This window comes from Coregonus clupeaformis, unplaced genomic scaffold (assembly GCF_020615455.1).
Source record: "Coregonus clupeaformis isolate EN_2021a unplaced genomic scaffold, ASM2061545v1 scaf0822, whole genome shotgun sequence".
NCBI classification, from domain to species: domain Eukaryota; kingdom Metazoa; phylum Chordata; class Actinopteri; order Salmoniformes; family Salmonidae; genus Coregonus; species Coregonus clupeaformis.
The window spans coordinates 93481-235840 of NW_025534277.1; the positions used below are offsets into that span (position 1 = coordinate 93481).

At 46.4% G+C, this 142360-nt stretch overlaps 1 protein-coding gene across 1 annotated transcript; it reads right to left on the reverse strand.

The window, feature by feature from the left end:
• Positions 1-16671: 16671 nt before the first annotated feature.
• Positions 16672-121456, reverse strand: LOC121560360 (ladinin-1). Its single transcript, XM_045216846.1, has 10 exons — positions 121292-121456; positions 102715-102779; positions 102399-102531; positions 102117-102203; positions 84002-84045; positions 78922-78967; positions 65420-65463; positions 57936-58002; positions 17881-18105; positions 16672-16773 (listed from the first exon to the last, which is right to left on the reverse strand). The coding sequence occupies exons 3-10, from the start codon at positions 102474-102476 to the stop codon at positions 16672-16674; spliced, it is 693 nt and encodes a 230-aa protein (XP_045072781.1). The 5' UTR covers positions 102477-102531; positions 102715-102779; positions 121292-121456.
• Positions 121457-142360: the final 20904 nt, after the last annotated feature.

Genomic DNA, 142360 nt, shown 5'->3' on the forward strand with positions numbered 1-142360 from the left:
CAGTCCTTCAGTAGAACCAGCTAGGTTCCAGTCCACCAGTAGAACCAGCTAGGTTCCAGTCCTTCAGTAGAACCAGCTAGGTTCCAGTCCTCCAGTAGAACCAGCTAGGTTCCAGTCCTCCAGTATAACCAGCTAGGTTCCAGTCCTCCAGTAGAACCAGCTAGGTTCCAGTCCTCCAGTAGAACAAGCCAGGTTCCAGTCCTTCAGTAGAACCAGCTAGGTTCCAGTTCTTCAGTAGAAACAGCTACATTTCAGTCCTCCAGTAGAACCAGCTAGGTTGCATTCCTTAATTAAAACCATCTAGATTCCAAACCTCCAGGAGAACCAGCTAGGTTCCAGTCCTCCAGGAGAACCAGATAGGTTCCAGTCCTCCAGTAGAACCAGATAGGTTCCAGTCCTTAATTAGAACCAGTTAGGTTCCAGTCCTTAATTAAAACCAGCTAGGATCCAGTCCTTCAGTAGAACCAGCTAGGTTCCAGTTCTTCAGTAGAACCAGCTAGGTTCCAGTCCTCCAGGAGAACCAGCTAGGTTCCAGTCCTTCAGGAGAACCAGCTAGGTTCCAGTTTTCCGGTAGCACCAGCTTGGTTCCAGTCCTTAATTAGAACCAGCTAGGTTCCAGTCCTCCAGGAGAAAAAGATAGGTTACAGTCCTTCAGGAGAACCAGATAGGTTCCAGTCCTCCGGTAGAACCAGCTAGGTTCCATTCCTTAAATTGAAGCAGCTGGGTTCCAGTCCTTCAGGAGAACAAGCTAGGTTCCAGTCCTCCAGTAGAACCAGCTAGGTTCCAGTCCTCCAGGAGAACCAGCTAGGTTCCAGTCCTTCAGGAGAACCAGCTAGGTTCCAGTTTTCCGGTAGCACCAGCTTGGTTCCAGTCCTTAATTAGAACCAGCTACGATCCAGTCCTTCAGTAGAACAAGCTAGGTTCCAGTCATCCAGTAGAACCAACTAGGTTCCAGTCCTTCAGTAGAACCAGCTACGTTCCAGTCCTTCAGTAGAACCAGCTAGGTTCCAGTCTTCCAGGAGAACCAGCTAGGTTCCAGTACTCCAGGAGAAACCGCTAGATTCCAGTCCTTCAGTAAAACCAGCTAGGTTCCATTCCTTAAATTGAAGCAGCTGGGTTCCAGTCCTTAAGGAGAACAAGCTAGGTTCCAGTCCTCAAGTAGAACCAGCTAGGTTCCAGTCCTCTAGGAGAAAGAGCCAGGTTCCAGTCCTCCGGAAGAACCAGCTAGGTTCCAGTCCTTCAGTAGAACCAGCTAGGTTCCAGTCCTTAATTAGAACCAGATAGATTTCAGTCCTTCAGTAGAACCAGCTACATTTCAGTCCCCCAGTAGAACCAGCTAGGTTCCATTCCTTAATTAAAACCAGCTAGATTCCAGACTTCCAGGAGAACCAGCTAGGTTCCGTTCCTTCAGTAAAACCAGCTAAGTTCCAGTCCTCCAGGAGAACCAACTAGGTTCCAGTCGTTCAGGAGAACCAGATCGGTTCCATTCCTCCGGTAGAACGAGCTAGGTTACAGTCCTTCAGTAGAACCAGCTAGGTTCCAGTCCTCCAGTAGAACTAGCTAGGTTCCAGTCCTTAATTAGAACCAGTTAGGTTCCAGTCCTTAATCAGAACCAGCTACGATCCAGTCCTTCAGTAGAACCAGCTAGGGTCCAGTTATTCAGTAGAACCAGCTTGGTTCCAGTCCTCCAGGAGAACCAGCTAGGTTTCAGTCCTTCAGGAGAACCAGCTAGGTTCCAGTTTTCCGGTAGCACCAGCTTGGTTCCAGTCCTTAATTAGAACCGGCTAGTTTCCAGTCCTTCAGTAGAACCAACTAGGTTCCAGTCCTTCAGTAGAACCAGCTACGTTCCAGTCCTTCAGTAGAACCAGCTAGGTTCCAGTCTTCCAGGAGAACCAGCTAGGTTCCAGTACTCCAGGAGAAACAGCTAGGTTCCAGTCCTTCAGTAAAACCAGCTAGGTTACAGTCCTCCAGGAGAACCAGCTAGGTTCCTGTCCTCCAGGAGAACCAGCTAGGTTCCAGTCCTTCAGGAGAACAAGCTAGGTTCCAGTTCTTCAGTAGAACCAGCTAGGTTCCTGTCCTCCAGTAGAACCAGCTAGGTTCCAGTCCTTCTGGAGAACCATCTAGGTTCCAGATCTTCAGTAGAACCAGCTAGGTTCCAGTCCTCCAGGAGAACCAGCTAGGTTCCAGTCCTCCAGGAGAACCAGCTAGGTTCCAGATTTTGGGTAGAACTAGCTAGGTTCTAGTCCTTAATTAGAACCAGCTAGGTTCCTGTTCTTCAATAGAACCAGCTACGTTCCAGTCCTTCAGTAGAACCAGCTAGGTTCCAGTCCTTCAGGAGACCCAGCTAGGTTCCAGATCTTGGATAGAACCAGCTAGGTTCCAGATGTTGGGTAGAACTGGCTATGTTCCAGATGTTGGATAGATCTAGCTGGTTTCCAGCTGTTGGGTAGAACCAGCTTGATCCCTTCAGTAGAACCAGCTAGGTTCCAGTCCTAAATTAGAACCAGTTAGGTTACAGTCCTTATTTAGAACCAGCTAGGATCCAGTCCTTCAGTAGAACCAGCTACGTTCCAGTTCTTCAGTAGAATCAGCTAGGTTCTAGTCCTCCAGCAGAACCAGCTAGATTCCAGAGCTTCAGTAGAACTAGCTAGGTTCCTGTCCTCCAGGAGAGAACCAGCTATGTTCCAGTCCTTCAGGAGAACCAGCTAGGTTCCAGTTTTCCGGTAGCACCAGCTTGGTTCCAGTCCTTCATTAGAACCAGCTAGGTTCCAGTCCTCCAGGAGAAAAAGGTAGGTTACAGTCCTTCAGGAGAACCAGATAGGTTCCAGTCCTCCAGTAGAACCAGCTAGGTTCCATTCCTTAAATTGAAGCAGCTGGGTTCCAGTCCTTCAGGAGAACAAGCTAGGTTCCAGTCCTCCAGTAGAACCAGCTAGGTTCCAGTCCTCTAGGAGAAAGAGCCAGGTTCCAGTCCTCCGGAAGAACCAGCTAGGTTCCAGTCCTTAATTAGAACCAGATAGATTTCAGTCCTTCAGTAGAACCAGCTACATTTCAGTCCCCCAGTAGAACCAGCTTGGTTCCATTCCTTAATTAAAACCAGCTAGATTCCAGACCTCCAGGAGAACCAGCTAGGTTCCGGTCCTTCAGTAAAACCAGCTAAGTTCCAGTCCTCCAGGAGAACCAACTAGGTTCCAGTCGTTCAGGAGAACCAGATAGGTTCCATTCCTCCAGTAGAACCAGCTAGGTTCCAGTCCTTAATTTGAACCAGCTGGGTTCCAGTCCTTCAGTAGAACCAGCTAGGTTCCAGTCCTCCAGTAGAACTAGCTAGGTTCCAGTCCTTAATTAGAACCAGTTAGGTTCCAGTCCTTAATTAGAACCAGCTACGATCCAGTCCTTCAGTAGAACCAGCTAGGGTCCAGTTATTCAGTAGAACCAGCTTGGTTCCAGTCCTCCAGGAGAACCAGCTAGGTTCCAGTTTTCCGGTAGCACCAGTTTGGTTCCAGTCCTTAATTAGAACCGGCTAGTTTCCAGTCCTTCAGTAGAACCAACTAGGTTCCAGAGCTTCAGTAGAACCAGATACGTTCCAGTCCTTCAGTAGAACCAGCTAGGTTCCAGTCTTCCAGGAGAACCAGCTAGGTTCCAGTACTCCAGGAGAAACAGCTAGGTTCCAGTCCTTCAGTAAAACCAGCTAGGTTACAGTCCTCCAGGAGAACCAGCTAGGTTCCAGTCCTTCAGTAAAACCAGCTAGGTTACAGTCCTCCAGTAGAACAAGCTAGGTTCCAGTCCTTAATTAGAAGCAGTTAGGTTACAGTCCTTAATTAGAACCAGCTAGGATCCAGTCCTTCAGTAGAACCAGCTAGGTTCCAGTCCTTAATTAGAACCAGTTAGGTTACAGTCCTTAATTAGAACCAGCTAGGATCCAGTCCTTCAGTAGAACCAGCTAGGTTCCAGTTCTTCAGTAGAACAAGCTAGGTTCCAGAGCTTCAGTAGAACTAGCTAGGTTCCTGTCCTCCAGGAGAACCAGCTAGGTTCCAGTCCTTCAGGAGAACAAGCTAGGTTCCAGTTCTTCAGTAGAATCAGCTAGGTTCCTGTCCTCCAGTAGAACCAGCTAGGTTCCAGTCCTTCAGGAGAACCATCTAGGTTCCAGTTCTTCAGTAGAACCAGCTAGGTTCCAGTCCTCCATGAGAACCAGCTAGGTTCCAGTCCTCCAGGAGAAGCAGCTAGGTTCCAGATTTAGGGTAGAACTAGCTAGGTTCCAGTACTTAATTAGAACCAGCTAGGTTCCTGTTCTTCAGTAGAACCAGCTACGTTCCAGTCCTTCAGTAGAACCAGCTAGGTTCCAGTCCTTCAGGAGAACCAGCTAGGTTCCAGATGTTGGGTAGAACTGGCTATGTTCCAGATGTTGGATAGATCCAGCTGGTTTCCAGCTGTTGGGTAGAACCAGCTTGATCCCTTCAGTAGAACCAGCTAGGTTCCAGTCCTTCAGTAGAACCAGCTAGGTTCCAGTCCTTGAGTAGAACCAGCTAGGTTCTAGTCCTTCAGTAGAACCAGCTAGGTTCCAGTCCTTGAGTAGAACCAGCTAGGTTCCAGTCCTTCAGTAGAACCAGCTAGGTTCCAGTCCTTCAGTAGAACCAGCTAGGTTTCAATCCTTCTGTAAAACCAGCTGGGTTCCAGATGTTGGATAGAACCAGCTAGTTTCCACGTGTTGGGTAGAATCAGCTAGGTTCTAGGTGTTGGGTCGACCTATCTAGGTTCTAGGTGTTGGGAAGAAGCAGCTATTTTCTAGGTGTTGTGTATAGCCTACCCAACTACCTCATCCCTATATTGTTATTTATTTTGATCTTTTGTACCCCAGTATCTCTATTTGCACATCATCTCTTGCAAATCTATCATTCCAGTGTTAATACTAATTGTAATTATTTTTGCACTATAGCCTATTTATTGCCTTACCTCCATAACTTGCTACATTTGCACACACTGTATATATATTTTCTGTTGTATTTTTTTATTATTATTATTATTATTATTATTAAATTTGTTTGACTTTATGTTTTTTTTTACCCCATATGTAACTCTGTGTTGTTGTTTTTATCGCACTACTTTGCTTTATCTTGGCCAGGTCGCAGTTGTAAATGAGAACTTGTTCTCAACTGGCTTACCTGGTTAAATAAAGGTTAAAAAAATAAAAATAAAAATAAATAATTGATTAGGTTCTAGGTGTTGGGTAGAACCAGCTAGGTTCCAAGTGTTGGGCAGAACCAGCTAGGTTCCAAGTGTTGGGCAGAACCAGCTAGGTTCCAGTCCTTCAGGAGAACCAGCTAGGTTCCAAGTGTTGGGCAGAACCAGCTAGGTTCCAGTCCTTCAGGAGAACCATCTAGGTTCCAGTTCTTCAGTAGAACCAGCTAGGTTCCAGTTCTTCAGGAGAACCATCTAGGTTCCAGTCCTTCAGGAGAACCATCTAGGTTCCAGTTCTTCAGTAGAACCAGCTAGGTTCCAGTCCTTCAGGAGAACCATCTAGGTTCCAGTTCTTCAGTAGAACCAGCTAGGTTCCAAGTGTTGGGCAGAACCAGCTAGGTTCCAAGTGTTGGGCAGAACCAGCTAGGTTAGTAGTATTTATTGGGATCCCCAATCCCCTACTCTTCCTGGGGTCCAAACAGGAAACAAAACACAACAAATAAAATTCATAATATACACTACATAACACTACATAACACTTCATAACACTATCTAATACTACATAATCTGCTGCCTCTGCCTCACTCTTCAGAACCAGGAGATAGCTCCTGCCCTTTTATCCATTCCGGCTCGCATAAGCCAAGGATTCGTGCAAGGCCACCCACCTACATAACACAATCCCTAATACAGTGTAAATTACAATACAAAATATATAGAAATGGCTGTCTCTTCACAGTCCCCGTCGTGCTGTAAGGTGTTCTTTTATCTGGTTTTATTGCTAGCTTGAGTTACCTGGGGTGGGAGAGCGTTCCATGTAGTCATGGCTCTATTTAATACTGTGTGTTTCCCAACCTCTGTTCTGGACCTGGGGACTGGGAAGAGACCTCTGGTTGCATGTCTTGTGTCGTACCGATCAGTGTGCCAACTGCTTGAACAGACAGTTCGGTACCTTCAACACATCAACAACTCGCACAAAGACCAATAGTGATGCAGTCAATCTCTCCTCAACTTGGAGCCAGGAGAGACTGACATGCCAATCTCTCCTCAACTTGGAGCCAGGAGAGACTGACATGCCAATCTCTCCTCAACTTGGAGCCAGGAGAGACTGACATGAATGTTACTGACATTTGCCCTCCATGTACATCTAAGTGCAATACGTTCTGCTCTGTTCTGGACCAACTGCAATTTACCCATGTCCCTCTTTGCCGCACATGACCACACAGCTGGGCAGTAGTCCAGGTGCGACAAAACTAGGGCCTGTAGGGCCTGTCTGGTCGACTGAGATATCAAGAAGGCAGAGTAACGCCCTATCATGGACAGACTACTTACCATTTTAGCAACCATTGAGTCTATATGTTTTGACCATGACAGCTTGCTATCTAGGGTTACACCCAGCAGTTTAGTCTACTCAACTTGCTCAATCGCCACATTATTCAATAATAGATCTAGATGAGGTTTAGGGTTGAGTCGAGTGATTTGTCCCAAAAACAATGCTTTTAGTTGTTGAGATATTTAGCACCAGCCTATTGCTAGTTACCCATCCTAAAACTGACTGGAGCTCTATGTTTCAGTTATTTATTTGACTGTTGCAGCAGACGTGTATCCTGTTGAGTCATCAGCGTACATGGACACACAGGCTTTATTCAAGGTCAGTGAAGGTCATTAGTAAACACAGAAAACAATAATGGTCCAAGCCGGCTGCCCTGCGGTACACCCCACAACTGAATTTGCATTATAAAGGCTTCCATTAATGAAAACCCTCTGTGGTCTATTAGATAGGTAACTCTCAATCCATGATAAGGCAGAGGATGCAAATCCATAACACCTATGTTTTTTCAGCAATAGGTTATGATCAATGCTATCGAAAGCTGCACTGAAGTCTAACAAAACAGCTCCCACATATTCTTATTATTGATTTCTTCCAGCCAATCATCAGTCATTTGTTTGAGTCAGTGCTGAGCATGTTGAGTGCCCTTCCCTATAGACATGCTGAAAGTCTAGTCTGTTGTTAATTTGTTTTCTGTAAAAACTTTGTATTTGGTCAAACACAATTTTTTCCAAAAGCTTGCTAAGCACCGGTAACAGGCTGATTGGTCTGCTGTTTGAACCATTAAAAGGTGCTCTGCTATTCTTGGGTAACATTTTTACATCTACATTTTAGTCATTTAGCAGACGCTCTTGTCCAGAGCGACTTACAGTTAGTGAACACATATTTTTTTATACTGGCCCCCCGTGGGAATCGAACCCACAACCCTGTCGTTGCAAACACCATGCTCTATCAACTGAGCTACATCCCTGCCGGCCATTCCCTCCCCTACCCTGGACAAATTGTGCGCCGCCCATGAGTCTCCCAGTCACGGCCGGCTGCGACAGAGCCTGGATTCGAACCAGGATCTCTAGTGGCACAGTTAACGCTGCGATGCAGTGCCTTAGACCACTGCGCCACTCAGGAGTAACAGGATGACCTTTGCCTCCCTTCAGGCCTGAGGACACACACCGTCTTCTAGGCTTAAATTGAAGATGTGGCAAACAGGAGTCACAATGTATTCCGCTACCAACCTCAGTAATTTACCATCCATATTGTTGGTACCAGGTGGTAATTTACCATCCAGGTTGTCGGTACCAGGTGGTAATTTACCATCCAGGTTGTCGGTACCAGGTGGTAATTTACCATCCATATTGTCGGTACCAGGTGGTAATTTACCATCCAGGTGTCGGTACCAGGTGGTAATTTACCATCCAGGTTGTCGGTACCAGGTGGTAATTTACCATCCAGGTTGTCGGTACCAGGTGGTAATTTACCATCCAGGTTGTCGGTACCAGGTGGTAATTTACCATCCATATTGTCGGTACCAGGTGGTAATTTACCATCCAGGTGTCGGTACCAGGTGGTAATTTACCATCCAGGTTGTCGGTACCAGGTGGTAATTTACCATCCAGGTTGTCGGTACCAGGTGGTAATTTACCATCCAGGTTGTCGGTACCAGGTGGTAATTTACCATCCATATTGTCGGTACCAGGTGGTAATTTACCATCCATATTGTCGGTACCAGGTGGTAATTTACCATCCAGGTTGTCGGTACCAGGTGGTAATTTACCATCCATATTGTCGGTACCAGGTGGTAATTTACCATCCAGGTGTCGGTACCAGGTGGTAATTTACCATCCAGGTTGTCGGTACCAGGTGGTAATTTACCATCCAGGTTGTCGGTACCAGGTGGTAATTTACCATCCAGGTTGTCGGTACCAGGTGGTAATTTACCATCCATATTGTCGGTACCAGGTGGTAATTTACCATCCAGGTGTCGGTACCAGGTGGTAATTTACCATCCAGGTTGTCGGTACCAGGTGGTAATTTACCATCCAGGTTGTCGGTACCAGGTGGTAATTTACCATCCATATTGTCGGTACCAGGTGGTAATTTACCATCCAGGTGTCGGTACCAGGTGGTAATTTACCATCCAGGTTGTCGGTACCAGGTGGTAATTTACCATCCAGGTTGTCGGTACCAGGTGGTAATTTACCATCCAGGTGTCGGTACCAGGTGGTAATTTACCATCCATATTGTCGGTACCAGGTGGTAATTTACCATCCATATTGTTGGTACCAGGTGGTAATTTACCATCCAGGTTGTCGGTACCAGGTGGTAATTTACCATCCATATTGTCGGTACCAGGTGGTAATTTACCATCCATATTGTCGGTACCAGGTGGTAATTTACCATCCATATTGTCGGTACCAGGTGGTAATTTACCATCCATATTGTCGGTACCAGGTGGTAATTTACCATCCATATTGTCGGTACCAGGTGGTAATTTACCATCCATATTGTCGGTACCAGGTGGTAATTTACCATCCAGGTTGTCGGTACCAGGTGGTAATTTACCATCCAGGTTGTCGGTACCAGGTGGTAATTTACCATCCATATTGTCGGTACCAGGTGGTAATTTACCATCCATATTGTCGGTACCAGGTGGTAATTTACCATCCATATTGTCGGTACCAGGTGGTAATTTACCATCCATATTGTCGGTACCAGGTGGTAATTTACCATCCATATTGTCGGTACCAGGTGGTAATTTACCATCCAGGTTGTCGGTACCAGGTGGTAATTTACCATCCATATTGTCGGTACCAGGTGGTAATTTACCATCCAGGTTGTCGGTACCAGGTGGTAATTTACCATCCATATTGTCGGTACCAGGTGGTAATTTACCGTCCAGGTTGTCGGTACCAGGTGGTAATTTACCATCCAGGTTGTCGGTACCAGGTGGTAATTTACCATCCATATTGTCGGTACCAGGTGGTAATTTACCATCCAGGTTGTCGGTACCAGGTGGTAATTTACCATCCATATTGTCGGTACCAGGTGGTAATTTACCATCCATATTGTCGGTACCAGGTGGTAATTTACCATCCATATTGTCGGTACCAGGTGGTAATTTACCATCCATATTGTCGGTACCAGGTGGTAATTTACCATCCATATTGTCGGTACCAGGTGGTAATTTACCATCCATATTGTCGGTACCAGGTGGTAATTTACCATCCATATTGTCGGTACCAGGTGGTAATTTACCATCCATATTGTCGGGTACCAGGTGGTAATTTACCATCCATATTGTCGGTACCAGGTGGTAATTTACCATCCATATTGTCGGTACCAGGTGGTAATTTACCATCCATATTGTTGGTACCAGGTGGCAATTTACCATCCATATTGTCGGTACCAGGTGGTAATTTACCATCCATATTGTCGGTACCAGGTGGTAATTTACCATCCAGGTTGTCGGTACCAGGTGGTAATTTACCATCCATATTGTCGGTACCAGGTGGTAATTTACCATCCATATTGTCGGTACCAGGTGGTAATTTACCATCCATATTGTCGGTACCAGGTGGTAATTTACCATCCATATTGTCGGTACCAGGTGGTAATTTACCATCCATATTGTCGGTACCAGGTGGTAATTTACCATCCATATTGTCGGTACCAGGTGGTAATTTACCATCCAGGTTGTCGGTACCAGGTGGTAATTTACCATCCATATTGTCGGTACCATGGTGGTAATTTACCATCCAGGTTGTCGGTACCAGGTGGTAATTTACCATCCAGGTTGTCGGTACCAGGTGGTAATTTACCATCCATATTGTCGGTACCAGGTGGTAATTTACCATCCAGGTTGTCGGTACCAGGTGGTAATTTACCATCCATATTGTCGGTACCATGGTAATTTACCATCCAGGTTGTCGGTACCAGGTGGTAATTTACCATCCATATTGTCGGTACCAGGTGGTAATTTACCATCCATATTGTCGGTACCAGGTGGTAATTTACCATCCAGGTTGTCGGTACCAGGTGGTAATTTACCATCCATATTGTCGGTACCAGGTGGTAATTTACCATCCATATTGTCGGTACCAGGTGGTAATTTACCATCCATATTGTCGGTACCAGGTGTGTAATTTAACACATCCAGGTTGTGGGGTACCAGGTGTGTATTTACCATCCATATTGTCGGTACCAGGTGGTAATTTACCATCCAGGTTATTGTCGGTACCAGGTGGTAATTTACCATCCATATTGTCGGTACCAGGTGGTAATTTACCATCCGTATTGTCGGTACCAGGTGGTAATTTACCATCCATATTGTCGGTACCAGGTGGTAATTTACCATCCAGGTTGTCGGTACCAGGTGGTAATTTACCATCCATATTGTCGGTACCAGGTGGTAATTTACCATCCATATTGTCGGTACCAGGTGGTAATTTACCATCCAGGTTGTCGGTACCAGGTGGTAATTTACCATCCATATTGTCGGTACCAGGTGGTAATTTACCATCCATATTGTCGGTACCAGGTGGTAATTTACCATCCATATTGTCGGTACCAGGTGGTAATTTACCATCCATATTGTTGGTACCAGGTGGTAATTTACCATCCATATTGTCGGTACCAGGTGGTAATTTACCATCCAGGTTGTCGGTACCAGGTGGTAATTTACCATCCAGGTTGTCGGTACCAGGTGGTAATTTACCATCCATATTGTTGGTACCAGGTGGTAATTTACCATCCATATTGTCGGTACCAGGTGGTAATTTACCATCCATGTTGTGGGTACCAGGTGGTAATTTACCATCCATATTGTCGGTACCAGGTGGTAATTTACCATCCATATTGTCGGTACCAGGTGGTAATTTACCATCCAGGTTGTCGGTACCAGGTGGTAATTTACCATCCATATTGTCGGTACCAGGTGGTAATTTACCATCCATGTTGTCGGTACCAGGTGGTAATTTACCATCCATATTGTTGGTACCAGGTGGTAATTTACCATCCAGGTTGTCGGTACCAGGTGGTAATTTACCATCCATATTGTCGGTACCAGGTGGTAATTTACCATCCATATTGTCGGTACCAGGTGGTAATTTACCATCCGTTGTCGTTGCGTACCAGGGTGTGGCCATTTACCATCCAGGTTAGTCGGGTACCAGGTGGTATTTACCATCCATATTGTTGGTACCAGGTGGTAATTTACCATCCATATTGTTGGTACCAGGTGGTAATTTACCATCCATATTGTCGGTACCAGGTGGTAATTTACCATCCATATTGTCGGTACCAGGTGGTAATTTACCATCCAGGTTGTCGGTACCAGGTGGTAATTTACCATCCATATTGTCGGGTACCAGGTGGTAATTTACCATCCATATTGTCGGTACCAGGTGGTAATTTACCATCCATATTGTCGGTACCAGGTGGTAATTTACCATCCATATTGTTGGTACCAGGTGGTAATTTACCATCCATATTGTTGGTACCAGGTGGTAATTTACCATCCATATTGTCGGTACCAGGTGGTAATTTACCATCCATATTGTCGGTACCAGGTGGTAATTTACCATCCATATTGTCGGTACCAGGTGGTAATTTACCATCCAGGTTGTCGGTACCAGGTGGTAATTTACCATCCAGGTTGTCGGTACCAGGTGGTAATTTACCATCCAGGTTGTCGGTACCAGGTGGTTTATCCTTATTTATACATAGTAACTATTCTTTCCTAACCCTAACCCTAACCTTCTTCCACACCCACTTTGCGGAACTCAAAACTACAGTGTTTGTCTTCCATTATTTGGTCCATTATGTATGAATATGAAGGCTCAGCGTTTGTTGTTTGCATGTCATACCTACATTTACTAATCTTTTCAACACAATAGTTATTAAAGTGGTTGGCAATATCAAAGGGTTTTGTTATGAACAAGCCATCTGCCTCAATGAAGGATGGAGCTGAGTTCGCCTTTTTGCCTAGAATTTCATTTAAGGTACTCTAGAGCTTTTTACTATCATTCTTTATATAATTTATCTGTTTCATAGTACAGTTTCTTCTTCTTTTTGTTTAGTTTAGTTTCCTGATTTCCCAGTTTACTGTATGGTTGCCAGTCTGCTGTGTTATCAGATGTATTTGCTATTTCCTTTGCCTCGTCCCTCTCAGCCATACAGTATTCAGTTCATCATCTATCTGGGGATTTGGCAGTTCTAACAGTCATTCTCAGTAACTGGAAGAAGCAGTTTCATAAATGGTTCAAGTGCAACGTTCCTCATTACACACATCAGGCCAAAAAGTATTTTCTTTTTACATCTTTCGACATTCGGAATCATTCCAAAATCTCTTGTATGATCGCTTAAACACAATTTTAGATCCAGTCTTTGAAACTTTGGTTTTCCTAGATATGGCTACTATATTATGATCATTACATCCAATGGATTAGGATACTGCTTTAGAGTAGATTTCTGCAGCATTAGTAAAGATGTGATCAACACGTGGATGATTTCATTCTATCTTTTCTATATATTCTATAACCATGTATAGCTTCTACTGCCTCACCAAAGGAATGATCTAAGTGTGTTTCAGAGATGGCCAGAATATGATGTTAGTAAGTTGTCAATTTCATGAACCTTGTTTCTCAGGCTACATATGTTATTATGGGTTATCTTTAGTCTGGGTTGTTTTTAGTGCTGTTCTGAGAGGCTGATCTGAGGTAGACATGTCAGTGACATATACATTTCAGCCAATGGTACTGAGTGGGCTGCCCACAGTGGGCTTCTTCCTAAGGCAGACAGTTTCAGTGCAAACAGTGGAATTGAATTCTATGGGCATATGATTATTGCTGACAATACCCTCGGAGCTAACAGTTGAATTAACAGAGATTAGGTTACTTACATTGACTGCACAAACATTTCTCTGGGATATAATAAGATCCCAGGTTCTAGGTGTTGGGCAGAACCATCTAGGTTCCAGGTGTTGGGGAGAACCAGCTAGGTTCCAGGTGTTGGGCAGAACCATCTAGGTTCCAGGTGTTGGGCAGAACCAGCTAGGTTCCAGGTGTTGGGCAGAACCATCTAGGTTCCAGGTGTTGGGCAGAACCAGCTAGGTTCCAGGTGTTGGGCAGAACCATCTAGGTTCCAGGTGTTGGGCAGAACCATCTAGGTTCCAGGTGTTGGGCAGAACCATCTAGGTTCCAGGTGATGGCTAGGTTCCAGGGGCCTCTTTATCAACCATGCGTACCTTTCTCACTAAATTCTGGCTTGCGTGGAGATTCTAGAATTTGCAGGAGCAATTATGGGGGGGGTTATCAAACTGTCGCACGCAACATATACAGTCCTTGCAAAAGTTTTCATCCCCCATGGCGTTTTTCCTATTTTGTTGCATTACAACCTGTAATTTAAATGGATTTTTATTTGGATTTCATGTAATGGACATACACAAAATAGTCCAAATTGGTGAAGTGAAAAAAATATAAAAACTTGTTTCAAAAAATTAAAAAAAAAACAATAACGGAAAAGTGGTGTGTGCATATGTATTTACCCCCTTTGCTATGAAGCCCCTAAATAAGATCTGGTGCAACCAATTACCTTCAGAAGTCACATAATTAGTGAATATATATATACTCCTGTTCTGAAAGGCCCCAGAGTCTGCAACACCACTAAGCAAGGGGCACCACCAAGCAAGCGGCACCATGAAGACCAAGGAGCTCTCCAAACAAGTCAGGGACAAAGTTGTGGAGAAGTACAGATCAGGGTTGGGTTATAAAAAATATCCGAAACTTTGAACATCCCACGGAGCACCATTTAATCCATTATTTAAAAAATGGAAAGAATATGGCATCACAACAAACCTGCCAAGAGAGGGCCGCCCACCAAAACTCACAGACCAGGCAAGGAGGGCATTAATCAGAGAGGCAACAAAGAGACCAAAGATAACCCTGAAGGAGCTGCAAAGCTCCACAGCGGAGATTGGAGTATCTGTCCATAGGTCCACTTTAAGCCGTACACTCCACAGAGCTGGGCTTTACGGAAGAGTGGCCAGAAAAAAGCCATTGCTTAAAGAAAAATAAGCAAACACGTTTGGTGTTCGCCTAAAGCCATGTGGGAGACTCCCCAAACATATGGAAGAAGGTACTCTGGTCAGATGAGACTAAAATTGAGCTTTTTGGCCATCAAGGAAAACGCTATGTCTGGCGCAAACCCAACACCTCTCATCACCCCAAGAACACCATCCCCACATTGAAGCATGGTGGTGGCAGCATCATGCTGTGGGGATGTTTTTCGTCGGCAGGGACTGGGAAACTGGTCAGAATTGAAGGAATGATGGATGGCGCTAAATACAGGCAAATTCTTGAGGGAAACCTGTTTCAGTCTTCCAGAGATTTGAGACTGGGACGGATGTTCACCTTCCAGCAGGACAATGACCCTAAGCATACTGCTAAAGCAACACTCGAGTGGTTTAAGGGGAAACATTTAAATGTCTTGGAATGGCCTAGTCAAAGTCAGACCTCATTCTAATTGAGAATCTGTGGTATGACTTAAAGATTGCTGTACACCAGCGGAACCCATCCAACTTGAAGGAGCTGGAGCAGTTTTGCCTTGACGAATGGGCAAAAATCCCAGTTGCTAGATGTGCCAAGCTTATAGAGACATACCCCAAGAGACTTGCAGCTGTAATTGCTGCAAAAGGTGACTCTACAAAGTATTGCCTTTGGGGGGGTGAATAGTTATGCACGCTCAAGTTCTGTTTTTTTGTCTTATTTCTTGTTTGTTTCACAATAAAAAATATTTTGCATCTTCAAAGTGGTAGGCATGTTGTGTAAATGAAATGATACAAACCCCCCCAAAATCCATTTTAATTCCAGGTTGTAAGGCAACAAAATAGGAAAAATGCCAAGGGGGGTGAATACTTTCGCAAGCCACTGTATGCATGTTTTCATTGATAAATCAGAGGCATACTATATTTGAGTTTCTAAAAGATCGCATGTCTCTAGAGGTGTGGGCAGAATGTTTAAATCTTTTGCAGTGACTTTTTCAAAAAAATGCATGTCGCCTATAGCGAGTTCCAAACACTGGCATTCTGCAAGATTGATTGACTATTGAACAATTTAAAAGTAAATGCTGCCTACAGCCCAAACTTCTGTGCAAAATACAAATTATTTTTCAATATCTGCTTGCGATACAATTGATCAACCACTAGAAGTTGTGCATGCGCATGGTTTGTCTTTCAGTCCCCAAATCCAGAACAAATTCAAGAAAGCGTACAGTTTTACTGTATATAGAGCCATTATTGCATGGAACTCCCTTCCATCTCATATTGCTCAAATAAACAGCAAACCTGGTTTCAAAAAACAGATAAAGCAACACCTCACGGTACAACGCCTCAACGCCAGCGGTTTAGGTTTGGCCTCTGTTGGGTTTAGTCAGCGGTAAAGGTTTTCTTCAGTAAAGTAGACCAGGAGGATATATAGTATTGATATAAAACTTTTTATTTACGGTTAAAGGTTAGACACATTCTTAGGAGTTATGTTTAGGGGTTAGGGTTAACGGTCAGGGGTAATGGGATTTAACATGGTAGGATTAGGGTTAGGTTTGAGACAGGTTAAGGTAGGAGAGCATTGGAATAGCTTGTAGAGTCATTTTATGGCAGTACAGAAAGATTCACCTTATTAAAATTACAATACCAGAATTCCCTGTCCTCTGATCCAATAGGAATCAAGTTAGGGTCAAGTCACCTTTAAAAGTGCTGAAAGAATCCCCTGCAGCTAACCTCTCCTTTCCTCTCTTCCTCACCTGCAGCTAACCTCTCCTTTCCTCTCTCCTAACCTCTCCTTTCCTCTCTTCCTCACCTGCAGCTAACCTCTCCTTTCCTCTCTTCCTCCCCTGCAGCTAACCTCTCCTTTCCTCTCTTCCTCCCCTGCAGCTCCCCTCTCCTTTCCTCTCTCCTCCCCTCTCCTTTCCTCTCTCCTCACCTCTCCTTTCCTCTCTTCCTCACCTCTCCTTTCCTCTCTCCTCCCCTCTCCTTTCCTCTCTCCTCACCTCTCCTTTCCTCTCTCCTCACCTCTCCTTTCCTCTCTTCCTCACCTCTTTCTTTCTCCCTGCCTCAGTCTGTAAGCACTTTTAAACTGTAAAATTAAGGTTTAAATCAAAATATTATAACATTGAGTCCTTCTTCACTTATCGACCTTGGTGTGGGGGGTTTGGGTTAGGAAAGCTGTCCTCCCTGCACTCTCAAACGTACTCCGCTTACTGGAGATATCAACATGATGCAGATCCTAGAGAGAGAGAGAGAGAGAGAGAGAGAGAGAGAGAGAGAGAGAGAGAGAGAGAGAGAGAGAGAGAGAGAGAGAGAGAGAGAGAGAGAGAGAGAGAGAGAGAGAGAGAGAGAGAGAGAGAGAGAGAGAGAGAGAGAGAGAGAGAGAGAGAGAGAGAGAGAGAGAGAGAGAGAGAGAGAGAGAGAGAGAGAGAGAGAGAGAGAGAGAGAGAGAGAGAGAGAGAGAGAGAGAGAGAGAGAGAGAGAGAGAGCAGAGAGAGAGAGAGAGAGAGAGAGAGAGACAGAGAGAGAGAGAGAGAGAGAGAGAGAGAGAGAGAGAGAGAGAGAGAGAGATTGTGATTCTGTCCACTCAGAGCTTAACGTCTGTCTGTCTGTGTGTCTGTCTGTGTGTCTGTCTGTGTGTCTGTCTGTGTGTCTGTCTGTGTGTCTGTCTGTGTGTCTGTGTGTGTGTTGTCTGTCTGTCTGTCTGTCTGTCTGTCTGTCTGTCTGTCTGTCTGTCTGTGTGTCTGTCTGTGTCTGTCTGTCTGTCTGTGTGTCTGTCTGTCTGTCTGTCTGTGTGTCTGTCTGTCTGTGTGTATGTCTGTCTGTGTGTCTGTCTGTCTGTCTGTCTGTGTGTCTGTGTGTCTGTCTGTCTGTCTGTGTGTCTGTCTGTCTGTCTGTCTGTCTGTCTGTCTGTCTGTCTGTCTGTGTGTCTGTCTGTCTGTCTGTCTGTCTGTCTGTCTATACTCACTTCACAGCAGTCAGAGCAGAGACAGGGCCCCCTAGTGCTGCACTGATGAAGCTGTGATGCTTCAATCTAGTGGTTAGACCTGGTAATAACCTTTATCATAATACCACTGTTGTCTGAGTGGCATCACTCACAACATCCATGAATGGAAAATTGCCGATTTTAAATTGACTGAATTGACCTACTCCCTAGAACGTGATACGATGGTTGTCAGAGTGTTCTGCCACACCGTGGGGTTGTAGAAGGAGCTAGTGGTGTTATGGGAGGAGCCATTAGTGTTGTGGGTGGAGCCAGTTGGGTTGTAAGAAACACTAGTGAATAAGTGGGAGGAGCTATTTGGGTTGTGGGTGGAGTTAGTTGTGGGAGGGTCTATGTACTCACCATGGGTTTGTGGACAGAGCCGCCAGGTCTGTTGGTCTTGCTGACCCAGCGGTTGATGTGGTTGGAGATTCCAGATGCGAATCTGCGAGTTTCCTGTCTGAGGACCCCAGGGCTGCATGGAGCTGCTGCCTGATCCTTTTCAAATAGGCCTCTCTTCTTCGAAACCTCATCCAGCAGGAACAGGGTCCTCTGGGCAACGTCGGGAGAACGTGGAGACTCAGACTTCTACAGGTTTAGGGTTAGAGACAGGGAGGGTTAGGGTTAGAGACAGGGAGGGTTAGGGTTAGAGACAGAGACAGAGTTTTAATTGTAATTTTTAACCTTTATTTATCCAGGTTAGTCTTATTGAGATCAAATCTATTTTTCAAGAGAGACTAGGTCCAACCAAGACAGCAGTAGGGAAACAATGATTGAGACAAATATCAGACATAGGGCTCTATTTTCGGCTGGCGTTAAGGCAGCGCTAGTGTCAAATGCACTTTAGCCTCTTAAGGATCTGACCCTTTTTTTCAATTCACGCCTAAAATGACATCCCCAAATCTAACTGCCTGTAGCTCAGGACCTGAAACAAGGATATGCATATTCTTGATACCATATGAAAGGAAACACTTTGAAGTTTGTGGAAATGTGAAATTAATGTAGGAGAATTTAACACATTAGATCTGGTAAAAGATAATACAAACACAAAAACATGTGTTTTCTATTTATTTTTTTGTTTCATCAACTTTGAAACGCAAGAGAAAAGCCACAATATAATATTGCAGTTTAGGCACCATTTAGATTTTGGCCACTAGATGGCAGCAGTGTGTGTGCAAAATTTCAGATTGATCCAGTGAAGCATTGCAATACTGGACTATTTTGTATCAAGTCTGGCCAAATGTGCCGATTTGGTCAATTGATACATTTTCAAGTACATAACTATAGAGAACATACAAAAATTATATGGTAATACAAAATGTAAGTTTACACACTCCCAGGAATGTCATACATGATGGATCATTAGCTTATACACTAACTTTCACACATCTAGATGGCCGGGCGGGGTGGGTGTGGAGCCAGAGACAGCAGGGGTTCAAACTGTAGAACCCAGTTCCTCCATTTGAATATAAAAATGGATTTTATCAAAGAAACTATGCTACATTTTATCTCTGGGACCCTTAGGATGACAAATCAGAGCAAGATTACTGAATGTAAGTACATTATTTACCTTCAGAGGTGAATGAATCAAATCAGTTACTGTGATACGTTTTTTGATATTGTGCACTCTCCTCAAACAGTAGCATGGTGATTTTTCGCTGTAATAGGTACTGTAAATTGGACAGTGCAGTTAAATTAACAAGAATTTAAGCTTTCTGCCCATATAAGACATGTCTATGTCCTGGAAAGTTTGCTGTTACTTACAACAGTCATGGTAATCACATTAGCGCACGTTAGCTCAACCGTCCCATATACGGGACACCGATCCCATAGAGGTTAGTTAGCAATTTGGTACTGTAAATACTGGCGCATTTTCCAGCCCAGGTTCAGCAATATACCTGTATTATATCAGCTCTCTTGCGCTCAGATGGGCGGGTGGAAATATTTGAGGTGTGTCCTTAAAAACATGATCCAAAATGCTAATTTCAGGCAGTGCTGATAGGGATATTTAAGACCAACCAAAAGCTGGTTTTAGCGGTAACGCCGTTGGTAATGGCATGAATTTTGACAGCGGAAATTCAGCCTATTCAACCATGAGGCACACTGCCCATATGCACATGGAACAAGAGTAGCCTAATGTGTCTTTGGTGCCCGTATACTTCGTATTTAGAAACATAAAAAACTAATGTTTTTTACCATTTCGTTTTATTTGATTCAAAAACAAGCATAGCCTCCCCTCCTCTCAATTAAGGCTTTTTTGTTTGTCTGCCCAAAGCAATTGCGAAGTTTCAAGACTGTCGATAAAGGGTTTGGCTCCTGAGACCGCTTGGAAACAAATCTTAATCACCATTAAAATATACAAGTTGGAGAGGAGTAAAACAGTGAGTTGACATTCCCTTTTTATATATGCTATGAGTCCATGCCCATCATGAAATGACAGATGAGAATTTAGAAGTTTTCAGTTACCTGTAAAAATAGCTTATCTGTTTCATATGTTCAAAACCCAAGCCCTCCCTCAGGTCTACTATAATGAAGGCTGGTTCAACAACAACCCAAGCCCTCCCTCAGGTCTACTATAATGAAGGCTGGTTCAACAACAACCCAAGCCCTCCCTCAGGTCTACTATAATGAAGGCTGATTCAACAACAACCCAAGCCCTCCCTCAGGTCTACTATAATGAAGGCTGGTTCAACAACAAGCCCTCCCTCAGGTCTACTATAATGAAGGCTGGTTCAACAACAACCCAAGCCCTCCCTCAGGTCTACTATAATGAAGGCTGGTTCATCAACAACCCAAGCCCTCCCTCAGGTCTACTATAATGAAGGCTGGTTCAACAACAAGCCTTCCCTCAGGTCTACTATAATGAAGGCTGGTTCAACAACAACCCAAGCCCTCCCTCAGGTCTACTATAATGAAGGCTGGTTCAACAACAACCCAAGCCCTCCCTCAGGTCTACTATAATGAAGGCTGGTTCAACAACCCAAGCCCTCCCTCAGGTCTACTATAATGAAGGCTGGTTCATCAACAACCCAAGCCCTCCCTCAGGTCTACTATAATGAAGGCTGGTTCAACAACCCAAGCCCTCCCTCAGGTCTACTATAATGAAGGCTGGTTCATCAACAACCCAAGCCCTCCCTCAGGTCTATTATAATGAATGCTGGTTCAACAACAACCCAAGCCCTCCCTCAGGTCTACTATAATGAAGGCTGGTTCATCAACAACCCAAGCCCTCCCTCAGGTCTATTATAATGAAGGCTGGTTCAACAACAACCCAAGCCCTCCCTCAGGTCTACTATAATGAAGGCTGGTTCAACAACAAGCCCTCCCTCAGGTCTACTATAATGAAGGCTGGTTCAACAACCCAAGCCCGCCCTCAGGTCTACTATAATGAAGGCTGGTTCAACAACAACCCAAGCCCTCCCTCAGGTCTACTATAATGAAGGCTGGTTCAACAACAAGCCCTCCCTCAGGTCTACTATAATGAAGGCTGGTTCAACAACAAGCCCTCCCTCAGGTCTACTATAATGAAGGCTGGTTCAACAACAAGCCCTCCCTCAGGTCTACTATAATGAAGGCTGGTTCAACAACAACCCAAGCCCTCCCTCAGGTCTACTATAATGAAGGCTGGTTCAACAACCCAAGCCCTCCCTCAGGTCTACTATAATGAAGGCTGGTTCATCAACAACCCAAGCCCTCCCTCAGGTCTACTATAATGAAGGCTGGTTCAACAACCCAAGCCCTCCCTCAGGTCTACTATGATGAAGGCTGGTTCATCAACAACCCAAGCCCTCCCTCAGGTCTACTATAATGAAGGCTGGTTCAACAACAACCCAAGCCCTCCCTCAGGTCTACTATAATGAAGACTGGTTCAACAACCCAAGCCCTCCCTCAGGTCTACTATAATGAAGGCTGGTTCAACAACCCAAGCCCGCCCTCAGGTCTACTATAATGAAGGCTGGTTCAACAACAACCCAAGCCCTCCCTCAGGTCTACTATAATGAAGGCTGGTTCAACAACAAGCCCTCCCTCAGGTCTACTATAATGAAGGCTGGTTCAACAACAAGCCCTCCCTCAGGTCTACTATAATGAAGGCTGGTTCAACAACAAGCCCTCCCTCAGGTCTACTATAATGAAGGCTGGTTCAACAACAACCCAAGCCCTCCCTCAGGTCTACTATAATGAAGGCTGGTTCAACAACCCAAGCCCTCCCTCAGGTCTACTATAATGAAGGCTGGTTCATCAACAACCCAAGCCCTCCCTCAGGTCTACTATAATGAAGGCTGGTTCAACAACCCAAGCCCTCCCTCAGGTCTACTATGATGAAGGCTGGTTCATCAACAACCCAAGCCCTCCCTCAGGTCTACTATAATGAAGGCTGGTTCAACAACAACCCAAGCCCTCCCTCAGGTCTACTATAATGAAGACTGGTTCAACAACCCAAGCCCTCCCTCAGGTCTACTATAATGAAGGCTGGTTCAACAACAAGCCCTCCCTCAGGTCTACTATAATGAAGGCTGGTTCAACAACAAGCCCTCCCTCAGGTCTACTATAATGAAGGCTGGTTCAACAACAACCCAAGCCCTCCCTCAGGTCTACTATAATGAAGGCTGGTTCAACAACAACCCAAGCCCTCCCTCAGGTCTACTATAATGAAGGCTGGTTCAACAACAACCCAAGCCCTCCCTCAGGTCTACTATAATGAAGGCTGGTTCAACAACAACCCAAGCCCTCCCTCAGGCCTACTATAATGAAGGCTGGTTCAACAACAAGCCCTCCCTCAGGTCTACTATAATGAAGGCTGGTTCAACAACAACCCAAGCCCTCCCTCAGGTCTACTATAATGAAGGCTGGTTCAACAACAACCCAAGCCCTCCCTCAGGTCTACTATAATGAAGGCTGGTTCAACAACAACCCAAGCCCTCCCTCAGGTCTACTATAATGAAGGCTGGTTCAACAACAACCCAAGCCCTCCCTCAGGTCTACTATAATGATGGCTGGTTCAACAACAACCCAAGCCCTCCCTCAGGTCTACTATAATGAAGGCTGGTTCAACAACAAGCCCTCCCTCAGGTCTACTATAATGAAGGCTGGTTCAACAACCCAAGCCCTCCCTCAGGTCTACTATAATGAAGGCTGGTTCAACAACAAGCCCTCCCTCAGGTCTACTATAATGAAGGCTGGTTCAACAACCCAAGCCCTCCCTCAGGTCTACTATAATGAAGACTGGTTCAACAACCCAAGCCCTCCCTCAGGTCTACTATAATGAAGGCTGGTTCAACAACAAGCCCTCCCTCTGGTCTACTATAATGAAGGCTGGTTCAACAACAACCCAAGCACTCCCTCAGGTCTACTATAATGAAGGCTGGTTCAACAACAAGCCCTCCCTCAGGTCTACTATAATGAAGGCTGGTTCAACAACCCAAGCCCTCCCTCAGGTCTACTATAATGAAGGCTGGTTCAACAACCCAAGCCCTCCCTCAGGTCTACTATAATGAAGGCTGGTTCAACAACAAGCCCTCCCTCAGGTCTACTATAATGAAGGCTGGTTCAACAACAAGCCCTCCCTCAGGCCTACTATAATGAAGGCTGGTTCAACAACAAGCCCTCCCTCAGGTCTACTATAATGAAGGCTGGTTCAACAACAAGCCCTCCCTCAGGTCTACTATAATGAAGGCTGGTTCAACAACCCAAGCCCTCCCTCAGGTCTACTATAATGAAGGCTGGTTCAACAACCCAAGCCCTCCCTCAGGTCTACTATAATGAAGGCTGGTTCAACAACAAGCCCTCCCTCAGGTCTACTATAATGAAGGCTGGTTCATCAACAACCCAAGCCCTCCCTCAGGTCTACTATAATGAAGACTGGTTCAACAACAAGCCCTCCCTCAGGTCTACTATAATGAAGGCTGGTTCAACAACAACCCAAGCCCTCCCTCAGGTCTACTATAATGAAGGCTGGCTCAACAACAACCCAAGCCCTCCCTCAGGTCTACTATAATGAAGACTGGTTCAACAACAAGCCCTCCCTCAGGTCTACTATAATGAAGACTGGTTCAACAACAAGCCCTCCCTCAGGTCTACTATAATGAAGGCTGGTTCAACAACAACCCAAGCCCTCCCTCAGGTCTACTATAATGAAGGCTGGTTCAACAACCCAAGCCCTCCCTCAGGTCTACTATAATGAAGGCTGGTTCAACAACAAGCCCTCCCTCAGGACTACTATAATGAAGGCTGGTTCAACAACAAGCCCTCCCTCAGGTCTACTATAATGAAGGCTGGTTCAACAACAACCCAAGCCCTCCCTCAGGTCTACTATAATGAAGGCTGGCTCAACAACAACCCAAGCCCTCCCTCAGGTCTACTATAATGAAGGCTGGTTCAACAACAACCCAAGCCCTCCCTCAGGTCTACTATAATGAAGGCTGGTTCAACAACCCAAGCCCTCCCTCAGGTCTACTATAATGAAGGCTGGTTCAACAACAACCCAAGCCCTCCCTCAGGTCTACTATAATGAAGGCTGGTTCAACAACAAGCCCTCCCTCAGGTCTACTATAATGAAGGCTGGTTCAACAACAACCCAAGCCCTCCCTCAGGTCTACTATAATGAAGGCTGGTTCAACAACAACCCAAGCCCTCCCTCAGGTCTACTATAATGAAGGCTGGTTCAACAACCCAAGCCCTCCCTCAGGTCTACTATAATGAAGGCTGGTTCAACAACAAGCCAAGCCCTCCCTCAGGTCTACTATAATGAAGGCTGGTTCAACAACAACCCAAGCCCTCCCTCAGGTCTACTATAATGAAGGCTGATTCAACAACAACCCAAGCCCTCCCTCAGGTCTACTATAATGAAGGCTGGTTCAACAACAAGCCCTCCCTCAGGTCTACTATAATGAAGGCTGGTTCAACAACAACCCAAGCCCTCCCTCAGGTCTACTATAATGAAGGCTGGTTCATCAACAACCCAAGCCCTCCCTCAGGTCTACTATAATGAAGGCTGGTTCAACAACAAGCCCTCCCTCAGGTCTACTATAATGAAGGCTGGTTCAACAACAACCCAAGCCCTCCCTCAGGTCTACTATAATGAAGGCTGGTTCAACAACAACCCAAGCCCTCCCTCAGGTCTACTATAATGAAGGCTGGTTCATCAACAACCCAAGCCCTCCCTCAGGTCTACTATAATGAAGGCTGGTTCAACAACCCAAGCCCTCCCTCAGGTCTACTATAATGAAGGCTGGTTCATCAACAACCCAAGCCCTCCCTCAGGTCTACTATAATGAAGGCTGGTTCAACAACAACCCAAGCCCTCCCTCAGGTCTACTATAATGAAGGCTGGTTCATCAACAACCCAAGCCCTCCCTCAGGTCTATTATAATGAAGGCTGGTTCAACAACAACCCAAGCCCTCCCTCAGGTCTACTATAATGAAGGCTGGTTCAACAACAAGCCCTCCCTCAGGTCTACTATAATGAAGGCTGGTTCAACAACCCAAGCCCGCCCTCAGGTCTACTATAATGAAGGCTGGTTCAACAACAACCCAAGCCCTCCCTCAGGTCTACTATAATGAAGGCTGGTTCAACAACAAGCCCTCCCTCAGGTCTACTATAATGAAGGCTGGTTCAACAACAAGCCCTCCCTCAGGTCTACTATAATGAAGGCTGGTTCAACAACAAGCCCTCCCTCAGGTCTACTATAATGAAGGCTGGTTCAACAACAACCCAAGCCCTCCCTCAGGTCTACTATAATGAAGGCTGGTTCAACAACCCAAGCCCTCCCTCAGGTCTACTATAATGAAGGCTGGTTCATCAACAACCCAAGCCCTCCCTCAGGTCTACTATAATGAAGGCTGGTTCAACAACCCAAGCCCTCCCTCAGGTCTACTATGATGAAGGCTGGTTCATCAACAACCCAAGCCCTCCCTCAGGTCTACTATAATGAAGGCTGGTTCAACAACAACCCAAGCCCTCCCTCAGGTCTACTATAATGAAGGCTGGTTCAACAACCCAAGCCCTCCCTCAGGTCTACTATAATGAAGGCTGGTTCAACAACAAGCCCTCCCTCAGGTCTACTATAATGAAGGCTGGTTCAACAACCCAAGCCCTCCCTCAGGTCTACTATAATGAAGGCTGGTTCAACAACAAGCCCTCCCTCAGGTCTACTATAATGAAGGCTGGTTCAACAACAAGCCCTCCCTCAGGTCTACTATAATGAAGGCTGGTTCAACAACAACCCAAGCCCTCCCTCAGGTCTACTATAATGAAGGCTGGTTCAACAACAACCCAAGCCCTCCCTCAGGTCTACTATAATGAAGGCTGGTTCAACAACAACCCAAGCCCTCCCTCAGGTCTACTATAATGAAGGCTGGTTCAACAACAACCCAAGCCCTCCCTCAGGTCTACTATAATGAAGGCTGGTTCAACAACAAGCCCTCCCTCAGGTCTACTATAATGAAGGCTGGTTCAACAACCCAAGCCCTCCCTCAGGTCTACTATAATGAAGGCTGGTTCAACAACAAGCCCTCCCTCAGGTCTACTATAATGAAGGCTGGTTCAACAACCCAAGCCCTCCCTCAGGTCTACTATAATGAAGACTGGTTCAACAACCCAAGCCCTCCCTCAGGTCTACTATAATGAAGGCTGGTTCAACAACAAGCCCTCCCTCAGGTCTACTATAATGAAGGCTGGTTCAACAACAACCCAAGCACTCCCTCAGGTCTACTATAATGAAGGCTGGTTCAACAACAAGCCCTCCCTCAGGTCTACTATAATGAAGGCTGGTTCAACAACCCAAGCCCTCCCTCAGGTCTACTATAATGAAGGCTGGTTCAACAACCCAAGCCCTCCCTCAGGTCTACTATAATGAAGGCTGGTTCAACAACAAGCCCTCCCTCAGGTCTACTATAATGAAGGCTGGTTCAACAACAAGCCCTCCCTCAGGCCTACTATAATGAAGGCTGGTTCAACAACAAGCCCTCCCTCAGGTCTACTATAATGAAGGCTGGTTCAACAACAAGCCCTCCCTCAGGTCTACTATAATGAAGGCTGGTTCAACAACCCAAGCCCTCCCTCAGGTCTACTATAATGAAGGCTGGTTCAACAACCCAAGCCCTCCCTCAGGTCTACTATAATGAAGGCTGGTTCAACAACAAGCCCTCCCTCAGGTCTACTATAATGAAGGCTGGTTCATCAACAACCCAAGCCCTCCCTCAGGTCTACTATAATGAAGGCTGGTTCAACAACAAGCCCTCCCTCAGGTCTACTATAATGAAGGCTGGTTCAACAACAACCCAAGCCCTCCCTCAGGTCTACTATAATGAAGGCTGGTTCAACAACAACCCAAGCCCTCCCTCAGGTCTACTATAATGAAGGCTGGTTCAACAACAAGCCCTCCCTCAGGTCTACTATAATGAAGGCTGGTTCAACAACAAGCCCTCCCTCAGGTCTACTATAATGAAGGCTGGTTCAACAACAACCCAAGCCCTCCCTCAGGTCTACTATAATGAAGGCTGGTTCAACAACCCAAGCCCTCCCTCAGGTCTACTATAATGAAGGCTGGTTCAACAACAAGCCCTCCCTCAGGACTACTATAATGAAGGCTGGTTCAACAACAAGCCCTCCCTCAGGTCTACTATAATGAAGGCTGGTTCAACAACAACCCAAGCCCTCCCTCAGGTCTACTATAATGAAGGCTGGTTCAACAACAACCCAAGCCCTCCCTCAGGTCTACTATAATGAAGGCTGGTTCAACAACAACCCAAGCCCTCCCTCAGGTCTACTATAATGAAGGCTGGTTCAACAACCCAAGCCCTCCCTCAGGTCTACTATAATGAAGGCTGGTTCAACAACAACCCAAGCCCTCCCTCAGGTCTACTATAATGAAGGCTGGTTCAACAACAAGCCCTCCCTCAGGTCTACTATAATGAAGGCTGGTTCAACAACAACCCAAGCCCTCCCTCAGGTCTACTATAATGAAGGCTGGTTCAACAACAACCCAAGCCCTCCCTCAGGTCTACTATAATGAAGGCTGGTTCAACAACCCAAGCCCTCCCTCAGGTCTACTATAATGAAGGCTGGTTCAACAACAAGCCCTCCCTCAGGTCTACTATAATGAAGGCTGGTTCAACAACAAGCCCTCCCTCAGGTCTACTATAATGAAGGCTGGTTCAACAACAAGCCCTCCCTCAGGTCTACTATAATGAAGGCTGGTTCAACAACAAGCCCTCCCTCAGGCCTGCTATAATGAAGGCTGGTTCAACAACAAGCCCTCCCTCAGGTCTACTATAATGAAGGCTGGTTCAACAACAAGCCCTCCCTCAGGCCTACTATAATGAAGGCTGGTTCAACAACAAGCCCTCCCTCAGGTCTACTATAATGAAGGCTGGTTCAACAACAAGCCCTCCCTCAGGTCTACTATAATGAAGGCTGGTTCAACAACAAGCCCTCCCTCAGGTCTACTATAATGAAGGCTGGTTCAACAACAAGCCCTCCCTCAGGTCTACTATAATGAAGGCTGGTTCAACAACAACCCAAGCCCTCCCTCAGGTCTACTATAATGAAGGCTGGTTCAACAACAAGCCCTCCCTCAGGCCTACTATAATGAAGGCTGGTTCAACAACAACCCAAGCCCTCCCTCAGGTCTACTATAATGAAGGCTGGTTCAACAACCCAAGCCCTCCCTCAGGTCTACTATAATGAAGGCTGGTTCAACAACAACCCAAGCCCTCCCTCAGGTCTACTATAATGAAGGCTGGTTCATCAACAACCCAAGCCCTCCCTCAGGTCTACTATAATGAAGGCTGGTTCAACAACCCAAGCCATCCCTCAGGTCTACTATAATGAAGGCTGGTTCATCAACAACCCAAGCCCTCCCTCAGGTCTACTATAATGAAGGCTGGTTCAACAACCCAAGCCCTCCCTCAGGTCTACTATAATGAAGACTGGTTCAACAACAAGCCCTCCCTCAGGTCTACTATAATGAAGGCTGGTTCAACAACCCAAGCCCTCCCTCAGGTCTACTATAATGAAGGCTGGTTCAACAACAAGCCCTCCCTCAGATCTACTATAATGAAGGCTGGTTCAACAACAACCCAAGCCCTCCCTCAGGTCTACTATAATGAAGGCTGGTTCAACAACAAGCCCTCCCTCAGGTCTACTATAATGAAGGCTGGTTCAACAACAACCCAAGCCCTCCCTCAGGTCTACTATAATGAAGGCTGGTTCAACAACAACCCAAGCCCTCCCTCAGGTCTACTATAATGAAGGCTGGTTCAACAACAAGCCCTCCCTCAGGTCTACTATAATGAAGGCTGGTTCAACAACAAGCCCTCCCTCAGGCCTACTATAATGAAGGCTGGTTCAACAACAACCCAAGCCCTCCCTCAGGTCTACTATAATGAAGGCTGGTTCAACAACCCAAGCCCTCCCTCAGGTCTACTATAATGAAGACCTGGTTCAACAACAACCCAAGCCCTCCCTCAGGTCTACTATAATGAAGGCTGGTTCATCAACAACCCAAGCCCTCCCTCAGGTCTACTATAATGAAGGCTGGTTCAACAACCCAAGCCATCCCTCAGGCCTACTATAATGAAGGCTGGTTCAACAACCCAAGCCCTCCCTCAGGTCTACTATAATGAAGGCTGGTTCAACAACAACCCAAGCCCTCCCTCAGGTCTACTATAATGAAGGCTGGTTCATCAACAACCCAAGCCCTCCCTCAGGTCTACTATAATGAAGGCTGGTTCAACAACCCAAGCCCTCCCTTAGGTCTACTATAATGAAGACTGGTTCAACAACAAGCCCTCCCTCAGGTCTACTATAATGAAGGCTGGTTCAACAACCCAAGCCCTCCCTCAGGTCTACTATAATGAAGGCTGGTTCAACAACAAGCCCTCCCTCAGGTCTACTATAATGAAGGCTGGTTCAACAACAACCCAAGCCCTCCTCAGGTCTACTATAATGAAGGCTGGTTCAACAACAAGCCCTCCCTCAGGTCTACTATAATGAAGGCTGGTTCAACAACAACCCAAGCCCTCCCTCAGGTCTACTATAATGAAGGCTGGTTCAACAACAACCCAAGCCCTCCCTCAGGTCTACTATAATGAAGGCTGGTTCAACAACAAGCCCTCCCTCAGGTCTACTATAATGAAGGCTGGTTCAACAACAACCCAAGCCCTCCCTCAGGTCTACTATAATGTATGCTGGTTCATCAACAACCCAAGCCCTCCCTCAGGTCTACTATAATGAAGGCTGGTTCAACAACAAGCCCTCCCTCAGGTCTACTATAATGAAGGCTGGTTCAACAACAAGCCCTCCCTCAGGCCTACTATAATGAAGGCTGGTTCAACAACAAGCCCTCCCTCAGGTCTACTATAATGAAGGCTGGTTCAACAACAACCCAAGCCCTCCCTCAGGTCTACTATAATGAAGGCTGGTTCAACAACCCAAGCCCTCCCTCAGGCCTACTATAATGAAGGCTGGTTCAACAACAACCCAAGCCCTCCCTCAGGTCTACTATAATGAAGGCTGGTTCATCAACAACCCAAGCCCTCCCTCAGGTCTACTATAATGAAGGCTGGTTCAACAACAACCCAAGCCCTCCCTCAGGTCTACTATAATGAAGGCTGGTTCAACAACAATTCCTCCCTAAGGCCTACTATAATGAAGGCTGGTTCAACAACAAGCCCTCCCTCAGGTCTACTATAATGAAGGCTGGTTCATCAACAACCCAAGCCCTCCTGTCAGGTCTACTATAATGAAGACTGGTTCAACAACAAGCCCTCCCTCAGGTCTACTATAATGAAGGCTGGTTCAACAACAACCCAAGCCATCCCTCAGGTCTACTATAATGAAGGCTGGTTCAACAACAAGCCCTCCCTCAGGTCTACTATAATGAAGGCTGGTTCAACAACAACCCAAGCCCTCCCTCAGGTCTACTATAATGAAGGCTGGTTCAACAACAACCCAAGCCCTCCCTCAGGTCTACTATAATGAAGGCTGGTTCAACAACAAGCCCTCCCCCAGGTCTACTATAATGAAGGCTGGTTCAACAACAACCCAAGCCCTCCCTCAGGTCTACTATAATGAAGGCTGGTTCAACAACAAGCCCTCCCTCAGGTCTACTATAATGAAGGCTGGTTCAACAACAAGCCCTCCCTCAGGCCTGCTATAATGAAGGCTGGTTCAACAACAAGCCCTCCCTCAGGTCTACTATAATGAAGGCTGGTTCAACAACAAGCCCTCCCTCAGGCCTACTATAATGAAGGCTGGTTCAACAACAAGCCCTCCCTCAGGTCTACTATAATGAAGGCTGGTTCAACAACAAGCCCTCCCTCAGGCCTACTATAATGAAGGCTGGTTCAACAACAAGCCCTCCCTCAGGTCTACTATAATGAAGGCTGGTTCATCAACAACCCAAGCCCTCCCTCAGGTCTACTATAATGAAGGCTGGTTCAACAACAACCCAAGCCCTCCCTCAGGTCTACTATAATGAAGGCTGGTTCAACAACAAGCCCTCCCTCAGGTCTACTATAATGAAGGCTGGTTCATCAACAACCCAAGCCCTCCCTCAGGTCTACTATAATGAAGGCTGGTTCAACAACAAGCCCTCCCTCAGGCCTACTATAATGAAGGCTGGTTCAACAACAAGCCCTCCCCTCAGGTCTACTATAATGAAGGCTGGTTCAACAACAAGCCCTCCCTCAGGTCTACTATAATGAAGGCTGGTTCAACAACAACCCAAGCCCTCCCTCAGGTCTACTATAATGAAGGCTGGTTCAACAACAACCCAAGCCCTCCCTCAGGTCTACTATTAATGAAGGCTGGTTCAACAACAAGCCCTCCCTCAGGTCTACTATAATGAAGGCTGGTTCAACAACAACCCAAGCCCTCCCTCAGGTCTACTATAATGAAGGCTGGTTCAACAACCCAAGCCCTCCCTCAGGTCTACTATAATGAAGGCTGGTTCAACAACAAGCCCTCCCTCAGGCCTACTATAATGAAGGCTGGTTCAACAACAAGCCCTCCCTCAGGTCTACTATAATGAAGGCTGGTTCAACAACAAGCCCTCCCTCAGGCCTACTATAATGAAGGCTGGTTCAACAACAACCCAAGCCCTCCCTCAGGTCTACTATAATGAAGGCTGGTTCAACAACAACCCAAGCCCTCCCTCAGGTCTACTATAATGAAGGCTGGTTCAACAACAAGCCCTCCCTCAGGTCTACTATAATGAAGGCTGGTTCATCAACAACCCAAGCCCTACCTCAGGTCTACTATAATGAAGGCTGGTTCAAACACAAGCCCTCCCTCAGGTCTACTATAATGAAGGCTGGTTCAACAACAAGCCCTCCATCAGGCCTACTATAATGAAGGCTGGTTCAACAACAAGCCCTCCCTCAGGTCTACTATAATGAAGGCTGGTTCAACAACAAGCCCTCCCTCAGGTCTACTATAATGAAGGCTGGTTCAACAACAACCCAAGCCCTCCCTCAGGTCTACTATAATGAAGGCTGGTTCAACAACAAGCCCTCCCTCAGGTCTACTATAATGAAGGCTGGTTCAACAACAACCCAAGCCCTCCCTCAGGTCTACTATAATGAAGGCTGGTTCAACAACCCAAGCCCTCCCTCAGGCCTACTATAATGAAGGCTGGTTCAACAACAAGCCCTCCCTCAGGTCTACTATAATGAAGGCTGGTTCAACAACAAGCCCTCCCTCAGGTCTACTATAAGGCTGGTTCAACAACAAGCCCTCCCTCAGGTCTACTATAATGAAGGCTGGTTCAACAACAAGCCCTCCCTCAGGTCTACTATAATGAAGGCTGGTTCAACAACAAGCCCTCCCTCAGGTCTACTATAATGAAGGCTGGTTCAACAACAACCCAAGCCCTCCCTCAGGTCTACTATAATGAAGGCTGGTTCAACAACCCAAGCCCTCCCTCAGGCCTACTATAATGAAGGCTGGTTCAACAACCCAAGCCCTCCCTCAGGTCTACTATAATGAAGGCTGGTTCAACAACAAGCCCTCCCTCAGGTCTACTATAATGAAGGCTGGTTCAACAACAAGCCCTCCCTCAGGTCTACTATAATGAAGGCTGGTTCAACAACAACCCAAGCCCTCCCTCAGGTCTACTATAATGAAGGCTGGTTCAACAACCCAAGCCCTCCCTCAGGTCTACTATAATGAAGGCTGGTTCAACAACAAGCCCTCCCTCAGGTCTACTATAATGAAGGCTGGTTCAACAACAACCCAAGCCCTCCCTCAGGCCTACTATAATGAAGGCTGGTTCAACAACAAGCCCTCCCTCAGGTCTACTATAATGAAGGCTGGTTCATCAACAACCCAAGCCCTCCTGTCAGGTCTACTATAATGAAGACTGGTTCAACAACAAGCCCTCCCTCAGGTCTACTATAATGAAGGCTGGTTCAACAACAACCCAAGCACTCCCTCAGGTCTACTATAATGAAGGCTGGTTCAACAACAACCCAAGCCCTCCCTCAGGTCTACTATAATGAAGGCTGGTTCAACAACCCAAGCCCTCCCTCAGGTCTACTATAATGAAGGCTGGTTCAACAACAAGCCCTCCCTCAGGTCTACTATAATGAAGGCTGGTTCAACAACAAGCCCTCCCTCAGGTCTACTATAATGAAGGCTGGTTCAACAACAACCCAAGCCCTCCCTCAGGTCTACTATAATGAAGGCTGGTTCAACAACAACCCAAGCCCTCCCTCAGGTCTACTATAATGAAGGCTGGTTCAACAACAAGCCCTCCCTCAGGTCTACTATAATGAAGGCTGGTTCAACAACAAGCCCTCCCTCAGGTCTGCTATAATGAAGGCTGGTTCAACAACAAGCCCTCCCTCAGGTCTACTATAATGAAGGCTGGTTCAACAACAAGCCCTCCCTCAGGCCTACTATAATGAAGGCTGGTTCAACAACAAGCCCTCCCTCAGGTCTACTATAATGAAGGCTGGTTCAACAACAAGCCCTCCCTCAGGCCTACTATAATGAAGGCTGGTTCAACAACAAGCCCTCCCTCAGGTCTACTATAATGAAGGCTGGTTCATCAACAACCCAAGCCCTCCCTCAGGTCTACTATAATGAAGGCTGGTTCAACAACAACCCAAGCCCTCCCTCAGGTCTACTATAATGAAGGCTGGTTCAACAACAAGCCCTCCCTCAGGTCTACTATCATGAAGGCTGGTTCATCAACAACCCAAGCCCTCCCTCAGGTCTACTATAATGAAGGCTGGTTCAACAACAAGCCCTCCCTCAGGTCTACTATAATGAAGGCTGGTTCATCAACAACCCAAGCCCTACCTCAGGTCTACTATAATGAAGGCTGGTTCAAACACAAGCCCTCCCTCAGGTCTACTATAATGAAGGCTGGTTCAACAACAAGCCCTCCATCAGGCCTACTATAATGAAGGCTGGTTCAACAACAAGCCCTCCCTCAGGTCTACTATAATGAAGGCTGGTTCAACAACAAGCCCTCCCTCAGGTCTACTATAATGAAGGCTGGTTCAACAACAACCCAAGCCCTCCCTCAGGTCTACTATAATGAAGGCTGGTTCAACAACAAGCCCTCCCTCAGGTCTACTATAATGAAGGCTGGTTCAACAACAACCCAAGCCCTCCCTCAGGTCTACTATAATGAAGGCTGGTTCAACAACCCAAGCCCTCCCTCAGGCCTACTATAATGAAGGCTGGTTCAACAACAAGCCCTCCCTCAGGTCTACTATAATGAAGGCTGGTTCAACAACAAGCCCTCCCTCAGGCCTACTATAATGAAGGCTGGTTCAACAACAAGCCCTCCCTCAGGTCTACTATAATGAAGGCTGGTTCAACAACAAGCCCTCCCTCAGGTCTACTATAATGAAGGCTGGTTCAACAACAAGCCCTCCCTCAGGTCTACTATAATGAAGGCTGGTTCAACAACAACCCAAGCCCTCCCTCAGGTCTACTATAATGAAGGCTGGTTCAACAACCCAAGCCCTCCCTCAGGCCTACTATAATGAAGGCTGGTTCAACAACCCAAGCCCTCCCTCAGGTCTACTATAATGAAGGCTGGTTCAACAACAAGCCCTCCCTCAGGCCTACTATAATGAAGGCTGGTTCAACAACAAGCCCTCCCTCAGGTCTACTATAATGAAGGCTGGTTCAACAACAACCCAAGCCCTCCCTCAGGTCTACTATAATGAAGGCTGGTTCAACAACCCAAGCCCTCCCTCAGGCCTACTATAATGAAGGCTGGTTCAACAACAAGCCCTCCCTCAGGTCTACTATAATGAAGGCTGGTTCATCAACAACCCAAGCCCTCCTGTCAGGTGTACTATAATGAAGACTGGTTCAACAACAAGCCCTCCCTCAGGCCTACTATAATGAAGGCTGGTTCAACAACAACCCAAGCACTCCCTCAGGTCTACTATAATGAAGACTGGTTCAACAACAACCCAAGCCCTCCCTCAGGTCTACTATAATGAAGGCTGGTTCAACAACCCAAGCCCTCCCTCAGGTCTACTATAATGAAGGCTGGTTCAACAACAAGCCCTCCCTCAGGTCTACTATAATGAAGGCTGGTTCAACAACAACCCAAGCCCTCCCTCAGGTCTACTATAATGAAGGCTGGTTCAACAACAACCCAAGCCCTCCCTCAGGTCTACTATAATGAAGGCTGGTTCAACAACAAGCCCTCCCCCAGGTCTACTATAATGAAGGCTGGTTCAACAACAACCCAAGCCCTCCCTCAGGTCTACTATAATGAAGGCTGGTTCAACAACAAGCCCTCCCTCAGGTCTACTATAATGAAGGCTGGTTCAACAACAAGCCCTCCCTCAGGCCTGCTATAATGAAGGCTGGTTCAACAACAAGCCCTCCCTCAGGTCTACTATAATGAAGGCTGGTTCAACAACAAGCCCTCCCTCAGGCCTACTATAATGAAGGCTGGTTCAACAACAAGCCCTCCCTCAGGTCTACTATAATGAAGGCTGGTTCAACAACAAGCCCTCCCTCAGGCCTACTATAATGAAGGCTGGTTCAACAACAAGCCCTCCCTCAGGTCTACTATAATGAAGGCTGGTTCATCAACAACCCAAGCCCTCCCTCAGGTCTACTATAATGAAGGCTGGTTCAACAACAACCCAAGCCCTCCCTCAGGTCTACTATAATGAAGGCTGGTTCAACAACAAGCCCTCCCTCAGGTCTACTATAATGAAGGCTGGTTCATCAACAACCCAAGCCCTCCCTCAGGTCTACTATAATGAAGGCTGGTTCAACAACAAGCCCTCCCTCAGGTCTACTATAATGAAGGCTGGTTCAACAACAAGCCCTCCCTCAGGCCTACTATAATGAAGGCTGGTTCAACAACAAGCCCTCCCTCAGGTCTACTATAATGAAGGCTGGTTCAACAACAAGCCCTCCCTCAGGTCTACTATAATGAAGGCTGGTTCAACAACAACCCAAGCCCTCCCTCAGGTCTACTATTAATGAAGGCTGGTTCAACAACAAGCCCTCCCTCAGGTCTACTATAATGAAGGCTGGTTCAACAACAACCCAAGCCCTCCCTCAGGTCTACTATAATGAAGGCTGGTTCAACAACCCAAGCCCTCCCTCAGGTCTACTATAATGAAGGCTGGTTCAACAACAAGCCCTCCCTCAGGTCTACTATAATGAAGGCTGGTTCAACAACAAGCCCTCCCTCAGGTCTACTATAATGAAGGCTGGTTCAACAACAAGCCCTCCCTCAGGTCTACTATAATGAAGGCTGGTTCAACAACAACCCAAGCCCTCCCTCAGGCCTACTATAATGAAGGCTGGTTCAACAACAAGCCCTCCCTCAGGTCTACTATAATGAAGGCTGGTTCAACAACAACCCAAGCCCTCCCTCAGGTCTACTATAATGAAGGCTGGTTCATCAACAACCCAAGCCCTCCATCAGGTCTACTATAATGAAGGCTGGTTCAACAACAAGCCCTCCCTCAGGTCTACTATAATGAAGGCTGGTTCAACAACCCAAGCCCTCCCTCAGGTCTACTATAATGAAGGCTGGTTCAACAACCCAAGCTCTCCCTCAGGCCTACTATAATGAAGGCTGGTTCAACAACAAGCCCTCCCTCAGGTCTACTATAATGAAGGCTGGTTCAACAACAAGCCCTCCCTCAGGTCTACTATAATGAAGGCTGGTTCAACAACAAGCCCTCCCTCAGGTCTACTATAATGAAGGCTGGTTCATCAACAACCCAAGCCCTCCCTCAGGTCTACTATAATGAAGGCTGGTTCAACAACAACCCAAGCCCTCCCTCAGGTCTACTATAATGAAGGCTGGTTCAACAACCCAAGCCCTCCCTCAGGTCTACTATAATGAAGGCTGGTTCAACAACAACCCAAGCCCTCCCTCAGGTCTACTATAATGAAGGCTGGTTCATCAACAACCCAAGCCCTCCCTCAGGTCTACTATAATGAAGGCTGGTTCAACAACCCAAGCCATCCCTCAGGCCTACTATAATGAAGGCTGGTTCAACAACCCAAGCCATCCCTCAGGTCTACTATAATGAAGGCTGGTTCATCAACAACCCAAGCCCTCCCTCAGGCCTACTATAATGAAGGCTGGTTCAACAACAAGCCCTCCCTCAGGTCTACTATAATGAAGGCTGGTTCATCAACAACCCAAGCCCTCCCTCAGGTCTACTATAATGAAGGCTGGTTCAACAACAACCCAAGCCCTCCCTCAGGTCTACTATAATGAAGGCTGGTTCAACAACAAGCCCTCCCTCAGGTCTACTATAATGAAGGCTGGTTCATCAACAACCCAAGCCCTCCCTCAGGTCTACTATAATGAAGGCTGGTTCAACAACAAGCCCTCCCTCAGGTCTACTATAATGAAGGCTGGTTCAACAACAAGCCCTCCCTCAGGCCTACTATAATGAAGGCTGGTTCAACAACAAGCCCTCCCTCAGGTCTACTATAATGAAGGCTGGTTCAACAACAAGCCCTCCCTCAGGTCTACTATAATGAAGGCTGGTTCAACAACAACCCAAGCCCTCCCTCAGGTCTACTATTAATGAAGGCTGGTTCAACAACAAGCCCTCCCTCAGGTCTACTATAATGAAGGCTGGTTCAACAACAACCCAAGCCCTCCCTCAGGTCTACTATAATGAAGGCTGGTTCAACAACCCAAGCCCTCCCTCAGGTCTACTATAATGAAGGCTGGTTCAACAACAAGCCCTCCCTCAGGCCTACTATAATGAAGGCTGGTTCAACAACAAGCCCTCCCTCAGGTCTACTATAATGAAGGCTGGTTCAACAACAAGCCCTCCCTCAGGTCTACTATAATGAAGGCTGGTTCAACAACAACCCAAGCCCTCCCTCAGGCCTACTATAATGAAGGCTGGTTCAACAACAAGCCCTCCCTCAGGTCTACTATAATGAAGGCTGGTTCAACAACAACCCAAGCCCTCCCTCAGGTCTACTATAATGAAGGCTGGTTCATCAACAACCCAAGCCCTCCATCAGGTCTACTATAATGAAGGCTGGTTCAACAACAAGCCCTCCCTCAGGTCTACTATAATGAAGGCTGGTTCAACAACCCAAGCCCTCCCTCAGGTCTACTATAATGAAGGCTGGTTCAACAACCCAAGCCCTCCCTCAGGCCTACTATAATGAAGGCTGGTTCAACAACAAGCCCTCCCTCAGGTCTACTATAATGAAGGCTGGTTCAACAACAAGCCCTCCCTCAGGCCTACTATAATGAAGGCTGGTTCAACAACAAGCCCTCCCTCAGGTCTACTATAATGAAGGCTGGTTCATCAACAACCCAAGCCCTCCCTCAGGTCTACTATAATGAAGGCTGGTTCAACAACAACCCAAGCCCTCCCTCAGGTCTACTATAATGAAGGCTGGTTCAACAACCCAAGCCCTCCCTCAGGTCTACTATAATGAAGGCTGGTTCAACAACAACCCAAGCCCTCCCTCAGGTCTACTATAATGAATGTTGATTCATCAACAACCTAAGCCCTCCCTCAGGTCTACTATAATGAAGGCTGGTTCAACAACCCAAGCCATCCCTCAGGCCTACTATAATGAAGGCTGGTTCAACAACCCAAGCCCTCCCTCAGGTCTACTATAATGAAGGCTGGTTCATCAACAACCCAAGCCCTCCCTCAGGTCTACTATAATGAAGGCTGGTTCATCAACAACCCAAGCCCTCCCTCAGGTCTACTATAATGAAGGCTGGTTCAACAACCCAAGCCCTCCCTCAGGTCTACTATAATGAAGGCTGGTTCAACAACAAGCCCTCCCTCAGGTCTACTATAATGAAGGCTGGTTCAACAACCCAAGCCCTCCCTCAGGTCTACTATAATGAAGGCTGGTTCAACAACAAGCCCTCCCTCAGGTCTACTATAATGAAGGCTGGTTCAACAACAACCCAAGCCCTCCCTCAGGTCTACTATAATGAAGGCTGGTTCAACAACAAGCCCTCCCTCAGGTCTACTATAATGAAGGCTGGTTCAACAACAACCCAAGCCCTCCCTCAGGTCTACTATAATGAAGGCTGGTTCAACAACAACCCAAGCCCTCCCTCAGGTCTACTATAATGAAGGCTGGTTCAACAACAAGCCCTCCCTCAGGTCTACTATAATGAAGGCTGGTTCAACAACAACCCAAGCCCTCCCTCAGGTCTACTATAATGAAGGCTGGTTCAACAACCCAAGCCCTCCCTCAGGCCTACTATAATGAAGGCTGGTTCAACAACAAGCCCTCCCTCAGGTCTACTATAATGAAGGCTGGTTCAACAACAAGCCCTCCCTCAGGTCTACTATAATGAAGGCTGGTTCATCAACAACCCAAGCCCTCCCTCAGGTCTACTATAATGAAGGCTGGTTCAACAACAACCCAAGCCCTCCCTCAGGTCTACTATAATGAAGGCTGGTTCAACAACAAGCCCTCCCTCAGGTCTACTATAATGAAGGCTGGTTCATCAACAACCCAAGCCCTACCTCAGGTCTACTATAATGAAGGCTGGTTCAACAACACAAGCCCTCCCTCAGGTCTACTATAATGAAGGCTGGTTCAACAACAAGCCCTCCATCAGGCCTACTATAATGAAGGCTGGTTCAACAACAAGCCCTCCCTCAGGTCTACTATAATGAAGGCTGGTTCAACAACAAGCCCTCCCTCAGGTCTACTATAATGAAGGCTGGTTCAACAACAACCCAAGCCCTCCCTCAGGTCTACTATAATGAAGGCTGGTTCAACAACAAGCCCTCCCTCAGGTCTACTATAATGAAGGCTGGTTCAACAACAACCCAAGCCCTCCCTCAGGTCTACTATAATGAAGGCTGGTTCAAAAACCCAAGCCCTCCCTCAGGTCTACTATAATGAAGGCTGGTTCAACAACAACCCAAGCCCTCCCTCAGGTCTACTATAATGAAGGCTGGTTCAACAACAAGCCCTCCCTCAGGTCTACTATAATGAAGGCTGGTTCAACAACAAGCCCTCCCTCAGGCCTACTATAATGAAGGCTGGTTCAACAACAAGCCCTCCCTCAGGTCTACTATAATGAAGGCTGGTTCAACAACAAGCCCTCCCTCAGGTCTACTATAATGAAGGCTGGTTCAACAACAAGCCCTCCCTCAGGTCTACTATAATGAAGGCTGGTTCAACAACAACCCAAGCCCTCCCTCAGGTCTACTATAATGAAGGCTGGTTCAACAACCCAAGCCCTCCCTCAGGCCTACTATAATGAAGGCTGGTTCAACAACAAGCCCTCCCTCAGGTCTACTATAATGAAGGCTGGTTCAACAACAACCCAAGCCCTCCCTCAGGTCTACTATAATGAAGGCTGGTTCAACAACCCAAGCCCTCCCTCAGGCCTACTATAATGAAGGCTGGTTCAACAACCCAAGCCCTCCCTCAGGTCTACTATAATGAAGGCTGGTTCAACAACAATTCCTCCCTAAGGCCTACTATAATGAAGGCTGGTTCAACAACAAGCCCTCCCTCAGGTCTACTATAATGAAGGCTGGTTCAACAACAAGCCCTCCCTCAGGCCTACTATAATGAAGGCTGGTTCAACAACAAGCCCTCCCTCAGGTCTACTATAATGAAGGCTGGTTCAACAACAATTCCTCCCTAAGGCCTACTATAATGAAGGCTGGTTCAACAACAAGCCCTCCCTCAGGTCTACTATAATGAAGGCTGGTTCATCAACAACCCAAGCCCTCCCTCAGGTCTACTATAATGAAGACTGGTTCAACAACAAGCCCTCCCTCAGGCCTACTATAATGAAGGCTGGTTCAACAACAACCCAAGCACTCCCTCAGGTCTCCTATAATGAAGGCTGGTTCAACAACAACCCAAGCCCTCCCTCAGGTCTACTATAATGAAGGCTGGTTCAACAACAAGCCCTCCCTCAGGTCTACTATAATGAAGGCTGGTTCAACAACAAGCCCTCCCTCAGGTCTACTATAATGAAGGCTGGTTCAACAACAACCCAAGCCCTCCCTCAGGTCTACTATAATGAAGGCTGGTTCAACAACAACCCAAGCCCTCCCTCAGGTCTACTATAATGAAGGCTGGTTCAACAACAAGCCCTCCCCCAGGTCTACTATAATGAAGGCTGGTTCAACAACAACCCAAGCCCTCCCTCAGGTCTACTATAATGAAGGCTGGTTCAACAACCCAAGCCCTCCCTCAGGTCTACTATAATGAAGGCTGGTTCAACAACAAGCCCTCCCTCAGGTCTACTATAATGAAGGCTGGTTCAACAACAAGCCCTCCCTCAGGTCTACTATAATGAAGGCTGGTTCAACAACAAGCCCTCCCTCAGGCCTGCTATAATGAAGGCTGGTTCAACAACAAGCCCTCCCTCAGGTCTACTATAATGAAGGCTGGTTCAACAACAAGCCCTCCCTCAGGCCTACTATAATGAAGGCTGGTTCAACAACAAGCCCTCCCTCAGGTCTACTATAATGAAGGCTGGTTCAACAACAACCCAAGCCCTCCCTCAGGTCTACTATAATGAAGGCTGGTTCAACAACAAGCCCTCCCTCAGGTCTACTATAATGAAGGCTGGTTCATCAACAACCCAAGCCCTCCCTCAGGTCTACTATAATGAAGGCTGGTTCAACAACCCAAGCCCTCCCTCAGGTCTACTATAATGAAGGCTGGTTCAACAACAACCCAAGCCCTCCCTCAGGTCTAATATAATTAAGGCTGGTTCAACAACAAGCCCTCCCTCAGGTCTACTATAATGAAGGCTGGTTCAACAACAACCCAAGCCCTCCCTCAGGTCTACTATAATGAAGGCTGGTTCAACAACAACCCAAGCCCTCCCTCAGGTCTACTATAATGAAAGCTGGTTCAACAACAACCCAAGCCCTCCCTCAGGCCTACTATAATGAAGGCTGGTTCAACAACAACCCAAGCCCTCCCTCAGGTCTACTATAATGAAGGCTGGTTCAACAACCCAAGCCCTCCCTCAGGCCTACTATAATGAAGGCTGGTTCAACAACAACCCAAGCCCTCCCTCAGGCCTACTATAATGAAGGCTGGTTCAACAACAAGCCCTCCCTCAGGTCTACTATAATGAAGGCTGGTTCAACAACAAGCCCTCCCTCAGGTCTACTATAATGAAGGCTGGTTCAACAACAACCCAAGCCCTCCCTCAGGTCTACTATTAATGAAGGCTGGTTCAACAACAAGCCCTCCCTCAGGTCTACTATAATGAAGGCTGGTTCAACAACAACCCAAGCCCTCCCTCAGGTCTACTATAATGAAGGCTGGTTCAACAACCCAAGCCCTCCCTCAGGTCTACTATAATGAAGGCTGGTTCAACAACAAGCCCTCCCTCAGGCCTACTATAATGAAGGCTGGTTCAACAACAAGCCCTCCCTCAGGTCTACTATAATGAAGGCTGGTTCAACAACAACCCAAGCCCTCCCTCAGGTCTACTATAATGAAGGCTGGTTCAACAACAACCCAAGCCCTCCCTCAGGTCTACTATAATGAAGGCTGGTTCAACAACCCAAGCCCTCCCTCAGGTCTACTATAATGAAGGCTGGTTCAACAACCCAAGCCCTCCCTCTGGTCTACTATAATGAAGGCTGGTTCAACAACAACCCAAGCCCTCCCTCAGGTCTACTATAATGAAGGCTGGTTCAACAACAAGCCCTCCCTCAGGTCTACTATAATGAAGGCTGGTTCAACAACAAGCCCTCCCTCAGGTCTACTATAATGAAGGCTGGTTCAACAACAAGCCCTCCCTCAGGTCTACTATAATGAAGGCTGGTTCAACAACAACCCAAGCCCTCCCTCAGGTCTACTATAATGAAGGCTGGTTCAACAACCCAAGCCCTCCCTCAGGTCTACTATAATGAAGGCTGGTTCAACAACAAGCCCTCCCTCAGGCCTACTATAATGAAGGCTGGTTCAACAACAAGCCCTCCCTCAGGTCTACTATAATGAAGGCTGGTTCATCAACAACCCAAGCCCTCCCTCAGGTCTACTATAATGAAGGCTGGTTCAACAACAACCCAAGCCCTCCCTCAGGTCTACTATAATGAAGGCTGGTTCAACAACCCAAGCCCTCCCTCAGGTCTACTATAATGAAGGCTGGTTCAACAACAACCCAAGCCCTCCCTCAGGTCTACTATAATGAAGGCTGGTTCAACAACAACCCAAGCCCTCCCGCAGGTCTACTATAATGAAGGCTGGTTCATCAACAACCCAAGCCCTCCCTCAGGTCTACTATAATGAAGGCTGGTTCAACAACAACCCAAGCCCTCCCTCAGGTCTACTATAATGAAGGCTGGTTCAACAACAAGCCCTCCCTCAGGTCTACTATAATGAAGGCTGGTTCAACAACAAGCCCTCCCTCAGGCCTACTATAATGAAGGCTGGTTCAACAACAAGCCCTCCCTCAGGTCTACTATAATGAAGGCTGGTTCATCAACAACCCAAGCCCTCCCTCAGGTCTACTATAATGAAGGCTGGTTCAACAACAACCCAAGCCCTCCCTCAGGTCTACTATAATGAAGGCTGGTTCAACAACCCAAGCCCTCCCTCAGGTCTACTATAATGAAGGCTGGTTCAACAACAACCCAAGCCCTCCCTCAGGTCTACTATAATGAAGGCTGGTTCATCAACAACCCAAGCCCTCCCTCAGGTCTACTATAATGAAGGCTGGTTCAACAACAACCCAAGCCCTCCCTCAGGTCTACTATAATGAAGGCTGGTTCAACAACCCAAGCCCTCCCTCAGGTCTACTATAATGAAGGCTGGTTCAACAACAAGCCCTCCCTCAGGTCTACTATAATGAAGGCGGGTTCAACAACAAGCCCTCCCTCAGGCCTACTATAATGAAGGCTGGTTCAACAACAAGCCCTCCCTCAGGTCTACTATAATGAAGGCTGGTTCAACAACAAGCCCTCCCTCAGGTCTACTATAATGAAGGCTGGTTCAACAACAAGCCCTCCCTCAGGTCTACTATAATGAAGGCTGGTTCATCAACAACCCAAGCCCTCCCTCAGGTCTACTATAATGAAGGATGGTTCAACAACAACCCAAGCCCTCCCTCAGGTCTACTATAATGAAGGCTGGTTCAACAACCCAAGCCCTCCCTCAGGTCTACTATAATGAAGGCTGGTTCAACAACAAGCCCTCCCTCAGGTCTACTATAATGAAGGCTGGTTCAACAACAACCCAAGCCCTCCCTCAGGTCTACTATAATGAAGGCTGGTTCAACAACAAGCCCTCCCTCAGGTCTACTATAATGAAGGCTGGTTCATCAACAACCCAAACCCTCCCTCAGGTCTACTATAATGAAGGCTGGTTCAACAACCCAAGCCCTACCTCAGGTCTACTATAATGAAGGCTGGTTCAACAACCCAAGCCCTCCCTCAGGTCTACTATAATGAAGGCTGGTTCAACAACAAGCCCTCCCTCAGGTCTACTATAATGAAGGCTGGTTCAACAACAACCCAAGCCCTCCCTCAGGTCTACTATAATGAAGGCTGGTTCAACAACAAGCCCTCCCTCAGGTCTACTATAATGAAGGCTGGTTCAACAACAACCCAAGCCCTCCCTCAGGCCTACTATAATGAAGGCTGGTTCAACAACAACCCAAGCCCTCCCTCAGGTCTACTATAATGAAGGCTGGTTCAACAACAAGCCCTCCCTCAGGTCTACTATAATGAAGGCTGGTTCAACAACAACCCAAGCCCTCCCTCAGGTCTACTATAATGAAGGCTGGTTCAACAACCCAAGCCCTCCCTCAGGTCTACTATAATGAAGGCTGGTTCAACAACCAAGCCCTCCCTCAGGCCTACTATAATGAAGGCTGGTTCAACAACAAGCCCTCCCTCAGGTCTACTATAATGAAGGCTGGTTCATCAACAACCCAAGCCCTCCCTCAGGTCTACTATAATGAAGGCTGGTTCAACAACAAGCCCTCCCTCAGGTCTACTATAATGAAGGCTGGTTCAACAACAAGCCCTCCCTCAGGCCTACTATAATGAAGGCTGGTTCAACAACAAGCCCTCCCTCAGGTCTACTATAATGAAGGCTGGTTCAACAACAAGCCCTCCCTCAGGTCTACTATAATGAAGGCTGTTTCAACAACAAGCCCTCCCTCAGGCCTACTATAATGAAGGCTGGTTCAACAACAAGCCCTCCCTCAGGTCTACTATAATGAAGGCTGGTTCAACAACAAGCCCTCCCTCAGGTCTACTATAATGAAGGCTGGTTCAACAACAAGCCCTCCCTCATGTCTACTATAATGAAGGCTGGTTCATCAACAACCCAAGCCCTCCCTCAGGTCTACTATAATGAAGGCTGGTTCAACAACAACCCAAGCCCTCCCTCAGGTCTACTATAATGAAGGCTGGTTCAACAACCCAAGCCCTCCCTCAGGTCTACTATAATGAAGGCTGGTTCAACAACAAGCCCTCCCTCAGGTCTACTATAATGAAGGCTGGTTCAACAACAACCCAAGCCCTCCCTCAGGTCTACTATAATGAAGGCTGGTTCAACAACAAGCCCTCCCTCAGGTCTACTATAATGAAGGCTGGTTCAACAACAAGCCCTCCCTCAGGTCTACTATAATGAAGGCTGGTTCAACAACAAGCCCTCCCTCAGGTCTACTATAATGAAGGCTGGTTCAACAACAAGCCCTCCCTCAGGTCTACTATAATGAAGGCTGGTTCAACAACAACCCAAGCCCTCCCTCAGGTCTACTATAATGAAGGCTGGTTCAACAACAAGCCCTCCCTCAGGTCTACTATAATGAAGGCTGGTTCATCAACAACCCAAGCCCTCCCTCAGGTCTACTATAATGAAGGCTGGTTCAACAACAACCCAAGCCCTCCCTCAGGTCTACTATAATGAAGGCTGGTTCAACAACAAGCCCTCCCTCAGGTCTACTATAATGAAGGCTGGTTCAACAACAAGCCCTCCCTCAGGTCTACTATAATGAAGGCTGGTTCATCAACAACCCCTAACCCTACTACAATTAGCTGCAGACATCACTAACCCTAACCTTACTACAATTAGCCTACCACTGTTGTGTCGTCAGCAAACACCTCCCGAGTGGCGCAGTGGTCTAAGGCACTGCATTGCAGTGCTAGCTGTGCCACTAGAGATCCTGGTTCGAATCCAGGCTCTGCTGTAGCCGGCTGCAACCGGGAGACCAATGGGGCGGCGCACAATTGGCCCAGCGTCGTCCAGGGTAGGGGAGGGAATGGCCGGCAGAGAGGTAGCTCACTTGGTAGAGCATGGCGTTTGCAACGCCAGGGTTGTGGGTTTGATTCCCACGGGGGGCAAGTATGAAAAAGAAAAAGAATAATGTATGCACTAACTGTAAGTCGCTCTGGATAAGAGCGTCTGCTAAATAATGTAAATGTGTTGGAGTCGTGCTTTGCCACGCAGTCGTGGGTGAACAGGGAGTACAGGAGGGGACTAAGCATGCACCCCTGAGGGGCCCCCGTGTTGAGGATCAGCCTGGCGGAGGTGTTGTTACCTACCCTTACCACCTGGGGGTGGTCCGTCAGGAAGTCCAGGATCCAGTTGCAGAGGGAGGTGTTTAGTCCCAGGGTCCTTAGCTTAGTGATGTTCTTTGTGGGCACTATGGTGTTGAACGCTGAGCTGTAGTCAATGAACAGCATTCTCACATAGGTGTACCTTTTGTCCAGGTGGGAAAGGGCAGTGTGGAGTGCGATTGAGATTGCGTCATCTGTGGATCTGTTGGGGCGGTATGTGAATTGGAGTGGGTCTAGGGTTTCCGGGATGATGGTGTTGATGTGAGCCATGACCAGCCTTTGAAAGCACTTCATGGCTACCGACGTGAGTGCTACGTGGCGGTAGTCATTTAGGCAGGTTACCTTTGCTTTCTTGGGCACAGGGACTATGGTGGTCTGCTTGAAACATGTAGGTATTACAGACTCTTTCAGGGAGAGGTTCAAAATGTCAGTGAAGACACTTGCCAGTTGGTCAGCGCATGCTCTAAGTACACGTCCTGGCAATCCATCTGGCCACGTGGCCTTGTGAATGTTGACCTGTTTAAAGGTCTTGCTCACATTGGCTACGGAGAGCGTGATCACACATTCGTCCAGAACAGCTGGTGCTCTCATGCATGCTTCAGTGTTGCTTGCCTCGAAGCGAGCATAAAAAGGCAGTTAGCTCATCTGGTAGGCTCGCGTCACTGGGCAGCTCGCGGCTGGATTTCTCTTTGTAGTCCGTAATAGTTTGCAAGCCCTGCCATATCCAATGAGCGTCAGAGCCGGTGTAGTAGGATTCAATCTTAGTCCTGTATTGACGCTTTGCCTGTTTGATGGTTCGTCTGAGGGCATAGCGGGATTTCTTGTAAGCGTCCACATTAGTGTCCCGCTCCTTGAAAGTGGCAGCTGTAGCGTTTAGCTCGGTGCGGATGTTGCCTGTAATCCATGGCTTCTGGTTGGGATATGTACGCACGGTCACTGTGGGGACGACATCGTCGATGCACTTATTGATGAAGTTGGTGACTGAGTTGGTATATCCTCAATGCCATTGGATGAATCCCGGAACATATTCCAGTCTGTGCTAGCAAAACAGTCCTGTAGCGTAGCATCCATGTCATCTGACCACTTCCGTATTGAGCGAGTCACTGGTACTTCCTGCTTTAGTTTTTGCTTGCAAGCAGGAATCAGGAGGATATAATTATGGTCAGATTTGCCTGTGTGTGGAGTAAAGGTGGTCTAGAGGTTTTTTTCCTCTGGTTGCACATGTGACATGCTGGTAGAAATTAGGTAAAACGGATTTAAGTTTCCCTGCATTAAAGTCCCCGGCCATTAGGAGCGCCGCTTCTGGAGGAGCATTTTCTTGTTTGCTTATGGCCTTATACAGCTCGTTGAGTGTGATCTTAGTGCCAGCATCGGTTTGTGGTGGTAAATAGACGGCTACGAATAATATAGATGATAACTGTCTTGGTACAGTGGGGGAAAAAAGTATTTAGTCAGCCACCAATTGTGCAAGTTCTCCCACTTAAAAAGATGAGAGAGGCCTGTAATTTTCATCATAGGTACACGTCAACTATGACAGACAAAATGAGAAAAAAAATCCAGAAAATCACATTGTAGGATTTTTTATGAATTTATTTGCAAATGATGGTGGAAAATAAATATTTGGTCAATAACAAAAGTTTCTCAATACTTTGTTATATACCCTTTGTTGGCAATGACACAGGTCAAACGTTTTCTATAAGTCTTCACAAGGTTTTCACACACTGTTGCTGGTATTTTGGCCCATTCCTCCATGCAGATCTCCTCTAGAGCAGTGATGTTTTGGGGCTGTCGCTGGGCAACACAGACTTTCAACTCCCTCCAAAGATTTTCTATGGGGTTGAGATCTGGAGACTGGCTAGGCCACTCCAGGACCTTGAAATGCTTCTTACGAAGACAGTCCTTCTTTGCCCGGGAGGTGTGTTTGGGATCATTGTCATGGTGAAAGACCCAGCCACGTTTCATCTTCAATGCCCTTGCTGATGGAAGGAGGTTTTCACTCAAAATCTCACGATACATGGCCCCATTCATTCTTTCCTTTACACGGATCAGTCGTCCTGGTCCCTTTGCAGAAAAACAGCCCCAAAGCATGATGTTTCCACCCCCATGCTTCACAGTAGGTATGGTGTTCTTTGGATGCAACTCAGCATTCTTTGTCCTCCAAACACGACGAGTTGAGTTTTTACCAAAAAGTTATATTTTGGTTTCATCTGACCATATGACATTCTCCCAATCCTCTTCTGGATCATCCAAATGCACTCTAGCAAACTTCAGACGGGCTTGGACATGTACTGGCTTAAGCAGGGGGACACGTCTGGCACTGCAGGATTTGAGTCCCTGGCGGCGTAGTGTGTTACTGATGGTAGGCTTTGTTACTTTGGTCCCAGCTCTCTGCAGGTCATTCACTAGGTCCCCCCGTGTGGTTCTGGGATTTTTGCTCACCGTTCTTGTGATCATTTTGACCCCACGGGGTGAGATCTTGCGTGGAGCCCCAGATCGAGGGAGATTATCAGTGGTCTTGTATAAATATAATATAATATAATATGCCATTTAGCAGACGCTTTTATCCAAAGCGACTTACAGTCATGCGTGCATAAAATTTTTTTTTGTGTATGGGTGGTCCTGGGGATCGAACCCACTACCTTGGCGTTACAAGCGCCGTGCTCTACCAGTTGAGCTACAGAGGACCACTTCCATTTCCTAATAATTGCTCCCACAGTTGATTTCTTCAAACCAAGCTGCAGATTCAGTCTTCCCAGCCTGGTGCAGGTCTACAATTTTGTTTCTGGTGTCCTTTGACAGCTCTTTGGTCTTGGCCATAGTGGAGTTTGGAGTGTGACTGTTTGAGGTTGTGGACAGGTGTCTTTTATACTGATAACAAGCTCAAACAGGTGCCATTAATACAGGTAACGAGTGGAGGACAGAGGAGCCTCTTAAAGAAGAAGTTACAGGTCTGTGAGAGCCAGAAATCTTGCTTGTTTGTAGGTGACCAAATACTTATTTTCCACCATAATTTGCAAATAAATTCATTAAAAATCCTACAATGTGATTTTCTGGAGGAAAAACAATTCTCAAATTTGTCTGTCATAGTTGACGTGTACCTATGATGAAAATTACAGGCCTCTCTCATCTTTTTAAGTGGGAGAACTTGCACAATTGGTGGCTGACTAAATACTTTTTTTCCCCACTGTATAGTAGGCCTAGCCTATAGAAAGCTGATGGGATCCTCCTCTTTTTAATAGAGGCCATCACTCTGTTTTCTAACACAATTGCATAGCCTATAGAAATGTTGCGCAACATGAGTTTATGGGCTCTCATTAAGTATTTGATTAGATTTTAGATCACATTTGCATTGATGTCAGAGTGATTAGAGGAACAATAGAGTGCTGAGTACCAGGCAGTTAGCAAGTTTGGTAGGCTACTAATGACCATCAGCAGAATCAGAGCTTGGAGAAGCCTAGTTACCGTGACTAAACAGTCATGTGGAATTTGACTGCCTTATGACAGCGTGACCACCAGTGTGGCGGTAATATGGTCACCGCAACAGCCCTAGTTACAAATGTATCAACTTTCAAAGGAGAATTACTTTCCCATTGTTCCTCAACTGTAGTGTATGATATACCATTTTCTAGCACTGATTCTGTACTTACAGTGCCTTGCAAAAGTATTCATCCCCCTTGGCATTTTTCCTATTTTGTTGCATTACAACCTGTAATTAAATTGATTTTTATTTGGATTTCATGTAATGGACATACACAAAATAGTCCAAATTGGTGAAGTGAAATGAAAAACAGGACTTGTTTCAAAACATTATAAAAAATAAATAATGGAAAAGTGGTGTGTGCATACAGTGAGGGGAAAAAAGTATTTGATCCCCTGCTGATTTTGTACGTTTGCCCACTGACAAAGAAATGATCAGTCTATCATTTTAATGGTAGGTTTATTTGAACAGTGAGAGACAGAATAACAACAAAAAAATCCAGAAAAACGCATGTCAAAAATGTTATACATTTTTTTGCATTTTAATGAGGGAAATAAGTATTTGACCCCCTCTCAATCAGAAAGATTTCTGGCTCCCAGGTATCTTTTATACAGGTAACGAGCTGAGATTAGGAGCACACTCTTAAAGGGAGTGCTCCTAATCTCAGCTTGTTACCTGTATAAAATACACCTGTCCACAGAAGCAATCAATCAATCAGATTCCAAACTCTCCACCATGGCCAAGACCAAAGAGCTCTCCAAGGATGTCAAGGACAAGATTGTAGACCTACACAAGGCTGGAATGGGCTACAACACCATCGCCAAGCAGCTTGGTGAGAAGGTGACAACAGTTGGTGCGATTATTCGCAAATGGAAGAAACACAAAATAACTGTCAATCTCCCTCGGCTTGGTGCTCCATGCAAGATCTCACCTCGTGGAGTTGCAATGATCATGAGAACGGTGAGGAATCAGCCCAGAACTACACGGGAGGATCTTGTCAATGATCTCAAGGCAGCTGGGACCATAGTCACCAAGAAAACAATTGGTAACACACTACGCCGTGAAGGACTGAAATTCTGAAGCGCCCGCAAGGTCCCCCTGCTCAAGAAAGCACATATACAGGCTCGTCTGAAGTTTGCCAATGAACATCTGAATGATTCAGAGGAGAACTGGGTGAAAGTGTTGTGGTCAGATGAGACGAAAATCGAGCTCTTTGGCATCAACTCAATTCGCTGTGTTTGGAGGAGGAGGAATGCTGCCTATGACCCCAAGAACACCATCCCCACTGTCAAACATGGAGGTGGAAACATTATGCTTTGGGGGTGTTTTTCTGCTAAGGGGACAGGACATCTTCACCGCATCAAAGGGACGATGCACGGGGCCATGTACCGTCAAATCTTGGGTGAGAACCTCCTTCCCTCAGCCAGGGCATTGAAAATGGGTCGTGGATGGGTATTCCAGCATGACAATGACCCAAAACATACGGCCAAGGCAACAAAGGAGTGGCTCAAGAAGAAGCGCATTAAGGTCTCCAGACCTTAATCCTATAGAAAATCTGTGGAGGGAGCTGAAGGTTCGAGTTGCCAAACGTCAGGCTCGAAACCTTAATGACTTGGAGAAGATCTGCGAAGAGGAGTGGGACAAAATCCCTCCTGAGATGTGTACAAACCTGGTGGCCAACTACAAGAAACGTCTGACCTCTGTGATTGCCAACAAGGGTTTTGCCACCAAGTACTAAGTCATGTTTTGCAGAGGGGTCAAATACTTATTTCCCTCATTAAAATGCAAATCAATTTATAACATTTTTGACATGCGTTTTTCTGGATTTTCTTGTTGTTATTCTGTCTCTCACTGTTCAAATAAAACTACCATTAAAATTATAGACTGATCATGTCTTTTTCAGTGGGCAAACATACAAAATCAGCAGGGGATGAAATACTTTTTTCCCTCACTGTATGTATTCACCCCCTTTGAAGCACCTAAATAAGATCTGGTGCAACCAATTACCTTCAGAAGTCACATAATTAGTTAAATAAAGTCCAACTGTGTGTAATCTAAGTGTCACATGATCTGTCACATGATCTCAGTATATATACACCTGTTCTGAAAGGCCCCAGAGTCTGCAGCATCTAAGCAAGGGGCACCACCAAGCAAGCGGCACCATGAAGACCAAGGAGCTCGCCTAACAGGTCAGGGACAAAGTTGTGGAGAAGTACAGATCAGGGTTGGATTATAAAAAAATATCAGAAACTTTGAACATCCCACGGAGCACCATTAAATCCATTATAAAAAAATTGAAAGAATATGGCACCACAATAAACCTGCCAAGAGAGGGCCGCCCACCAAAACTCACGGACCAGGCAAGGAGGGCATTAATCAGAGAGGCAACAAAGAGACCAAAGATAACCCTGAAGGAGCTGCAAAGCTCCACAGCGGAGGTTGGAGTATCTGTCCATAGGACCACTTTAAGCCGTACACTCCACAGAGCTGGGCTTTACGGAAGAGTGGCCAGGAAAAAGCCATTGCTTAAAGAAAAAATAAGCAAACACATTTGGTGTTCGCCAAAAGGCATGTGGGAGACTCCCCAAACATATGGAAGAAGTTACTCTGGTCAGATGAGACTAAAATTGAGCTTTTTGGCCATCAAGCAAAACACTATGTCTGGCGCAAACCCAACACCTCTCATCACCCCGAACACCATTTGATCGAACATGGGTCTGTAGTGCCTTAGACTGCATCGCAAGGATACATATATTTGCTACATAAGACCTAATCGAACCGGTCGGTCACCAATATCTCAACAACCTGTTCATCTATTTGTCCTTTGAACTCCTCCAGGGACACCAGGTCCTGGGGTTTTAGGTTGGCTTGGAGGGAATTCCAAGACCAGGGGGCTGAGGGATGAAAGGACGTTTTTCCGCTCGGTTCTAATTTTCAGGACTCTTGGCATAAAACAAGATTGAGATCTGAGCTTGCACTGTATGTGTTTTCATTTCGAGCTACAAGAGAGGATAGATAAAATGGCAGTTTTCCTAAAATGGCCTTTCAGCACCATGATTTTGAAGGGCGCTCAAATCGCTTAAAATAACCCACATTTTATTTTATTTTTTATTTAACCTTTATTTAACTAGGCAAGTCAGTTAAGAACAAATTCTTATTCACAATGACGGCCTACCAAAAGGCAAAAGGCCTCCTGCGGGGACGGGGGCTGCGATTAAAGAAATGTATATATATATATATATAAAAATACAGGACCAAACACACATCACAACAAGAGAGAGACACCACAACACTACATAAAGAGAGACACCACAACACTACATAAAGAGAGACCAACACAACAACATAGAAGAGAGACACCACAACACTACATAAAGAGAGACACCACAACACTACATAAAGAGAGACACCACAACACTACATAAAGAGAGACACCACAACACTACATAAAGAGAGACACCACAACACTACATAAAGAGAGACACCACAACACTACATAAAGAGAGACACCACAACACTACATAAAGAGAGAGAGACACCACAACACTACATAAAGAGAGACACCACAACACTACATAAAGAGAGACACCACAACACTACATAAAGAGAGACACCACAACACTACATAAAGATAGACACCACAACACTACATAAAGAGAGCACCCAACACAACAACACAGCATGGCAGCAACCCAACACGACAACACAGCAAGGTAGCATCCCAACGAAAAATGGTAGCATCCCAACAACAATAATGGTAGCATCCCAACAAATAATGGTAGCATCCCAACATGACAACACAGCAAGGTAGCATCCCAACATGACAACAACATGGTAGCATCCCAACACGACAACACAGCAAGGCAGCATCCCAACATGAAAACAATAATGGTAGCATCCCAACATGACAACAACATGGTAGCATCCCAACACGACAACACAGCAAGGTAGCATCCCAACATGAAAACAATAATGGTAGCATCCCAACATGAAAACAATAATGGTAGCATCCCAACATGAAAACAATAATGGTAGCATCCCAACATGAAAACAATAATGGTAGCATCCCAACATGAAAACAATAATGGTAGCAACACAACATGGTAGCATCACAACATGACAACACAGCAAGGTAGCATCCCAACATGAAAACAACATGGTAGCATCCCAACATGACAACAACATGGCAGCATCCCAACATGACAACAACATGGTAGCATCCCAACATGAAAACAACATGGTAGCATCCCAACATGAAAACAATAATGGTAGCAACACAACATGGTAGCAGCACAACATGACAACAACATGGCAGCATCACAACATGGCAGCAGCACAACATGGTAGCAGCACAAGACATGGTACAAACATTATTGGGCACAGACAACAGCACAAAGGGCAAGAAGGTAGAGACAACAATACATCACGCGAAGCAGCCACAACTGGCAGTAAGAGTGTCCATGATGGAGTCTTTGAATGAAGAGATGGAGATAAAACTGTCCAGTTTGAGTGTTTTTTGCAGCTCGTTCCAGTCGCTAGCTGCAGCGAACTGGAAAGAGGAGCGACCCAGGGATGTGTGTGCTTTGGGGACCTTTAACAGAATGTGACTGGCAGAACGGGTGTTGTATGTGGAGGATGAGGGCTGCAGTAGGTATCTCAGATAGGGGGGAGTGAGGCCAACATCATCAAGATATGTTGCCTACTCCTAATAGACCTACTCATCACTATTAAAAACAGTTTTAGTCATTTAGCAAATGCTCTTATCCCGAGCAATAAATGTTATTTGACAGTTTTTTCACCTAGTCAGCTTGGAGATTTGAACCAACAACCTTTCAGTTACTGGCCCCATGCTTGTAACCACTAGGCTACCTGCAACCCCATAATACTATTTCTGCATTATTACAAATAGAAGATGATCACTTCTCACAATGGTGCTCGTTTAGCAAACTTAGATCAAAGCTGAATCAATGTCTAGCAAGATCACATAATATAATAATATCATGTAGCATAGTAGGCCTATACTATGTTACACTGAAAACACCTCTTCAGTCATTTCTTATCTCATACACCAAAACTGAGAGCCACTAGGCAGGATATATGGATATATGCTTTGATTGAAACAAAATACAAGAAAGGCTAATAGTTTGTTAACACCATCTGCTCTAATTCACTCACCAAACAGTAATTCACGAAGATCTAAATGCACATTCCCATAAAACTGATTGTGATCAATTGATTGGCATGCAGTTTGGACATTTCACCGGTAAAACATGAAGAATTATTATTATTTTAAAATGAGGTACTGTATGTCTGTCTTGGTGTTTGTTTACTAACAATAGAACATGTTCTTGAGACAACAAAGCATAGTCAGACGTTGCTATTGGAGGATGCACAGGCCTATTCTACATCTGGTATACAAACTTTGATTGAGAAATGATTTCATTTTTTTGCATTCCCTCACCTAAAAACATAGCACTGTTATCAACCCTGTTATGTTATGTGATATGTTAGTTATATGTGATGTTAAATGCTATTTGATGATGATATGTGATGTTCTACCTAGTTATATTAGTTGGTAATGTGATGTTATGTTATGTGATGTTATACCGTATGTGATGTTATATGTAATGTTATGTGACATAAAATGTTATACAGTGCATTCGGAAAGTATTCAGACCCCTTTACTTTTTCCACATTTTGTTACGCCTTACACTAAAATTGATTAAATTGTTTTTTTCCTCCATATTTTTACACACAATAACCCATAATGACAAAGCGAAAACGGGTTTTTAGAATTCTTTGCACATTTATTTCCATAAGTATTCAGACCCTTCGCTATGAGACTCGAAATTGAGCTCAGGCGTATCCTGTTTCCATTGATCATCCTTGAGATGTTTCTACAACTTGATTGGAGTCCACCTTTGGTAAATTCAATTGATTGGACATGATTTGGAAAGGCACACACCTGTCTATATAAGGTCCCACAGTTGACAGTGCATGTCAGAGCAAAAACCAAGGCATGAGGTCAAAGGAATTGTCTGTAGAGCTCCAAGACAGGATTGTGTCGAGGCACAGATCTGGGGAAGGGTACCAAAAACAATTCTGCAGTATTGAAGGCCTCCATCCTCCAAGTTTGGAACCACCAAGACTCTTCCTAGAGCTGGCCGCCTGGCCAAACTGAGCAATCGGGGGAGAAGGGCCTTGGTCAGGGAGGTGACCAAGAACCTGATGGTCACTCTGACAGAGGTCCAGAGTTCCTCTGTGGAGATGGGAGAACCTTCCAGAAGGACAACCATCTCTGCAGCACTCCACCAATCAGGCCTTTATGGTAGTGGCCAGGCGGAAGCCACTCCTCAGTAAAAGGCACATGACAGCCCGCTTTGAATTTGCCAAAAGGCACCTAAAGACTCTCAGATCATGAAAAACAAGATTCTCTGGTCTGATGAAGCCAAGATTGAACTCTTTGGCCTGAATGCCAAACATCACGTCTGGAGGAAACCTGGCACCATCCCTACGGTGAAGCATGGTGGTGGCAGCATCATGCTGTGGGGATGTTTTTCAGCGGCAGGAACTGGGAGACTAGTCATGATCAAGGGAAAGATGAACGGAGCAAAGTACAGAGAGATCCTTGATGAAAACCTGCTCCATAACGCTCAGGACCTCAGACTGGGGCGAAGGTTCACCTTCCAACAGGACAACGACCCTAAGCACACAGCCAAGACAATGCAGGAGTGGCTTCGGGACAAGTCTCTGAATGTCCTTGAGTGGCCCAGCCAAAGCCCGGACTTGAACCCGATCGAACATCTCTGGAAAGACCTGAAAATAGCTTTGCAGCGACGCTCCCCATCCAACCTGTCAGAGCTTGAGAGGATCTGCAGAGAAGAATGGGAAAACTCCCCAAATACAGGTGTGCCAAGCTTGTAGCGTCATACCCAAGAAGACTCGAGGCTGTAATCGCTGCCAAAAGTGCTTCAAAAATTATGTAAACGTGAAATTTCAGTTTACATTTTTTTCTAAATTTGCAGAAATTTCTAAAAACCTCTTTTTGATTCGTCATTATGGGGTATTGTGTGTAGATTGATGAGGGGGAAAAAAATATTTTATCAATTTTAGAATAAGGCTGTAACGTAACAAAATGTGGAAAAAGTCAAGGAGTCTGAATACTTTCCGAATGCACTGTATGTGATGTTATGTTATGTGTGATGTTATGTGTGATGTTATGTTATGCTGTGTGTGATGATATGTTATGTGTGATTGTTGAGACTTCTAGCTCACTCAGGAAAAAAAAAATATATATAAATAGATAAAAGAGAAGCAAATGGTCTGATGTGTTCAATTAAATGGGGAATGAGTGATTTCTTTAAGTTTCTTAGATGCTCGGATATGTTACGTTATGTGGCATGCGCTGCTTCACTAGAGACTTAAATTATGGCACCTGGTAATCATTTCACCGCAGACAATCATCAGGAGCACACAGCCCGTTGGTATGTAACTGTGAACTACTCACAGTCTAGCATTAATGTTTAAGTCACTTATATGTTTGAGCACTGAACGTTTACCTCACTGTGTCGGTGTTAGTTGGCCGAGAGTAACCTGTAGCTCGTAGTCAATGCTGTTTTAAGCCAGATTTGCCAAATTTTTTATGGTGTTGTAGGCTTATTTGATTTTCATTATTTTCATTATTATTACATTATATTATTTGAATAATATTTACATTATATATTTGAATAATATATTGTCATTATTTGTTTGTTGTAATTCAGCTTTATGACCTGTAGTCATTCGATTTAAAATAAAATTAAGGACAAAACACGAGTCATGACATTGTGTGCTTCCTGGTGAGCCTTTTCGGAGGGCTAAATAACGGAAAATCCGAACAGTGATGTTATGTGTTATTTTATGTGATGTTATGTGTTGTTACCTGAGCTGCATGGGCCAGTCTCTCCATCTTCTCCTGGATGGAACGGGATGACACCCTTTGTCTGGAACTACATGGGCAGAGGGTTAGGGGTCAGAGGTCAGGGGTTAGGGGACATGGTTAGGGGTTAGGGGTCAGAGGTCAGGGGTTAGGGGACATGGTTAGGGGTTAGTGGACAGGGTTATGGGTTAGGGGTCAGATGTCAGGGGTTAGGGGACATGGTCAGTGGTTAGGGGTTAGGGGTCAGATGTCAGGGGTTAGGGGACATGGTTATGGGTTAGGGGTCAGAGGTCAGGGGTTAGGGGACATGGTTATGGTTAGAGGTTAGGGGTTAGGGGTCAGATGTCAGGGGTTAGGGGACATGGTTATGGTTAGGGGTTAGGGGTCAGAGGTCAGGGGTTAGGGGACATGGTTATGGTTAGGGGTTAGTGGACAGGATTAGGGGTTAGGGGACATGGTTATGGTTAGGGGTTAGTGGACAGGGTCAGGGGTTAGGGGACATGGTTATGGTTAGGGGTTAGTGGACAGGATTAGGGGTTAGGGGACATGGTTATGGTTAGGGGTTAGTGGACAGGGTCAGGGGTTAGGGACATGGTTATGGTTAGGGGGTTAGTGGACAGGGTTAGGGGTTAGTGGACAGGGTCAGGGGTTAGGGGTTAGGGGACATGGTTATGGTTAGGAGGTTAGTGGACAGGGTCAGGGGTTAGGGGACATGGTTATGGTTAGGGGTTAGTGGACAGGGTCAGGGGTTAGGGGTTAGTGGACAGGGTTAGGGGTTAGGGGACATGGTTATGGTTAGGGGTTAGTGGACAGGGTCAGGGTTAGGGGTTAGGGGACATGGTTATGGTTAGGGGTTAGTGGACAGGGTCAGGGGTTAGGGGACATGGTTATGGTTAGGGGTTAGTGGACAGGGTTAGGGGTTAGGGGTTAGGGGACATGGTTATGGTTAGGGGTTAGTGGACAGGGTTAGGGGTTAGGGGTTAGGGGACATGGTTATGGTTAGGGGTTAGTGGACAGGGTCAGGGGTTAGGGGACATGGTTATGGTTAGGGGTTAGTGGACAGGGTCAGGGGTTAGTGGACATGGTTATGGTTAGGGGTTAGTGGACAGGGTCAGGGGTTAGGGGTTAGGGGACATGGTTATGGTTAGGGGTTAGTGGACAGGGTTAGGGGTTAGGGGTTAGGGGACATGGTTATGGTTAGGGGTTAGTGGACAGGGTCAGAGGTTAGGGGTTAGTGGATAGGGTCAGGGGTTAGGGGACATGGTTATGGTTAGGGGTTAGTGGACAGGGTCAGAGGTCAGGGGTTAGGGGACATGGTTATGGTTAGGGGTTAGTGGACAGGGTCAGAGGTCAGGGGTTAGGGGACATGGTTATGGTTAGGGGTTAGTGGACAGGGTTAGGGGTTAGGGGTTAGGGGACATGGTTATGGTTAGGGGTTAGGGGACATGGTTATGGTTAGGGGTTAGTGGACAGGGTCAGGGGTTAGGGGACATGGTTATGGTTAGGGGTTAGTGGACAGGGTTAGGGGTTAGGGGTTAGTGGACAGGGTCAGGGGTTAGGGGTTAGGGGACATGGTTATGGTTAGGGGTTAGTGGACAGGGTCAGGGGTTAGGGGTTAGGGGACATGGTTATGGTTAGGGGTTAGTGGACAGGGTCAGGGGTTAGGGGACATGGTTATGGTTAGGGGTTAGTGGACAGGGTCAGGAGTCAGGGGTTAGGGGACATGGTTATGGTTAGGGGTTAGTGGACAGGGTTAGGGGTTAGGGGACATGGTTATGGTTAGGGGTTAGTGGACAGGGTCAGGGGTCAGGGGTTAGGGGACATGGTTATGGTTAGGGGTTAGTGGACAGGGTTAGGGGTTAGGGGACATGGTTATGGTTAGGGGTTAGTGGACAGGGTTAGGGGTTAGGGGACATGGTTATGGTTAGGGGTTAGTGGACAGGGTTAGGGGTTAGGGGACATGGTTATGGTTATGGGTTAGTGGACAGGGTTAGGGGTTAGGGGACATGGTTATGGTTAGGGGTTAGGGGACAGGGTCAGGGGTTAGGGGACATGGTTATGGTTAGGGGTTAGGGGACAGGGTCAGGGGTTAGGGGACATGGTTATGGTTAGGGGTTAGTGGACAGGGTTAGGGGTTAGGGGTTAGTGGACGGGGTTAGTGGACAGGGGTTAGGGGACATGGTTATGGTTAGGGGTTAGTGGACAGGGTTAGGGGTTAGGGGACATGGTTATGGTTAGGGGTTAGTAGACAGGGTTAGGGGTTAGTGGACATGGTTATTGTTAGGGGTTAGTGGACAGGGTTAGGGGTTAGGGGTTAGGGGACATGGTTATGGTTAGGGGTTAGTGGACAGGGTCAGGGGTTAGGGGACATGGTTATGGTTAGGGGTTAGTGGACAGGGTTAGGGGTTAGTGGACAGGGTCAGGGGTTAGGGGTTAGGGGACATGGTTATGGTTAGAGGTTAGTGGACAGGGTCAGGGGTTAGGGGACATGGTTATGGTTAGGGGTTAGTGGACAGGGTCAGGGGTTAGGGGTTAGTGGACAGGGTTAGGGGTTAGGGGACATGGTTATGGTTAGGGGTTAGTGGACAGGGTCAGGGGTTAGGGGACATGGTTATGGTTAGGGGTTAGTGGACAGGGTTAGGGGTCAGGGGACATGGTTATGGTTAGGGGTTAGTGGTCAGGGTTAGGGGTTAGGGGACATGGTTATGGTTAGGGGTTAGTGGACAGGGTCAGGGGTTAGTGGACATGGTTATGGTTAGGGGTTAGTGGACAGGGTCAGGGTTAGGGGTTAGGGGACATGGTTATGGTTAGGGGTTAGTGGACAGGGTTAGGGGTTAGGGGTTAGGGGACATGGTTATGGTTAGGGGTTAGTGGACAGGGTCAGAGGTTAGGGGTTAGTGGACAGGGTCAGGGGTTAGGGGACATGGTTATGGTTAGGGGTTAGTGGACAGGGTTAGGGGTTAGGGGTTAGGGGACATGGTTATGGTTAGGGGTTAGTGGACAGGGTCAGGGGTTAGGGGTTAGGGGACATGGTTATGGTTAGAGGTTAGTGGACAGGGTCAGGGGTTAGGGGACATGGTTATGGTTAGGGGTTAGTGGACAGGGTCAGGGGTTAGGGGTTAGTGGACAGGGTTAGGGGTTAGGGGACATGGTTATGGTTAGGGGTTAGTGGACAGGGTCAGGGGTTAGGGGACATGGTTATGGTTAGGGGTTAGTGGACAGGGTTAGGGGTCAGGGGTTAGGGGACATGGTTATGGTTAGGGGTTAGTGGACAGGGTTAGGGGTTAGGGGTTAGGGGACATGGTTATGGTTAGGGGTTAGGGGACAGGGTCAGGGGTTAGGGGACATGGTTATGGTTAGGGGTTAGTGGACAGGGTCAGGGGTTAGTGGACATGGTTATGGTTAGGGGTTAGTGGACAGGGTCAGGGGTTAGGGGTTAGGGGACATGGTTATGGTTAGGGGTTAGTGGACAGGGTTAGGGGTTAGGGGACATGGTTATGGTTAGGGGTTAGTGGACAGGGTCAGAGGTTAGGGGTTAGTGGACAGGGTCAGGGGTTAGGGGACATGGTTATGGTTAGGGGTTAGTGGACAGGGTCAGAGGTCAGGGGTTAGGGGACATGGTTATGGTTAGGGGTTAGTGGACAGGGTTAGGGGTTAGGGGTTAGGGGACATGGTTATGGTTAGGGGTTAGGGGACATGGTTATGGTTAGGGGTTAGTGGACAGGGTCAGGGGTTAGGGGTTAGGGGTTAGGGGTTAGGGGTTAGGGGACATGGTTATGGTTAGGGGTTAGTGGACAGGGTTAGGGGTTAGGGGTTAGGGGACATGGTTATGGTTAGGGGTTAGGGGACAGGGTCAGGGGTTAGGGGACATGGTTATGGTTAGGGGTTAGTGGACAGGGTCAGGGGTTAGTGGACATGGTTATGGTTAGGGGTTAGTGGACAGGGTCAGGGGTTAGGGGACATGGTTATGGTTAGGGGTTAGTGGACAGGGTCAGGGGTTAGTGGACAGGGTCAGGGGTTAGGGGTTAGGGGACATGGTTATGGTTAGGGGTTAGTGGACAGGGTTAGGGGTTAGGGGTTAGGGGACATGGTTATGGTTAGGGGTTAGTGGACAGGGTCAGAGGTTAGGGGTTAGTGGACAGGGTCAGGGGTTAGGGGACATGGTTATGGTTAGGGGTTAGTGGACAGGGTCAGAGGTCAGGGGTTAGGGGACATGGTTATGGTTAGGGGTTAGTGGACAGGGTTAGGGGTTAGGGGTTAGGGGGACATGGTTATGGTTAGGGGTTAGGGGACATGGTTATGGTTAGGGGTTAGTGGACAGGGTCAGGGGTTAGGGGTTAGGGGTTAGGGGTTAGGGGTTAGGGGACATGGTTATGGTTAGGGGTTAGTGGACAGGGTCAGGGGTTAGGGGTTAGGGGTTAGTGGACAGGGTTAGGGGTTAGGGGTTAGGGGACATGGTTATGGTTAGGGGTTAGTGGACAGGGTTAGGGGTTAGGGGTTAGGGGACATGGTTATGGTTAGGGGTTAGTGGACAGGGTCAGGGGTTAGGGGTTAGGGGACATGGTTATGGTTAGGGGTTAGTGGACAGGGTCAGGGGTTAGGGGACATGGTTATGGTTAGGGGTTAGTAGACAGGGTTAGGGGTTAGGGGACATGGTTATGGTTAGGGGTTAGTGGACAGGGTTAGGGGTTAGGGGACATGGTTATGGTTAGGGGTTAGTGGACAGGGTTAGGGGTTAGGGGACATGGTTATGGTTAGGGGTTAGTGGACAGGGTCAGGGGTTAGGGGTTAGGGGACATGGTTATGGTTAGGGGTTAGTGGACAGGGTCAGGGGTTAGGGGACATGGTTATGGTTAGGGGTTAGTGGACAGGGTTAGGGGTTAGGGGACATGGTTATGGTTAGGGGTTAGTGGACAGGGTTAGGGGTTAGGGGACATGGTTATGGTTAGGGGTTAGTGGACAGGGTTAGGGGTTAGGGGACATGGTTATGGTTATGGGTTAGTGGACAGGGTTAGGGGTTAGGGGACATGGTTATGGTTAGGGGTTAGGGGACAGGGTCAGGGGTTAGGGGACATGGTTATGGTTAGGGGTTAGGGGACAGGGTCAGGGGTTAGGGGACATGGTTATGGTTAGAGGTTAGTGAACAGGGTCAGGGGTTAGGGGTTAGGGGACATGGTTATGGTTAGGGGTTAGTGGACAGGGGTTAGGGGTTAGGGGACATGGTTATGGTTAGGGGTTAGTGGACAGGGTCAGGGGTTAGGGGTTAGGGGACATGGTTATGGTTAGGGGTTAGTGGACAGGGTTAGGGGTTAGGGGTTAGGGGACATGGTTATGGTTAGGGGTTAGTGGACAGGGTTAGGGGTTAGGGGACATGGTTATGGTTAGGGGTTAGTGGACAGGGTCAGGGGTTAGGGGTTAGGGGACATGGTTATGGTTAGGGGTTAGTGGACAGGGTTAGGGGTTAGGGGACATGGTTATGGTTAGGGGTTAGTGGACAGGGTCAGGGGTTAGGGGTTAGGGGACATGGTTATGGTTAGGGGTTAGTGGACAGGGTTAGGGGTTAGGGGACATGGTTATGGTTAGGGGTTAGGGGTCAGAGGTTAGGGGTTAGGGGACATGGTTATGGTTAGGGGTTAGTGGACAGGGTTATGGTTAGGGGTTAGTGGACAGGGTCAGGGGTTAGGGGTTAGGGGACATGGTTATGGTTAGGGGTTAGTGGACAGGGTCAGGGGTTAGGGGACATGGTTATGGTTAGGGGTTAGGGGTCAGAGGTTAGGGGTTAGGGGACATGGTTATGGTTAGGGGTTAGTGGACAGGGTTAGGGGTTAGGGGACATGGTTATGGTTAGGGGTTAGTGGACAGGGTCAGGGGTTAGGGGTTAGGGGACATGGTTATGGTTAGGGGTTAGTGGACAGGGTTAGGGGTCAGGGGTCAGGGGTTAGGGGACATGGTTATGGTTAGGGGTTAGTGGACAGGGTTAGGGGTTAGGGGTCAGAGGTCAGGGGTTAGGGGACATGGTTATGGTTAGGGGTTAGTGGACAGGGTTAGGGGTCAGGGGTTAGAGGACATGGTTATGGTTAGGGGTTAGTGGACAGGGTTAGGGGTCAGGGGTTAGTGGACAGGGTCAGGGGTTAGGGGACATGGTCAGGGGTTAGGGGACATGGTTATGGTTAGGGGTTAGTGGACAGGGTCAGAGGTTAGGGGTTAGGGGACATGGTTATGGTTAGGGACATGGTTATGGTTAGGGGTTAGTGGACAGGGTCAGGGGTCAGGGGTTAGGGGACATGGTTATGGTTAGGGGTTAGTGGACAGGGTCAGAGGTCAGGGGTTAGGGGACATGGTTATGGTTAGGGGTTAGTGGACAGGGTTAGGGGTTAGGGGACATGGTTATGGTTAGGGGTTAGTGGACAGGGTCAGAGGTTAGGGGTTAGGGGACATGGTTATGGTTAGGGGTTAGTGGGCATGGTTATGGTTAGGGGTTAGGGGACATGGTTATGGTTAGGGGTTAGTGGACAGGGTCAGGGGTTAGGGGTTAGGGGACATGGTTATGGTTAGGGGTTAGTGGACAGGGTCAGGGGTTAGGGGTTAGGGGACATGGTTATGGTTAGGGGTTAGTGGACAGGGTTAGGGGTTAGGGGTTAGGGGATATGGTTATGGTTAGGGGACATGGTTATGGTTAGGGGTTAGTGGACAGGGTCAGGGGTTAGGGGACATGGTTATGGTTAGGGGTTAGTGGACAGGGTTAGAGGTTAGGGGTTAGTGGACAGGGTCAGGGGTTAGGGGACATGGTTATGGTTAGGGGTTAGTGGACAGGGTTAGGGGTTAGGGGACATGGTTATGGTTAGGGGTTAGTGGACAGGGTTAGGGGTTAGGGGTTAGGGGACATGGTTATGGTTAGGGGTTAGTGGACAGGGTCAGGGGTCAGGGGTTAGGGGACATGGTTATGGTTAGGGGTTAGTGGACAGGGTTAGGGGTTAGTGGACGGGGTTAGTGGACAGGGGTTAGGGGACATGGTTATGGTTAGGGGTTAGTGGACAGGGTTAGGGGTTAGGGGTTAGGGGACATGGTTATGGTTAGGGGTTAGTGGACAGGGTCAGGGGTTAGGGGACATGGTTATGGTTAGGGGTTAGTGGACAGGGTCAGAGGTCAGGGGTTAGGGGACATGGTTATGGTTAGGGGTTAGTGGACAGGGTTAGGGGTTAGGGGACATGGTTATGGTTAGGGGTTAGTGGACAGGGTCAGAGGTCAGGGGTTAGGGGACATGGTTATGGTTAGGGGTTAGTGGACAGGGTTAGAGGTTAGGTGTTAGTGGACAGGGTCAGAGGTTAGGGGACATGGTTATGGTTAGGGGTTAGTGGACAGGGTCAGGGGTTAGGGGTTAGGGGTTAGGGGTTAGAGGTTAGGGGTTACGGACAGACATTATTATTATATTATTATATTCTTATAGTGTCAGTATAAAACATTTTAAATGTGTTCACCAGACTTACTTCCTTTGGAAATGTGCTGCTTTGTCCTGGTCCTCGGTCTGGTCCTGGAGAACACAGACACTGTTATATAACTAACCCTAACCCTAACCCTGGAGAACACAGACACTGTTATATAACTAACCCTAACCCTAACCCTGGAGAACACAGACACTGTTATATAACTAACCCTAACCCTAACCCTGGAGAACACAGACACTGTTATATAACTAACCCTAACCCTAACCCTGGAGAACACAGACACTGTTATATAACTAACCCTAACCCTAACCCTGGAGAACACAGACACTGTTATATAACTAACCCTAACCCTAACCCTGGAGAACACAGACACTGTTATATAACTAACCCTAACCCTAACCCTGGAGAACACAGACACTGTTATATAACTAACCCTAACCCTAACCCTGGAGAACACAGACACTGTTATATAACTAACCCTAACCCTAACCCTGGAGAACACAGACACTGTTATATAACTAACCCTAACCCTAACCCTAACCCTAACCCTAACTTACAGTTTGTTTCAAATGCTGTGGTGATAAAGTATGTGATACATTTTCACAACTCGTGGGTACAAAACTCAAAACTCTGAGCACATTTTCTTTGGTGATAAAGTATGTGATACATTTTCACAAAACTCAAAACAGATCATCAAAAAGGCAGTTGTATAACACAAAATCATACAGTCACTTTTCACTAAACTTAATCAGTGTTTCATCTAGATACATATATTATTATTATTATTATTATTATATACATATTCATAAAGTAATTTCACTTTACTTTTGGTATTATTCTCTTCTCATTTGTTAAAATAGATTTTACTGATACTTTAATCCAACTACAGATTTGGAAAACTACATAATTAAAATGTATGTCTGAAGAAAAAACATAAAATATGATATATACTGTAATGTACTTTTATGATGATACCTATTAAGATTTTACTTCACAGTAAGTAAAAAAAATGTATTGACAAGATCAGAGATGTACTGTATAAAGTGAATGTAGATGACGTCGCCGGAGTCAAGGATCGGTAGGATAGTCAGTTTTACGAGGCTTTGTTGCGAAATAGGAAGCCGATTCTAGATCTAACTTTTGATTGGAGATGCTTAATGTGAGTCTGGAAGGAGAGTTTACAGTCTAACCAGACACCTATAATAATTACTTTACACTATCCCAGGTATTCCTTAAAGAGGTGGGGTTTCAAGTGTCTCCGGAAGGTGGTCAGTGACTCCGCTGTCCTGGCGTCGTGGGGGAGCTTGTTCCACCATTGGGGTGCCAGAGCAGCGAATAGCTTTGACTGGGCTGAGCGGGAACAGAAATAAACAACCAGACAATAACAACCAGACAATAACAACCCCCCTAATCCCACTGCTACCATACACACCATGTATGTCTCAACCACACCCCCCTAATCCCACTGCTACCATACACATCATGTATGTCTCAACCACACCCCCCTAATCCCACTGCTACCATACACATCATGTATGTCTCAACCACACCCCCCTAATCCCACTGCTACCATACACATCATGTATGTCTCAACCACACCCCCTAATCCCACTGCTACCATACACATCATGTATGTCTCAACCACACCCCCCTAATCCCACTGCTACCATACACATCATGTATGTCTCAACCACACCCCCTAATCCCACTGCTACCATACACATCATGTATGTCTCAACCACACCCCCCTAATCCCACTGCTACCATACACATCATGTATGTCTCAACCACACACCCCTAATCCCACTGCTACCATACACACCATGTATGTCTCAACCACACCCACCTAATCCCACTAATACCATACACATCATGTATGTCTCAACCACACACCCCTAATCCCACTGCTACCATACACATCATGTATGTCTCAACCACACCCCCCTAATCCCACTGCTACCATACACATCATGTATGTCTCAACCACACCCCCCTAATCCCACTGCTACCATACACACCATGTATGTCTCAACCACACCCCCCTAATCCCACTGCTACCATACACATCATGTATGTCTCAACCACACACCCCTAATCCCACTGCTACCATACACACCATGTATGTCTCAACCACACCCACCTAATCCCACTGCTACCATACACATCATGTATGTCTCAACCACACCCCCCTAATCCCACTGCTACCATACACATCATGTATGTCTCAACCACACACCCCTAATCCCACTGCTACCATACACATCATGTATGTCTCAACCACACACCCCTAATCCCACTGCTACCATACACATAATGTATGTCTCAACCACACCCCCCTAATCCCACTGCTACCATACACATCATGTATGTCTCAACCACACACCCCTAATCCCACTAATACCATACACATCATGTATGTCTCAACCACACACCCCTAATCCCACTGCTACCATACACATCATGTATGTCTCAACCACACCCCCCTAATCCCACTGCTACCATACACATCATGTATGTCTCAACCACACACCCCTAATCCCACTGCTACCATACACATCATGTATGTCTCAACCACACCCCCTAATCCCACTGCTACCATACACATCATGTATGTCTCAACCACACCCCCCTAATCCCACTGCTACCATACACATCATGTATGTCTCAACCACACCCACCTAATCCCACTGCTACCATACACATCATGTATGTCTCAACCACACCCCCTAATCCCACTGCTACCATACACATCATGTATGTCTCAACCACACACCCCTAATCCCACTGCTACCATACACATCATGTATGTCTCAACCACACACCCCTAATCCCACTGCTACCATACACATCATGTATGTCTCAACCACACCCCCCTAATCCCACTGCTACCATACACATCATGTATGTCTCAACCACACCCCCCTAATCCCACTGCTACCATACACATCATGTATGTCTCAACCACAACCCCCTAATCCCACTGCTACCATACACATCATGTATGTCTCAACCACACCCCCTAATCCCACTGCTACCATACACATCATGTATGTCTCAACCACACCCCCTAATCCCACTGCTACCATACACATCATGTATGTCTCAACCACACACCCCTAATCCCACTGCTACCATACACATCATGTATGTCTCAACCACACCCCCTAATCCCACTGCTACCATACACATCATGTATGTCTCAACCACACCCCCTAATCCCCTGCTACCATACACATCATGTATGTCTCAACCACACCCCCCTAATCCCACTGCTACCATACACATCATGTATGTCTCAACCACACCCCCCTAATCCCACTGCTACCATACACATCATGTATGTCTCAACCACACCCCCCTAATCCCACTGCTACCATACACATCATGTATGTCTCAACCACACCCCCTAATCCCACTGCTACCATACACATCATGTATGTCTCAACCACACACCCTAATCCCACTGCTACCATACACATCATGTATGTCTCAACCACACCCCCCTAATCCCACTGCTACCATACACATCATGTATGTCTCAACCACCCCCTAATCCCACTGCTACCATACACATCGTATGTCTCAACCACACCCCCCTAATCCCACTGCTACCATACACATCATGTATGTCTCAACCACACCCCCCTAATCCCACTGCTACCATACACATCATGTATGTCTCAACCACACCCCCTAATCCCACTGCTACCATACACATCATGTATGCTCTCAACCACACACCCCTAATCCCACTGCTACCATACACATCATGTATGTCTCAACCACACACCCCTAATCCCACTGCTACAATACACATCATGTATGTCTCAACCACACCCCCTAATCCCACTGCTACCATACACATCATGTATGTCTCAACCACACCCCCCTAATCCCACTGCTACCATACACATCATGTATGTCTCAACCACACACCCCCTAATCCCACTGCTACCATACACATCATGTATGTCTCAACCACACCCCCCTAATCCCACTGCTACCATACACATCATGTATGTCTCAACCACACACCCCTAATCCCACTGCTCCCATACACATCATGTATGTCTCAACCACACCCCCCTAATCCCACTGCTCCCATACACATCATGTATGTCTCAACCACACCCACCTAATCCCACTGCTACCATACACATCATGTATGTCTCAACCACACACCCCCTAATCCCACTGCTACCATACACACCATGTATGTCTCAACCACACACCCCTAATCCCACTGCTACCATACACATCATGTGATGTCTCAACCCACACCCCCTAATCCCACTGCTACCATACACATCATGTATGTCTCAACCACACCCCCTAATCCCACTGCTACCATACACATCATGTATGTCTCAACCACACCCCCCTAATCCCACTGCTACCATACACATCATGTATGTCTCAACCACACCCCTAATCCCACTGCTACCATACACATCATGTATGTCTCAACCACACCCCCCTAATCCCACTGCTACCATACACACCATGTATGTCTCAACCACACCCCCTAATCCCACTGCTACCATACACATCATGTATGTCTCAACCACACCCCCCTCATCCTTCATCCTCTGGAACTTTCCAGTCCTTGTAGCACTCTTTGCCATATGGCCTCAAATTGCACTGTTCTATTTTTCTCCGTAGCCCACACCTTTTCAATATTAAATAATAATACATTTGATTTGTAGTGATTCGTAGTGATGGAGGATCATTTGATTTCCAGGTTTTAAGTAGAAAGTAACCCTCCAACTCTAAAGGATGGCCCACCCTAGGGCGGTGGCGGTCGTGACATTTCGGTAATTGACCGTTAATTAACATAAACACATTTAGCATCTCCTGGCTTCCACGCACAGCCTACAAGCCACTGATGCAGACCTTTGGAACATCTACATTTTAAGTCTAATAAATCCATGTAATGTAGCTTACACCATCACAATAAATCCATTATTTATTATAGACAGGTCTAATGAAAGATGATATGAAGAAAATGTAGTCTATTTCAGAAGAACAGAATAACATATTCTGAGTTGTCCTTATGTTAGGTCCTGATCTGGCTATGCCATGTGGCTGTGGGCTACACTAGTTCATTTAGCAGACAAGATTTTCTTAGAATTCCGTGGCATTATTTTATATTATTTTATAGTATTGTAACGACCCGGTATTGTGTTCTGTGTTCGTGGGTGTGTTATCGTTCTCATGGGTGCTAGCAGGGGTTAAATATGCCAGGACAGATGGAAAGGTTGGGGGGGTATGATGGGTATGATGGGTAATCCCGCGGGGTTTTGGAATGCTTAAATAGGGGTTACGGTCTCATCTCTCTCTCTTCTGTTCGGGACCCTTAACTTGACATGTTATATTTGTGTACGTTCGAGGTTTAGCGGCGTGGGCTGTGGCCTGAACAATAGCCCATTCAGGAATAAACCTGTGTTCTGCCTGTAAACCTGGTGCCCGTCTCTCTTTTACTTTATGACCCAGCTGGGTCATTACATTGGTGTCAGAAGTGCTTTCGAACGACGGGATAGATCGAGATTAGGCGAGTTAGCTGTTTCAGTATAGGCCGTGGTTGGCTTTAGCGTGTCTCGCATCTACGGTCATGATGATCGGGGCGAGGCGGAAAATTAAGGAAGAGTCGGACGAAGTGTCCGTTGTGGGCTCGGGTGTACCCGGTCGGGAGGGTCAGGCGACGACGGCTGTAGAAGAGCTGGAGAGCCACATGGCGGAAGTTAAATTGTCAGTCAGCAAGATGGCAGAACGGGCGGGTTTTCCTTCATACCGCTCGACCAGAACAGACGTCACAGCGACGGAGATATCGACGTCACTGCGTGCGGAAATGGCTGGGCCTCCTTATGTAAACAGAGATGGCAGCGCCCTATTGCCATTAGCCACGGTAGCGGCTAAACTTCCAAAGTTCAATGGACAAGGTAAATGGGACGTTTTTTTCACTCAATTCGAGTTGTTGGCTAGAGCCGGGAGGTGGTCTGACGAGACGAAAGGGTTACAGCTTGCCCTGAGCCTGGCAGAGGAGGCGTCGGAATGCCTGCTAACGCTAGCCCCGGACGAGAGGGGCGACTACGGTGCGCTAGTGGAGGCATTGGGGGGCACGTTTGGCAGCGATGCACAGCCCAACATGCTGCGGATTGAACTGAGTAACAAAAAGAGACTTCAGGGGGGAATCATTAAAGGCGTTGGCAAGTGATATTCTGAGCCTGACCAGGCGGGCTTATGCAACTATGCCGATTGGGGTGCAAGACGAGCTGGCACGGGACAGTTTTATTAGAGCGCTCTCCCCACCGAACTGGGTAAGCATGTTCAGATGTCGGACCCAGCATCTCTGCGGGCTGCAGTGGAGATAGCCAGGAAGAGGGAGCTGATCTGGGGTGAGGGAGTGAGTGGAGGTTGCCAGTCAACCAGAGGTGAGAGCAGCGGCGGCCGGGTGCCGGGGGTCACCAAACCAGAGTGGGTCGACGAGTTGGGCGGGTTAGTCAAGACCGCTTCGCTTGTCATTGAGAGGGGCTCCAGACAACATCGCAGTGTCAGCTCAACTCCCTTTGTCTGCTGGGGTTGTGGCCAGCCTGGCCACATTCAGCGGGAGTGTGGCAGATTCTCCAGTCACCAGGGAAATGACAGCGGGTTCTCGCGCAGGGGGCAGCGCGGGCCCACCCCCCCGCCCCCGAACCCACAGTAAGCAGAAGAGGTACCCAGCAGCGCAGGCAAGAGGGTGGGGACCTGCTTCCCCAGGGTGTAGCTGCCACCGTGTTTCCTAGTCCGGTAGTTGTGGTGGGACGTACCACCATTGGGGACTTCTGCAATGTCATCGTCAAGGTAGAGGGGGTGGAATGTTTGGCCCTGGTCGGACACGGAGCTCTACAGTAACCCTGGTGAGACCAGACATACTACCTGTTGGGGTGCGGGTGGAGCCGACCCTTGTCCAGCTACGGACTGTCACGGGGGAGCTAGTCCCCATGTTAGGGAAGTGTCGGTTGTCTGTGACTGTGGGGGGGAGAACTGTGGGGTGTCCGGTGTGGGTAGCAGCGGTACAGGACCCCTGTATACTGGGAATGGACTTTTTGAAAAACTGTGGGGCTCAGTTGGACTTAGCTTCGGGCACTTTGAGGCTGTCGGGGGGGCCCACAGTGGGAATGTCGCCTTCGGGAGGGCCAGCAGGGGGCAGGGCTGTCCCTCAGTCTTCCTCAAAGCTTGCCGAAACTCCACTGGTCGTCCCGGCTGCTCCCTTGGTCGTTGTGCCATCCCAGCAGCTGTCTCCGGCGGCAACAACCTTCACTCCCCATAATGGTGCAAGCACAGGCAGCCCAGTAGCCCAAAACACACTGGCTCCTTCACCCCATCAGCCCGACGGGGGGAAGGAGGAAGTTATCGACGCCGTTGAGGCTGTGTGGCTGAAAAACTGTCAAGGTCTGGATGAGAGACAACAGAGACAGTTAAAGCAGCTGCTGTTTGACTTTAAAGATAGCTTCGCTTGGGGGGAAGATGAGGTAGGGCAAACGCACCTGGTTCAGCACGACATCGACACTGGGGACACCCAACCCATTAAAATTCGGCCCTGTCGCATTCCCCTTGCCAAGAGGGAAGCAGCAGCCACAGCTATTGCTGACATGTTGCGGGCTGATTTCATTGAGCCATCAGATAGCCCATGGTCTGCGCCGGTCGTCATGGTGCCTAAGAAAGGGGGTAAACGTAGGTTTTGTGCGGACTACAGGGGCCTAAATTCCGTCACCACTAAAGACTCTTACCCCATACCGAGGATCGATGAGTCGCTAGACCACGTCAGAGGGTCCTCGTGGTTCTCCTCCCTTGATCTGCGCAGTGGCTACTGGCAGGTGCCCCTCTCGCCAGGGGCATGTGAAAAAACGGCCTTCTCCACGGATAGGGGCCATTGGCAGTTCAAGGTGCTGTGCTTCGGGCTTTGTAATGCTCCTGCCACCTTTGAGAGGCTCATGGACAGAGTGCTGGCGGGGGTTCCGAGAGACGAGTGTGTCGTGTACCTAGACGACATATTGGTGCACGGCACATCGTTTGAGGGGGCACTGGGGGCACTTAGGCGAGTGTTGGAGAGGATCTCGGGGGCGGGGCTAAAATTACACCCGGAAAAGTGCCATTTCATGCAAAGGGAGGTGGCGTTCCTGAGTCATCAGCTGGGTGGTGAGGGCATCAGCACGATGCCAGACAAAGTGGAGGCTGTGAGGGAGTGGCCAATTCCAAGGGGAAAAAAAGAGGTTAAGAGGTTCCTGGGTCTGGCATCCTACTATCATAGGTTTGTGAAAGGGTTTGCGGGGATAGCAGCTCCTTTGAACCACCTTCTCAAGAAGGACACTGTTTTTCAGTGGACCGAAGAGCACCAGCGGGCGTTTGAGGCCCTCAAACGTGCCCTGGTGGAGGCCCCTGTCCTGTCCTCACCAGACCCAAACCGTCCATTTATCCTGGACACCGACGCAAGCAATGAGGGTTTGGGGGCTGTGCTGGCTCAGCGTGGTTCTGACGGGGAGCACATAGTAGCTTATTACAGCAGAACTTATGATAAGGATGAAAAACGCTACTGCGTGACAAGGAGAGAGCTTTTGGCTGTCGTGGCAGCAGTACGCCATTTCAAGTACTACCTGGGGGGCCTGCCATTTGTGGTGCGGACGGATCACTCCGCCCTGCAGTGGCTTCTCTCCTTCAAGGAGCCAGAGGGTCAGATCGCCCGCTGGTTGGAGGAGCTGCAACCCTACGACTTCCAGGTGGAGCACAGGGCCGGCCTTCGCCACAGCAATGCAGACGCCTTGTCCCGCCGCCCGTGTGCTGAGGACGGCTGTGGGTACTGCGCCAAACGGGTGGAGCGAGAGAGGGAACTGTGCATGGAGGAGGGAGTCACCGCCACGGTGAGTCAGCTGAGGGTGACAGAGTGCCGGGAGCTTGAGGCTGTGGATGTCGGGTAGTGGAGGCGTCGCCAGGAGGAGAACGCAGAGCTGCGTCCTGTTCTGGGGTGGGTGGAAGAGAGAAGACGACCGCCGTGGGGGGAAGTAGCCCCTCTATCACCAGTCACCAAAGGACTGTGGGCTAAATTCTCAGTCCTTAGAGTGGCTGAGGGAGTGCTCCAGAGGGGGTGGAAAAAGCCAGCTACTGAAGAAATTACATGGCAGGTAGTGATGCCCAAAAGGCTGCAAGGGAGCGTGTTACAGCAGCTTCACGGGGGAGTAGGCGCAGGGGGGATGTGGAGGACTTTTGCAGGCAGTGCGACGAGTGTGCTGCTAAGAAAGGACCTCCAGGTCAGTCACACCCCTCCTACAACAATTCCCAGTAGGGGAGCCCATGGAGAGACTGGGGGTAGACATAGTTGGACCGTTTCCAATCACAGACAGCGGTAACAGGTGGATTCTAACTGCTATGGACTACTTCACCAAGTGGCCAGAGGCTTACGCTCTCCCAGACCAGGAGGCAGAAACAGTAGCTGATGCGTTGGTAGGGGGAATAATCAGTCGGTTTGGGGTGCCACAGTCTATACACAGCGACCAGGGGAGAAACTTTGAGTCACGGGTGTTCTCAGAGTTCTACTCCTCTTCACCCCCAGAGTGATGGGCTGGTGGAAAGATTTAACAGAACATTAGCACAACAGCTGGCTATCGTTATCTCAAAACACCAGAGAGATTGGGACACCCACTTACCGTTTATTCTTATGGCATGTAGGTCGGCTGTTCAAGAATCGACTGCGTGCTCCCCAGCGCTACTAATGTTAGGTCGTGAGTTGCGCACCCCAGCCGAACTGACGTTTGGCCACCCTCCTGATAACGACGACGCGGTTTTGCCTGGCCCGAACTATGTTTGTCGTCTGCAGAACCGGTTAGAAGCGGCTCACACCTTCGCAAGAGAGCAACTCGAGAACGCAGGAATGCGCCAAAAGCGCCACTATGACTCACGCGCTAAGGGGATGCACTTTGGAGCGGGAGAACGCGTGTGGCTTCACAACCCCACACGCAAGAAGGGGCGGTGCCCAAAGCTGGACAGTGCCTGGGTGGGGCCGTGTCTGGTGATAGAGAGAGTGGGGGAGGTGACGTACCGGGTGGAGGTTCCCCACGGAGCAGGAAGGTGGTGGTCCACCGGGACCGATTGGCGCCCCTACAGAGGGAGGAAAACGGTAGGGAATGGAAGTGAGGACTCTGATGTGAGCACACGGGGACAGTCTAGCGAGGAGACTCTAGCGCAACCTGAGCCTGGGGCGGGGGCTGCCTCTTCGGAGGGCGCTGGAAATGACATTGGGGCAGATGAGTGTTCTGGGGGTCCACCGGTGAGAGTCAAGGGGAGACACAAGAGACTGATGCGACCTCCGGGTCGTTTTAAGGATTTTGTTTTGTAACCCTAGGGGCTAGGGTTTAGAAAGGGGGGGGCTATGTAACGACCCGGTATTGTGTTCTGTGTTCGTGGGTGTGTTATCGTTCTCATGGGTGCTAGCAGGGGTTAAATATGCCAGGACAGATGGAAAGGTTGGGCTATATGTTTTGATTTTTTATACATTCTATGGCTGCATGATGCGACTCTTATGATGATTTGAAAAACGTTTCATGAAAGGCATGAGCTCTGCTTTGTTTATTGCGCAGGCTGCACACACTTCATCAGTCTCTCATTCACAATTTGCCTCGAATTTCCCGGCGGCATCCCCTTTGTGTGGCCATAATCCCCCTAAAAACATCCATGACTTTTGCGGCCAATGGCTGTTGTGCCCTTGGCCCGGAGTGCTGCGTTGTGCCCTTCTCCCTGAGTGCTGCACGCTCCGAAGCACCTCTCATCACATGGCTCTCCATCATCGGGTCTTTCTCACAGGCTACAAGTGAAGAAAGACACTTCGGGGACGCAACTTCACGTGTCCTTATCCAATTCCAAGGTGCATATTGAAGACATTGGAAGAACTGTCCACATTTACTTTTCATCAGCCAACAAGATGAGTAGGCCTAACGAACAGCAAAAGCACTAGCCTATGTCAATCTACTATCCCCCATAGTACAAAAGTTGACCTATTCTATTCTGTGCGAGAAATAAATATTCCAAACATAGTCTGGGACAGTTGTTGGATGCGATAGATCCCAAATTAATACAACCACTAGCATCAAAAAAACTTTAAGCAATGAGCCTGACGCAACAGATGAGAACGTTTCGCTTAAAATGTTGATAAACTATTAGGCTATTTCTTCACATTATAAGCACAGCAATGCGCACACGGCAGTAGGCTATAAGCATGAATGTTCCATTAGCAGGAAAACAGCATTCTCAAAAGTGACCACAAATGTGATTATGCATGTAATGCTTTTATTATAAAGGTGCAGTTTTTATGGTGAAAATGATCTTCCCAAACTTGAAACTCACTCGCTGCGTATGTATGCAAGTTAGGCTCTACACCCATTGTAAAGCGGATTAATGTGGTTGATTTTAAGAAAATATTTGGCCACTATAGTTGTGATACAAACCTTATCAGAACATATAGGCCTATGGGCTAGGCTACATGAAGTGTGTGACTATGATCGGAAAAGTTGCAAAAAAAGCATGTGCTGTTTGCCTTAAGCTGGGCATCATTCACAAGTGATAGGCTAATATTGTCACCCATCACAGTATTCTTTATTTAATCTTGTCTTGAAACAGGGGCAGGGGGGGGAAATACATGTCATCTATGCATATAAATAGCGAATGGAGGACACTTTTCCTGTGGTTCATTTTCATGCCAGCCAGGTAGGCTATACTCCTGTTGTAAAGAGAAGCAATGTGCTTAATATTAGGAAACTTGATAAATAAATAAATATAGTAGGCCTAGCCTATAGAAAGCTGATGGGATCCTCCTCTTTTTAATAGAGGCCATCACTCTGTTTTCTCACACAATTGCATAGCCTATAGAAATGTTGCGCAACATGAGTTTATGGGCTCTCATTAAGTATTTGATTAGATTTTAGATCACATTTGCATTGATGTCAGAGTGATTAGAGGAACAATAGAGTGCTGAGTACCAGGCAGTTAGCTAGTTTGGTAGGCTACTAATGACCAAGCCTAATTACCGTGACTAAAAGGTCACATGGAATTTGACTGCCATCATGACTTGTGACCGCCGGTGTTGCGGTAATACGGTCACTGTAACAGCCCTAGTCCACCCCATTGGGTATCTCACCGCCCCCTCATATGCCATGTCTTGAAATATGCAGATAGACAGATTAAAAGTAAATGTACATTGTAAAACGTCTAACTTTTGGACTTTATAGCACTCCGAGAAGACATTAACTATTGAGTCCTTGTTATTTTTACACTGAAGACATGACTCTGACGTTGTGCTGTAGAATTTGGGAATTTTGTTAGTTTGTACTGGATCAAGCGTACATTTTCGTTAACTGTAATTTTGTTAGTTCTGTTACAACACTCCCTCCATCTTGTGCCAACATCAGTTATTTTTAGTCTCGATTCCAGTAGTTTATATTTGTTTCTAATTGATTGTCAGTTGGATCGGCTCTCTGTCTCTGCAAGATGTTGTATATCTTCCCTATCATATGAGTGTATTTTTCTGAGTCAAATAGGATGTCCAAAAGATTTCAGGTCGAAATTTCGTGATATAAAACGTATAAGTTGCATATATTTGAAAATGTCTACATTGGTCTGTCCAAAATTGCTTTTTAATTCTGTCATGGACATAATTGTATTTCCTGTTACCAAGTCATTAACGGTTTCTATGCCTTTAGTGTTCCATGAGGACCAATCTATCAGGGAATTCTGAAAAGCTATCCAAGGATTGTTCCATAGGGGTGTGTTTTCAGGGAGTGATATTGGTTCTGTAGAATACGTTTCATTTTCTTCCATATTTTTATAGTTTTCTTAACAATGATGCTGTTAACGTTCTTAACTTTATCCTTTGAAAATATATTCAGGGGATGAGCATTCGCCTCTTCAATATGTACCCATTGTTCCTTTTTAGTGCATTAACATTATGTTGCAAGTAAAAGCCTTGGTTGGCGAGTTGATACAATTCCAAATATAAGTTTTATTTGCCCATATGAAGTCTGTTATGGCCAAGTATACTTTTTATATGTTGAGTCCATTTTAATGAGTAACCCTAACCCTAACCCTAACCCTAACCCCTAACCCTAATGTGAAAACAGTGTAATATACTATAATTTATAGTACTGTAGCATATTACATTCAAATGGCAATTTTGAAACATCAAAATGTAGGATATTTTTGCTATTGGATTAACTAGTTGTTAAAATAACTAAATTGAGAAGACATCATTATGTTTTGTTTTGGTGATTAAATCAATGTTCTCATGGTATTTCACAGTAAACTTATATTTTGGATCAATGGTTGTGTGGTGAAATATGTCTTCAAACAAAATGAATGTACAATATGAGATGTTTTAAGTGTTACCGGTTTGGCGTTTTGTACTAAGAGTTAAAAAAATTAACCACATACATGTCAAAATAGCACCAAAGCGATTGAAAAAGAATATATTTTATATCTTTAATATCATAAACCCCTAACCCCTGACCCTAACTCTAACTTACCGAGCTACTGGGTTCAAATGTCTTGGAGGCCATCCGGACGCTGGCACTGACAGAGAGACAGACACACAGAGAGAGATTGAGAGGAGAGAGAGAGAGAGACAAAGTTGGAGAAAACAAAAAGATAATTGATCATCAAACACAACAGCCATGATGTAGCAAGGATCACAGTTGGAGTGGGTGCTACCCGACCAGAACCCAACGGGCCCCGACATTATACATCGAGTTAGGGCCGGGTAGGGCCTGTTTTTTCATGAATAACTAGTTTAGTTTAGTTTATTAATTCAACCATTTTAAAAACAAGCTCACATAGAACTTGACATACAGTGGGGAAAAAAAGTATTTAGTCAGCCACCAATTGTGCAAGTTCTCCCACTTAAAAAGATGAGAGAGGCCTGTAATTTTCATCATATGTACACGTCAACTATGACAGACAAAATGAGAAAAAAAAATATCCAGAAAATCACATTGTAGGATTTTTAATGAATTTATTTGCAAATTATGGTGGAAAATAAGTATTTGGTCAATAACAAAAGTTTCTCAATACTTTGTTATATACCCTTTGTTGGCAATGACACAGGTCAAATGTTTTCTGTAAGTCTTCACAAGGTTTTCACACACTGTTGCTGGTATTTTGGCCCATTCCTCCATGCAGATCTCCTCTAGAGCAGTGATGTTTTGGGGCTGTCGCTGGGCAACACAGACTTTCAACTCCCTCCAAAGATTTTCTATGGGGTTGAGATCTGGAGACTGGCTAGGCCACTCCAGGACCTTGAAATGCTTCTTACGAAGCCACTCCTTCGTTGCCCGGGCGGTGTGTTTGGGATCATTGTCATGCTGAAAGACCCAGCCACGTTTCATCTTCAATGCCCTTGCTGATGGAAGGAGGTTTTCACTCAAAATCTCACAATACATGGCCCCATTCATTCTTTCCTTTACACAGATCAGTCGTCCTGGTCCCTTTGCAGAAAAACAGCCCCAAAGCATGATGTTTCCACCCCCATCCTTCACAGTAGGTATGGTGTTCTTTGGATGCAACTCAGCGTTCTTTGTCCTCAAAGTTCTATTTTGGTTTCATTTGACCATATGACATTCTCCCAATCCTCTTCTGGATCATCCAAATGCACTCTAGCAAACTTCAGACGGGCCTGGACATGTACTGGCTTAAGCAGGGGGACACGTCTCGCACTGCAGGATTTGAGTCCCTGGCGGCGTAGTGTGTTACTGATGGTAGGCTTTGTTACATTGGTCCCAGCTCTCTGCAGGTCATTCACTAGGTCCCCCCGTGTGGTTCTGGGATTTTTGCTCACCGTTCTTGTGATCATTTTGACCCCACGGGGTGAGATCATGCGTGGAGCCCCAGATCAAGGGAGATTATCAGTGGTCTTGTATGTCTTCCATTTCCTAATAATTGCTCCCACAGTTGATTTCTTCTAACCAAGCTGCTTACCTATTGCAGATTCAGTCTTCCCAGCCTGGTGCAGGTCTACAATTTTGTTTCTGGTGTCCTTTGACAGCTCTTTGGTCTTGGCCATAGTGGAGTTTGGAGTGTGACTGTTTGAGGTTGTGGACAGGTGTCTTTTATACTGATAACAAGTTCAAACAGGTGCCATTAATACAGGTAACGAGTGGAGGACAGAGGAGCCTCTTAAAGAAGAAGTTACAGGTCTGTGAGAGCCAGAAATCTTGCTTGTTTGTAGGTGACCAAATACTTATTTTCCACCATAATTTGCAAATAAATTCATTAAAAATCCTACAATGTGATTTTCTGGAGGAAAAACTATTCTCAATTTGTCGGTCATAGTTGACGTGTACCTATGATGAAAATTACAGGCCTCTCTCATCTTTTTAAGTGGGAGAACTTGCACAATTGGTGGCTGACTAAATACTTTTTTTCCCCACTGTACAGGCACATGAGTACAATCATTGAGGATAACACAGAGTAAAGTCTGGGATTTATTTCCATTGTGGTCCTCTTGAGACAAGATGGCTGGGCAAGATGGAACAGGGCTGAACACAGTATGACAGAGAGATGATACAACATAAAAACAAAGAAGAAGAACATCTATCTCATCATTGCAGTTACATTATGGGGGACATTTAAATGGGCACAGAAGACATCAAACAGTTTTTTACTTCATTTTTAAAGCTGCCCAGAGAGACGTCGTTTTTTTATGGGCAGAGGCAACACTTTCCACTCCGAGGCTCCAGTATGCAAGAAAGTACCTTTCCCAGCATTACTCCCGAACCTGTACAAGCACACATTAGCAACACCTGATCTGGTAATCCCTAACATGGGGAAAGTAATCAGTCAGATATCTGGGCGCAGAACCATAAATACTCCTGTAAACCAAACCCAGTCTAATCTGCGTACGGGCAGGGCTCGGGTATGGTCCCATGGGGGGCCATTATGAAAAATGTATGCACTCACTAACTGTAAGTCGCTCTGGATAAGAGCGTCTGCTAAATCACTAAATTGATCACTAACATTTTGAAGCTGAGCCATTTGCTCATCGAGTTGACCCTGGGAGAACTGCAAACTGTTCTTCAGGCCCTGACCTCTCTGGACAGCCACAAACCTCAAGGAAACCACTCTAGATTGATAGGCAGCTAACAGTTACAACTAGGCTAGCTGCTACGCCAAGCAGCTCCTCATATACGGCCTTGGTCGGCAGGATCACTGGACAGAGAGTAGCGTTCCCAGCAACTGATGCCAACCACGTCACTGGACAGAGAGTAGCGTTCCCAGCAACTGATGCCAACCACGTCACAGGACAGAGAGTAGCGTTCCCAGCAACTGATGCCAACCACGTCACTGGACAGAGAGTAGCGTTCCCAGCAACTGATGCCAACCACGTCACTGGACAGAGAGTAGCGTTCCCAGCAACTGATGCCAACCACGTCACTGGACAGAGAGTAGCGTTCCCAGCAACTGATGCCAACCACGTCACTGGACAGAGAGTAGCGTTCCCAGCAACTGATGCCAACCACGTCACAGGACAGAGAGTAGCGTTCCCAGCAACTGATGCCAACCACGTCACAGGACAGAGAGTAGCGTTCCCAGCAACTGATGCCAACCACGTCACGGGATCCAAACTCAAAAGGTAGCTAACTAGTAACCAAACTTTTTCAGAGACTTTCAAATCTTTCCAAAACAACAAACCGAGCTCTCCCTCATTCCGCGTTCAACAGGAAGTGACGACATGCACATGATGTCCATTAGTTCCGAATCTTTCAGAATACCTCAAACATGGCCTTAAATTTGACAAAAGCAATCAGGCATGGGTAGGGAGTGGCCTGAATATCATGGGCATGGGTAGGGAGGGGCCTGAATATCATGGGCATGGGTAGGGAGGGAGGGGCCTGAATATCATGGGCATGGGTAGGGAGGGGCCTGAATATCATGGGCATGGGTAGGGGAGGGGCCTGAATATCACGGGCATGGGTGGGAGGGGCCTGAATATCGTGGGCATGGGTAGGGAGGGGCCTGAATATCATGGGCATGGGGAGGGAGGGGCCTGAATATCATGGGCATGGGGAGGGAGGGGCCTGAATATCATGGGCATGGGTAGGGAGGGGCCTGAATATCATGGGCATGGGGAGGGAGGGGCCTGAATATCATGGGCATAGGTAGGGAGGGGCCTGAATATCATGGGCATGGGTAGGGGAGGGGCCTGAATATCATGGGCATGGGTGAGGGGAGGGGCCTGAATATCATGGGCATGGGTAGGGGAGGGAGGGGGCCTGAATATCATGGGCATGGGTAGGGAGGGAGGGGCCTGAATATCATGGGCATGGGTAGGGAGGGAGGGGCCTGAATATCATGGGCATGGGTAGGGAGGAGGGGCCTGAATATCATGGGCATGGGTAGGGAGGGAGGGGCCTGAATATCATGGGCATGGGTAGGGAGGGGCCTGAATATCATGGGCATGGGTAGGGAGGGGCCTGAATATCATGGGCATGGGTAGGGAGGGGCCTGAATATCATGGGCATGGGTAGGGAGGGAGGGGCCTGAATATCATGGGCATAGGGTAGGGGAGGGAGGGGCCTGAATATCATGGGCATGGGTAGGGAGGGGCCTGAATATCATGGGCATAGGTAGGGAGGGAGGGGCCTGAATATCATGGGCATGGGTAGGGAGGGAGGGGCCTGAATATCATGGGCATGGGTAGGGAGGGGCCTGAATATCATGGGCATGGGTAGGGAGTGGCCTGAATATCATGGGCATGGGTAGGGAGGGGGCCTGAATATCATGGGCATGGGTAGGGGGGGCCCGGAATATCATGGGCATGGGTAGGGGGGAGGGGCCTGAATATCATGGGCATGGGTAGGGAGGGGCCTGAATATCATGGGCATGGGTAGGGAGGGGGCCTGAATATCATGGGCATGGGTAGGGAGGGGGCCTGAATATCATGGGCATGGGTAGGGAGTGGCCTGAATATCATGGGCATAGGTAGGGAGGGAGGGGCCTGAATATCATGGGCATGGGTAGGGAGGGGCCTGAATATCAAGGGCATGGGTAGGGAGGGAGGGGCCTGAATATCAAGGGCATGGGTAGGTAGGGAGGGGCCTGAATATCATGGGCATGGGTAGGGAGGGAGGGCCTGAATATCATGGGCATGGGTAGGGAGGGGCCTGAATATCATGGGCATGGGTAGGGAGGGAGGGGCCTGAATATCATGGGCATAGGTAGGGAGGGAGGGGCCTGAATATCATGGGCATGGGTAGGGAGTGGCCTGAATATCATGGGCATGGGTAGGGAGGGGCCTGAATATCATGGGCATAGGTAGGGAGGGGCCTGAATATCATGGGCATGGGTAGGGAGGGGCCTGAATATCATGGGCATGGGTAGGGCTTAAGATTCATGCCCGTGCAGAGCTCTAATGTGTGTGTGTGGTGTGGGGGGGTGGTGGGTGGGGGGGGTGTGGTGGTGGTGTTGTGTGGGTGGTGTTGGTGGGTGTATGGTGGTTTGTGGTGTGGTGTGGTGGTGGTGTGTGTGGTGGGTGTGGGGTGGTGATGGTGTTGGGGTGTTTGGTGTATGGTGTGGTGTATGGTGTGGTGTATGGTGTGGTGTATGCGTTACCTCCTCTGTAAAGGCATGCTTTCCTCCTCTTTCTTCCTCAGCATCTGTGGACAGACAGAGTGTGTGTCAGCGAGGACAGACTGTGTGTGTGTGTGTGTGTGTGTGTGTGTGTGTGTGTGTGTGTGTGTGTGTCAGTGAGGACAGACTGTGTGTGTGTGTGTGTGTGTGTGTGTGTGTGTGTGTGTGTGTGTGTGTGTGTGTGTGTGTGTGTGTGTGTGTGTGTGTGTGTGTGTCAGTGAGGACAGAGAGTGTTTGTATTAGTGATGGTAAAGACAGTGGTAGTACCAGAACATCGGATTTTCTGCCGGAATAACTGAATCACTGGATATTAACATCGGATTGCAACTAGCTAGCCACAACCGAATGGATGTTGCTGTTGGCTAATCACCACTGCCCCCGAAGCAAGCACCAGTTAGCCTTGAGCTAGCCTCGAGCCAGGCCCATATCCCGGCTATCTACCTCTCTGTCTACCGGACGGGAGTACCCAGCTAACTAGTTACTTGCTATTAGCCACCGTTAGCGTTTTTTCACCATTGTCCGTGACCTGCACTACCTACCAGCCAGCTCTAGCCTGGACTATTTTCGGCCAGTCTGCACTGTCTGCACAGCGCGTTATCGACCCAGAACATATCGTTTTTTCTGCCGGAATCACTGAATCACTGGACATTTTAACTCCGGATCATCGCAACAAGCTAGCTGCAACCAAATGGATGTTGTTGTTGGCTAATCAGCCTTGAGCTAGCCTCAAGTCAGGCCTATCTCCCGGCTATCTACCTCTCTGTCAACCGGACGGGACCTCCTAGAGTCAACACGGAGCCCCGCCGATCCATCACGACTGGTCTGCCGACGTAATCGTCTGTGGTTTCAACAGGCTTCCCGTTGCGACGACCACGAAGATCCATCTGCTAGCCCCGGCCCGCTAGCACACGCAAACAACAGCCGTGCTTCCTGCTAGCCTGTGCTGTAGCACCAATTCGAACTGCTCTCGGCGGACTCACATATTGCTGTTCACTGGACCTTATGATCACTCAGCTGATGCCTGCTGGACTGTTCCTTTACACGGTACCCTGTCCTGTTTATCTGTTTAGCCTCAGCCCAAACTTTCATCGCCATTACCAGTTGTTGTCTTAGCTCTCTCGAATAACACCTGTGATTGCTTTATGCCTCTCTCCCATGTCAATATGCCTTGCCTATTGCTGTTCCAGTTAGTTGTTATTATATAATTTCACTGTAAAGCCCCAAATCCCTCTCAAACTGCCTCAAATAGCTCCTTTGTTTCACCCCCCATACACGCGGAGACCAGCTCAATCCGTGACTCCAGTGATGCTATCTCTTTCATTGTTACCCAACGCTTAGGTTTACCTCCACTGTACTCATATCCTTCCATATCCTTGTCTGTACATAATGCCCTGAATCTATTCTACAACGCCCGGAAATCTGCCCCTTTTCTCTGTACCCAACGCACTAGAAGACCAGTTCTTAAAGCCTTTAGCCGTATCCTTATTCTAGTCCTCCTCTGTTCCTCTGGTGATGTAGAGGTTAACCCAGGCCCTGCAGCCCCCAGTATCACTCCTGCTCCCCAGGCACTATCATTTGTTGACTTCTGTAACCGTAAAAGCATTGTTTTTTTGCATATTAACATCAGAAGCATCCTCTCTTAGTTTGAGTTATTCACTGCGTTAGCACACTCCGCCAACCCTGATGTTCTAGCAGTGTCTCAATCCTGGCTTAGGAAGGCCACCAAAAATTCAGAAATGTCCATCCCCAACTACAACATTTTCCGTCTAGATAGAACTGCCAAAGAGGGTGGAGTTGCGATCTAATGTAGAGATAGCCTGCAGAGCTCTATCATACTATCCAGGTCTGTGCCCAAACAGTTTGAGCTCCTACTTCTAAAAATCCAAATTTCCAGAAATAAGTCTCTCACTGTTGCCGCTTGCTACAGACGCCCCTCAGCCCTCAGCTGTGCCCTGGACACCATATGTGAATTGATTGCTCCCCATCTATCCTCAGAGTTCGTACTGCTTGGTGACCTAAACTGGGATATGCTTAACACCCCGGCCATCCTACAATCCAAACTAGATGCCCTCAATCTCACACAAATTATCAAGGAACCTACCAGGTACAACCCTAAATCCGTAAACATGAGCACCCTTATAGATATCATCCTGACTAACTTACCCTCTAAATACACCTCCACTGTCTTCAACAAGGATCTCAGCGATCACTGCCTTATTGCCTGTGTCTGTAACGGGTCCGCGGTCAAACGACCACCCCTCATCACTGTCAAACGCTCGCTAAAACACTTTAGCGAGCAGGCCTTCCTAATTGACCTGGCCCAGGTATCCTGGATGGATATCGATCTCATTCCGTCAGTAGAGGATGCCTGGTTGTTCTTTAAAAGTGCCTTCCTCTCAATCTTAAATAAGCATGCCCCATTCAAAAAATTCAGAACTAAGAACAGATATAGCCCCTGGTTCTCCTCAGACTTGACTGCCCTTGACCAGCACAAAAACATCCTGTGGCGTACTGCATTAGCATCGAATAGCCCCTGCGATATGCACCTTTTCAGGGAAGTTAGGAACCAATATACACAAGCAGTTAGGAAAGCAAAGGCTAGCTTTTTCAAACAGAAATTTGCATCCTGTAGCACTAACTCCAAAAACTTTTGGGACACTGTAAAGTCCATGGAGAATAAGAGCACCTCCTCCCAGCTGCCCACTGCACTGAGGCTAGGAAACACTATCACCACCGATAAATCTGCAATAATCGAGAATTTCAACAAGCATTTTGCTACGGCTGGCCATGCTTTCCACCTGGCTACCACTATCCCGGTCACCAGCTCTGCACCCTCCGCTGCAATCTTGCCCATGCCCCCCTCCGCTTCTCCTTTACACAAATTCAGACAGCTGATGTTCTGAAAGAGCTGCAAAATCTGGAACCCTACAAATCATCTGGGCTAGATAATCTGGACCCTTTCTTTCTAAAATTAGCCGCCGAAATTGTCGCAACCCCTATTACTAGCCTGTTCAACCTCTCTTTCGTAACGTCTGAGAACCCCAAAGATTGGAAAGCTGCCGCGGTCATCCCTCTCTTCAAAGGGGGTGACACTCTAGATCCAAACTGTTACAGACCTATATCCATCCTGCCCTGCCTTTCGAAAGTATTTGAAAGCCAAGTTAACAAACAGATCACCGACCATTTCGAATCCCACCGTACATTCTCCGCTATGCATCTGGTTTCCAAGCTGGTCATGGGTGCACCTCAGCCACGCTCAAGGTCCTAAACGATATTATAACCGCGATTGATAATAGACAGTACTGTGCAGCCGTCTTCATCAACCTGGCCAAGGCTTTCGACTCTGTCAACCACTGCATTCTTATTGGCAGACTAAATAGACTTGGTTTCTCAAATGACTGCCTCGCCTGGTTCACCAACTACTTCTCAGATAGAGTTCAATGTGTCAAATCGGAGGGCCTGTTGTCTGGACCTATGGCAGTCTCTATGGGGGTGCCACAGGGTTCAATTCTTGGGCCGACTCTTTTCTCTGTGTATATCAATGATGTCGCTCTTGCTGCTGGTGATTCTCAGATCCACCTCTACGCAAACGACACCATTTTGTATACATCTGGCCCTTCATTGGACACTGTGTTAACAAACGAGCTTCAATGCCATACAACACTCCTTCCGTAGCCTCCAACTGCTCTTAAACGCTAGTAAAACTAAATGCATACTCTTCAATCGAACGCTGCTGGCACCCGCCCACCCGACTAGAATCACTACTCTGGACGGGTCTGACCTAGAGTATGTGGACAACTACAAATACCTAGGTGTCTGATTAGACTGTAAACTCTCCTTCCAGACTTACATTAAGCATCTCCAATCCAAAGTTAAATCTAGAATCAGCTTCCTATTTCGCAACAAAGCCTTCTTCACTCATGCTGCCAAACATGCCCTCGTAAAACTGACTATCCTACCGATCCTTGACTTCGGCGATGTCATTTACAAAATAGCCTCCAACACTCTACTCAGCAAATTGGATGTAGTCTATCACAGTGCCATCCGTTTTGTCACCAAAGCCCCATATACTACCCACCACTGTGACCTGTACGCTCTTGTTGGCTGGTCTCACTACATATTCGTCGCCAAACCCACTGGCTCCAGGCCATCTATAAATCACTGCTAGGCAAATCCCTCCTTATCTTAGCTCATTGGTCACCATAGCAACACCCACCCGTAGTATGCGCTCCAGCAGGTATATCTCACTGGTCATCCCCAAAGCCAACACCTCCTTTGGCCGCCATTCCTTCCAGTTCTCTGCTGCCAATGACTGGAACGAACTGCAAAAATCTCTGAAGCTGGAGACTCTTACCTCCCTCACTAACTTTAAGCATCAGTTGTCAGAGCACCTTACCGATCACTGCACCTGTACACAGCCCATCTGAAATTAGCCCACCCAACTACCTCATCCCCATATTGTTATTTATTTTGCTCATTTGCACCCCAGTGTCTCTATTTGCACATCATCTCTTGCAAATCTATCATTCCAGTGTTAATACTAATTGTAATTATTTTGCACTATGGCCTATTTATTGCCTTACCTCCATAACCTGCTACATTTGCACACACTGTATATACCTTTTCTGTTGTATTTTTGACTGTATGTTTTGTTTTACCCCATATGTAACTCTGTGTTGTTGTTTTTATCGCACTGCTTTGCTTTATCTTGGCCAGGTCGCAGTTGTAAATGAGAACTTGTTCTCAACTGGCTTCTTACCTGGTTAAATAAAGGTTAAATAAAAATGAAAATAAAAAATAACCTCCACTGATAAGAGTTGACATTAGAACAGCACCATCTTTATCAACGATTAGGTTAACCATATCCACTACATTATAAGGTATGAACCCAGTGTTTACTCTAAACCCTACCATACAGGGTGTGTACCTAGTGTTAACTCTAACCCCTACAATACAGTGTGTGTACCTAGTGTTAACTATAACACTAACCCCACAAATGTCCATCTAACTCTTCAGTTTCAATCTCACTCTACTCTACAGTTCTAAACTCCCTCTAACTCTACAGTTCTAAACTCCCTCTAACTCTCCAGTTCTAAACTCCCTCTAATTCTATTCTACATTTCTAAACTCCCTCTAACTCTCCTTTACAGTTCTAAACTCCCTCTAACTCTCCAGTTCTAAACTCCCTCTAACTCTACAGTTCTAAACTCCCCCTAACTCTACAGTTCTAAACTCCCTCTAACTCTACAGTTCTAAACTCCCTCTAACTCTCCAGTTCTAAACTCCCTCTAACTCTCCAGTTCTAAACTCCCTCTAACTCTCCAGTTCTAAACTCCCTCTAACTCTCCAGTTCTAAACTCCCTCTAACTCTCCAGTTCTAAACTCCCTCTAACTCTCCAGTTCTAAACTCCCTCTAACTCTCCAGTTCTAAACTCCCTCTAACTCTACAGTTCTAAACTCCCTCTAATTCTATTCTACAGTTCTAAACTCCCTCTAACTCTCCAGTTCTAAACTCCCTCTAACTCTACAGTTCTAAACTCCCTCTAACTCTCCAGTTCTAAACTCCCTCTAACTCTACAGTTCTAAACTCCCTCTAACTCTCCAGTTCTAAACTCCCTCTAACTCTCCAGTTCTAAACTCCCTCTAACTCTACAGTTCTAAACTCCCTCTAACTCTACAGTTCTAAACTCCCTCTAACTCTACAGTTCTAAACTCCCTCTAACTCTACAGTTCTAAACTCCCTCTAACTCTACAGTTCTAAACTCCCTCTAACTCTACAGTTCTAAACTCCCTCTAACTCTACAGTTCTAAACTCCCTCTAACTCTCCAGTTCTAAACTCCCTCTAACTCTCCAGTTCTAAACTCCCTCTAACTCTCCAGTTCTAAACTCCCTCTAACTCTACAGTTCTAAACTCCCTCTAACTCTCCAGTTCTAAACTCCCTCTAACTCTCCAGTTCTAAACTCCCTCTAACTCTCCAGTTCTAAACTCCCTCTAACTCTCCAGTTCTAAACTCCCTCTAACTCTCCAGTTCTAAACTCCCTCTAACTCTCCAGTTCTAAACTCCCTCTAACTCTCCAGTTCTAAACTCCCTCTAACTCTCCAGTTCTAAACTCCCTCTAACTCTACAGTTCTAAACTCCCTCTAACTCTACAGTTCTAAACTCCCTCTAACTCTACAGTTCTAAACTCCCTCTAACTCTCCAGTTCTAAACTCCCTCTAACTCTACAGTTCTAAACTCCCTCTAACTCTCCAGTTCTAAACTCCCTCTAACTCTCCAGTTCTAAACTCCCTCTAACTCTACAGTTCTAAACTCCCTCTAACTCTCCAGTTCTAAACTCCCTCCAACGCTACTCTACAGTTCTAAACTCCCTCTAACTCTACAGTTCTAAACTCCCTCTAACTCTACAGTTCTAAACTCCCTCTAACTCTACAGTTCTAAACTCCCTCTAACTACTCTACAGTTCTAAACTCCCTCTAACTCTCTCAGTTCTAAACTCCCTCTAACTCTCCAGTTCTAAACTCCCTCTAACTCTACAGTTCTAAACTCCCTCTAACTCTCCAGTTCTAAACTCCCTCTAACTCTCCAGTTCTAAACTCCCTCTAACTCTCCAGTTCTAAACTCCCTCTAACTCTCCAGTTCTAAACTCCCTCTAACTCTCCAGTTCTAAACTCCCTCTAATTATATTCTACAGTTCTAAACTCCCTCTAACTCTACAGTTCTAAACTCCCTCTAACTCTACAGTTCTAAACTCCCTCTAACTCTACAGTTCTAAACTCCCTCTAACTCTCCAGTTCTAAACTCCCTCTAACTCTCCAGTTCTAAACTCCCTCTAACTCTACAGTTCTAAACTCCCTCTAACTCTCCAGTTCTAAACTCCCTCTAACTCTACAGTTCTAAACTCCCTCTAACTCTACAGTTCTAAACTCCCTCCAACGCTACAGTTCTAAACTCCCTCCAACGCTACTCTACAGTTCTAAACTCCCTCTAACTCTCCAGTTCTAAACTCCCTCTAATTCTATTCTACATTTCTAAACTCCCTCTAACTCTCCAGTTCTAAACTCCCTCTAACTCTACAGTTCTAAACTCCCTCTAACTCTACAGTTCTAAACTCCCTCTAACTCTACAGTTCTAAACTCCCTCTAACTCTCCAGTTCTAAACTCCCTTTAACTCTACAGTTCTAAACTCCCTCTAACTCTCCAGTTCTAAACTCCCTCTAACTCTCCAGTTCTAAACTCCCTCTAACTCTCCAGTTCTAAACTCCCTCTAACTCTCCAGTTCTAAACTCCCTCTAACTCTACAGTTCTAAACTCCCTCTAACTCTCCAGTTCTAAACTCCCTCTAACTCTCCAGTTCTAAACTCCCTCTAACTCTCCAGTTCTAAACTCCCTCTAACTCTCCAGTTCTAAACTCCCTCTAACTCTACAGTTCTAAACTCCCTCTAACTCTACAGTTCTAAACTCCCTCTAACTCTACAGTTCTAAACTCCCTCTAACTCTCCAGTTCTAAACTCCCTCTAACTCTACAGTTCTAAACTCCCTCTAACTCTACAGTTCTAAACTCCCTCCAACGCTACTCTACAGTTCTAAACTCCCTCTAACTCTACAGTTCTAAACTCCCTCCAACGCTACTCTCCAGTTCTAAACTCCCTCTAATTCTATTCTACATTTCTAAACTCCCTCTAACTCTCCAGTTCTAAACTCCCTCTAACTCTACAGTTCTAAACTCCCTCTAACTCTACAGTTCTAAACTCCCTCTAACTCTCCAGTTCTAAACTCCCTTTAACTCTACAGTTCTAAACTCCCTCTAACTCTCCAGTTCTAAACTCCCTTTAACTCTCCAGTTCTAAACTCCCTCTAATTATATTCTCCAGTTCTAAACTCCCTCTAACTCTACAGTTCTAAACTCCCTCTAACTCTCCAGTTCTAAACTCCCTCTAACTCTCCAGTTCTAAACTCCCTCTAACTCTCCAGTTCTAAACTCCCTTTAACTCTCCAGTTCTAAACTCCCTCTAACTCTCCAGTTCTAAACTCCCTCTAACTCTCCAGTTCTAAACTCCCTCTAACTCTACAGTTCTAAACTCCCTCTAACTCTCCAGTTCTAAACTCCCTCTAACTCTCCAGTTCTAAACTCCCTCCAACGCTACTCTACAGTTCTAAACTCCCTCCAACGCTACTTTTCAGTTCTAAACTCCCTCTAACTCTACAGTTCTAAACTCCCTCTAACTCTACAGTTCTAAACTCCCTCCAACGCTACTCTACAGTTCTAAACTCCCTCTAACTCTCCAGTTCTAAACTCCCTCTAACTCTCCAGTTCTAAACTCCCTCTAACTCTCCAGTTCTAAACTCCCTCTAACTCTCCAGTTCTAAACTCCCTCTAACTCTCCAGTTCTAAACTCCCTCTAACTCTACAGTTCTAAACTCCCTCTAACTCTACAGTTCTAAACTCCCTCTAACTCTACAGTTCTAAACTCCCTCTAACTCTACAGTTCTAAACTCCCTCTAACTCTCCAGTTCTAAACTCCCTCCAACTCTACAGTTCTAAACTCCCTCTAACTCTACAGTTCTAAACTCCCTCTAACTCTACAGTTCTAAACTCCCTCTAACTCTCCAGTTCTAAACTCCCTCTAACTCTCCAGTTCTAAACTCCCTCTAACTCTCCAGTTCTAAACTCCCTCTAACTCTCCAGTTCTAAACTCCCTCTAACTCTACAGTTCTAAACTCCCTCTAACTCTCCAGTTCTAAACTCCCTCTAACTCTACAGTTCTAAACTCCCTCTAACTCTCCAGTTCTAAACTCCCTCTAACTCTACAGTTCTAAACTCCCTCTAACTCTACAGTTCTAAACTCCCTCTAACTCTACAGTTCTAAACTCCCTCTAACTCTACAGTTCTAAACTCCCTCTAACTCTCCAGTTCTAAACTCCCTCTAACTCTCCAGTTCTAAACTCCCTCTAACTCTCCAGTTCTAAACTCCCTCTAACTCTCCAGTTCTAAACTCCCTCTAACTCTACAGTTCTAAACTCCCTCTAACTCTACAGTTCTAAACTCCCTCCAACGCTACTCTACAGTTCTAAACTCCCTCTAACTCTCCAGTTCTAAACTCCCTCTAATTCTATTCTACATTTCTAAACTCCCTCTAACTCTCCAGTTCTAAACTCCCTCTAACTCTACATTTCTAAACTCCCTCTAACTCTCCAGTTCTAAACTCCCTCTAACTCTCCAGTTCTAAACTCCCTCTAACTCTCCAGTTCTAAACTCCCTCTAACTCTACAGTTCTAAACTCCCTCTAACTCTCCAGTTCTAAACTCCCTCTAACTCTCCAGTTCTAAACTCCCTCTAACTCTCCAGTTCTAAACTCCCTCTAACTCTCCAGTTCTAAACTCCCTCTAACTCTCCAGTTCTAAACTCCCTCTAACTCTACAGTTCTAAACTCCCTCTAACTCTCCAGTTCTAAACTCCCTCTAACTCTACAGTTCTAAACTCCCTCTAACTCTCCAGTTCTAAACTCCCTCTAACTCTCCAGTTCTAAACTCCCTCTAACTCTCCAGTTCTAAACTCCCTCTAACTCTACAGTTCTAAACTCCCTCTAACTCTCCAGTTCTAAACTCCCTCTAACTCTACAGTTCTAAACTCCCTCTAACTCTACAGTTCTAAACTCCCTCTAACTCTACAGTTCTAAACTCCCTCTAACTCTCCAGTTCTAAACTCCCTCTAACTCTACAGTTCTAAACTCCCTCTAACTCTCCAGTTCTAAACTCCCTCTAACTCTCCAGTTCTAAACTCCCTCTAACTCTCCAGTTCTAAACTCCCTCTAACTCTCCAGTTCTAAACTCCCTCTAACTCTACAGTTCTAAACTCCCTCTAACTCTACAGTTCTAAACTCCCTCTAACTCTCCAGTTCTAAACTCCCTCTAACTCTCCAGTTCTAAACTCCCTCTAATTCTATTCTACAGTTCTAAACTCCCTCTAACTCTCCAGTTCTAAACTCCCTCTAACTCTCCAGTTCTAAACTCCCTCTAACTCTACAGTTCTAAACTCCCTCTAACTCTCCAGTTCTAAACTCCCTCTAACTCTACAGTTCTAAACTCCCTCTAACTCTCCAGTTCTAAACTCCCTTTAACTCTCCAGTTCTAAACTCCCTCTAATTATATTCTCCAGTTCTAAACTCCCTCTAATTCTATTCTACAGTTCTAAACTCCCTCTAACTCTCCAGTTCTAAACTCCCTCTAACTCTCCAGTTCTAAACTCCCTCTAACTCTCCAGTTCTAAACTCCCTTTAACTCTCCAGTTCTAAACTCCCTCTAATTATATTCTCCAGTTCTAAACTCCCTCTAATTCTACTCTACAGTTCTAAACTCCCTCTAACTCTCCAGTTCTAAACTCCCTCTAACTCTACAGTTCTAAACTCCCTCTAACTCTACAGTTCTAAACTCCCTCTAACTCTACAGTTCTAAACTCCCTCTAACTCTCCAGTTCTAAACTCCCTCTAACTCTCAGTTCTAAACTCCCTCTAACTCTCCAGTTCTAAACTCCCTCTAACTCTACAGTTCTAAACTCCCTCTAACTCTCCAGTTCTAAACTCCCTCTAACTCTCCAGTTCTAAACTCCCTCTAACTCTACAGTTCTAAACTCCCTCTAACTCTACAGTTCTAAACTCCCTCTAACTCTCCAGTTCTAAACTCCCTCTAACTCTCCAGTTCTAAACTCCCTCTAACTCTCCAGTTCTAAACTCCCTCTAACTCTCCAGTTCTAAACTCCCTCTAACTCTCCAGTTCTAAACTCCCTCTAACCTACTCCAGTTCTAAACTCCCTCTAACTCTCCAGTTCTAAACTCCCTCTAACTCTCCAGTTCTAAACTCCCTCTAACTCTCCAGTTCTAAACTCCCTCTAACTCTCCAGTTCTAAACTCCCTCTAACTCTCCAGTTCTAAACTCCCTCTAACTCTCCAGTTCTAAACTCCCTCTAACTCTCCAGTTCTAAACTCCCTCTAACTCTCCAGTTCTAAACTCCCTCTAACTCTCCAGTTCTAAACTCCCTCTAACTCTACAGTTCTAAACTCCCTCTAACTCTACAGTTCTAAACTCCCTCTAACTCCTCAGTTCTAAACTCCCTCTAACTCTACAGTTCTAAACTCCCCTCTAACTCTACAGTTCTAAACTCCCTCTAACTCTACAGTTCTAAACTCCCTCTAACTCTCCAGTTCTAAACTCCCTCTAACTCTCCAGTTCTAAACTCCCTCTAACTCTCCAGTTCTAAACTCCCTCTAACTCTCCAGTTCTAAACTCCCTCTAACTCTCCAGTTCTAAACTCCCTCTAACTCTACAGTTCTAAACTCCCTCTAACTCTCCAGTTCTAAACTCCCTCTAACTCTCCAGTTCTAAACTCCCTCTAACTCTCCAGTTCTAAACTCCCTCTAACTCTACAGTTCTAAACTCCCTCCAACGCTACTCTACAGTTCTAAACTCCCTCTAACTCTACAGTTCTAAACTCCCTCTAACTCTCCAGTTCTAAACTCCCTCTAACTCTCCAGTTCTAAACTCCCTCTAACTCTCCAGTTCTAAACTCCCTCTAACTCTACAGTTCTAAACTCCCCTCTAACTCTCCAGTTCTAAACTCCCTCTAACTCTCCAGTTCTAAACTCCCTTTAACTCTCCAGTTCTAAACTCCCTCTAACTCTCCAGTTCTAAACTCCCTCTAACTCTCCAGTTCTAAACTCCCTCTAACTCTCCAGTTCTAAACTCCCTCTAACTCTCCAGTTCTAAACTCCCTCTAACTCTACAGTTCTAAACTCCCTCTAACTCTACAGTTCTAAACTCCCTCTAACTCTACAGTTCTAAACTCCCTCTAACTCTCCAGTTCTAAACTCCCTCTAACTCTCCAGTTCTAAACTCCCTCTAACTCTCCAGTTCTAAACTCCCTCTAACTCTCCAGTTCTAAACTCCCTCTAACTCTCCAGTTCTAAACTCCCTCTAACTCTACAGTTCTAAACTCCCTCTAACTCTACAGTTCTAAACTCCCTCTAACTCTCCAGTTCTAAACTCCCTCTAATTCTATTCTACAGTTCTAAACTCCCTCTAACTCTCCAGTTCTAAACTCCCTCTAACTCTACAGTTCTAAACTCCCTCTAACTCTCCAGTTCTAAACTCCCTTTAACTCTCCAGTTCTAAACTCCCTCTAACTCTCCAGTTCTAAACTCCCTCTAACTCTCAGTTCTAAACTCCCTCTAACTCTCCAGTTCTAAACTCCCTCTAACTCTCCAGTTCTAAACTCCCTCTAACATTCTACAGTTCTAAACTCCTCTAACTCTACAGTTCTAAACTCCCTCTAACTCTCCAGTTCTAAACTCCCTCTAACTCTACAGTTCTAAACTCCCTCTAACTCTCCAGTTCTAAACTCCCTCTAACTCTCCAGTTCTAAACTCCCTCTAACTCTCCAGTTCTAAACTCCCTCTAACTCTCCAGTTCTAAACTCCCTCTAACTCTCCAGTTCTAAACTCCCTCTAACTCTACAGTTCTAAACTCCCTCTAACTCTCCAGTTCTAAACTCCCTCTAACTCTCCAGTTCTAAACTCCCTCTAACTCTCCAGTTCTAAACTCCCTCTAACTCTACAGTTCTAAACTCCCTCTAACTCTCCAGTTCTAAACTCCCTCTAACTCTCACAGTTCTAAACTCCCTCTAACTCTCAGTTCTAAACTCCCTCTAACTCTCCAGTTCTAAACTCCCTCTAACTCTCCAGTTCTAAACTCCCTCTAACTCTACAGTTCTAAACTCCCTCTAACTCTCCAGTTCTAAACTCCCTCTAACTCTCCAGTTCTAAACTCCCTCTAACTCTCCAGTTCTAAACTCCCTCTAACTCTCACAGTTCTAAACTCCCTCCTAACTCTCCAGTTCTAAACTCCCTCTAATCACTCTACAGTTCTAAACTCCCTCTAACTCTCCAGTTCTAAACTCCCTCTAACTCTCCAGTTCTAAACTCCCTCTAACTCTACAGTTCTAAACTCCCTCTAACTCTACAGTTCTAAACTCCCTCTAACTCTCCAGTTCTAAACTCCCTCTAACTCTCCAGTTCTAAACTCCCTCTAACTCTCCAGTTCTAAACTCCCTCTAACTCTCCAGTTCTAAACTCCCTCTAACTCTACAGTTCTAAACTCCCTCTAACTCTCCAGTTCTAAACTCCCTCTAACTCTCCAGTTCTAAACTCCCTCTAACTCTCCAGTTCTAAACTCCCTCTAACTCTCCAGTTCTAAACTCCCTCTAACTCTCCAGTTCTAAACTCCCTCTAACTCTACAGTTCTAAACTCCCTCTAACTCTCCAGTTCTAAACTCCCTCTAACTCTACAGTTCTAAACTCCCTCTAACTCTCCAGTTCTAAACTCCCTCTAACTCTACAGTTCTAAACTCCCTCTAACTACTCTCAGTTCTAAACTCCCTCTAACTCTCAGTTCTAAACTCCCTCTAACTCTCCAGTTCTAAACTCCCTCTAACTCTCCAGTTCTAAACTCCCTCTAACTCTCCAGTTCTAAACTCCCTCTAACTCTACAGTTCTAAACTCCCTCTAACTCTCCAGTTCTAAACTCCCTCTAACTCTCCAGTTCTAAACTCCCTCTAACTCTCCAGTTCTAAACTCCCTCTAACTCTCCAGTTCTAAACTCCCTTTAACTCTCCAGTTCTAAACTCCCTCTAATTATATTCTCCAGTTCTAAACTCCCTCTAATTCTATTCTACAGTTCTAAACTCCCTCTAACTCTACAGTTCTAAACTCCCTCTAACTCTACAGTTCTAAACTCCCTCTAACTCTCCAGTTCTAAACTCCCTCTAACTCTCCAGTTCTAAACTCCCTCTAACTCTCCAGTTCTAAACTCCCTCTAACTCTCCAGTTCTAAACTCCCTCTAACTCTACAGTTCTAAACTCCCTCTAACTCTCCAGTTCTAAACTCCCTCCAACGCTACTCTACAGTTCTAAACTCCCTCTAACTCTACAGTTCTAAACTCCCTCTAACTCTCCAGTTCTAAACTCCCTCTAACTCTCCAGTTCTAAACTCCCTCTAACTCTCCAGTTCTAAACTCCCTCTAACTCTACAGTTCTAAACTCCCTCTAACTCTCCAGTTCTAAACTCCCTCTAACTCTACAGTTCTAAACTCCCTCTAACTCTCCAGTTCTAAACTCCCTCTAACTCTCCAGTTCTAAACTCCCTCTAACTCTCCAGTTCTAAACTCCCTCTAACTCTACAGTTCTAAACTCCCTCTAACTCTCCAGTTCTAAACTCCCTCTAACTCTCCAGTTCTAAACTCCCTCTAACTCTCCAGTTCTAAACTCCCTCTAACTCTACAGTTCTAAACTCCCTCTAACTCTACAGTTCTAAACTCCTCTAACTCTACAGTTCTAAACTCCCTCTAACTCTCCAGTTCTAAACTCCCTCTAACTCTCTCAGTTCTAAACTCCCTCTAACTCTCAGTTCTAAACTCCCTCTAACTCTCCAGTTCTAAACTCCCTCTAACTCTACAGTTCTAAACTCCCTCTAACTCTACAGTTCTAAACTCCCTCTAACTCTCCAGTTCTAAACTCCCTCTAACTCTCAGTTCTAAACTCCCTCTAACTCTCCAGTTCTAAACTCCCTCTAACTCTCCAGTTCTAAACTCCCTCTAACTCTCCAGTTCTAAACTCCCTCTAACTCTCCAGTTCTAAACTCCCTCTAACTCTACAGTTCTAAACTCCCTCTAACTCTCCAGTTCTAAACTCCCTCTAACTCTCCAGTTCTAAACTCCCTCTAATTATACTCTCCAGTTCTAAACTCCCTCTAATTCTATTCTCCAGTTCTAAACTCCCTCTAATTCTATTCCACAGTTCTAAACTCCCTCTAACTCTACAGTTCTAAACTCCCTCTAACTCTACAGTTCTAAACTCCCTCTAACTCTACAGTTCTAAACTCCCCCTCTAACTCTACTTCAGTTCTAAACTCCCTCTAACTCTCCAGTTCTAAACTCCCTCTAACTCTCCAGTTCTAAACTCCCTCTAACTCTCCAGTTCTAAACTCCCTCTAACTCTACAGTTCTAAACTCCCTCTAACTCTACAGTTCTAAACTCCCTCTAACTCTCCAGTTCTAAACTCCCTCTAACTCTCCAGTTCTAAACTCCCTCTAACTCTCCAGTTCTAAACTCCCTCTAACTCTACAGTTCTAAACTCCCTCTAACTCTCCAGTTCTAAACTCCCTCTAACTCTACAGTTCTAAACTCCCTCTAACTCTCCAGTTCTAAACTCCCTCTAACTCTACAGTTCTAAACTCCCTCTAACTCTACAGTTCTAAACTCCCTCTAACTCTCCAGTTCTAAACTCCCTCTAACTCTCCAGTTCTAAACTCCCTCTAACTCTACAGTTCTAAACTCCCTCTAACTCTACAGTTCTAAACTCCCTCTAACTCTCCAGTTCTAAACTCCTCTAACTCTACAGTTCTAAACTCCCTCTAACTCTCCAGTTCTAAACTCCCTCTAACTCTCCAGTTCTAAACTCCCTCTAACTCTCCAGTTCTAAACTCCCTCTAACTCTCCAGTTCTAAACTCCCTCTAACTCTACAGTTCTAAACTCCCTCTAACTCTACAGTTCTAAACTCCCTCTAACTCTCCAGTTCTAAACTCCCTCTAACTCTCCAGTTCTAAACTCCCTCTAACTCTCCAGTTCTAAACTCCCTCTAACTCTCCAGTTCTAAACTCCCTCTAACTCTCAGTTCTAAACTCCCTCTAACTCTCCAGTTCTAAACTCCCTCTAACTCTACAGTTCTAAACTCCCTCTAACTCTCCAGTTCTAAACTCCCTCTAACTCTCCAGTTCTAAACTCCTCTCTAACTCTCCAGTTCTAAACTCCCTCTAACTCTACAGTTCTAAACTCCCTCTAACTCTCTCAGTTCTAAACTCCCTCTAACTCTACAGTTCTAAACTCCCTCTAACTCTCCAGTTCTAAACTCCCTCTAACTCTCCAGTTCTAAACTCCTCTAACTCTCCAGTTCTAAACTCCCTCTAACTCTACAGTTCTAAACTCCCTCTAACTCTCCAGTTCTAAACTCCCTCTAACTCTCCAGTTCTAAACTCCCTCTAACTCTCCAGTTCTAAACTCCCTCTAACTCTACAGTTCTAAACTCCCTCTAACTCTCCAGTTCTAAACTCCCTCTAACTCTACAGTTCTAAACTCCCTCTAACTCTCCAGTTCTAAACTCCCTCTAACTCTCCAGTTCTAAACTCCCTCTAACTCTCCAGTTCTAAACTCCCTCTAACTCTCCAGTTCTAAACTCCCTCTAACTCTCCAGTTCTAAACTCCCTCTAACTCTCCAGTTCTAAACTCCCTCTAACTCTACAGTTCTAAACTCCCTCTAACTCTCCAGTTCTAAACTCCCTCTAACTCTCCAGTTCTAAACTCCCTCTAACTCTACAGTTCTAAACTCCCTCTAACTCTCCAGTTCTAAACTCCCTCTAACTCTCCAGTTCTAAACTCCCTCTAACTCTCCAGTTCTAAACTCCCTCTAACTCTCCAGTTCTAAACTCCCTCTAACTCTCCAGTTCTAAACTCCCTCTAACTCTCCAGTTCTAAACTCCCTCTAACTCTACAGTTCTAAACTCCCTCTAACTCTCCAGTTCTAAACTCCCTCTAACTCTCCAGTTCTAAACTCCCTCTAACTCTCCAGTTCTAAACTCCCTCTAACTCTCCAGTTCTAAACTCCCTCTAACTCTACAGTTCTAAACTCCCTCTAACTCTCTCAGTTCTAAAACTCCCTCTAACTCTCCAGTTCTAAACTCCCTCTAACTCTCCAGTTCTAAACTCCCTCTAACTCTCCAGTTCTAAACTCCCTCTAACTCTCCAGTTCTAAACTCCCTCTAACTCTCCAGTTCTAAACTCCCTCTAACTCTCCAGTTCTAAACTCCCTCTAACTCTCCAGTTCTAAACTCCCTCTAACTCTCCAGTTCTAAACTCCCTCTAACTCTCCAGTTCTAAACTCCCTCTAACTCTCCAGTTCTAAACTCCCTCTAACTCTCCAGTTCTAAACTCCCTCTAACTCTCCAGTTCTAAACTCCCTCTAACTCTCCAGTTCTAAACTCCCTCCAACGCTACTCTACAGTTCTAAACTCCCTCTAACTCTCCAGTTCTAAACTCCCTCTAACTCTCCAGTTCTAAACTCCCTCTAACTCTCCAGTTCTAAACTCCCTCTAACTCTCCAGTTCTAAACTCCCTCTAACTCTCCAGTTCTAAACTCCCTCTAACTCTCCAGTTCTAAACTCCCTCTAACTCTCCAGTTCTAAACTCCCTCTAACTCTCCAGTTCTAAACTCCCTCTAACTCTACAGTTCTAAACTCCCTCTAACTCTACAGTTCTAAACTCCCTCTAACTCTCCAGTTCTAAACTCCCTCTAACTCTCCAGTTCTAAACTCCCTCTAACTCTCCAGTTCTAAACTCCCTCTAACTCTCCAGTTCTAAACTCCCTCTAACTCTCCAGTTCTAAACTCCCTCTAACTCTCCAGTTCTAAACTCCCTCTAACTCTACAGTTCTAAACTCCCTCTAACTCTCCAGTTCTAAACTCCCTCTAACTCTCCAGTTCTAAACTCCCTCTAACTCTCCAGTTCTAAACTCCCTCTTAACTCTCAGTTCTAAACTCCCTCTAACTCTCCAGTTCTAAACTCCCTCTAACTCTCCAGTTCTAAACTCCCTCTAACTCTACAGTTCTAAACTCCCTCTAACTCTCCAGTTCTAAACTCCCTCTAACTCTCCAGTTCTAAACTCCCTCTAACTCTCCAGTTCTAAACTCCCTCTAACTCTCCAGTTCTAAACTCCCTCTAACTCTCCAGTTCTAAACTCCCTCTAACTCTACAGTTCTAAACTCCCTCTAACTCTCCAGTTCTAAACTCCCTCTAACTCTCCAGTTCTAAACTCCCTCTAACTCTACAGTTCTAAACTCCCTCCAACTCTACAGTTCTAAACTCCCTCTAACTCTACAGTTCTAAACTCCCTCTAACTCTACAGTTTACAGTTAAATCAGCAGCTCAGTCAAAAGGTCCAACAGAACAACATACCAGTGTTTAAAAGGTTCTGGTGTGTTAGTGTGTTTGTTACCCTGAAGGAGACGGTCCTAGAGCTCTGTCTGGCGAAGGCTGGTCTAGCCGTCTGCTCCAAACTAACAGAGGATACATTCACACTGCACTAAACACACACACGCAAATGCACAAAGACACACGTAGACACACACACACACACAACGGAAAGTTTAAACCATCGACACAGAGTAGAGTGTAAAGTCTTATTTGTTCTAACACTAGAGGGTGCTCTTGCACAGTTACAGTGACTATGTCTGTGAGTAGTGGCAAAAGTCCAACTGTGTGTGTGTGTGTGTATTACCTCTGTGTGTCCGTAGTGGGTGTGGCTCTGAGCTCCTCTAGCGGGGGACAGCGGCGTTGTGGGAGAATGGGGGCTCATGGGACTTGTAGGCCCGCTGGGGGAAGGGCTCTTATCAAAGGAGATGGACAGAGAACTAAAAGGAAGGGATAACAGGAAGTTAGAGAACTACAGGAAGAGAACAGGAAGTTAGAGAACCACAGGGAGAGGTCAAATAGGACAGACACTTGGCAGACTAATTTATCTAGGGTTAGGGTTAGGGTTAGGGTTGGGTTAGGGTTAGGGTTAGGGTTAATTTATCTAGAGGCTGTTTTCTTACCTGACAAACTTGGAGGGAGGTTTAGGTTTATAGTCTGGGCCTGGGTCCTGGGAACCATTCTGCTGCTGTTACAAACCATAACATATAAACAGTTACCATGGGAACCATTCTGCTGCTGTTATAACACATAACATATAAACAGTTACCATGGGAACCATTCTGCTGCTGTTACAACACACAACATATAGACAGTTACCATGGGAACCATTCTGCTGCTGTTACAACACATAACATATAGACAGTTACCATGGGAACCATTCTGCTGCTGTTATAACACAACATATAGACAGTTACCATGGGAACCATTTTGCTGCTGTTACAACACACAACATATAGACAGTTACCATGGGAACCATTCTGGTGCTGTTATAACACATTACATATAGACAGTTACCATGGGAACCATTCTCATGCTGTTACAACACAACATATAGACAGTTACCATGGGAACCATTCTCCTGCTGTTACAACCCATAACATATAGACTGTTACCATGGGAACCATTCTGCTGCTGTTACAACACATAACATATAGACAGTTACCATGGGAACCATTCTGCTGCTGTTACAACACACAACATATAGACAGTTACCATGGGAACCATTCTGCTGCTGTTACAACACAACATATAGACAGTTACCATGGGAACCATTCGGCTGCTGTTACAACACACAACATATAGACAGTTACCATGGGAACCATTCTGCTGCTGTTACAACACACAACATATAGACAGTTACCATGGGAACCATTCTGCTGCTGTTACAACACACAACATATAGACAGTTACCATGGGAACCATTCTGCTGCTCTTACAACACACAACATATAGACAGTTACCATGGGAACCATTCTGCTGCTGTTACAACACACAACATATAGACAGTTACCATGGGAACCATTCTGCTGCTGTTACAACACAACATATAGACAGTTACCATGGGAACCATTCTGGTGCTGTTATAACACATTACATATAGACAGTTAACATGGGAACCATTCTCATGTTGTTACAACACAACATATAGACAGTTACCATGGGAACCATTCTCCTGCTGTTACAACCCATAACATATAGACAGTTACCATGGGAACCATTATGCTGCTGTTACAACACACAACATATAGACAGTTACCATGGGAACCATTCTGCTGCTATTATAACACAACATATAGACAGTTACCATGGGAACCATTCTGCTGCTCTTACAACACACAACATATAGACAGTTACCATGGGAACCATTCGCTGCTGTTACAACACACAACATATAGACAGTTACCATGGGAACCATTCTGCTGCTGTTACAACACAACATATAGACAGTTACCATGGGAACCATTCGGCTGCTGTTACAACACACAACATATAGACAGTTACCATGGGAACCATTCTGCTGCTGTTACAACACATAACATATAGACAGTTACCATGGGAACCATTCTGCTGCTGTTACAACACACAACATATAGACAGTTACCATGGGAACCATTCTGCTGCTGTTACAACACACAACATATAGACAGTTACCATGGGAACCATTCTGCTGCTCTTACAACACACAACATATAGACAGTTACCATGGGAACCATTCTGCTGCTGTTACAACACAACATATAGACAGTTACCATGGGAACCATTCGGCTGCTGTTACAACACACAACATATAGACAGTTACCATGGGAACCATTCTGCTGCTGTTACAACACATAACATATAGACAGTTACCATGGGAACCATTCTGCTGCTGTTACAACACACAACATATAGACAGTTACCATGGGAACCATTCTGCTGCTGTTACAACACAACATATAGACAGTTACCATGGGAACCATTCTGCTGCTGTTACAACACACAGTTAGCTATAGATGCAGTAGCTATATGAAACAGTATTAACATACAGTGCAGTAGCACAACTTCTAAATCAAATCAAATTGTATTTCTTACATGCGCCGAATACAACAGGTGTAGACCTTACCGTGAAATGCTTACTTACAAGCCCTTAACCAACAATGCAGTTTTAAGAAAAATAAGAGTTAAGAAAAATATTTACTAAATAAAGTAAAAAATAAAAGGGCAACAATAAAATAACAATAACGAGGCTATATACAGGGGTTACCGGTACTGAGTCAATGTGCGGGGGTACAGGTTAGTCCAGGTAATAACGAGGCTATATACAGGGGTTACCGGTACTGAGTCAATGTGCGGGGGTACAGGTTAGTCAAGGTAATTGAGGTAATATCAGTGCTTAATTTGAGCATGATCCCCTGTATATAGAACAGGATCTGGCACCTCTGAGATTTGACTTTGTTTGTTCCGGCACCTATTTGCCCGGATCCGGCACCTCTCGCGGCATGATTTAATTGTTTAACTGTTCGCATTGTAGACATTCTAATAAAAGCGATCAGCATTAAATCAAGTTGCCTCCTCGTTATTTCTCCCGCCCCCCAGAAAGACCATCATGTAAAAGCACGGTGAACCTTCTGTGTCATCCTATCCTGCCACACTGATTCCAGACCTGCTTTCTTATTTGTACATAGAGGTTATGGGGTGGGCCTGTGGGGTAAGTAACTGATCTTGACACAGGTCTTGGTAGTGATGGTCAGCTAGTGAAGAGGTCCCTACGTAATCACGTCAGGTAGCCTAGGCTAGTCTTCTCCCTACTGAATTTGAATCGTGGGAAAAGCCAAATATAAAATGGATAAGAAAAGGCAATGGAGTTTGATGACCCTTTTTCAAGTCCAAAAATCCAGAGAAAGATGGTGAATCGAACCCAGAACGAGCCAGAGAACTGTCAGTGCCGGAGGAGAGGAGTGAGGGGAAAACTGTTCCTGATGGCGATGCCTTAGCTAGCAGCGCTACTAATCCTGTCAGTTCAGCATCACCACCGGCACCTCCACTAGCTAGTAGGCCGACTAGCGAGTCAGACTCAGCAGGAGACGGGGAGCTGGGGGGAGACGGGGAGCTGGGGGGAGACGGGGAGCTGGGGGGGAGACGGAGAGCTGGGGGGAGACGGAGAGCTGGGGGAGACGGGGAGCTGGGGGGAGACGGGGAGCTGGGGGGAGACGGAGAGCTGGGGGGAGACGGAGAGCTGGGGGGAGACGGGGAGCTGGGGGAGACGGGGAGCTGGGGGGGAGGGGGGCAGTGCATCCACAGACGAAGGGCTCGGAGCAGGTGCAATTTGCAGTTCAAGTACAAGCAAACGTATGACCCCTGGCATGTCATGTAGAATTCAGAGTTGGGCTGTACAACATGTAAAAAGGTAGAGCGCTTCGGTCTAGAAACGACTGTAGGGATTAAACTAGCAAAAGAAGGGTGGAATGTACAGTAAGTTAACATCCTCTGCATCAGACGTAAAAAACAACAACAACAAAGAGAAACAAGGTTTTTGAACACGCCCAAACCAAGGCGCATTTGGTGGCAGCAAGCCTTGTAGACAAGGCTAAAGAGGACACCCAGGTTATAGTGAACACTAAAGAGGACACCCAGGTTATAGTGAACACTAAAGAGGACACCCAGGTTATAGTGAACACTAAAGAGGACACCCAGGTTATAGTGAACACTAAAGAGGACACCCAGGTTATAGTGAACACTAAAGAGGACACCCAGGTTATAGTGAACACTCAAAATGAAAAAATAGCCACTACAGCCAGAGTCTTCAGGACAGCTTTAGAAGGAGGCTAAATGTCACAGCCACAGGCCCGCTCATGGCTTGGAGACGTCACAGCCACAGGCCCGCTCATGGCTTGGAGACGTCACAGCCACAGGCCCGCTCCTGGCTTGGAGACGTCACAGCCACAGGCCCGCTCCTGGCTTGGAGACGTCACAGCCACAGGCCCGCTCCTGGCTTGGAGACGTCACAGCCACAGGCCCGCTCCTGGCTTGGAGACGTCACAGCCACAGGCCCGCTCATGGCTTGGAGACGTCACAGCCACAGGCCCGCTCATGGCTTGGAGACGCTACAGCCACAGGCCCGCTCATGGCTTGGAGACGTCACAGCCACAGGCCCGCTCATGGCTTGGAGACGTCACAGCCACAGGCCCGCTCATGGCTTGGAGACGTCACAGCCACAGGCCCGCTCATGGCTTGGAGACGTCACAGCCACAGGTCCGCTCATGGCTTGGAGACGTCACAGCCACAGGCCCGCTCATGGCTTGGAGACGTCACAGCCACAGGCCCGCTCATGGCTTGGAGACGTCACAGCCACAGGCCCGCTCATGGCTTGGAGACGTCACAGCCACAGGCCTGCTCATGGCTTGGAGACGTCACAGCCACAGGCCCGCTCCTGGCTTGGAGACGTCACAGCCAGAGGCCCGCTCCTGGCTTGGAGACGTCACAGCCACAGGCCCGCTCCTGGCTTGAGACGTCACAGCCACAGGCCCGCTCATGGCTTGGAGACGTCACAGCCACAGGCCCGCTCATGGCTTGGAGACGTCACAGCCACAGGCCCGCTCATGGCTTGGAGACGTCACAGCCACAGGCCCGCTCATGGCTTGGAGACGTTACAGCCACAGGCCCGCTCATGGCTTGGAGACGTCACAGCCACAGGCCCGCTCATGGCTTGGAGACGTCACAGCCACAGGCCCGCTCATGGCTTGGAGACGTCACAGCCACAGGCCCGCTCCTGGCTTGGAGACGTCACAGCCACAGGCCCGCTCATGGCTTGGAGACGTCACAGCCACAGGCCTGCTCATGGCTTGGAGACGTCACAGCCACAGGCCCGCTCATGGCTTGGAGACGTCACAGCCACAGGCCCGCTCATGGCTTGGAGACGTCACAGCCACAGGCCCGCTCATGGCTTGGAGACGTCACAGCCACAGGCCTGCTCATGGCTTGGAGACGTCACAGCCACAGGCCCGCTCATGGCTTGGAGACGTCACAGCCACAGGCCTGCTCATTGCTTGGACCAAGAAATGGACTCTCAGGAGTTAAATGGACTTGACATGGGGAGAGTCATTGTGGGAGGTTTTGAAAACATATTTTTATTTTTACAAACTTGTTCTGTACTGTGAAGGTAATCTGAATGTGCTTCATATTATCACATAGGCAGGAGGCCTATATATTCTCATATGCGTGTTCTGCTGCAGCCTACATTGATTTATTTTATTTGATGTTATATTCCAATATTGTGATATTTGTTCTACTGCTACATTGATGTCTTCAATTATTTGAAATTCGGGTCTTGTAAGACCCACAGCTGAGTATGTGTGCATTTGCATATGGCGGCTGTTTTGCAGTGTCGTCTAAAAATGTTGCTGTACATTGATGTCTAGAAAATTAGGCTATAAAAAATTCGGACTTGTGTTAACCCCGCAGCTATACTCAGGTATGTAGGCAAACTGCAGTGACGTCTAAAATGCTGTGAATGAATCAGCACCTTGGAGAGTGCTGTCCGTTTCACCACCATAGATAGTAGACTACTGGGAGAGGGCTGTCCGTTTCACCACCATAGATAGTAGACTACTGGGAGAGGGCTGTCCGTTTCACCACCATAGATAGTAGGCTACTGGGAGAGTGCTGTCCGTTTCACCACCATAGATAGTAGACTACTGGGAGAGGGCTGTCCGTTTCACCACCATAGATAGTAGGCTACTGGGAGAGGGCTGTCCGTTTCACCACCATAGATAGTAGGCTACTTGGAGAGTGCTGTCCGTTTCACCACCATAGATAGTAGACTACTGGGAGAGCGCTGTCCGTTTCACCACCATAGATAGTAGACTACCTGGAGAGTGCTGTCCGTTTCACCACCATAGATAGTAGGCTACTGGGAGAGCGCTGTCCGTTTCACCACCATAGATAGTAGACTACCTGGAGAGTGCTGTCCGTTTCACCACCATAGATAGTAGACTACTGGGAGAGTGCTGTCCGTTTCACCACCATAGATAGTAGGCTACTTGGAGAGTGCTGTCCGTTTCACCACCATAGATAGTAGACTACTGGGAGAGTGCTGTCCGTTTCACCACCATAGATAGTAGACTACTGGGAGAGTGCTGTCCGTTTCACCACCATAGATAGTAGGCTACTTGGAGAGTGCTGTCCGTTTCACCACCATAGATAGTAGGCTACTTGGAGAGTGCTGTCCGTTTCACCACCATAGATAGTAGGCTACTTGGAGAGTGCTGTCCGTTTCACCACCATAGATAGTAGGCTACTTGGAGAGTGCTGTCCGTTTCACCACCATAGATAGTAGGCTACTTGGAGAGGGCTGTCCGTTTCACCACCATAGATAGTAGGCTACTTGGAGAGTGCTGTCCGTTTCACCACCATAGATAGTAGACTACTGGGAGAGGGGGCTGTCCGTTTCACCACCATAGATAGTAGGCTACTTGGAGAGGGCTGTCCGTTTCACCACCATAGTGTCACAAGCCGTGCTAGAACTCCGGTCTCAGATGTGGAGAGCTGGGGGTAATACCCCTTAGCCACAGAGGAGGTGTAGTAGGACCCAAATGAAACACCCAAGGCAATACTCCAGGCCAGTAGATTTAATGTAAAAACAAAGGTTCTTCGCCATTCACAAATAGTCCAACAAAAAGTTCTTCTCAGAAAGAGGTATGTTAACAAAACAGGAGGCAAAACAAAATAACTCCACGAGGGGAGAAAAACAAACTAAAGATAACTTAGAAAACCTTACTTGGAAAGACACGGTGGAACAAAGCAGGAGACACATAGCCAGGACTCACTAACCAAGTGAGAAACAAGGGAAAACACACAGCTAAAAATACACAAGGGGAAACAAGGCACAGGTGACCTGGATCAAGCTAATTAGGACACACGAGGAAGAACTAAGGCAGAGGGGGAACACAGATGACCTCTAGAGGCCAGGAGACAAACAGGAGGCAGGAAGCTGACAGGACCCCCTCCTCTAGGAACGACTCCTGACGTTCCTTCCAGAACACCCTGGCCTCAGGGTGCGAAACTCTCGGATCAAACCTGGGTCCAGGATGTCCCTGGCTGGAACCCAGGAGCGCTCCTCTGGCCCGTAGCCCTCCCAGTCCACCAGATACTGCAGAGAGTTCTGGACCCTCCGGGAGTCCAGTATCCGGCGGGACTGTGTAGGCTGGCTGGCCGTCAATAATCCTGGGAGGTGGCGGGGGTCTGCGTGGGGGGGCAAAAGGAGAAGACAAGACAGGTTTAAGGAGTGAAACATGGAAAGTGGGGTTAACTCTAAGGGAGAGAGGCAGAACCAAACGATACGAAACAGGGTTAACCTTTCTAGCAATGCGGAAAGGGCCGATGTATCTCTGGGAAAGCTTCTTGGATTCGACCCGGAGGGGCAGGTTCTTAGTGGCCAACCAAACTCTCTGACCAGCTCGGAAACTAGGGGCCGTCCGGCGGTGTCGATTAGCCTGACTTTGGTATCTCTGGGAGGTCCGAAGGAGGATACACCTGGCCTTCTTCCAGGTCCGCCTACAGCGTTGGACAAAGCGCTGGGCCGAGGGAACACCAACTTTGCGCCTCTTCCTCTGGAAATAATGGAGGGTTGTAACCGAACTGGCATTCGAAGGGGGACAATCCGGTGGCTGAAGACTGGAGGGTGTTGTGGGCATATTCAGCCCAAATGATATAGGTGGCCCAAGACGTGGGATTACTGGCCGCCATACACCGCAGGGTGGTCTCGAGATCCTGATTAATCCGTTCCGTTTGGCCATTAGACTCTGGATGGAACCCTGACGATAGGCTGGCTGTGGCCCCAATAAGCCTGCAGAAGGCCCCCAAAACCGGGACGAGAATTGGGGACCTCGGTCAGAGACCACGTCCAGGGGAATGCCAAATATCCGGGAAGACATGGTTCATGAGGAGCTCAGCAGTCTCCTTAGCCGAGGGCAGCTTGGGCAGGGGAATAAACCGGGCAGCCTTAGAGAACCGGTCAACGATCACTAGGATGACGGTGTTGCCCTGGGATGGAGGAAGTCCCGTAACAAAGTCCAGAGAAAGGTGTGACCATGGCCTTCGAGGAATAGGTAAGGGATGGAGCAGTCCCTGGGGTCGCTGGCGCGTCGACTTTCCCTGGTTGCACACCGGGCAGGCCTCAACATAGACCTGCACGTCCTTCTTGATGGACGGCCACCAAAACCGCCGTCGGAGGAATTCCAGTGTGCGAGCACTGCCTGGATGGCATGTCAAGGGCGACTCATGACCCCACTGCAAGACGCGGGCCCGAACAGAGAGAGGAATTGCACAGGCGACCGGCAGGACCACCGCCTGGATCGGGCTCATGGACAAGGGCTTCTCGTACCCCTCTTTCTAGTTCCCACTGAAGAGGTGCGACGATCCTAGACCTCGGAATAATCGATGCCAAGGGCTTCTCTTGTACCTCGGGAGAATAGGCTCGAGACAGGGCATCCGGCTTGACGTTCTTGGTGCCAGGTCGGTAAGACAGGAGGAACTGGAATCGATTAAAGAAAAGGGACCATCGTGCTTGCCGAGGGTTCATCCAGCTTAGCCTGTTGGAGATATTCCAGGTTCTTGTGGTCTGTGAGAACCTGGAACGGGTGCTGAGCCCCCTCAAGCCAATGGCGCCACTCTTCCAAGGCCAGTTTTACTGCAAGCAACTCTAGATCCCCACGTGGTAGTTGCGCTCGGCCTCAGACAGGCGGCGAGACATGAAGGCACAAGGGTGTAATCTCCCATCCTCACCCCTCTGTGACAGGACGGCTCCCACCCCCACCTCTGAGGCGTCCACCTCCACCACGAAAGGTCTTTCTGGGTCAGGAGTCACCAGAATCGGAGCAGACGTGAAGCGCGCTGAGATCCTCGAAGGCCCCTGCTGCTTCCGGACCCCAGTGAACCTTGGTCCCTCCTCCCTTGGTAAGCGTCGTCAAGGGGGCTACCACTGATCTGAAATTCTTGATGAACTTCCGATAGAAGTTAGAAAAGCCAATGAACCGTTGAACCTCCTTGACCGTGGCAGGTGTGGGCCAGCTGCGGACCGCTTGACCTTCTTGGGATCCATCTCTAGGTGCCCGGGAGTGACAATAAACCCGAGAAACTGAGTCTGAGAAACATGAAATTCACACTTCTCAGGTTTAACATAGAGGTGATTGTCAAGGAGCCTCTGGAGAACCCGGCCAACATGCCCCTCATGCTCCTTCAGTGACCTCGAGAAGATGAGGATATCGTCCAGGTACCACGAAGACGAACAGATTAAGCATATCCCGGAGAACATCATTAATCAGGGCTTGGAATACTGCGGGGGCATTGGTGAGCCCGAACGGCATCACCCGATATTCATAGTGCCCCGTGCGGCGTGTTGAACGCCGTCTTCCATTCGTCACCTTGCCGGATCCGCACGAGATGGTAAGCATTGCGGAGATCCAGTTTAGAAAAAATGGAAGCCCCTTGAAGCAGCTCAAAAGCAGTGGCCATGAGAGGAAGAGGATATCGATTCGAACCGTGATCTTGTTGAGTCCCGGTAATCAATACAAGGCCTAAGACCCCCGTCCTTCTTTTCAACAAAAGAAGCCCGCCCCAGCCGGGGAAGTAGAGGCATGGATGAGGCCGGCTGCCAAGGACTCCTTAATGTAGGTGTCCATAGCTGCGTGCTCGGGGAGGACAAGGAAAGATCCGACCTCTAGGAGGGCAGCACCCAGGGAGTAGATCAATGGCACAGTCATACGTGCGATGAGGCGGTAAGAAGTAGCCCGGGCCTTGCTGAACACAGCCTTGAACCGATGGTAAACACTGGGGACTAGGGAGACGTCAACAGACTCTTGAAACTGGGTACTAGGGGCTGAGGGACTCTGAAGCATGCAGGTGAGTTGGCAGAATGGGACCCCAGCTTAGAATGGTGCCAGTAGGCCAGTCGATCTGGGGATTATGTCTGCATAGCCAAGGGTGACCCAGGATAATAGGATACTCGGGAGAGTCAATGAGATAGAAGGTTTCCTCCTGCTGGTGTTGAGAGATGGTAAGTCGCAGGGACTGAGTCGCCTCTGTAACCTTTCCTGGTTCCAGAGGTCTGCCATCTAAGGCTGTAACTGCCTGGGGATGAGGAAGTAGTTGGGTAGGGATCTTAAGTTCCTTAGCCAAGGTTACATCCAGGAAATCACCTGCGGCACCGGAATCGATCATAGCCTGGACCCGATGCTGGTGGCCCTCCCAGGACAGAGTGGCTGGAATAGCCAGGACAGCGTTAGTAGAGGAGCTCTAATTCTCCCCATCACAGCCCTCCTGTAGCTGGGGCGGGACTGGCGTTCCCAAAGCTCGGGGCAAGTGGATCGGAAGTGGCCGGCAACCCCGCAGTAGAGGCACCGACGCTCCCTCATGCGACGTTCCCTTTCATTGGGAGAAAGCCTGGAACGGCCTAACTGCATGCTCTCCGGGGAATCCTGGAGCAGTTCAGAGCCGGGAAGCTCTGAATGACGGAGTCCAAACAGGAGAAACAGAGCTGCTCCGAGGAACTTGGGACTGAGACACCTGGCGGCTAGCCGTTCTCCGCTCTCTTAGACGATTGTCCAGGCGGATGGCCAAGGCTATGAGGGACTCGAGATCTCCAGCTGGTTCTCGGGTGGCTAACTCATCTTGAAGGGGGCTCAGATAACCCTCCCCTGAAAGCAGACCCTCAGCGCTTCATCATTCCATCCGCTCCTTGCTGCTATGGTCCGAAAATCAATGGCGAAATCTGCCGTGCTTGGGAGCCCTGACGGAGAGACAGTAGGCGCTTGGAAGCCTCCCGCCCACTGACAGGATGATCGAACACCCGCTTGAACTCTTCTACAAATGCAGCGTGGGAATCCAACAGGCCTCCTGGGACTGCCACACCGCAGAGGCCCAGGCGAGCGCCTTGTCTGAAAGAAGGGTAATGATGTAGGCAATCTTGGAACGGTCTGTGGGAAAACTTGAGGATTGGAGCTCGAAGGTGAGGGAGCATTGGGTGAGGAAACCCTGGCAAGAGCTTGGATCCCCAGAAAAGGGCTTGGGAGGTGGTAGTCGGGGCTCCGCCAACCGAGAAGGCCTGTCGTCACTGGGAGGTGACCTGGGGGAAGGGAGAGGACCAAGGAGGCGTTCAAAGAGCTGGTGAAGGGAACTCATCATTTCGGCCAGGAGTTGAGAATGTCTAGCCATCAGCTCCTCTTGTCGGCTGAGAACGGCTTCATGGCGCTGGAAAGAAGCCTCATGTCGAGTGATCACCGCCAACAGGTCCTGGGAACTGAGTGTTTCTGGGTCCATGATTGACTTGGTTATTCTGTCACAAGCCGTGCTAGAACTCCGGTCTCAGATGTGGAGAGCTGGGGGTAATACCCACTTAGCCACAGAGGAGGTGTAGTAGGACCCAAATGAAACACCCAAGGCAATACTCCAGGCCAGTAGATTTAATGTAAAAACAAAGGTTCTTCGCCATTCACAAATAGTCCAACAAAAGTTCTTCTCAGAAAGAGGTATGTTAACAAAACAGGAGGCAAAACAAAATAACTCCACGAGGGGAGAAAAACAAACTAAAGATAACTTAGAAAACCTTACTTGGAAAGACATGGTGGAACAAAGCAGGAGACACATAGCCAGGACTCACTAACCAAGTGAGAAACAAGGGGAAAACACACAGCTAAAATACACAAGGGGAAACAAGGCACAGGTGACCTGGATCAAGCTAATTAGGACACACGAGGAAGAACTAAGGCAGAGGGGGAACACAGATGACCTCTAGAGGCCAGGAGACAAACAGGAGGCAGGAAGCTGACACATAGATAGTAGGCTACTGGGAGAGTGCTGTCCGTTTCACCACCATAGATAGTAGACTACTGGGAGAGGGCTGTCCGTTTCACCACCATAGATAGTAGACTACTGGGAGAGGGCTGTCCGTTTCACCACCATAGATAGTAGACTACTGGGAGAGGGCTGTCCGTTTCACCACCATAGATAGTAGGCTACTGGGAGAGGGCTGTCCGTTTCACCACCATAGATAGTAGGCTACTGGGAGAGGGCTGTCCGTTTCACCACCATAGATAGTAGGCTACTTGGAGAGTGCTGTCCGTTTCACCACCATAGAGGAGAGGGCTGTCCGTTTCACCACCATAGATAGGAGGCTACTGGGAGAGTGCTGTCCGTTTCACCACCATAGATAGTAGACTACTGGGAGAGCGCTGTCCGTTTCACCACCATAGATAGTAGACTACCTGGAGAGTGCTGTCTGTTTCACCACCATAGATAGTAGACTACTGGGAGAGTGCTGTCCGTTTCACCACCATAGATAGGAGGCTACTGGGAGAGGGCTGTCCGTTTCACCACCATAGATAGTAGACTACTGGGAGAGGGCTGTCCGTTTCACCACCATAGATAGGAGGCTACTGGGAGAGTGCTGTCCGTTTCACCACCATAGATAGTAGACTACTGGGAGAGTGCTGTCCGTTTCACCACCATAGATAGTAGGCTACTTGGAGAGTGCTGTCCGTTTCACCACCATAGATAGTAGACTACTGGGAGAGTGCTGTCCGTTTCACCACCATAGATAGTAGACTACTGGGAGAGTGCTGTCCGTTTCACCACCATAGATAGTAGGCTACTTGGAGAGTGCTGTCCGTTTCACCACCATAGATAGTAGGCTACTTGGAGAGGGCTGTCCGCTTCACCACCATAGATAGGAGGCTACTGGGAGAGTGCTGTCCGCTTCACCACCATAGATAGTAGGCTACTTGGAGAGTGCTGTCCGTTTCACCACCATAGATAGTAGGCTACTTGGAGAGGGCTGTCCGTTTCACCACCATAGATAGTAGACTACTGGGAGAGGGCTGTCCGTTTCACCACCATAGATAGTAGGCTACTGGGAGAGGGCTGTCCGTTTCACCACCATAGATAGATGGGATACCTGGAGAGGGCTGTCCGTTTCACCACCATAGATAGTAGACTACTGGGAGAGTGCTGTCCGTTTCACCACCATAGATAGTAGGCTACTGGGAGAGTGCTGTCCGTTTCACCACCATAGATAGATGGGATACCTGGAGAGGGCTGTCCGTTTCACCACCATAGATAGTAGGCTACTGGGAGAGTGCTGTCCGTTTCACCACCATAGATAGATGGGATACCTGGAGAGGGCTGTCCGTTTCACCACCATAGATAGTAGGCTACTGGGAGAGTGCTGTCCGTTTCACCACCATAGATAGATGGGATACCTGGAGAGGGCTGTCCGTTTCACCACCATAGATAGTAGGCTACTGGGAGAGTGCTGTCCGTTTCACCACCATAGATAGATGGGATACCTGGAGAGGGCTGTCCGTTTCACCACCATAGATAGTAGACTACTGGGAGAGGGCTGTCCGTTTCACCACCATAGATAGTAGGCTACTGGGAGAGGGCTGTCCGTTTCACCACCATAGATAGTAGACTACTGGGAGAGTGCTGTCCGTTTCACCACCATAGATAGGGAGGCTACTGGGGAGAGGGCTGTCCGTTTCACCACCATAGATAGTAGGCTACTGGGAGAGGGCTGTCCGTTTCACCACCATAGATAGTAGACTACTGGGAGAGTGCTGTCCGTTTCACCACCATAGATAGTAGACTACTGGGAGAGGGCTGTCCGTTTCACCACCATAGATAGATGGGATACCTGGAGAGTGCTGTCCGTTTCACCACCATAGATAGTAGGCTACTGGGAGAGTGCTGTCCGTTTCACCACCATAGATAGTAGACTACTGGGAGAGTGCTGTCCGTTTCACCACCATAGATAGTAGGCTACTTGGAGAGTGCTGTCCGTTTCACCACCATAGATAGTAGGCTACTTGGAGAGTGCTGTCCGTTTCACCACCATAGATAGTAGGCTACTTGGAGAGTGCTGTCCGTTTCACCACCATAGATAGGAGGCTACTTGGAGAGTGCTGTCCGTTTCACCACCATAGATAGGAGGCTACTGGGAGAGGGCTGTCCGTTTCACCACCATAGATAGTAGACTACTGGGGAGAGTGCTGTCCGTTTCACCACCATAGATAGATGGGATACCTGGAGAGTGCTGTCCGTTTCACCACCATAGATAGTAGGCTACTGGGAGAGTGCTGTCCGTTTCACCACCATAGATAGATGGGATACCTGGAGAGTGCTGTCCGTTTCACCACCATAGATAGATGGGATACCTGGAGAGTGCTGTCCGTTTCACCACCATAGATAGATGGGATACCTGGAGAGTGCTGTCCGTTTCACCACCATAGATAGTAGGCTACTGGGAGAGTGCTGTCCGTTTCACCACCATAGATAGTAGGCTACTGGGAGAGTGCTGTCCGTTTCACCACCATAGATAGATGGGATACCTGGAGAGTGCTGTCCGTTTCACCACCATAGATAGTAGGCTACTGGGAGAGTGCTGTCCGTTTCACCACCATAGATAGTAGGCTACTGGGAGAGGGCTGTCCGTTTCACCACCATAGATAGTAGACTACTGGGAGAGTGCTGTCCGTTTCACCACCATAGATAGATGGGATACCTGGAGAGTGCTGTCCGTTTCACCACCATAGATTGTAGGTTACTTGGCTGTTTACTCTGTCTGCTACATTGTGTTTGACACTTTGTTTTTCTCAATGTGTTCTGGTACCTCAGATCTCCCTGGATAACCCCACCTTCCTGCGCTCACTATGTGTTCCGGGACCTCCCGATTTACAAATTAAGCTCTGGGTAATATGTACATGTAGGTAGGGGTAAAGTGACTATGCATAGATAATCAACAACGAGTAGCAGCAGCGTAAAAAAAATGCAAATGAAAATAGTCCGGTGGCCATTTGGTTAGCTGTTAAGCGGTTTTATGGCTTGGGGGTAGAAGCTGTTAAGAAGCCTTTCGGACCTAGACTTGGCGCTCCGGTACCGCTTGCCGTGCGGTAGCAGAGAGAACATTCTATGACTAGGGTGGCTGGAGTCTTTGGCAATGTTTAAATGACACCATACCGAAGCTTTATCAACGTGTCCAGCCAGTGTCTATTCCACAAGTTACCACCGGCTAAATGTATGACGTTAAAATGCCTATTTACTCTGTTCCATCTGACTGCGCAATCCACTGTCTCATCAGCCCAGCCAGGCAATTTATAAACTTGATCTCCACTATAAAAAGCATCTAGACGTTATCTCACATTTCTTTTTGACTAACATTTCATTTTCAACAACAGAGATTTTTTATAAACCTTGCTGTCTGTCTCTCCGACATTTGCAACATTGTTTCAATATTCAAATTCGATCTCCAGCTGTCACGCCCTGGCTCTGGGGACTCTTAAATGTTGAGCCAGGGTGTGTAGTTTCTGTGTTGTGTTTATTTCTATGGTGAATATCTATTATGTGTAGATCTATGTTGGCCGGTTTGGTTCCCAATCAGAGGCAGCTGTAGCTCGTTGTCTCTGATTGGGGACCATACTTAGGCAGCCTTTTGGCACCAGTCAGTTGTGGGATCTTGTTCCGTGTTGTTGTTTGTATGCTACCTTGGACTTCACGTTTCGTTTGTTGTTTTGTGGTGTGTTTAGTCGTTAATAAATATGAATGCATATCACGCTGCGCCTTGGTCCTTTTCTTCCGTAAACGATCGTGACACCAGCCATAATAATGAACGTGTCGGCAGTCTGGACGAGACAGACAGGCAGGCAGCGTTTCGTAGCCAGTCAAAATCATGAATCAGCTGGCATCATTTTTATGGATATATACAAATAAAGGTCAATAAAAAAAGGTCAAAAGAAATGAAGGACAGCTCATTTGCAATTTTTCCAGCTTCAGTTTGAAGTGATTGTTCAGTTTGAAGTGATTGTTCAGTTTGAAGTGATTGTTCAGTTTGAAGTGATTGTTCAGTTTGAAGTGATTGTTCAGTTTGAAGTGATTGTTCAGTTTGAAGTGATTGTTCAGTTTGAAGTGATTGTGTTATGCGAAATCGCGCCTCATTAGCTCATTGTTATGGCTGCATCCAAATAAATGTCACTAGAAAACAGTTTAAACAAACGCAAACGCAGCTGCTGTTATTCTGGCTGCACTGTTTGACATGACTGTAAGTTAGCCGTAGTTGGCTAGCTAGCTAGCAAGGGATAAGAAGATTTAGAAAGAACGACTGGGTCGCATCCATAGATACAGAACAAAAAGACTGATCCACTTAGTTAGTCTCTTACAGTAACTGTATTCATACAGAACAGCCTTTATCAAGGCATTATTAAGCAATACAAACAAAATAAAAGCTCTTTGAGGTTGAGTTCATATTGCTGAACAGAGGGTTAGGGTGAGGTTAAGGAACAGAGGATGATGAGTTCACAACCAACAGGATCGTATCAAATCAAAACCACACCCAGTTAGTCTGGCACACTGAGACCTCGCAATGTTCTACCATGTCTAAACTCTCAGACCTCCTGCGAGTGTGTGTGTGTGTGCGTATATGGATCAGTCTGTAGGTGTGTGCGAGGCTGATAGTGTTCCCCAGGGGGTAGGGAGAAAGGTCCCATCTGTTAGTGGAGTAGATTATTAACAAATGGTAGGAGTTAGAGTTATAGTTAACACTACGCAAAAACCCTGTATGGTAGGGGTTATAGTTAACACTAGGTACACACCCTGTATGGTAGGGGTTATAGTTAACACTAGGTACACACCCTGTATGGTAGGGGTTAGAGTTAACACTAGGTACACACCCTGTATGGTAGGGTTATAGTTAACACTAGGTACACACCCTGTATGGTAGGGGGTTATAGTTAACACTAGGTACACACCCTGTATGGTAGGGTTAGAGTTATAGTTAACACTAGGTACACACCCTGTATGGTAGGGGTTAGAGTTAACACTAGGTACACACCCTGTATGGTAGGGGTTAGAGTTAACACTAGGTACACACCCTGTATGGTAGGGGGTTATAGTTAACACTAGGTACACACCCTGTATGGTAGGGGTTAGAGTTATAGTTAACACTAGGTACACACCCTGTATGGTAGGGTTAGAGTTATAGTTAACACTAGGTACACACCCTGTATGGTAGGGGTTAGAGTTAACACTAGGTACACACCCTGTATGGTAGGGGTTAGAGTTAACACTAGGTACACACCCTGTATGGTAGGGGTTATAGTTAACACTAGGTACACACCCTGTATGGTAGGGGTTAGAGTTAACACTAGGTACACACCCTGTATGGTAGGGGTTAGAGTTAACACTAGGTACACACCCTGTATGGTAGGGGTTAGAGTTAACACTAGGTACACACCCTGTATGGTAGGGGTTAGAGTTATAGTTAACACTAGGTACACACCCTGTATGGTAGGGGTTAGAGTTAACACTAGGTACACACCCTGTATGGTAGGGTTATAGTTAACACTAGGTACACACCCTGTATGGTAGGGGTTAGAGTTAACACTAGGTACACACCCTGTATGGTAGGGGTTATAGTTAACACTAGGTACACACCCTGTATGGTAGGGGTTAGAGTTATAGTTAACACTAGGTACACACCCTGTATGGTAGGGTTAGAGTTAACACTAGGTACACACCCTGTATGGTAGGGTTATAGTTATAGTTAACACTAGGTACACACCCTGTATGGTAGGGGTTAGAGTTAACACTAGGTACACACCCTGTATGGTAGGGTTAGAGTTAACACTAGGTACACACCCTGTATGGTAGGGTTAGAGTTAACACAAGGTACACACCCTGTATGGTAGGGGTTAGAGTTAACACTAGGTACACACCCTGTATGGTAGGGGTTAGAGTTAACACTAGGTACACACCCTGTATGGTAGGGGTTAGAGTTATAGTTAACACTAGGTACACACCCTGTATGGTAGGGTTATAGTTAACACTAGGTACACACCCTGTATGGTAGGGGTTATAGTTAACACTAGGTACACACCCTGTATGGTAGGGGTTATAGTTAACACTAGGTACACACCCTGTATGGTAGGGGTTATAGTTAACACTAGGTACACACCCTGTATGGTAGGGGTTATAGTTAACACTAGGTACACACCCTGTATGGTAGGGGTTAGAGTTAACACTAGGTACACACCCTGTATGGTAGGGTTATAGTTAACACTAGGTACACACCCTGTATGGTAGGGTTAGAGTTAACACTAGGTACACACCCTGTATGGTAGGGGTTAGGGTTAGAGTTAACACTAGGTACACACCCTGTATGGTAGGGGTTAGAGTTAACACTAGGTACACACCCTGTATGGTAGGGGTTAGAGTTAACACTAGGTACACACCCTGTATGGTAGGGTTTAGAGTTAGAGTTAACACTAGGTACACACCCTGTATGGTAGGGGTTAGAGTTAACACTAGGTACACACCCTGTATGGTAGGGGTTAGAGTTAACACTAGGTACACACCCTGTATGGTAGGGGTTAGAGTTATAGTTAACACTAGGTACACACCCTGTATGGTAGGGGTTAGAGTTATAGTTAACAATAGGTACACACCCTGTACGGTAGGGGTTATAGTTAACACTAGGTACACACCCTGTACGGTAGGGGTTAGAGTTAACACTAGGTACACACCCTGTATGGTAGGGGTTATAGTTAACACTAGGTACACACCCTGTATGGTAGGGTTAGAGTTAACACTAGGTACACACCCTGTATGGTAGGGGTTAGAGTTAACACTAGGTACACACCCTGTATGGTAGGGGTTAGAACCCTCCTTCCCTCTCACCTGTCTTTCTAAGGGGTTGGTAGGTGTAGGGGTGGTTATGGGTGGAGTTGAGGATATGGGTGAAAATATGGATGAGGGTGGGGTTGAGGGTGAGGGTTGGATGGGGGTGTCTATTGGAGGTGTTTGTCTCCCCCCCTCCTCCACATCCCCCAATAGCTCCACTCTCCCCTCCTCTCCTCCCTCTCTCCCCTCCTCTCCTCCCTCTCTCCCCTCCTCTCCTCCCTCTCTCCCCTCCTCCTCTTCTTTCTGTCGTCTGAGAGTCTCTACGTGTCTGTTCCTCCTCCTCTCGTCTCGAACACGGATCATATCCACAAAGTCCAGCTGGAGTTTCTCCTCCGCACTGTAACACACACACACATAATGAATTGCTGTTCTCCAATTTCTAAATTCTCTCTACAGAAAAAAACTCACTTTGAAGTGTCTGTCAGTGTGTGTCTGTGTGAGCGTGTGATAACAGGTGTTTCAAATCAAATCAAACTGTATTTGTCACATGCGCCGAATACAACAGGTTTAGACCTTACAGTGAAATGCTTGCTTACAAGCCCTTAACCAACAATGCAGTTTTAAGAAAAATAAGTGTTAAGTAAAAAATAGATAAGTACAAATAAAAAAAGAAGAAAAATAGAAAAATAATTAATAATTAAAAGAGCAGCAGTAAAATAACAGTAGGGAGGCTATATACAGGGGGTACCGGTACCGAGTCAATGTGCGGGGCCACAGGTTAGTCAAGGTAATTGAGGTAATATGTACATGTAGGTAGAGTTATTAAAGTGACAATGCATAGATAATAAACAGAGAGTAGCAGCAGCGTAAAAAGAGGGGTTGGGGGGACAATGCAAATAGTCCGGGTCGCCAAGATACTTGAAGCTCTCAAACTGCTCCACTACAGCCCCGTCGATGAGAATGGGGGTGTGCTCGGTCCTCCTTTTCCTGTGGTCCACAATCATCTCCTTTGTCTTGATCACGTTGAGGGAGAGGTTGTTGTCCTGGCACCACACGGCCAGGTCTCTGACCTCCTCCCTATAGGCTGTCTCATCGCTGATCAGGCCTACCACTGTTGTGTCGTCGGCAAACTTAATGATGGTGTTGGAGTCATGCCTGGCCATGCAGTCGTGGGTGAACGGGGAGTACAGGAGGGGACTGAGCACGCACCCCTGAGGGGCCCCCGTGTTGAGGTTTAGCCTGGCGGATGTGTTGTTACCTACCCTTACCACCTGGGGGCGGCCCGTCAGGAAGTCCAGGATCCAGTTGCAGAGGGAGGTGTTTAGTCCCAGGGTCCTTAGCTTAGTGATGAACAGCATTCTCACGTAGGTGTTCCTCTTGTCCAGGTGGGAAAGGGCAGTGTGGAGTGCAATAGAGATTGCATCATCTGTGGATCTGTTGGGGCGGTATGCAAATTGGAGTGGGTCTAGGGTTTCTGGGATAATGGTGTTGATGTGACCCATGACCAGCATTTCAAAGCACTTCATGGCTACAGACGTCAGTGCTACGGGTCGGTAGTCATTTAGGCAGGTTATCTTAGAGTTCTTGGGCACGGGGACTATGGTGGTCTGCTTGAAAAATGTTGGTATTACAGACTCAGTGAAGACACTTGCCAGTTGGTCAGCGCATGCTCGGAGTAACGTCCTGGTAATCCGTCTGGTGCTCTCATGCATGCTTCAGTGTTGCTTGCCTCGAAGCGAGCATAAAAGTAATTTAGCTCGTCTGGTAGGCTTGTGTCACTGGGCAGCTCGCGGCTGTGCTTCCCTTTGTAGTCTGTAATAGTTTTCAAGCCCTGCCACATCCGACGAGCGTCAGAGCCGGTGTAGTACGATTCAATCTTAGTCCGGTATTGACGCTTTGCCTGTTTGATGGTTCGTCGGAGGGCATAGCGGGATTTCTTATAAGCGTCCGGGTTAGAGTCACGTTCCTTGAAAGCGGCAGCTCTACCCTTTAGCTCAGTGCGGATGTTGCCTGTAATCCATGACTTCTGGTTGGGGTATGTACGTACGGTCACTGTGGGAATGACGTCATCGATGCACTTATTGATGAAGCCAGTGACTGATGTGGTGTACTCCTCAATGCCATCGCAAGAATCCCGGAACATATTCCAGTCTGTGCTAGCAAAACAGTCCTGTAGCTTAGCATCTGCATCATCTGACCACTTCTGTGTTGACCGAGTCACTGGTACTTCCTGCTTTAGTTTTTGCTTGTAAGCAGGAATCAAGAGGATAGAATTATGGTCAGATTTGCCAAATGGAGGGTGAGGGAGAGCTTTGTACGCGTCTCTGTGTGTGGAGTAAAGGTGGGCTAGAGTTTTTTTTCCACTGGTTGCACATTTAACATGCTGGTAGAAATTAGGTAAAACGGATTTAAGTTTCCCTGCATTAAAGTCCCCGGCCACTAGGAGAGCCGCCTCTGGATGAGCATTTTCTTGTTTGCTTATGGCCTTATTCAGCTCGTTGAGTGTGGTCTTAGTGCCAGCATCAGTTTGTGGTGGTAAATAGACAGCTATGAAAAATATAGATGAAAACTATCTTGGTAAATAGTGTGGTCTACAGCTTATCATGAGATACTCTACCTCAGGCGAGCAAAACCTTGAGACTTCCATAATATTAGATTTCGTGCACCAGCTGTTATTTACAAATATACACAGACCACCACCCCTTGTCTTACCAGAGGCAGCTGTTCTATCCTGCCACCCCTTGTCTTACCGGAGGCAGCTGTTCTATCCTGCCACCCTTGTCTTACCGGAGGCAGCTGTTCTATCCTGCCACCCCCTTGTCTTACCAGAGGCAGCTGTTCTATCCTGCCACCCCTTGTCTTACCGGAGGCAGCTGTTCTATCCTGCCACCCCTTGTCTTACCGGAGGCAGCTGTTCTATCCTGCCACCCCTTGTCTTACCGGAGGCAGCTGTTCTATCTTGCCACCCCTTGTCTTACCAGAGGCGGCTGTTCTATCCTGCCACCCCTTGTCTTACCAGAGGCAGCTGTTCTATCTTGCCTCCCCTTGTCTTACCAGAGGCAGCTGTTCTATCCTGCCACCCCTTGTCTTACCGGAGGCAGCTGTTCTATCCTGCCACCCCTTGTCTTACCGGAGGCAGCTGTTCTATCTTGCCGATGCACCGAAAACCCCACTAGCTGTATGTTATGCATGTCGTCGTTCAGCCACGACTCGGTAAAACATAAGATATTACAGTTTTTAATGTAGAGTTGGTAGGATATTCTTGATCGGAGCTCATCCATTTTATTATCCAATGATTGTACGTTGGCTAATAGGACTGATGGTAGAGACAGATTGCCCACTCGCCGTCGGATCCTTACAAGGCACCCCGACCAAAGTCCCCGATATCTCTGTCTCTTCTTCATGTGAATGACGGGGATTTGGGCCTTGTCGGGTGTCTGAAGTAAATCCTTCACGTCCGACTCGTTAAAGAAAAAATATTTGTTTAGTATGAGGTGAGTAATCACTGTCCTGATTTCCAGAAGCTCTTTTCAGTCATAAGAGACAGTGGCAGAAACATTATGTACAAAATCAGTTAGAAAATAACGCGAAAAAACACACAAAATAGCACAATTGGTTAGGAGCCCGTAAAACAGCAGCCATCTCCTCCGGCGCCATTATGTTTGATCACTGACCTGGTGATGCTTGGAGCGTTGTCATTGGTGGGTTGGTTTCCGGGAGTGTGTCGAGGAGAAAGGTCGTTTCCAGGTGAAAGGTCGTTGTCAGGGTCAGTGCTGCTATAGCTCCTCCCCTTCCTCCTCCTCTCCCTTTCCACTTCCTCTTCATCCTCCACTGTCCACTGGCGGGCCAGGCTACACACAGACACACACACAGTTCAGCAGTGACCTAGGCTATTATAGGGACTGCTGAGGTTCTCATTAGATCTCAAAAAGGCTTTATATAGCAGACATAAAGTCTTCATAACCACAACATGCTTCACAAATCATCTGTATGAGCCAGTAGTATGAACAGCTGATGACAGGGTTAGGGTTAGTAGTATGGTACAGTAGTATGACCAGCTGATGACAGGGTTAGGGTTAGTAGTATGGTACAGTAGTATGACCAGCTGATGACAGGGTTAGGGTTAGTAGTATGGTACAGTAGTATGACCAGCTGATGACAGGGTTAGGGTTAGTAGTATGGTACAGTAGTATGAACAGCTGATGACAGGGTTAGGGTTAGTAGTATGGTACAGTAGTATGACCAGCTGATGACAGGGTTAGGGTTAGTAGTATGGTACAGTAGTATGACCAGCTGATGACAGGGTTAGGGTTAGTAGTATGGTACAGTAGTATGAACAGCTGATGACAGGGTTAGGGTTAGTAGTATGGTACAGTAGTATGAACAGCTGATGACAGGGTTAGGTTAGTAGTATGGTACAGTAGTATGAACAGCTGATGACAGGGTTAGGGTTAGTAGTATGGTACAGTAGTATGACCAGCTGATGACAGGGTTAGGGTTAGTAGTATGGTACAGTAGTATGAACAGCTGATGACAGGGTTAGGGATAACAACTCTCTTTGTAGGGTGCTCTCTGTGTGACATGCTATCTAAGACGGTACTCTGTGTGACATGCTATCCAAGACGGTACTCTGTGTGACATGCTATCCAAGACGGTACTCTGTGTGACATGCTATCCAAGACGGTACTCTGTGTGACATGCTATCTAAGACGGTACTCTGTGTGACATGCTATCTAAGACGGTACTCTGTGTGACATGCTATCCAAGACGGTACTCTGTGTGACATGCTATCCAAGACGGTACTCTGTGTGACATGCTATCCAAGACGGTACTCTGTGTGACATGCTATCCAAGACGGTACATCTAATTCCTATCGACCCGGCGGAGGCACACCTGATCAACGATCTCTGCTTAATTTTCCCACATGAGCCTTTCTTTACCCCTAATGTCTCTGACCAGACTAACTAACCCTATGTTCTACTATAGTCTGTACTGCTATTAGCCCATACAAACAGTAGTAAATATAATGTCTCTGACCAGACTAACTAACCCAATGTTCTAATGCAACAGCGACCACAGACAGAACAGGGACAGAAACGGGATAGGACCGACTGATAAGAGATAGGGAATTCTTCAAACCCCGACAACATCATATCAAACTCAGACGGGGCATCTCTTGACTCAAACTCAGACTCCTTACAAGACTCTCTACAACCAGGGGTTATTGTCAGAAGTTAACAGAGATCATGGTAGTTGGTGTGGAGGGGTGCTGTGTTTCCATGGTCAAAATCACATTCTACTAAGCTATATGAATTTGTTTTAAGGTCACACCAAGGATCATTTTGCTATTTTATTTTTTATTTAAAAACCCCTTGAAGTATCAAAGAAAAACATAATGCTTTACTGCTATTAGCCCATACAAATGCACATTGAATAACAGATTCACTACATGGAACAACAGATTGTCCCCCAAAAAAGAATCTAAAGGAAGTTTGTTCTGAAGTGTCTGTCCTATATCTGAGATATATAACAGAGATCAAGATGTATTTATTTTTGTACATGTTTTTAACCCCTTATTTTGTGCACTAAACAGTCTCCATTTATACAGTACTTCCATTCATTTTTTCAACTGGTACCGGGGACCTTCAGATGAGTCTTGTGAGGCCCGTGGGCGTCCTAGAGCAGAACAACCGACATGTACGTGTTCGTGAGAGTCTCACCTTTCCATGGAGGTTTTAGGGTTAGTTATTAGTGTGTAGCCCAAACTGTTCGGACACTATAGACAGAAGTTGGCAGATCGGCTGTACCAACTTCAGACGAGTCCCAAAATGCTTATAGGGGTCGTAGTAATTTGTAGGCCAAACCTTTTCGGACGCTACATATGATTTTGTGAGAAGACCAATTTTCGGGATGTCTTTTCGGGAACCCTAACCCTAACCCTGACACACACCGCTCTAGCTCTGCCACCTTTCATCGCAGATGCGGAAGTGTGACATAGGTGGATGCAGTGGACTGAGACACATCCAATCCAGGTATCTCTAGTTTAAATGGACAGATTTTTATGGGGCTTTTTTATATTATGCTAATGACTTTTTTCGCGGGGGAGCGCACATCGACCTTAGGGGGTTAACAACAGCAATATCACAGGACCAGTTTTCACTTTCCTTATCAATGTCATGATCAACGACAGCAGTCACAAACCTCGGAAGACCATTAACCTTTTACAATTACAAAACAACATTCTGTTCTAAACATCTAAATCATTATTTATGTCCACAGCGAAAACAGACAGCGCAGCTATACTGTAAATGAATCGTAGGCGAACAGTTATTGTTCCAATCCTGACAGAAAGTCACCACAGCCTAAAGCCTCATGTCCAGCAGATACATCAAAGTCTTTGCGTTCCGGCAGAAATCATTGATTGTCAAAGGAGCAGTCCGTAATGCTATGTTGGGGATGGCGCACTAGGTTGCGGTACATTTGGTGTACTGCATGCTTCAATATTTTCAATTCGTGTGTTTCTTTACAAATGGAAGTGCACACACACTGACACCAACTAACTAGCTTTTAGCTAGTTGAAAAGTGAAGCACATGTGCGTCAAGTACGGAAAATGCGGACTAGACAACCGGCAAAACAAAACGCATATACATCAGGCATAACCCCTAACCCAGCTCTTACCGGGACAGCGCCGACCAGTTCTTCCGGCTGATGGACATGGCAACGGGGGTCCCAGTCGAGTTGAGGCCGGGAGGAAGTTTAATCGGGGAAAGAATCTGAGGCACCTCGCTGAGTGGCTGTCAGAGCAGAATCTGTCAGTGGGACAGAACTACAGTCCACCTTTACCCTGCTAGATCACATGACCTAACTAACTACCTGGGAGAGAGAGAGAGAGAGAGAGAGAGAGAGAGAGAGAGAGAGAGAGAGAGAGAGAGAGAGAGAGAGAGAGAGAGAGAGAGAGAGAGAGAGAGAGAGAGAGAGAGAGAGAGAGGGAGGAGGTGGTAATGTTTTGGATCTTGTCCATGTATAGTTATGAAGGCCATTCACTTCTAATTGCTGTAGTTTGATAAATGAGGTCAGGTGAATATAGACAGGAACACCCAACAGACAGATATAAGGGCATTCCGTTTCTGTCTAATATACTTCATCTTTCTACTCCTCCAGTTGTGCCCAGCTTGCAGCTTGTCCTACTGTTAGGGATAGGGTTACCTATACTACTGTTGTCATTGAGTTGAAAAGGGCAAATACCAGGTACAGTCAGGATATATCTGTTGAACATTACGAACATCTTTGATGTATCTAATAATACTGAACAGTACAGAGTCTTTCAGAGTGACTGAGTCACTGTTTGTTCTACAGGCCTGTATAAACCACACCTTAATCTAAAGACAGACAAGTGTACTGGACTTTACCCATGGCAATCTCACCTACAACCTGGTGTGTGTGTGTGTGTGTTTGTGTGTGTGTGTCTTCAGTGTGATTATGTAACTCGTCAGCACTCTTCCTCCTTTTTCTAACAGAGGAACACACAGACACAAACACAGACACAAACACACACACACATACACACACACACACACACACACGCACACACACACACACACACACACACACACACACACACACACACACACACACACACACACACACACACACATACACACACGCATACACACACCAAAGGCCATTTGCATCTGAAAAGATGAGACAGTGGGAAAGCAACATGAAGAGATTCAGAGTCCTTTAATCCATAAGAGTCTAAACTCTGTCTAAGACTGGGTACTACTAAGCTATATGGAATTGTTTTTAAAAGGTCATACCAAGGATAATTTAGCTATTTGATTTTGAATTTTAAGACTCCTTGAAGTATCAATTATTTTGTTGTAAAAACATATTTTTGACCTTACTGCTATTAGCCCATACAAACACATTGAATAACAGATTCACTGCATGGAACAACAGATAGTCCTTACTGCTATTAGCCCATACAGACACATTGACTCATGGGCGGCGCACAATTGGCCCAGCGTCGTCCAGGGTAGGGGAGGGAATGGCCGGCAGGGATGTAGCTCAGTTGATAGAGCATGGCATTTGCAACGCCAGGGTTGTGGGTTTGATTCCCACGGGGAGGCCAGTATAAAAACAAATATGTATTCACTAACTGTAAGTCGCTCTGGATAAGAGCGTCTGCTAAATGACTAAAATGTAAATGTAATGTAAAATGAATAACAGATTCACTGCATGGAACAACAGATAGTCCTTACTGCTATTAGCCCGTACAAACACATTGAATAACATATTCACTACATGGAACAACAGATAGTCCTTACTGCTATTAGCCCATACAAACACATTGAATAACAGATTCACTACATGGAACAACAGATAGTCCTTACTGCTATTAGCCCATACAAACACATTGAATAACATATTCACTACATGGAACAACAGATAGTCCTTACTGCTATTAGCCCATACAAACACATTGAATAACAGATTCACTACATGGAACAACAGTGTCTGTCTTATATCTGAGAGATATAATAAAGAACAGGAAACATTAGGGTTAGGGTTAGGGGTTAGGGGTTGGGGTTAGGGTTAGGGTTAGGGGTTAGGGTTAGGGTTAGGGGTTAGGGTTATTTTTTATTTTTTGTACATGCATTTAACCCCTTATTTTATCTCACAGACGAGTCTTATGAAGCCTGTTAGCAAGCAGATATCTCTAGCTTAAACTGATGGAATTTTATGGGTATTTTTTCATAATGCTAATTAGATTTCCACGGGGGGTTAGTGTTCTAGTGTTTTAGTGTTCTCTAGAGAAGTGCTTTATGGTCATGTAAAACACGCAGACGGGAATTTAACAGCCTTACGGCATTCAACTTGACTATCAATAGACAGATATGAACCGTGTGCATGATGTCATTGTTTGATTGTCATTTGACTATTTACTTGGATTAGATTTGATAGAAGACCTGCTTGCACACACACATGCAGACACGCACACACACACAGAGAGAGAGATCTCTAGCTTAGACTGACATATTTTTATGGGGATGTTTTTATTATGCTAATTAGATTTCCATGGGGAAACACACATAAAGAGAGAGAGAGAGAGAGAGGGGTGCTATGACTTTTTATGAGTTTCTATGGGTGTGCTGCTATGAGTTTCTATGGGTTGCAATGAGTTTCTATTAGTTTTTATGGGTTGCTATGAGTTTCTATGGGTTCCTTTGAGTTTCTATGAGTTTTAATGAGTTGCTATGAGTTTCTATGGGTTGCTATGAGTTTCTATGGGTTCCTTTGAGTTTCTATGAGTTTTAATGAGTTGCTATGAGTTTCTATGGGTTGCTATGAGTTTCTATGGGTTGCTTTGAGTTTCTATGGGTTCCTTTGAGTTTCTATGAGTTTTTATGGGTTGCTATGAGTTTCTATGGGTTGCTATGAGTTTCTATGGGTTCCTTTGAGTTTCTATGAGTTTTAATGAGTTGCTATGAGTTTCTATGGGTTGCTATGAGTTTCTATGGGTTGCTTTGAGTTTCTATGGGTTGATATGAGTTTTTATGAGTTTAGATGGGTTGCTATGAGTTTACATGGGTTGCTACGAGTTTATATGGGTTACTATGAGTTTTTATGAGTTTAGATCGGTTGCTATGATTTTCCATGTGTTGCTATGAGTTTCAATGGGTTGCTATGACTATTTATGAGTTTATACGTGTGTGTTGCTATGAGTTTCTATGGGTTGCAATGAGTTTCTATGAGATTATATGCGTTGCTATGGGTTGGTATGCGTTGCTATGGGTTGCTATGCGTTTCTATGGGTTGCTATGAGTTTCAATGAGTTGCTATGAGTTGCTATGAGTCTTAATACATTTCTATGAGTTTCTGAAAGTTTCTATGGGTTGCTATGAGTTTCCACAAGTTTCTGTAAGTATCTATGGGTTTGTATTTGTATTTATTAGGGATCCCCATTAGCTGTTGCCAAGGCAGCATCTACTATTCCTGGGGTCCAAACACATTAAGGCACTTACATTACATATAAAACAAAATATAAAACAGTACATCATATAACATTATTACACCACTACATATCTACAATACAAAATGTATAATACCACCATACAACAATATCACAATGTACGTGTGTGTAGAGTGCGTGTGCTAGCGTTTGTGTGCGTATGCATGTATCTGTACCTTTGTGTGTGTCTCTTCACAGTCCCCGCTGTTCCATAAGGTGGATTTTTACCTGTTTTTTAAATATGATTCTACTGCTTGCATCAGTTACCTGATGTGGAATAGAGTTCCATGTAGTCATGGCTCTATGTAGTACTGTGCGCCTCCCATAGTTTGTTCTGGACTTGTGGATTGTGAAGAGACCTCTGGTGGCATGTCTTGTTGTCATGATCGTTATGAGAAGCGGACCAAGGCGCAGCGTGATAGGCGTACATACTTTATTGAAGTGTACACACGAACCAAAACAACAAAACGATACGTGAAGTCCTAGGTCATAACACACCAAACGGAACAAGATCCCACAATCAACTAGTGAACACAGGCTGCCTAAGTATGGTCCCCAATCAGAGACAACGAGCTACAGCTGTCTCTGATTGGGAACCACCCTGGCCAACATAGAAATAAACGATCTAGAACAAAACCCATAGAAAACTAAACATAACAAGTCCACACCCTGGTTCAACATTTAAGAGTCCCCAGAGCCAGGGCGTGACACTTGTGGGGTATGCATGGGTGTCCGAGCTGTATGCCAGTAGTTTAAACAGACAGCTCGGTACATTCAGCTTGTCTAAACTTTTTTTTTAAACAAATAGTGATGAAGTCAATCTCTCTTCCACTTTGAGCCATGAGAGATTGACATGCATATCATTAATGTTAGCTCCCCATGGACTTTTAAGGGCCAGCCGTGCTGCCCTGTTCTGAGCCAACTGTAAAGTCCCTCTTTGTGGCACCTGACTACACGACTGAACAGTAGTCCAGGTGCGTCAATTGTTGATATTGTTAAGAAGGCAGAGCAGCGCTTTATTATGGACAGACTTCTCCCCATCTTAGCTACTGTTGTATCAGGGCCCCGTGTAGCTCAGTTGGTAGAGCATGGCGCTTGCAACGCCAGGGTTGTGAGTTTGTTTCCCACGGGGGGCCAGTATGAAAAATGTATGCACTCACTAACTGTAAGTTGCTCTGGATAAGAGCATCTGCTAAATGACTAAAATGTAAATGTATCAATATGCTTTGACCATGACAGTTTACAATCCAGGGTTACTCCAAGTAGTTTAGTCACCTCAACTTGCTCAATTCCCACAAGATTTAGTTGAGGTTTAGGGTTTAGTGAATGATTTGCCCCAAATACAATGCTTTTAGTTTTTGAATTATTTAGGACTAACTTATTCCTTTCCACCCATTCTGAAACTAACTGCAGCTCTTTGTTAAGTGTTGCAGTCATTTCAGTCACTGTAGTAGCTGACATGTATAGTGTTGAGTCATCCGCATACATAGACACACTGGCTTTACTCAAAGCCAGTGGCAGGTCATTAGTAAAGATTGAAAAAAGTAATGGGCCTAGACAGCTGCCCTGGGGAATTCCTGATTCTACCTGGATTATGTTGGAGAGGCTTCCATTAAAGAACACCCTCTGTGTTCTGTTAGACAGGTAACTCTTTATACACAATGTAGCAGGGTGTGTAAAGCCATAACACATACGTTTTTCCAGCAGCAGACTATGATCGATAATGTCAAAAGCCGAACTGAAGTCTAACAAAACAGCTCCCACAATCTTTTTATCATCAATTTCACTCAGCCAATCATCAGTCATTTGTGTAAGTGCTGTGCTTGTTGAATGTCCTTCCCTATAAGCGTGCTGAAAGTCAGTTGTCAATTTGTTCACTGTAAAAAAGCATTGTATCTGGTCAAACACTATTTTTTCCAAAAGTTTACTAAGGGTTGGGAACAGGCTGATTGGTCGGCTATTTGCGCCATTAAAGGGGGCTTTACTATTCTTGGGTAACATAATTACTTTTGCTTCCCTCCAGGCCTGAGGGCACACACTTTCTAGTAGGCTTAAATTGAAGATATGGCAAATAGGAGTGGCAATATCGTCCACTATTATCCTCAGTAATTTTCCACCCAAGTTGTCAGACCCCGGTGGCTTGTCGTTGTTGATAGACAACAATACTTTTTTCACTTCATCCAAAGTACAATGCTTGTCTTTCATAATTTGGTCAGATATACTTGGATGTGTAGTGTCAGCATTTGTTGTGTTGGGTTCTATTTTTCTCATAATTGGATATGTATGTGATGAATAACTTAGAAGAAATGCATTAATGATAAGCATAGGTTTGTACTATACTGATATAAATTGTTTCACATAACAGGCTGTGATTCATGTAAGGAACGTTAGGGGTAGGACAGATAAGACTTGTATTTCTTACAGATACGAACACTCTCTCTTTGTTGTCTGTGAAACCGTCCTTGAACGTAGGTACATAGAGTACAGATTGGGTGCTTACTCGACAGGTTATTATGATAGCAACTTGTGCCTGGGAACGGTGGAGCGCCAAGGGGTGGAGCACCAAGGGGTTGGGACTAACCCATGCGCCAATGGATTGGCTGAGTAAAGTCTAAACCACACTCAGTCCTTTACTCTGATTGGCCAACAGAAGAGGTGGGAACTCTCTGTCAGAGTATTTGAGAAAGAACCTGTAAACAATAGTTTATTTCTCTGAGTGCCCTGCGAGGTATTTCAGTGGACCCGTATATACGAACCTTCATACTTATCATACATACATTTAGCATATAATAAATTAAGCTTGGATTGAAGATCTCTTGATTCTTATTCCAATACCAGATTTGAATTACGCAATTTCTAACAGTTGCTGGAATGTCATGCCTAAATTTGCTAATCTTGCCAATGAAAAAACATTAAAGTAGTTGCCAATATCAATATGATGCCAATATGATGTATGAGCCGTTTGACTTTTTGCCCAAAATGTCATTGAAGGTGCTCCAAAGCTTTTTAGTATTATTCTTTATATCATGTATTTTTGTTTCATAGTATATTTTATTATTCTTTTTATTTAGTTTAGTCACATGATTGGATGTGCACCAATCGGTTGTGCAGCCAGACTTATTTGCCATACCTTTTGCCTCATCCCTCTCAACCATAACATTTTTCAATTCCCCATCAATCCAAGGGTATTTCACTGTTTTTACAGTCGTTTTCTTAATGGGTGCATGCTTATTAGTAACTGGGATAAGCAATTTCATAAATGTGTCAAGTGCAGGGTCTGGTTGCTACTCATTACACACCACGGACCAACAAATATTATTTACATCATCAACATAAGAATCACTACAGAATTTATTGTATGACCTCTTATACACTATATTATGCCCAGCCTTTGGAACTTTGGTTTTCCTAGATATGGCTACTATATTGTGATAACTACATCCTATGGATCTATGGATTTGGATGCTGCTTTAAAGCAGATTTCTGCAGCATTAGTAAAGATGTGATCAATACATTTTGATGATTTCATTCCTGTGCTGTTTGTAACTACCCTGGTAGGTTGACTGATAACCTGAACCAGGTTGCAGGCACTGGTTACAGTTTGAAGCTTTTTCTTGAGTGGGCAGCTTGATGAAAGCCAGTCAATATTTAAATCACCCAGAAAATATACCTCTCTGTTGATATCACATACATTATCAAGCATTTCACACATGTTATCCATATACTGACTGTTAGCACTTGGTGGTCTATAGCAGCTTCCCACAAGAATGGGCTTTAGGTGAGGCAGATGAACCTGTAGCCATATTACTTAAACAGTATTTAACATGAGATCCTCTCTAGGCTTTACAGGAATGTGGTTCTGAATATAGACCGCAACACCGCCCCCATTGGCATTTCTGTCTTTTCGGTAGATGTCATAACCATTGATTGCTACCACTGTATCATCAAAGGTATTATCTAAGTGAGTTTCAGAGATAGTCAGAATATGAATGTCATCTGTTACTAGCAAATTATTGATTTCATGAACCTTGTTTCTTAGGCTACATATGTTAATATGGGCTATTCATAGCACTTTTCTGGGTTGCTTGATTTTTTAAAATGCTTTACTGGGAAGCTAATCAGAAGTAGACATGTTATTTATATTGGAGCTGATAGTGGACTTCCTACTAGGGCACACCGGCTCAGTGCTAACAGTATCACTCTGGTTCATAGGCACATTATTACTGCATACAAATCAAATCAAATCACATTTTATTTGCCACATGCGCAGGTGTAGACATTACAGAGAAACGCATACTTACAAGCCCTTAACCAACAATGCAGTTTAAGATAACAAAAAAAAAGAGCAAATAATTAAAGAGCAGCAGTAAAATAAAATAACAGTAGGGAGATTATATACGGTATAGAGTCAATGTGCGGGAGCACCGGTTAGTCGATCTGTAGGATCAACAGAGGTTAGTCGATCTGTAGGATCAACAGAGGTTAGTCGATCTGTAGGATCAACATGGGTTAGTCGATCTGTAGGATCAACAGGGGTTAGTCGATCTGTAGGATCAGGGATCAGGGTATTCAGGGCAGTTAGGGGGACATACATTAAGTTACTTAAATGGTGTCTGCCAACGCCCCTGGGATCATGTACATTTGATGCAGCATTATGACAACGCAGAGACACAATGGCAGGGATTAATTTAGTTGGTCTTGGGTCATTGATGAGCCCTCCTGTAGCTCAGTTGGTAGAGCATGGCGCTTACAACGCCAGGGTAATGGGTTCGATTCCCACATGGGGCCAGTATGAAAAATGTATGCACTCACTAACTGTAAGTCGCTCTGGATAAGAGCGTCTGCTAAATGTAAAATAAGTCATTGTCTCAACACAGCCTTAAAATGCGTGGACAGGAGCCAAGATGATTTGGATGGATTCCATCATTCCTGTAGAGTATCTTCTGTTTCCAGAAGGTGTCTAAGTTATCTATAGAAGTGATTCCAACAGAGCTACAGTAATCTATTAGCCTGGTGTGTAATGCCAGTAGCCCGCGGTCCAACCATGGTACTGGACCTGAAATTATTGACCGCCTTTTGTAATCTTTCAGTGCTAGAATCATTTTTTTTAAATCAATTTTTCAGAAGTTCCGAGCTAGCCCTCCTGATGTCGTTTGACCCCACATGGACCTATGACAGCGTCAGCTCCCGGTATCTGTCGTAGAACAGTCAGAAGCAGCCTTGTAATGTCCTGTATTCATTCTCCTGGGTAGCACAGGGTTTTTGCCCCGGGAACAAGATGTTTCTTACAATAGAGCTGCCGATGACGACAGCTGGTGCAATGGCTGAGGAGGTCCGTCCGTTCTTTCGCCTCGAGTGGTTTCGCAAACCCCTCGAGGACCGAAGGGCAATGGAGCCCGATGGACCCGAGCCGGCTGTAGTATCCATCATAGATGATGAATGGGCCGGCGTCTCAGGCAGCCTCACGGTCTGATGAGGATGGGAGCTCTGAGGATCTGAACCCGAGGTAGAAGCCACCGGAGAGGGAGACAGAACAGAGGACGAAGGCGCCGGTACCTCTCGATCCAGGGCGGCGAAGTCCCGTTGCCAGAGGACGCTTTCTTCGACTTCCACTACGAGTGACATAACTCCATGGCTGGTTGGTTGGTTGGAGAACAGCATCCTACTAGCTCCATTCACCAGGGAATGGGGAAACCCCTTCGGGGAGGGATCCCTGCGGAGTACCGGCCAGTCGACTGAGGAGAGCTGACACATCGGCGACACTTCCACCAGACCAGAGCGGCGTCCTGCTACTGGGGTAGAAGAGAATGGAAAAGTAGGCGGGCGTGGATTCCCCAGTAGCTTCTGTAGGTTTGCTACTTGTTTGCTAAGAGTAGCCACTTCTCCCCTGTAGTCCTCTGCAAGCAAACAATTGCTACATGGAAAGTCCGGGCGGTCCACATTATACCGGAACAAAGCAAAATAAACACAGCTCCTGCAGCACTGGAAACGTTCAATAGCGACCTCCATTTAAGACTGCCGGCCAGCTAGGCTAGCTGGGCTTCCCTGTCTCTATTTTCACATTGAATTCTCAACTAAGTGAACAACAAGAGCTCATACAAATTGCAAAATTTGAAAAACAGAAATCTGTGTCCTCCTTAAAATCCTCTCACAGCGGTGAGCACGAAAGTAGTGTCTTTGCTCACACTGTTTGTAGCAGCATCGGCATAGTTCAGGTCAATCTGAAACTTTGCACCCACACTGCTGCCATCTAGTGGCCAAAATTGCGCCTAAACTGCAATATTATATTGTTGCCTTTCTCTAGCATTTCAAAGATGATGGAGATTCTATGAGTTGCTATGTTTTGCTATTAATTGCTATGAGTTGAAATTAGTGTTATCATTTTCTATGAGTTACTGTGAGTTTCTATTGGTTTATATAAGTTGCTATGAGTTTCTGTTAGTTTCTATGAGTTTGTATGGGTTGCTATGAGTTTCTATGAGTTTCTTTGGGTTGCTATGAGTTTCTATGAGTTTCTGTAAGTGTCTATGGATTGCTATGAGTTTCTATGAGTTTGTATGGGTTGCTATGAGTTGCTATATGCATGAGTTTCATTTTCATGAGTTACTGTGAGTTTCTATGGTATATAAGTTGCTATGAGTTTCTGTAGTTTCTATGAGTTTCTACGGGTTGCTATGAGTTTCTATGAGTTTCTTTGGGTTGCTATGAGTTTCCACAAGTTTCTGTAAGTGTCTATGGATTGCTATGAGTTTCTATGAGTTTCTACGGGTTGCTATGAGTTTCTATGAGTTTCTTTGGGTTGCTATGAGTTTCCACGAGTTTATGTAAGTGTCTATGGATTGCTATGAGTTTCTATGAGTTTTAATGTGTTGTAATGATTTCTATGACTTCCTATGCTTTGCTATGAGTTTCTATGAGTTTCTATTGATTGCTATGAGTTTCTATGGGTTGCTATGAGTTTCTATGAGTTTCTATGGGTTGCTATGAGGTTTTGTGAGTTTCTATGGGTGTGTTGCTATGAGTTACAATGAATTTCTATGGGTTGATATGAGTTTCTATGAGTTTCTATGGGTTGATATGAGTTTCTATGAGTTTCTATGGGTTGCTATGAGTTTCTATGGGTGCATGAGGTTTCTGTGAGATTCTATGGGTGTTTGCTATGAGTTACTATGAATTTCTATGGGTTGCTATGAGTTTCTTGAATTTATTGGGTTGCTATGAGTTTCTAGAGTTTATATTGGTTGCTACAAATTACTTTGGAGTATAGGCTGCAAATGAGTTTCTTTGAGTTTCCATAGGGTTTTTATGAGTTTCAATTTGTCTATTACTTTTTATGAGTTTCTATGGGTGTTGCTATGAGTTTCTATGGGTTGCACACGTTTCTATGAGTTTCTATGGGTTACTATGTGTTGCTATGCAGTTTCTATTGATTGCTATGAGTTTCTATGGGTTGCTATGAGTTTCTATGAGTTTCTATGGGTTGCTATGAGGTTTTGTGAGTTTCTATGGGTGTGTTGCTATGAGTTACAATGAATTTCTATGGGTTGATATGAGTTTCTATGAGTTTCTATGGGTTGATATGAGTTTCTATGAGTTTCTATGGGTTGCTATGAGTTTCTATGGGTTGCTATGAGTTTCTATGGGTTGCTATGAGGTTTTGTGAGATTCTATGGGTGTGTTGCTATGAGTTACAATGAATTTCTATGGGTTGCTATGAGTTTCTTGAATTTAGATGGGTTGCTATGAGTTTCTACGAGTTTATATTGGTTGCTACAAATTACTTTGAGTGTATATGGGTTGCAATGAGTTTCTTTGAGTTTCCATAGGTTTTTATTAGTTTCAATTTGTTGCTATTACTTTTTATGAGTTTCTATGGGTGTGTTGCTATGAGTTTCTATGGGTTGCAACACGTTTCTATGAGTTTCTATGGGTTACTATGTGCTGCTATGCATTTCTATTGGTTGCTATGAGCTTTTATAAGTGTCCATGAGTTACTGTGAGTTTCTATGGGATTCTATACGTTTCTATGAGTTTCTGCAATTTTCTATGGGTGTGTTGCTATGTGTTTCAATGAGTTTCTATGCGTTTCTATGGGTTGCTATGAATTTCTATGAGTTTCTATGGGTTGTTATGAATTTCTATGGGTTGCTATGAGTTGCTATGAGCTGCTATGTGTTTCTAAGGATTGCTATGAGTTGCTGTGAGTTTCAATGGGTTTGTATAAGTTTCTATGAGTTTCTGCATGTTAATATGGGTTGCTATGAGTTGCTATGGGTTGCAATTAGTTTCTATGAGTATCTATGGGTTGCTAAGAGTTTCTATATGTTTGTAAGGGTTGCTATGAGTTGCTATGATTTTGTATGGTTTGCTATGAGTTTATATGGGTTGCTATGACTTTCCAAAAGTGTCTGTAAGTATCTATGGGGTGCTATGAGGGTTAGGGTTAGGGTTAGGGTTGGGTTAGGGGTTAGGGTTAGTGTTAGGGTTATTCTATTGATTGCAATGAGTTTCTATGGGCTGCTATGAGTTTCTATGGGTTGCAATGAGTTTATATGGGTTAGGGTTAGGGTTAGGGTTAGGGGTTAGGGTTAGGGGTTAGGGGTTAGGGTTAGGGTTTAGGGTTAGGGTTTAGGGTTTAGGGTTAGGGTTTAGGGTTAGGGTTAGGGTTTAGGGTTAGGGGTTAGGGTTAGGGTTAGGGTTAGGGGTTAGGGTGAGGGTTGAGGTGAGGGTAAGGGTTAGGGTTAGGGTTGGTAGGTTAGAGGTAGGTAGGTTAGGTAGGTTAGGGTTAGGAGGTTAGGGTTAGGGTTAGGGTTAGGGCCAGGGGGTTGGGTTAGGCCAGGTTAGGGTTGGGGGTCAGGTTAGGGTTAGGGTTAGGGGAGTTAGGGTTAGGGTTAGGTTAGGGTTAGGGTTAGGGTTAGGTTTTGAATTAGGTAGGGTTAAAAAGAGACTGGTTTGTCTTGTGGTTCGCAGGCCTATTGTTGTGTGCCCTCCAATATAATGCTATAAACCATTAAACTGTTAAAATGATCTAGATGACCCCTCCAAACCTTACCAAAAGTAAGTAGGTTATTATTGTTTCTAAATGATAGTCTGAGTGGTTATCTAGGACCATGAAGGGACTGAGATATTAAAATATACAAGGGATCAGGGGATAGATGCTTTAATAATACATATACAAACACAATTATATACACATATATAAGCGCTAGAAGACAAAGTGCTAAGAGATAAAGTGCTAAAATGTCAAAACAAAATCAAATACCTAAAAAAGGAAGGAATAAAACTATTTAAGATAAGCATGCAAATATTAAATATTAGACAAACCCACTTAAACTTTATTTTTTGTTTGAATAGTGCATCCTTATTTCACCTCCTTGAGATCCCTGTAAACAAGTGCTATCCCTTTCGATTGATCCCATCTAACTGGTTAAAAACACTCATTCAGACCGGTGGGGTGTAATTGTTTGAAGATCTCTTATCCACCCACGTTCCACTGCTTTCGCCGCCCACTGGTCCACCCAGAACATGACTGTAAGTCGGATATATTGAGGTAAGTGATGGGGTGATCCTGGAAATGAGTGACTAGTTCTGTGTGTAGATGGGCCCGTTTGATGTTGTATAGATGTTGTTTAAGTCTAGTTTCTATTGTATACTGAGTTTCCCGATGTAGTGTTTTTTGCATAATGTACAGGTAATTATATAAATGACATTTGGAGTGTTGAGTGAGATAGAGTCTAGAACTGGAGTGGAGGTCTTGCTGTGTGGATTTGAAATGAATTTTCTTGGTTTGAAGTGGGCCGTGTGAGGTTTGGGTGGTTGTGGGGGCTTAGTGCTGTATTTTGCTTTGATTAGGACGTCTTTGAGACTCTTATTCCTTCTGAATGCTGAGATGATTCTATATGGCTGGAAGGGTGTGTATGCCTGTTGAGTAATGAGAAAATTATGTTTGAATGCCTGATGTAGCGGTCTGATCCTATGTGAGAATGTAGTGACTAAGGGGATAAGGATTGTCTGCTGACTGGAAGAGGAATCAGAGGAGGAGAGAAGGTTGTGATTCAGAGAGGGGGGGGGGGGTTTGGTGGGGTTAGGGTTAGGAGTAGGGTTAGGGGTGGGAACAGGATACGAACCCGGGTTAGGGTTAAGGTTAGGGTCAGGGTCAGGGTCAGGGTTAGGGTTAGGAGTAGGGTTGGGGGTAGGGTTAGGGTTAGGAGTAGGGTTAGGGTTAGGGTTAGGAGTAGGGTTGGGGGTAGGATTAGGGTTAGGAGTAGGGTTGGGGGTAGGGTTAGGAGTTGGAACAGGATACGAACCCGGGTTAGGGTAAGGGTTAAGGTTAGGGTCAGGGGCGGGAGCAGGATACGAACCCAGGTTAGGGTAAGGGTTAAGGTTAGGGTTAGGGTTAGGAGTAGGGTTGGGGGGTAGGGGTAGTAGGGTTAGGGTTGGGGTTAGGGTTGGGGGTGGGGTAAGGAGTTGGAACAGGATACGAACCCGGGTTAGGGTTAGGGTTAGGAGTAGGGTTAGGAGTAGGGTTGGGGGTAGGGTTAGGGTTAGGGTTGGGGTTAGGGTTGGGGGTGGGGTAAGGAGTTGGAACAGGATACGGATTTTACAAAGTAGGTAAAACAGTCTTGGTCGTGGGGTGTCTGGTCCAAATAGAAAGTCTCGTTGTTTCTTATTGATGTACCGTTTATCATAAAGTGTTTGTATGATTCGGCGTAGCTTAGTCTGAGTCTGTGGTTGTAGGCTGTCTTCTATTGGTATTATAGTACTTGGTGTTGGATAACTGTCTGTTTGCCTCATATGTGTATTGATGTTTGTCTAGGATCACTGTTTTTGATCCCTTATCTGCTGGTTTCAATATTATGTGAGGGTTGTTTATAAGTTCTTTTATGGCTTGTCTTTCTTTACTAGTGAGGTTGTCCTGTCTATCTGCCTGGGTGTGGTAGTTGTGAAGGGTGTCTTTGTCCGTTCTGATTAGATTCTGGACCCTCCTGTCTACCTGGGACAGTTTAGGTTCCCAGGTCGAAGGAAGGGTGAATGGTAAGTAGTTGTCATTTGTCCGATAGTCAAAATAGTTGAGAAGTTTGAGTCGTCTATGGTATTTGTGGGTGTTAGGGTT

Bases quoted from the DNA above. Each gene is read 5' to 3' on its own strand.
- LOC121560360 (XM_045216846.1), bottom strand. From the start codon at position 102,476: ATGAGCCCCCATTCTCCCACAACGCCGCTGTCCCCCGCTAGAGGAGCT. The intron at 84,046-102,116 runs GTAACAAACACA...GTCTGTCCACAG, and splicing joins CTAGGACCGTCTCCTTCAGG to ATGCTGAGGAAGAAAGAGGA. The intron at 65,464-78,921 runs GTAAGTTAGAGT...TGTGTTCTCCAG, and splicing joins CATTTGAACCCAGTAGCTCG to GACCAGACCGAGGACCAGGA.